General features: G+C 38.1%; 3 protein-coding genes, 1 long non-coding RNA gene, 1 other non-coding gene and 1 pseudogene across 5 annotated transcripts; 2 read left to right on the plus strand and 4 right to left on the minus strand.

Moving 5' to 3' along the window:
• The first annotated feature begins 12,840 nt into the window (after positions 1–12,840).
• Positions 12,841–40,622, plus strand: SLC30A6 (solute carrier family 30 member 6). Its single transcript, XM_028117227.2, has 12 exons — positions 12,841–12,883; positions 14,160–14,202; positions 15,283–15,348; positions 23,453–23,533; positions 24,108–24,143; positions 24,866–24,960; positions 26,904–26,952; positions 27,487–27,606; positions 30,612–30,714; positions 31,618–31,665; positions 32,654–32,722; positions 39,243–40,622. The coding sequence occupies exons 1-12, from the start codon at positions 12,856–12,858 to the stop codon at positions 39,741–39,743; spliced, it is 1,239 nt and encodes a 412-aa protein (XP_027973028.2). The 5' UTR covers positions 12,841–12,855; the 3' UTR covers positions 39,744–40,622.
• Positions 40,623–41,220: 598 nt separating this feature from the next.
• Positions 41,221–65,723, minus strand: NLRC4 (NLR family CARD domain containing 4). Its single transcript, XM_088026616.1, is given in 13 exon segments — positions 41,221–41,363; positions 41,721–41,862; positions 43,381–43,424; positions 43,427–43,461; positions 43,463–43,656; positions 62,134–62,241; positions 62,244–62,601; positions 62,603–62,699; positions 62,702–62,941; positions 62,944–63,626; positions 63,628–64,087; positions 64,984–65,244; positions 65,651–65,723. Coding segments are annotated over 13 exon segments (2,838 nt in total).
• Positions 65,724–73,251: 7,528 nt separating this feature from the next.
• On the minus strand, positions 73,252–77,509 carry LOC114219663 (uncharacterized). The gene is made up of 3 exons (XR_003611431.2): positions 77,168–77,509; positions 74,697–74,806; positions 73,252–73,508 (listed from the first exon to the last, which is right to left on the minus strand). It is a non-coding gene; the product is annotated as an uncharacterized LOC114219663 (long non-coding RNA).
• A 158-nt stretch (positions 77,510–77,667) lies between these two features.
• YIPF4 (Yip1 domain family member 4) lies at positions 77,668–104,837 on the plus strand. The gene is made up of 6 exons (XM_028117236.2): positions 77,668–77,940; positions 91,060–91,213; positions 92,724–92,895; positions 95,869–95,946; positions 100,554–100,667; positions 103,743–104,837. Exons 1-6 carry the CDS (start codon positions 77,862–77,864, stop codon positions 103,878–103,880), a joined length of 735 nt encoding a protein of 244 aa, XP_027973037.1. The 5' UTR covers positions 77,668–77,861; the 3' UTR covers positions 103,881–104,837.
• An 8,734-nt stretch (positions 104,838–113,571) lies between these two features.
• Positions 113,572–113,706, minus strand: LOC114219721 (U4 spliceosomal RNA). Its single transcript, XR_003611449.1, has one exon. It is a non-coding gene; the product is annotated as a U4 spliceosomal RNA (small nuclear RNA).
• A 15,364-nt stretch (positions 113,707–129,070) lies between these two features.
• Positions 129,071–130,436, minus strand: LOC114219639 (Y-box-binding protein 1 pseudogene; annotated as a pseudogene).
• Positions 130,437–141,380: the final 10,944 nt, after the last annotated feature.

Raw genomic sequence — 141,380 nt, forward strand, 5'->3', positions numbered from 1 at the left:
CTATAAATTTCTGCCTACAACTTTTGCTGTATCCAGTAAGTTTTAGTATATTGAGTTTTCATTTTCATTCATCTTAATGTATTTTCAAAGTTCTCTTGTGATTTCTTCTTTGACCCACTATTAAAGACTATGTTTTTTAATTTCCACAAGATGTGAAAATCCCAAATTTCCTTTAGTTATGGATTTCTAATTTCATTCCAGTATGTTTGGAGAACATACTATTATTTTAATCCTTTCAAATTTATTGAAGATTGTTTTATGGCCTAACATATGTACTATCCTGGAAAATGCTTCATATGTACCTGAGAAGAATGTGTATTCTGCTGTTGTTGGATGGTATACTCTAGAGATATTTTAGGTCTAATAGTATATAGTATTGTTCAAGTCTTCTATTTAATTGTTGATCTCTATAGTTGTTGTAGTATAGATTTTTTAAATAGCTTGAGAGATTTCTTTTTGCTATGTCTAAACCCTGTTATACTCATCAATAAGGAATTATGTAAAGGCACATGCCTATGATTGAATTGTTTAAGGTCATTAAAACAACATTCTAGGAAAATTAAGATACAGGGAAAAGTCAGAATACATCCTTACATGAAGTAGACAGAATACAATATATACTGTTTGAATCCAATTTTGTTTTAAAAAAGACTGTAAAGAAACTTCAAAAAGTCATGAATGATTTGCTCTGGGTAAATAAGGCAATAATGTCCTAACCTGTCTTCCTGCTTCTAATCTTGTCCAGGAGTAGTAAGCACACGGTAGCAGGTAAGGCTTTAGAATTAGGTTCTGTAGCACAGAATTCCAGATCTGCCATTAAGTAAGTATGTGACCTTGGCATACAATTTTCCAAGCAGGGGCTAATAATAGTACCTATACCAAATGCCAGATAGGACGATTAAATGAGCTAATACTAAACTCATAAAATGGTGCCTACCACGTTAAGTGCTTAGTAAATGTTCACTATTACTATCCACCTAGAATCCATTCTCCATACCACAATGTAAAGGTCACTCCCTTGTTAAAGCCCTCCACAGGCTTCCTGTCTCACTTAGAAAACAAAACAAAATGAAACCAGTCTCCACACCCCTACATTAGAAATTCCTGCTTGATCTGACCCATTTACCATTTAGATCTCTTCATTTCTTCCCCTCAAGCACAAAGCTCCAGACACACTGCCTTCTTTCAGACCTTGAAACACTTCTGCTTGTTTTTGACTTAGGTATTTGTATTGTTTATCCTGCCTGGAATAATCTTCACAGAAAGACTTTGTCATTCAGAAGTCAAATTTCATTTCCTTAGAGAGGCTTTCTTGGACTACTACAAATTAGCCACTCAGTCACTCTCTGTAGCATAACTCTATTTTCTACATGACACTATCAGTATATTAAACATTTTTTCCTCCCTTACTTGTTTTCTGTCTCTTCTTACTGGGACATAATTTTATGAGACCAGTACCTGATACAGACATGTGTTGCATATTCTATATTGAATTATTTTATTTCCTGTATTCTATATTACTTCCATAATAAAATTAATTTCACGAGAGTTTAGTGTTTTAGGAAACAGAACACGGTATCATGTAATTGGTCTGAGTTCAAATTCAGCTTCTGTGGAGAGCTAGCTGTATGTCTCTGGCCAAGTTTCTTACTCTTCTTGCTTCCTCAAACTTCAGCACTAAATGAAATTTTCCTAACATTACAAATAAACCCTAACCAAATACAAATCAATACCACAATGAGATACCACCTCACAACAGAATGGCTAAAATTAACAAATCAGAAAATGACAGATGTTGGCAAGGATATGGAGAAAGGGAAACCTTCCTACACTGCTGGTGGGGATGCAAACTGGTGCAGCCACTCTGGAAAACAGTATGGAGGTTCCTCAAAAAGTTGAAAATAGAGATACCCTACTATTCAGCAATTGCATTACTGAGTATTTACCACAAAGATACAAATGTAGTGATCCAAAGGGGCATCTGCACCCCAATGTTTAAAGCAGCTATGTCCACAATAGCCAAACTATGGAAAGAACCCAGATGTCCATCAGCAGATGAATGGATAAAGATGTGGTGCGTGTATATATATATATATATATATATATATATATATATGTATATATATATATATATGCCATTTGCAACAAGGTAGATGGAATAATAATAGAGGGTATTATGCTAAGCAAAATAAGTCAGAGAAAGACAGTTATCTCATATACTGACTTTAAGAAACAAAACCGGATCCTAGGCGAAGGGAGAGGGGAAAACAAGATGAAATCAGGGAGACAAACCATAAGAGACTCTTAATCATAGGAAACAAGTTGAGGGTTGTTGCGGGGGGGGGGGGGGAAGGGGGCAGGGGCGGGGGTAACTGGGTGATGGACATTAAGGAGGGCATGTGATGTAATGAGCACTGGGCGTTATGTACAACTAATGAATCACTGACTTCTACCTCTGAAACCAATAATACATTATATGTTAACTGAATTTAAATTAAAGATACATTATACATTAAAAAAAAATACAAAAAAAAAAACCCTAACCGATCCTTGACAGGGTCTCTAGCTCTCTACTCCACCTACCCCTCAAAAGCTTCGGTAGGGTCACTCTAGCCTCTGCCTTCGCCTCTATAGAACGCAGTGACAGCCGGGGAGAGGGCGGGAACAAGAGAGTTTGCACGCACTTCCGCCCCCGCGTCTCTCTCCGCCAATCGGCCTCTGATGCCCCACCCCTTCCGTTCCAGGGGAAAAACCAGCTCCCAGAGCGTCTTCCGGCGGGAGCTGTGCTGCTCCTTATCATGGTGAGTTGGCTGGGGGTACGAGGGTTTCTGTCGTAGATGATTCCTCTTATCTTCTTTCATCCCAAAGTGGCCTTCACATGCCTCAGCTGCCCAGAGGAGGGGTCCTCGGAGTCGTGCTCGGCTCCCCCCACTCCGCAGGAGAAGGGGCTGTCGTCCGAAGCATTCCCCCCAGAGCTGTGATCCCCTCACTCTCCCTCACCCCGTTGGTTAGACCTCAGGATCCCGGCCCTGCTCCAGCCCGAGCTTTCAGTTCAGCGAGCTTATGACTTCCCCTGCCGAGATTTACTTATAGAAATAAAAGTCTTTTCCGGCGTCAGCGTCTACAACCAGCGAAAGCTCTGAAAACAAGTTCACAGCAACAGCGACTGTAATTAGCATTGCTTACACCAGTGACAATACCGTTGGCGTTAATAAAGAGGGTTATCAGCAGGTTATTGAGGTGAACGCCCCACTCTGCAACTTGGCTTTATGGAGTGCCAGATAGCCTGATACAGCAGCAACTTTAAGAAGGCCAGTGACTGGAGAAAGTCCAGGTGTTGGTAGAGCATCTTTATTGTACATTTTTTCCTGCGTTTGTAGAGCCCAGTATACCTTACGGTTTGGGGGATGTGATGTTTAACCTAATTTTTTTTTAGAGAAATTAGTCTTTGTATGCTTTTAGAGATCAAATGTATAGCTCTCTGAATTTTATCAAAAGATAAGTTGATTGTAATTTCAGCGTCAAAAGAGGTACCGTTTTATCAGAGAAATTAATGGATCTCTTATTGATAGCCTGCATATGAGAAAAGGACTACGTTTCAGTGCCTAAGCCATTGTCACTCTAGTAAGTTTTTTCCTTGAGTGGATTTGGTCAAGAAAAATGTCTTATGTATACTTCCTTTTCTTTTGTAAGTCTTCTGTAATCCCTCTTTTGCACACAGAAATTGGGTAAAATCTACTTTTGGGGGGCTGACCAAATAGCCTTCCAGGTGCTTTCTTCAAAATACTCACCACTGTGTAGCCAGAATTGAATTTCTAAAATTGGACCATGCCACTCACCTGCTCCCTTGCTTAATATCCCCCACCCCCATTATCCTCAAGATAAAGTCATGTTTGGCATGGCATACAAAGCTATCTGTTGTCAAGCTGCTGCTGCAACTGCCTTTTTTTTTTTTTTTTGGTCAAGCTTTATAGCCTCTTTTTTCACATACATACATTCATATTCCAGTCACAGTGAACAGCTTGCAGATGATGCTCTAAGGATTAGGCCTTTGCACCTAATTTGTATATGCTGTTCTGTCTGCCGGAATCAATCATCTCCTACCCCTCATCCTCATCCGTATAACCCTTACGTGCCCTCTAGTCTTTCATGAGCCTTTCTGCCGTGTCTCAAGATCCTGTTAGGTGCCTCCTTTGTGCTCCTGTGACATCTTGGTGCTATTTACCAATAACATCTGTAGCCCTTACCAGACTATGTTAAAATTGTGTATTTCCTTGTCTTTCTCACTTCCTAGACTGTAAGCTCTTTGAGAGCAGGACCTCTGTATTCACTCTGGTATACCCAGAGCCTTGTAACAGTTCCTGGCTCAGAGGAGGTTTTCAATAAATACCTGTTTTATAAAACACCAAATAAATAACTATGGCACTAAATTTTTATGGTTGAAACATTGGTAATACAGAAAAATAGTAGCATTTAAGGTTTATTTTAAAAGTTTTGGGGAAGAAAGGGGAGTCACTCTTGTTTATTAAGGTGTTATATGCAAAGCACAATGCTATCTTAGAAAACGTAAAGGAAATATAGCCCTTGTCTTTAGTGAAGTTACTAAAAAACTAACCTAAAATGTGAGATGACAAGGTGAAGGCTATCCTCTGGTTATTTACAAAAAACAGACAAACAAAAAACAAAGCAAGTGGCATAAAGAACAGTATAGTTTAGGAAGGTGTCACATAGAAGGTCAGCCATGAAACAGTACTTTCTTCCTTAGTCCATTACTCTTTTTAAGATTCTATTTATTTGACAGAGAGAGAGACAGCGAGAGAGGGAACACAAGCAGGGGGAGTGGGAGAGGGAGAAGCAGACTCCCCACCGAGCAGGGAGCCCGATGCGGGGTTCCCAGGACTCTGGGACCATGACCTGAGTCAAAGGCAGGCGCCTAACCGACAGAGCCACCCAGGCACCCCATTACTCCCTTACTCTTAATCTACTAGTCATTACTGTCATTCAGATGAGGAAACAGAGGTCAAGTAATTTGTTAAGTATTACAGGGCTTTTAGAGCTTGGGTTAGACAAGTCTGGCCTTTTCACTCTAGAGTGGTATGATCATTAAACGAGGGTACACCAGTTTAGTTGGAGTTGATTCCCTATCTGGAGCAAGAGATAAAACTGGAAAGAAACAGGCTAAGTATTTGAAAGCATTGAATTTCAGGTTGTAAAATTAGGAGTTTATCACGATAGCAATGGAGGGCCAATATAATTTTGGAAAGAATGACATGAACATTAGGATTTTTGTGGGTTTTTACTTCTTTTAACCAATATCAGAATGGCATCAGAAATGGCCTTCTACCTTTTAGAAACCTTATTTTCTCAACCTGAAACTTAAAGTAAAATAATTTAAAGTGAGATGAAGTTAGAAGATATCCAGGGATAACAGTATTAAGCAGAATTTCTCTTTGGGACCAAATATCCCACACATAATTCATTAAGAATGGGGAATATTCATTAACTGACCATTCATTAGCATCTCAAATGAAAATATTGTTCCTTTTCAGCTGAATTAGCTTAGCAAAGCCTGAGAGTTACACACACACACACACTGGTCTTTATTTGGATAGCAAAATTATTAACACTTTTTTCTGATGCTTTATTTTTATATTTTAAAGTATGTTTTACTTAAAATTTTTTTATTATGGAAATTTTCAAACACAGGAGAGTAGAATATAATATAATAAGCCCCCATGTAGCCATCACTTGGCCTCAACAATAATCAACATTCTGGTTTTAAATGCCAGATTTCTAGTGCTCAGCTTTATCTTCTGTGTCTCAACCTAATGAAACTAATGACATGTCTGAGCTTTGAAAAAATGGGATATACTTTTTTTATAACGACTGAGATGTTCCTACTAATTAACTAGGAAAATCAGACCTGTGCTGGAGTTGGATCTGAAAGTTTTCCTCATTTGATATCTGTGAACACCCAGTTCCACTGCTTTCTGTGGAATTTCAGTGTTTAAGTCAAATTGGCTGGCGGTAGTGAGGTAGAAACGTTGTGTGGTTGTTCCGGTGATTGTGGCCTCACTATCTAGGGAAGCATTTTGCTAAAATTAAAATCCAAATAAATATGTAAGTGCATGGCACTTAGCAATCAAATTATTATATATGACCCACTGAAAATTGTGAAAGATTTTTTCCCCCTAGAAACAATATTTTGCTTTTGGAATAACAATTAAAATTCTTTTTTTCCCAGTTTATCTTCCCTCTCTAGGATTCTTTGTTTTTGTTTGTTGTTGAGTATTATATTCCCAAGATAGTAAAATTGATCAATTTTTCCCTTTACAGCTTCTTGGTTTTATATCCTATTATGAAAAGTCTTCTCCAACTCCAAGATTATAAAATTGTACATCCATAAATTTCTTCAAGTACTCTATAGTTTTATATTTTAATTTTAATATAATAAAAAATTAGAGTAAAATATAGTAAGGATCCAACGTTACCTTTTCCAAAAGCCATTTATTGGGTAACTCATATTTTCTGCTGATGTTGGATACTGCCTTAATCATAGGCTAATTTCCCATATGTGCTTAAACTCTCTTATGCTAAGGTTTCCTATACTTGAGTGGCAAATTCCTCTCTAGTCTCCACTTAGGTTTCTTCTCCTGTTGGTAACCGCACTGTCACCCTTTCTCTGCTGGTCCCATACAGTGTACTAGCAAGGACTATAGAGACTAGCCAGAATGTCAGGTACTTTGAGTGCCTAAGAGAGAACCTCAGAGATTTTACTATAATAGTAGTTTCCAAACTTTTCATATATAAAGCTTTTATTAAGTTAATTGTAATATTTTATTTCCAGTAGAGCTATCTGGCAAATGGTTTGCTTTTCTGGTTCAAAATTGCCTAAAATCCATTTAAAAATAGAAGTGTGTAGTTTGGAGCTAAAATGCCTGGGCTTGGGGGCACCTAGGTGGCTCAGTCGGTTGGGCGTCTGCCTTTGGCTGGGGTCATGATCCCAGGGTCCTGGGATCGAGCCCTGCATCCAGCTCCCTGCTCAGCGGGGAGCCTGCTTCTCCCACTTCCTCTGCTGCTCCCCCAGCTTGTGCTCTTTCACTGTCACTCTCTCTCAAATAAACAAATAAATAAAACCTTTAAAAAAATAAAATGCCTGGGTTTGAATTTCTGCTCAGCCATTTGTTAGCATTGTGCCCTTGGACAATTTATTAAAAATTGTTTCCATCTCATAGAGGATTGTGAGAATTAAATAGATAAATGCTTGTAAAGTGTCTAGAATAATTGCTTGCCACATATTGAGCATTCAGTAAATGTTAGTGGTTGCTATTATATCACATCACAGGATATGAAAACCATTAGCTGCTTCAATGTTGATTTGTTTATTTCTTGTTTATTTTGAAGGGGACAATTCATCTCTTTAGAAAACCGCAAAGATCTTTTTTTGGCAAGTTATTACAGGAATTTAGACTTGTAGCAGCTGACCGAAGGGTAAGTTATCTTTATTAACTCTAATTTTAATCATTGTACAGACATTATGACACTGAAAAAGATAATTTTTAAGGCATATAGAAATTACTCGTGATCCCACCATACACTTTTTGTTTTTAAGTAAACTCTCGCCCAACATGGGGCTTGAATTCACAGTCCCGAGGTTAATAGTCACATGCTCTACCAACTGAGCCAGCCAGGTGCTCCACACCACACTGAGTTCATTTTTTTATGTTGGATAAGCGTTTTTTTTTTTTTTAAGTAATCTATGCCCAACGTGGGGCTCAAACTCATTATGCCAACATCAAGTCACATGCTCTACTGACAGTGAGCCAGGCACCCACCCCTGGCTAAGCAAAATTTCAATGTAAAATTAAATTACTTTGTAATTTAATGTAAATTGTAATGTAAAAATCAATTACTTTGGTACACAGTTGTTTTGCTTGGGAGGAAGCTGGGCTTTGGTTAAGGTTTTTATTCTAATTCTAACGAGTTTTAAAGAAAAATTATTTTATGATTGCCTTTTTTTACTTTTTTTACAAATTTAATGGATGCAGTTTAAAGCCATGTTTTCTCATTTTTAGTGTGAGGAGGGAAAAATAAGTTATGCTTTGAGGTCGTGAATTCAGGCTCCACCCATGTTGGGCGCAGAGCTTATATTTAAAAAAAAAGATAATTGGTACCCTTTTTGGTCACCAATATAGGCCTAGTTATTGTTCTGTTTTCATTGTTCTCATTATTGTCTAAATTATACTCTAAGCTCCCTGAAGACAGTGACGATGTCTGTTTTGTTCACTTTTTAATAAAAGTACAAAAGTACAATAAAAGTACAAAAATAAATATGTGATGAATTTTAAATAAACCTAGCTTCAGTGGAACATAAGTGTACCTATGATATTGGCCATGTATTATGATACTGGACTAGAGGCTTCTGTTCTTTGTTTCTTATCACTGTATCTCCTGTTGCTAAAACCTTGGAATATAGTAAGAACTCAGTATTTGAAAATAGGGTCATGTCCTGGATGTTAAAGAGCCAAGAGTAGGAAATTCATTTGCTACTTGTGTAGCTAGTCCTTTTAAGATGATCTCTTGAGAACAGATAGATAGAACTTTATAATGTTGGTAGAAAGCAACTACATTACAGATGTAAACAGGAAATTCTTGAACCATATGCTTTGTTGAAGCACAGTATACCGCAGAATAGGTAGGGACAAAACCAGTATAAGAACACTTGAGTTGTGCAGATACTCTCCATCATAATTTAAATCTTAAAAGATGTGCTTAGCTTCACCTCTCTTTACTACTACTCCTGTTTTGGTTCTTGGTAATTTCGTAAATCATGAGGAAGATCCCTACTTCTCAGTTCCTTACTTCCTTACCCCAAATAATCTTGTCCTGCATCCCTTCCAGCTATCCACTCCAATGATCATACCACAGACATTATCATTTATAATAACTATATCTTCCCATTGTCTCAGTTTCAAGCATTTCACTCATAGTCACCATCTCTTGTTATTCCAGTTCATTCCTTGTATTATCCCAATTCCAATAATTCTTCAATCTTACTAGGATCTCCAATCCATTGACTATGCCATATTTTCACTATTTTTCACCTCTCTTATCCTCATTTGCTTACTTATCCAATTTAGATTCTTTGGTCCATCATTACTGACTTCTTGCATATGTCTTCAACTCCTCTGTGCCCTCCCTTCATCTGTCACTCTTCCTCAGATACTTCCCTGGCAAATCCTTAACATTGTTCAGTATACATTCCTGCTATTCTGTACCTGCACCCAAGCAACTGAATGTAGCCTGAGAGAAACACAAAACCATGGTGACTGGTCTCACTTTAAATTCAAGATCAAGTGTGCCATTAGTGCTGCCCATACTACATCTTTAGTTCATTCAGTTTTCCATTTTTCTAGATGGCTGTTTCATGCCATAGTCTCTCACTTCTGTCCTCAAACTTCCAAAACCTTACTCATCCTCACTCTGACCTGTTGATCTTGCTTCCTGTTTCACTGAAGGAAAAGAAGTAATCAGAAAACACTTCCACATCCTGTCATCTCCCAACATTCTGCCTTTCCTCCTGTTTTTATGAATGAACTCTCTGTACTTCCACTTGTTGCCTACTCAAAGACAAACTTCCTACAGTTGTTCCTTCCTGCATCATGAGCACATGCCACATCTTCCACTTTCAGCTACTGCCTCATTTCTGTGCTTCCTCATATAGCAAAACTACTTAAACTAATTGTCTTTACTCTCTGTTCACTTTCTTTTCTCCCTGTCTCCATTAAACACATACCAGTCTGGCTGTAGCCCCCACCAATCCACTGGAGCAGCTTTAATAAAGTAACTGGTAAACTCTGTGTTGCCAAAATCAATGGTCATCCTCATTTCCCATCTTACTTAACCTTCAAAAGCATTTGACAATGCTTAAAGCACTTTTTTCATTTGGACTCTGAAATATCACTCTTGGTTTTCCTCCTACTTACCTGGCCATTGTTCATCACTTTCCTTTTATCTTTCTGATCTCTAAGTTTTAGAGTGTCCCAGCGCTTAGAGCTCCAGCCTCTGTTGTTTATCTTCATTACATCTAGGTGATACTTTGACTACCTTATGCTGATGACCCAATATTTATAACTCAATCCATAACTTCTCCCCTACTTCTAGATTCCTATATATCATGGCCCTCTCAACATTTCCACTTGGATATCTAATAGGCATCTCAAATTTCATATGGCCAAACCTGAACTTTGATTTTCTGTCCCTTCCTCACTAAATGGCCACTCTGTTCTTCCAGTGCACAGGCCAGAAACCTTGTAGTCATTCTTCTCCCTCTCTCTCTCTCATTCCTCATCCATTTTGTAAGTAAATCTTGCTGCTCTATCTTCAGTGTAACACTCAGAATTTGACTCTTCTAACACTTTCTTACCAACTTCAAAGTCATCATTTCTCACTTGGATTACTGCAGTCACATTCTAAATGGTCTTCCTACTTCTGTCCTTGCCCCTATGCAGTATATTCTACATAGAGAAGCCAGAATGATCTTTTAATCCTTTTTTTTTTTTTAAGATTTTATTTATTTGACAGAGAGAGAGAGACAGTGAGAGAGGGAACACAAGCAGGGGGAGTGGGAGAGGGAGAAGTAAGCTTCCCGCTGAGCAGGGAGCCAGATGCGGGACTTGAACCCAGGGTTCTGGGATCATGACCCAAGCCGAAGGGAGATGCTTAACGACTGAGCCACCCAGGCGCCCTGCCAGAATGATCTTTAAAAATGAAAGCTAAGCTGCTTTCCATCTCATTTGGAATAAATCCCAATTCTTTGCTGGCATACAAGACACTACTTGATGGAGCCCGAGACTTCCTCTTCCCTCTCATCTGTCCGTCCTTGGCCAAGTCCTCTTCTATCTCAGGGCATTTGCACTGTGGTTCCCATTTTCTTTCCCAGATATCTGCATGCTTAGTACCTTTGCCTCTGTAAGATTTCTGGTCACATGTTACCTTACCAAGGGGGTCTTTTTGACCACCTTGTCTGGCAGAATACCCTTTCCACATTTCCCATTACCGTACTTTATTTTTCCTTTGTAGCACTTACCACCACCTGACCTTGTATATTTGCTAATTGTCTGTCACCCCCACTGGAGTATAAGGTCCATATTTTGTTCACTGCTGTATCTCTAGTGCCTAGAAAGTGTCTGTTACAAAATAGGTACTCAAGTATTTGTTGATGAGTAGCTTGATTCATCAGTAGAGCTGCAGAAAATGTCATTTTCAGATTACGTGCCTTATCCTCCTTTTCTGACTGTTCCTGAATCCCTGTTCTGACTAGAGCCCATGTCCAGTCATTTCATTAATGTCCTCCCTGTAAGAGTCCCTTGTCCCATTAACCTATCACATCAGCTCTCTCTCTGACATCCCTACCTCACCTGCTTCTCTGGTTTTGCTCCTGGGGGTAGAGGAAGTGGTAGAATGCCGCCTACCCTAAATTCATGATGGTCATTCTTGTTCTCCTCTGATGATTCAGAAGTATACTCACTAGAACTGCTGTTGTACAAATTCTCCTCTGGATGTAAGTTTCCATTCCTATTCTACTACATCCCTTTATTTTAGAAAATGGCCTGTTTCTTCTTTTTTTTTTTTTTAATTTTTCTCAACAGATTTTTTTTTTTAAAGATTTTATTTATTTATTTGAGAGAGTGAGAATGGACAGAGAGCACATGAGAGGAGGAAGGGTCAGAGGGAGAAGCAGACTCCCTGCCGAGCAGGGAGCCCGATGCGGGACTCGATCCCGGGACTCCTGGATCATGACCTGAGCCGAAGGCAGTCGCTTAACCAACTGAGCCACCCAGGCGCCCCGCCTTGTTTCTTCTTTTCTAGAGATGTAGAGGTGGTTAGCGCTGTGCTGCTTCACTGTCACTTCTCTCTAGTTCACAGTTTTTCTGTCCCTTCAGTCATCTCTTGCCCTTCTCACCTTTTTCAGAGAAGGTGTACTTCATCCTAAACCTACACTTTGCATCTGTGTCCTAAAGCCATCCTATGCCACACTTGACCTTTGCAATTATATTTGTTTAATTTTAACACCTCCAGATAACTCCCTTTTCACTAATTTCTTTCACTTCTACTTTCACACAATTATAGGTCTCCCTTCTTTGTAGGGAGTGGAGTGGGACAAAAATTAAAAAACATTTCACTTGATCTCTTTTTTTATTCTTAGAAAGCACTTTCTGCTTCTGATGAAATCCTAGCTACTTTCAAGGCATGTCTCAGATCTATGAACTTCTAACCTATGGTAATCTTTCCCTCTCTTGCAGTCCTATTTCATATGACTTATTTGGTAAATAAGTAAGTGTAGCCCTTTTGGCGGGGAGGGGAAAAATAACTTTATTTTGATATAATTTCAAACTTATGGAAAAGTCACAAGATTAGTGTAAGGAACTCCCCTAAGCCCTTTACTCAGATTCACCAGTTGCTTTATATTTTGCCCCATATGCTATCGTTGTCTCTATGTACTTATTTATAGAGACAAAATGATATTAAAGTATATGCCTGTTTTTCTCAACTGTTTGAGAGTTTATGTGGCAGAATTTTTTTTTCTCTTGAAGAATTCCTCCTCTAGAACTATTTTTTAGATTAGTAAAATAATAATTTGGTTGATGGTAATTTTTGTAGATGTAGGAAATGTGACACTGACTTTTTGAAGGAAGTTGTGCTTATTCTTTTGTAGAGTGGGAATTGCAGCAACTTGAACACACCCAGGGAAGTTTATCAGCACTATCCAAATAAGAATGATTTTCTTTTTCACAGTCCTGGAAGATACTGCTCTTTGGTGCAATAAACTTAACATGTACTGGCTTCCTGCTTATGTGGTGCAGTTCCACTAACAGTATAGGTATGTCACCATTCCTATTTTTGTGGAGTTAATCATTAGTTTCACATTTATTGTTCTGGTTTTAAATAAAGATATATCTTTCTTTATGTGGAATATATTATTCTGAAATATAACTCAAGATTTAAATAAGAGAAGCTATGTGAAAAGTGCCTTGTTGGGGCGCCTGGGCGGCTCAGTAGGTTGAGTGTCTGCCTTCGGCTCAGGTCATGATCCCAGGGTCCTGGAATCGAGCCCCACATCGGGCTCTCTGCTCAGCGGGAAACCTGCTTCTCCCTCTCCCACTCCCCCTGCTTGTGTTCCCTCTCTCTAGTGGTGTCTCTCTCTGACAAATAAATAAATAAAATCTTTAAAAAAAAGAAAAGTGCCTTGTAAACTGTAAAGTTTGGTTCAGTTGTTAAGCATTATCATTTTAAATGAGCTTTTTTTTTAAAATAGCTTTAAATCTATTTGAAAGACTGATTCCTTTTTATGTGATAGATTAGCCCTTCAATTTATGCAGTGTCTAAGTAAGATTTTGAGATTTATGTTTCTTGGATTTTCCTTGAAAAGGGAAATCTATAATATTTTTCTTGTTTCTTGACCTCTTTTAAATTTTTTAATTTTTTATGTTTATTTATTTTTATTTTTTTGGAAAGAGAGAGAGTGCAAGTAGAGGTAGGGGCAGAAGGAGAGGGAGAGAGAGAATCCCAGGTAGGCTCCATACTCAGTGCAGACCCTGATGTGGGGCTCCATCCTGACCCTGAGATCATGACCTGAGTGGAAATCAAGAGCCGGACACCCAACCGAGTCATCCAGGTGCCCCATTTCTTGACCTCTTACGTTTTTATGTATCATTCTTTTCATCCTGCTATTTAGAGACTATATTTAAAATAGTACTCAGATGACAGAAGAAAGTAAAAAAACCCCAAAATGATGATAGCAGTTTTGGGTGTATGCTGCTTCCTTTGTCCTGATGGCGAAATCAGACTCTAGAGTAAGCTTTTGTACTTACCAATTTTTTTTTTTTTTAATTACGTAGGCTCCAATGCTGGGCTTGAACTTACAACCCTGAGATCAAGAGTCCTATGCTCTACCAACTGAGCCAGTCAGACACCTCTGTATTTATCACATTTGGCTACATATATTAATCTAGATAATTGCCAACATATAAGGTTAGTTAGTGACTCAGGGTGTTTTTGGTAATGGATATACCTGGTATGAACAATCTTGATTATTAGCTACATTTCCAAACAGTGGATTCAGCAACATTTTAATCAGTTGTTTTGTTGTTTTGCAGCTTTAACTGCCTATACTTACTTGACCATTTTTGACCTTTTTAGGTAAGTTTTTTGTTTTTTTGTTTTCTTTAATTTTATTATGTTATGTTAATCACCATACATCATTAGTTTTTTAGGTAAGTTTGAAAAAGTCTCTTTAGTGTTTTGAAACTAATAAGGAATTTCTTGCACTGAATTTGTTTTCTCTGCTTAAAGGAAAGTAATCTGTGAAATAAGTAAAATTATCAACATAGAACATATATACAAACAATAACTATTAGGAGATATACTGGAAGAAAATATCCCATTTATAGAGGAACAGAAAAAATAATACCCAGGCATTAGATCATATGCCTTGGGTACCTACCTGTAGTTGAGTCAGCTGTGGCCAGGGAGCAGTGTCCCATAAGAACGTACCAGTTCCTTCCGTAACCGTGTAGATGGGCATTAATAACTAAGAAGTGAGCAATTATGAGCTAGGGAGACACCCTTTTGGCTCCCTGCTTCGTGGGACCTTTCATATCGCCGTGTAAGGATTGCAAAAAACTTGATGTCTTCAAGATCCATGCCATAGGAGTATAAGTATGTCTTTTCATTAGTCATGTACCTAAATCTACTTGACTCATCTAAAATATAGAGTTACCACTGGATTTCACGCGGTAGTAAGTTGTTTTAGAGTGAATCTCCACTGTACTTGGAAAATGAATGTAATTTTATCCTATCCAGAGTGTTGTTGCTATTAATATTTCGTTTAACTTTTAACAAAGATTTAAGTTTATCAGAGTTAAAATTTATTCTCTGTGGCTAAAATAAAATATATTACTTTATTATTACTGTGCTATTTTTGCATGCTCAGTTATGGAAACTGTTTAGGGTGGATAACTTACTTAGAGAAAGTATGGGTTTAGGTTCTATTTACTGACTTGATGTATTGTGACTTTTTTCAGTTTCTCCACATGATAAAACTCACATATTAGGATGCTGCTGGTGATTAGATTATAGCTTATTAGAATAGTTTATTAATTTAGTCTGCAAGCACTGATAACTTTCAGCAAACTTAGGAATTCTAAAAACATAATTTCTTTTTGTGTGTTCTCCTCCTGCTCTAGTTCTAAAGCTAAATTTATTTTCCTTTTTACTTAGTTTAATGACATGTTTGATAAGTTACTGGGTAATGATGAGGAAACCTAGCCCTGTCTATTCATTTGGGTAAGTTCAAGTCATTTTATTTTCTGCTAACTTACTGCTATTAAAATGGTAGTTGTTATCAGGCAGTAAAGAGCTAGCTAGAGTGTTTGTAGAGAATATATGCTATCTCTGTAGTAGGATGGGGATCAAATATTGAAAGTAGATTTAAAAAGACATCTTCCAACAGGATTCTAGATAAGGAACATGAATATGTGAATTTAAATCATATTAAAATAAAATGTTCACATTAAGTTCTTCGATATTTTAGTAATCCCTTAAATTTTAGAGAAAGTACAAAGGATTTTCCTATAGGTGTGTCCTATAAATGTTAAGAGTAAATGTGATATATTTTAACATTAATGTAGTGGTAGAGATGTATTTTTATCATAAGACTGGATTTGTGATAGCAATGGACTAACAAAGAATTTGAGATTCTGTTTCTATAGTTTTAGAAATTATTAAAAGTTGAAAGTTGAAAGATAATCTTTTGTATTAGAGGTTTTTCTTAATTTATTAGAAAAAATGAGTTCCTTTCGGATTCCAGGAAACAACTTGAAAGAAGAATTTCTTTTTAAGTTTGTGGGGGTTTTTATTATGATAAATTGTATGTAACATAAAAGTTAACATTTTAACCATTTTCAAGTGTACAATTCAGTGGCATTAAGTACCTTTTTATCTATTGCCACTATTTCCAGAAATATTTCCTCTTTCCAAAAAGAAACTCTGTACCCATTAAACAATAACTCCCTATTCCCCTATCTCTCAGCCCTTGGCAAGCGCCATTCTGCTTTCTGTGTCTATGAATTTGCCTGTTCTGGGTACTCATATAAATGGAATCACACAATATTTGTCGTTTTGAGTATGGCTTATTTCACTTAATGTTTGCAGATTTCATCTATGTTTATAACATATGTCAGAATTTCATTACTTTCTAAAGTTGAATAATTTTCTATTGCATATATATATGACATTTTGTTTATTCTGTTGATGCGCATTTGGTTTGTATCCACCTTTGGGCTATTGTGAGTAATGCTTTTATAAACATTGGTGTACAGGTATCTGTTTGAATCCCTGCTTTCAGCTCTTTTGGGTGTATACTGATCCCTGGATCATATTGTGTGATTCCATGTTTAACTTTTTGAGGAACCACCATACACAGTGGTAGCGCCATTTTCCATTCCCACCAGCATGCTCACCAACACTTGTCATTTTTCTTTTTTTAATTTTTAAAAATCCCAGTATAGTTAACGTAGAGTGTTATATTAGTTTGAGGTGTGCAATGTAGTGATTCATAATTCTATACATTACTAAGTGCTCATCACAATAAGTATACTCTTAATCCCCTTCACCTATTTCACCCATACCCCTACCCCACCTCCCCTCTGGTAACTACCAGTTTTTTCTCTGTAGTTAAGAGTCTGTTTTTTGGTTTGTCTCTTTTTTTTTTTTTTCCTAGGCAAAGAACTTTATTAACCTTGTTTCAAACTTTATTCCCAGGCTTCTTCAGCTTAAATAGCTGCAAAGAATGAATTGTGTATAAGCAAAAACTGAAAAGAGCTGCAGTGTCCAAGGGGCTTGGGTTTAAAAATATTAGAGATCTAGATTTTATCAGATCCATGAACAAAATTTTAAAAAGCAGTCATAATATAAAATAGCAGCTCCCAGTAACTTCTTCAAGTTTTATGTTCTTCAGAAGTTGACTCAATTCAGTTTGCTTCATTCTTGGAAGCTTCATCAAAATTCTCCACAAGATCTGGAACTTCATCATCATCCTCCTCTCCGGTAGCAAGTGGTGCTTTTCCATCCACAGATTGTTTGGGCAGAGCTTCAGCCAGTCTCTTCTTAAACTAGTCAGACTGTCTGCACCAAGTTGGTTTAAGATCCTGGGTAGCATTTCTGTCAGCTGCTTTGTCTCAGCATGGCCTGTAATGGTGAAAGTGTTCGCTGCCAGTGATGCCTGAACTTTGGGGTTATTAAAATGGATCACTGTTCCTTGGTTTGTGAACATATTCACTTCTTCAATACCAGAAATATTGTTTACCCCTAACTTCTTTGAGGAGAACTGAAGTTTTTTATCATCTGCTGTAGCCGTTCTATGAACCACCTTCTTCTTTCGGCAAGCAGTTCCTTTCCCATTAATGCGCACTTGTGCTTGCAGTTTGGCGAGTTTCTTCTGGTTCATGATAGTTTCTTTCATCTTTTGGAGCGGAAATGGGACCGAGCAGGGGAGTAGGGTTGGCGCTCAGGGGGTCTCGGGCGGACCAGCTGAGATTAGGTGCACACACGCAGGGACGCAAGATGGCAGCTCTGGTTTGTCTTTTTTTTTTTCTTTGTTTTGTTTCTTAAATTCCACATATAAGTGAGATCACATGGTACTTGTCTTTCTCTGACTGACTTACTTCATTTAGCATTACAACCTCCAGATCCATCTATGTTGTTGCAAATGGCAAGATTTCATTCTTTTTTATGGCTGAGTAATATTACACACACACACACACACACACACACACACACACACACACACACACACACACATTGTCTTTATCCATTCATTTGTTGATGGGCATTTGGGCTGCTTCCATATTTTGACTATTATAAATAATGCTGCAGTAGTCATAAGGGGTGCATGTATCTTTTCAAATTAGTGTTTTTGTATTCTTTGAGTAAATACCCAATAGTGGGATTACTAGATCATATGGTAATTCTGTTTTTAATTTTTTGAGGAACCTCCATACTGTTTTCCAAAGTGGCTGCACCAGTTTGCATTCCCACCAACAGTGAGAGGGTTCCTTTTTCTCCCCATCCTCACCAATACTGGTTGTTTCTTGTATTTTTTATTTTAGCCATTCTGACAGGTGTTAGGTGATATCTTGTGGTTTTGATTTGCATTGCCCTGATGATAAATGATGTTGAGCATCTTTTCATGTGTCTGTTGCCATCTTTATGTCTTCTTTGGAGAAATGTCTGTTCATGTCTTTTGCCCATTTTTAACTGGATTTTTTTTTTTTTGGTGTTGAGTTTAAGTTCTTTATATATTTTGAATACTAACCCCTTGTCAGGTATATCATTTGCAAATATCTTCTCCCATTGAAAGAAGAATTTAACTTTGGCAAATAAACTTTTGGACCAAACTTAATCTTTTGAACAAAATCAGGTTTTACTTACTTAAACAAGGGGGCAAAGTAAACATGAAATCTTAATGCAAAGTGAAAATATTCATAAGTGTCACTGAACTTTGATAGACTATTACTATGATAATTGGTTATAAGTTACATAGAAATACCTGTATATAGAAATCTGTGACTGAGTTAAAGCTTTTGGTTTTAAGTGACAATCCAACTCAAGCTAGTATGGGGGAAAATGGGAACTTTTATAATTAATGTAATCAAAATGTGGGAAAACTGAGGTAACTGGCATAGGGACTAGCAAACTCAGGACATTGTCTTTCTCTTATCTCTCAGGCTTGCTTTTCTCTGCATGTACGGTTTAGTTTCTCAGACCACTTTTCCCCACCATCCTGGAATAACTCCTAGCAAGACCTTAACTGGAACCTTCTTACCTTCATCTTAGAGAAGGAAAGGCTTTTCCCCAACTCTAGTTAAGAAAATCATGAGAAAGAGGGGCGCCTGGGTGGCTCAGTCAGTTTAGCGTCTGCCTTTGGCTTGGGTCATGATCCCGGGGTCCTGAGATCCAGCCCCACATCGGGCTCCCTGCTGCAGGGAGCCTGCTTCTCCCTCTGCTGCTACCCCTGCTCGTGTGCTCATACTCTCTCCCAAATAAATAAATAAAATCTTAAAAAAAAAATTATGAGAGAAAACTACTGACTGGTCTAGCTTGGAACAGGTATTAGTCTTTAGATCAAATACTGTGGCCAGGAGACAAGGTTAAACAAGGACTTGATAACTTCCATTTTGGCCAACTTAGAGTGAACAAGAAAGGAGGGAGCAATTAAACAATAAAATTAACATCTGAATATAATTTCAGTCAGTCACATAGCTTGAAATATCTATATTTAGTAATTCCAGTCTCCAGTTCTTTAGCCCTGAGATCTATCTTGTTTCAGACTGCCTTCTTTACAGCGTCACATAGATATCTAATTGGTGTCTTAAATATTGGCTAGAATTCTTGTTTTCTTCCCCCAAAACCTATTCCTCTGCAGTTTTTCCCATCTCATTACCCACATTTATCCATCAGCAGGTTACATCAGGGTAACCTACAAATACATCCAGAATCTGCCCCTACCCCCATTTCTATCTTGACTACTAACATCCTAATCAAACTACCTTCATTTCTTGCCTTAATCCAGCCTCCTAACTTGTCCCCATGCCTCTGCTCCTACCCCCTTATAGACCATTCTCCGGATAGCAGCCAGAGTTTTTTCCCTTTTAAATCCAAGTCATACTATCAGTCTCCTCCTTGAAACCACTCAGTTGTTTGCTATCATACTTAGAATAAAATTCCGAGTCCTTTCTCTAATTTGCAAAATTCTTATATAAGCTCTTCTGTGCCTACTTCTCTTCAAGTTACCATTTTCATGCCCTCTATACCACACTTTCTTTCTGTAATTTGTATACAATTAATGTATTCCTGCCTTACGTCCTTTGTACAAGCTGTTGTCTCTGATTGAAATGTTCTTCATGTCATCTTTACAAGATACAGAGCTCCATCTTGTTATTCCAATCCTAATATCACTAAATGCTGATGTCATTCAGTGACTGGGCCCAATCTAAAATAGATTCTAAAATGAATCCTAGTTAGCCTCTTGTCACATCAGACTACCATAATTCTCTATATAGAACTTACCAGAACTTGGGCACCTGGGTGGCTCAGATGGTTAAGCGTCTGCCTTCGGCTCAGGTCATGATCCCAGGATCCTGGGATCAAGTCCCACATCGGGCTCCCTGCTCAGCGGGGAGCCTGCTTCTCCCTCTGCTTCTCTTTCTGTGTCTCTCTCTGTCTCTCATGAATAAATAAATAAAATCTTTAAAAAAAAAACTTATCAGAACTTATAAATTGTTATTCTGTCTCCCCCTTTAAAATATAAATTCCATGGCAGCAGGGACTATAATCTTGTTCTATCTTATATCCTTGTACAGTTTGGTGAATTTTAATAAATGAATATACCTGTATAACTACTATCTGGATCATGATATAAAACACTACAAGTCCCCCCCAAAAAACCTCCCTTTGTTTTGAGTCAGACTCAAAACCCAACAAAAGTAATCAGTGTTCTGACGACTATTCCTTGCAGATTATTGTTGCCTGTTTTTGAAGGCACATAAATGGGATTACAGTATATACTCTCCTATAGCAGTAGTTCACTCATATTGCATTTTATGAATATACCATAATTTCTTTTTTTTTTAATATTTATTTATTTGACAGAGAGAGACACAGTGAGAGAGAAAGCACAAGCAGAGGGAGTGGGAAAGGGAGAAGCAGGCTTCCTGCCAAGCAGGCAGCCCGATGCGGGGCTCAGTGTGGGGCTCGCTCCCAGGACCCTGGGATCATGACCTAGCTGAAGGCAGACACTTAACCACTGAGCCACCCAGGCGCCCCACCATAATTTCTTTTTATGTTCAACTATTGAGGGGCATTTAGATGATTTTCAGCTTTTAGCTATTATAAATAAAACTACTTACAAATATTCTTGTACATGTCTTTTGGTGTACATGTGTATCCCTTTATGTTGGATACATATCTTTGAGTGAAGTTACTCAGTCATAGGATTTGCATATGTTCATTGTTAGAAGATAAGATAATACCAGTTTTCTAGAGTGGTTTTACCAGTTTACGCTCCCACTGTCAATGTATGAGAGTTCTGGTTGTTTCATGCTTGTACCAACAGTTGATAATTGCTTTTTTTTTTTTAAGCCCTTCTGGGGTATGTAGTTGTGTCTTGTGGTTTTAAATTATTTTCCTGATGACTAGTTGAACACTTTTTCATACTTTTTATTTACTTTTTCATATGTTTCTTAATTGTTCAGATTATCTCTTTGTGAAATACTTGTTAAAGTGTTTTACCCATTTTTAAATTGGGTTACCTTTTTTCTTTTGTTAGTGGTCTGTAAGAGTTCTTTATATATAAATATCTTTTCCCACAAATGAAAGTTTTTAATTTCAATGATAAATTCAATTTATCAGTCTTTTATGGTTAGTCCTTTTTGTGTACTTGTCAGGAAATCTTGGTCACTCCTAGGTCATAAAGATATCCTGGTATTAGCTAGAGATCTTGTTTGATTTTTCACATTTAAGACCTACATTCAAACTGGAATTCATTTTTGTGTATGGGTTGAGGTAGAGATCAAAGCACATTTGTTTCTATCTAGTTGTTCAATTGATAAAACATATTGGAAAAAAATTAATCCTTTTTCTACTGCTTTTTATGTCTCTACCTTTTTTGTAAATTAGGTGATTATGAACGTGTAATTCTATTCTGGATTTTCTTTTCTATTCAGTCTGGGACATTTGTCTATTTTTGCATTAGTACTATGCTAACTATGATAGTTTTGAAATAAATCTTGACATCTGGCGGTGTAAATCTTCCAGCTTTGTTCTTCTTAGATTATCTTTGCTTTCCTTCACTTTTTGCATTTCCATATGCACTTTACTATCAGTTTGTCAATTTTCACAAATAACTTTGCTTCATTTACATACTGTTTTATACTCTTTTATAACTCACTCTTTTCACTTACATCTTTCCATGTCAATGAATACATTTCTGTTATATATTTTTTAAAGATTTATTTATTCATTTGAAAGAGAGAGAAAGAGCATGCACGCAAGTTGGGCAAGGGGTAGAGGGAGAGAATTTACAGCTGACTCTGCACTGAGCACAGAGCCCAATGCAGAGCTCAGTCTCACAACCCATGAGATCATGACCTGAGCCAAAACCAAGAGTTGGAGGCTTACTGACTGCACCACCCAGGCACCCCAATTTCTGTTATATTTTTAATAATATGTTCTGTTGTTGATTCCAACCTTTTTTTCCCTTTATAAACAGCAATGTGATGAGCATCCTTAATTATTTTATTATCTTTTCTGAAGATATGTAATTCCTTGAGAAATTTCAAGCATTTATACATACCACAAATATTGAATGCCATTAAATTATGTGTTGTGGGAAAAACTAAGATGAATAAGGCTAGAGCCCTGGCCTTCAGCTGACAGTTTGGGATTATAAGACATACACATTATTAACTACAATTATGTGTAGCAGTGAGAGACAGTATAATAAGTGGTTAAAATCATGAACTCTGGAGCTAGAGTGCCTAAGTTTGGAAACCTGACTCCTCCACTTGCTAGCTATATGACTCTAAACAGTTACTTTTCCTTTTTGTGTGTCAAGTTCCTTATCTATTCTTTTTTTAAAAAGTGGATAAAGTAACCTTCCTAAGGTGTTGGGAAGTTTTGAATAGATAATATAGGGGCGCCTTTGTGGCTAAGTCGGTTAAGCATCTGATTTAGGCTCAGGTCATGATCTCAGGGACCTGGGATCAAGCCCCACCTCACACTCCACACTCTCTCCTACTACCCCTCCCTCTGCTCATGCTCTCTCTCTCTCTCTCTCAAGTAAATAAAATCTTTAAAAAAGATAATATGTTAAGCACCTAGACCAATGTCTAACACAAGATGGGTCAATCAAGTGTTAGCTGTTATTATGGTAACAATTATTTCTAGAAAAATAAGAGCCATAAGTGGGTCCTGGAATAGATGTTGTACAGATAGGCACTCTTTTTCTTAATCTGTGATGTTCTTTATTTTCATTCTAGAAAATCTGTAGTCTGTCTGAACAGTGTTTGGCTTATGGTAGGCACATATGAAAATTGAGTGAGTAAATGGGGCGCCTGGGTGGCTCAGTCGTTAAGCGTCTGCCTTTGGCTCAGGTCATGATCTCAGGGTCCTGGGATCAAGCCCTGCATCAGGGTCCCTGCTCTGCAGGAGGCTTGCTTCTCCCTCTCTCAGTCCCCCTGCTTGTGTTCCCTCTCTTGCTGTGTCTCTGTCAAATAAATAAATAAAATCTTTAAAAAAAAAAAAAGAAAATTGAGTGAGTAAATAAATGAATGAAAATGTGTTCTGGAGATACTGGTTTATGAATTGTGCTGATCTAATTTTCTGATTTCAGATTTGAAAGATTAGAAGTCTTAGCTGTATTTGCCTCCACAGTCTTGGCACAGTTGGGAGCTCTCTTTATATTAAAAGAAAGGTACATTTGTCTACAATGTTCATGTCATTGTAAATTCTAGCTCTTCCACCTTCGGGGACATGAAAGAATCCATTGAGACACTGAATTGGTTTGAAGATGAAATCCAGATGAATGGTGCTAGAGTTTTAATTGTATGGCTTCCTCATATTTCAGACTTTTCTCCCTTCTTTTATTACTTTATTTTGATGCTACTAAATCCTGGGCAGGTATGAAAGAAAGGGCTTCCATCAGACATGTTTTAATGCTGAGTTACAAACCCATTGAAACAGGTTTTGTAGAGAAGATTGGTATTACATATTAAGGATAATTTGTAAGTCTCCTTGCCTGATCACTGTTAATAATCAACAGTTGGATATCATATTAAAAGATTTTGTTCAGGACACCTGGCTCACTCAGAAGAGCATGCAACTCTTGATCTTGGGATCTTGAGTTTGAGCCCCATTTTGGATACAGAAATTATTTAATTAATTTAAAAAAAGATTTTGTTTACTTATTGAATTAATTCTGTATTTAATAAGGCTTTTTAATTTCATAATTTATAGAACTAATTTAGTACATTATTTCTTTCTTTTAGTGCAGAACGCTTTTTGGAGCAGCCTGAGATACACACGTGAGATTTTGCTTTTGACATAACATATAATTTACTATTATATTTGATTCCCAGTTATTAAGTGGTATATTAGGAATAATGGTTACTTTGCCCAATGTCAGAGTTCAGAGTGTGGCAATATACATTTCACTGATATTTCACAAACAAAATTCCCAAATCCCAAGACAACTTCTCACCCTTAACTATTCCCAAGCCCGTATGTTTTTATATTACACAATATTTATATCTGTACTCTGGCTTTAGGTCCCTCATTATTTCCAGGCCTTAGTCAACACACTAAACTAGCCCCATTGATCACCTATAAGTTAAAATTAGATGCCCAAAATCTTTTAGCACTTTTAGAAAAGATAGAATTGTTATTATCTACTACGTATAGCTGCCAAGTATATGGACTTTACCTATTTTGATCAGTTTAATTCAGGATATTCTGACCTGTCTAGTATCCTATAAACCAAACACTATTACATTTGTATGGATTTATAACAGCAGATACCTGTAAGAAGATACTATTAATGCTAAAAGTCAGTTTTGGTCCTATGTAAGATGGAGCAGTAGACAGGCAATGGATTATGGAGCCCGAAAGCAAGTTCAGAGTGTGGCTCTGCAAATCCCAAACCACTGAAGCAGACCACTCTGCCTTCCCATCTCTTTGTCTGCATGCTGAAACTGCATATTGGTATTACCAAGAAAAATATAATGGTGAATGTTATTATTCTTTCTAGGGGAAGATTATTAGTTGGTACTTTTGTGGCTCTTTCCTTCAACTTGTTCACGATGCTTTCTATTCAGAATAAACCTTTTGCTTATGTCTCTGAAGGTACGATTTTTATTTACCATTAATAAAAAATCCAGTTAATCTCTCATAAAAACAAGTCTTGTGTTTATTTCATTAACTCATAAATCAACGAGAAAGCTTATTCTGAAGAGAAGAGAGAACTATCCTAGAGGTTCTCAGGTCTTCTCTAAGTAGAGAATTATAAAACAAAATCTAATTATTTCAGGCTTTAAAATAACATATTACTTAAAAACAGAACTGACTTACATATTAAATTATATATGATGAAAAATTACATTTGCCAAATAACATGAATGGAATTTTAGATGTATAACCTACCTACAAAAAGTGTATTGCAAGCATTTTAGAAGCATCAGTATACTTCAAATAGTTCATGTGCTCTTTGCAAATAATTATATTCTGTTAGATAAGTTCCCAGGAACTTCTCTCTGTCAGTGGTGGATGGGCATATATTTGTAAAGTAGCATATATGTTTTGAAGTACTCATTTATTTTCAAGTCTTTAAAAATTCAGACTGATATTTCACTTCAGTGGTCAAAATTATTGTCATTTGTCAGTCATTTCCATGTTCTGGAATCCCACTAACTCACAAAGTGTTAATCACTAATTTTTGGAGAAGTGAGATAAAAACAAAAGTAGACTGTGTGCACAGACCCACACTTTGAAGCAAAGATAGGAGAGGGTCTTTTTAGGTCTCACTGACTTGAACACTAGGACAGTCAAGAGAAGAAAGCTCTCTGAATTGCCCATTCAAATTTAAACAACTTCATGAATATTATGAAGCATGAGTTGTATTTATATGAATTAGAGTTTAAGAATTCCTGCATGAACTAGAAAATTAAATAGTGGTATTTGCAATGTCCAGAATTATTTTGAAAAAAATTATAAATTGTTAAAATAGTATAATGTTCACTCTAGAAATTTTAAGAAGGTATGTTTTAGAAATGATCAGAAAGATACAAGTTTCCTTTTCCCTTCCTTCTACAATCTGCTTTTTTATATCAAGTATTTTTGTATGCATCTGAGTCTTTTTTAGGATAAATTCCCAGAGAAGAATTGTAAATGGGTTGGAAATATAATATTTTTTAAGTCATTGATGTATATTGTGCCAGACTTATTTCCAGAAAGGTTATCTAGTTTGTATTTTCATTAGCTGGATATTAAAGTTCCCAGAAGCATTAATATTTGTGACATTAGTTGAAATTTGAGTGGAAAATAATTCTGAGCACTTTCTGTCTGCCAGGCACTGTGCTAAATTCTTTATGTAGATTAACCCATTTAATTCTCCCTAAACCATATGAGGTAAATAATTTTATTATTCCTATTTTATGCTGAGGCACTGAGATATAAAATCACTTGCCCCAGGCGACACATCTAGCTAAGGTAGAGCTGGGTTTTAAAGCAGGTATTCTGGCATCAGAGTCTGCTCTTAACTGCTCTACTATATGGCTTTTGTATAAAGCTTGCCAATCTTTTTTACATCATGTTACACATTAAAAAGTGAATATTTCTGTAACCTTGAGATCAGTGTAAGAGGATGCTTGAGCCTGGAGACTACTGGTTCAGAGACAGTAACTGGCAGAGTCTGCATGTAGCCAGATCCCCACTTGTCCTTTCTGAGAGCTGAAGGGATTAATTGGTTTGCCCATAACCCATTCTCAGCACACTGGTTAGGAAGTTCTGCTTTACATTTAAAGAGCCTTTAAAACTTAAAATTAATAGTAACATTGGCATATGTAAGCTCACTAATTCCTTCAGGTCAGCAATATAAATAGTTGAAACTGCTTTTCCTTTATTATCTTGAAGGCATAAAAGAGGGAAAATGTCTAGATTTGAATAGCATGTCATTTTGTAAAATGTGATACAGTCATTGCCAAACTTATTTTTTTTAATTAAGGAAATCAAGTATTTCTGGTAGTGCTTTATTTTTCTATATAAGTAATTTAAGTGTTTTCTTCTTAAAGCTGCTAGTACGAGTTGGCTTCAAGAGCATGTTGCAGATCTTAGTCGAAGGTAAGATCTTATGTATGGGGTTTTATGATACACATAATTTCAGAGGGATGCACAAGAAATCCATCTGTCATGGGAACTTACAGTATTCATTGCTGAAGTTACTACATGAGTCTTACAGATCAGACTTCTCCTTTTACTTTTTCTTACTTTTAACTGATGATATAAGAGACCTTTATGAGTGAGAGAGCTTTGTTTCCAAATCCTCTTTGCTTTCTATAGAAGACATATGATGCTAAAATAACAAGTTATCAGGGTACCTGGGTGGCTCACTTGGTTAAGCGACTGCCTTTGGCTCAGGTCATGTTCCCAGGGTCCTGGGATCGAGCCCCACATCTGGCTCCTTGCTCAGCTGGGAGCCTGCTTCTCCCTCTCTACCTGCTACTCCGCCTGCTTGTACTCTCTCTCTCTGTCAAATAAATAAATAAAAATTATTTTAAAAATTAAAAAATTAAAAAAAATAAAAGTTATCTTTTACAAGATTTTCATCAATATTACATTGAGTTCTGCTAATGAATACTCTTTGTTTCTTCATAGCTTGTGTGGAATTATTCCAGGACTTAGCAGTATCTTCCTTCCCCGAATGAATCCATTTGTTTTGATTGATCTTGCTGGAGCATTTGCTCTTTGTATTACATATATGCTAATTGAAATTAAGTAAGTATTTTTTATTGCTGTCAAGTGGTTTCCATTTTGGGGGGCCTGACTTTTAAATCCATCCCATCTGTGGGATGGATAAGGATTAAGCTTAGAGCATGTTTGCTTATGGCCTGTGTAACTTTGGTCAAGTCTTATCCTTAAGTGTCTTCATCTGAAAAATTAAGGGGGTTGGATTCAATACGTATTTTTTGTCATAGTCTATAATTCAGACTGGAAAACTGTAAATTCCCTACTGCTGACTTGGGGAGTGAAACAGAGATGTCAGTAAAAGAGAGAAGCCATGGCTACTGTTGCTGAGAGAAGGAAGAGGAAGTAGGTGTGAAACAAGTTTTTAAAAGACAAACCTTTTAGGAAATATACTTTATAGCTGCTTTAAGCTTAGCGTTTTATGACATATGATTCTTTCACTATCTACCCTTTAAACATTAGTGTTTACTAAGATCTGTCCTTAATTATTCTTTTTCCTCTTTTGCATACTCTCCTGGAAGGTTACATTCAATTACTTGTTTTTATTTACCACCTCTGGGTTTCCCACACCTTTATTTCTAGTCAGATGTCTGTTGAATTCCAAAAGGCGTATCTTACTGACTTCTGTTTACTACAACAGCTGAACCTATTTTCCCCATCCCCAAAGCTGTTTGTTCTTGTATTTCCCATCTCAGGGAATACTACTACCATCTATTCTGTTGCACTGTTTTTTGGAATTGTGTTAAAACATACATAACATAAAACTAAAATTTTAACCAATTTTGAGCACATGTTCAGTGACATTAACTTCACATCATTGTGTAACTATCACCATCGTCCACCTCCAGAACTTTTTTTATCTTCCCTGCCTGAAACTCAGTACCCATTAAATAGCGTCTCCCCCTCTGCCTTGCCCCAGCCCCTGGCAACCACTCATACTTTCTGTCTCTATGAATTTGATGAAGAACTTCCTATAAACGAAATCAGACAATATTTGTCCTTTTGTGCCTGGTTTATTTCACTAAGCATAATATTTTCAAGATTCATCCATGTTGTAATACATGTCAGAATTTTCTTTTTAAGGTTGAATAATATTCCATTGTACATATACAACACATTTTGCTGACTTATCCATTGATGGGTATTTGGATTGTTTCCATCTTTTGGCCATTGTGAATAGTGCTGCTGTGAACATGGGTGTACAAGTATCTGTGTGAGTCCCTGCTTTCAATTCTTGTGAGCATATACCCAGAAGTAGAATTGCTGGATTATAGGATAATTCAGTGTTTAATTTTTTTTAGGAGCTCCAGTGCATTCTTAAATAACCTACTTTTCCCTCTTCCCCTCTTGCCCCTCCCAAAGCCAGTTCTAATTGGTCACCTAGTATTGTGTTTGTTTTTTAAGTTTTTATAGTCACCATGCTGTGCACTGCATCCTCAGAACTTATGTATCTCATAACTGCAAGTTTATATCTTTTGACCAACTTCACCCATTTCTTCCCCCTCCTCACCCCCTGCATCTGACAGCCACCAAACTGTTCTGTTTCTTATGAGTTTTGATTTTTAGATGGCACATATAAGGGAGCTCATAAGAGTATTCATCTTTCTCTATCATGTTATTGTAAATGGCATGCTTTCCTTCCTGTTTTGGCTGAATAATATTCCAGTGTGTGTATGTCTGTGGGTGTGTGTATCTCACACTTTTTATCACTTCATCTGTCAGTGGATACTTTGGTTGTTTCCATGTCTTGACTATTGTAAATAACAGTCTTGTCAGCTAGTCTCATTGCATCTTTCTTTTTAATTTGTGTCTCCTCCTTCCCATTCCCCTTGCTGCTGCCGATATTGAGGCCTTATCATTTCCTTGGTCTAATTAGAATAGTCTTCTGGTCTTCAATCATTCTCACACATCTCTAGTTACCTTCCATTTTGCTACTAGCGTCATCATTCAAAATTGCAAGTCTGACCATAATATTTTCCTGTTTCAAAATCTTCCTCTTTGCCTATTTAACAAAATAAAAGTTGTTAGCATGATAAAGCCCCTGCCACCCTTACTGGCCATCCAGCCTTGTGTCCTTACCTGCTCATGGTTTCAGTGCTGTATCAGGACTTTCATGCCCTTGCGCATGCTGCTTTCCCTGACTGTGATATCTTCCTCCCATTGGCTCACTCATCTTGGAAGAGTCAGCTCAGATGTCACCTTTTTATATTGAGCCCTTCTGGATTATCCCTTCCTCAGGAGGCTTGTCGCTCACTCCTCTATGCATCCATGATACCCTGTAGGAATTCTCCTTTGTTCCCAAATTGCTTTATTTTCTTTATATGGGTATCTCCTGCTATTTCAAAGGTAGGGACCATGTCTTACCTCATGTTTCTGTTCTCAGCATGTGGGGAAAAAGTATAAAAAAAGAGGCATAAACAGCTTGTAAACATGAGCATTTTGGTCTGTCTTCTTAATAGAACAGCCTGAACTGCTGATGAGTGTTGCACTTTAGTGACCAATGTTCCTCTAATGAACTCCTGTGGAATCTCACATTGTGTAATTCCTAGGGAATTTCAAAAATTCTTAGCAGTAATAATTGGAAAGGTGTTTACAGGAAAATTTCCAGAATCACTGATGAAGTACATTGGTCTTCTCTGTATCGGAAATTACTAGTTGAAGGTTTTTATTTGTTGCAACAAGTGAATATATGTGAAATCTTTCTACCTGGCAAGTAGATTGAGAATACATAGTGGGAAAATACTCACATTTTTTTCTTTACCATCTTAACATAATTATTTCACATACTGCTTAAAAAAATTATCATTTTCCACTAAACTTTGGCAAGAAAGGATTCTGAAAATGTTTTGTTGTTTTTTTTTGGTTGGTTGTTTTTTTTTTTTTTTTTTTTTTTTTGGAGACACTCCCGTTACCAGTAGTGGCCAGTATTGATAGAACAGTCCTGTTGCTTTAGATAATTAATTTTTTGGAAGATTGAATTGCAAGTAGCCCAGTGAGGCATACATTTAAGATTTAGAATTGTTTTTTCCTTTTAGTAATTTTTTTGCTGTAGACACTGCTTCTGCCATAGCCATTGCTCTGATGACGTTTGGCACTATGTATCCCATGAGCGTGTACAGTGGCAAAGTATTACTACAGGTAAGGGTCTTCTTCCAATGCACATGCTTCATATTAGCCATGGTTTTCTACCAGATTATAAAATTATATGTACTCTTCTACCAGATTGTGAAATTTTTAGCTACTGGAAGTTCCCATCAGAAATGAAGTCAAACAGTAATCTCTGAAGTCTGTATATAGTAAGAAGCAGATGAAATTCTGTTGTTCCATAAAATAGGCACAGATCTTCCCATATTTATAATATAAGACAAAATCATAAGCTAAAAATATCTTGCTTTTAATGTTTCAAGTGAAAAGTGTTAATTAGAAATTTTTTTGCATATTGATTTTCCCCCAATAAATGTGCTTTGTCTATTTTGTAATCTGGTTGTGAATTGTTTTCTTATTTCCTGTCCTTGAATTAGTGAGACTTTTAAATTTCAAACTTAAAATTAAAAATGACAAATTACTATGTATTTCAACAGTAGGATAACACCTGTAGACAAGCACCTGAATACAAAGGTAGCTTCCCAGGGATGAATGTGTTTGTGAACACTGCTTTTCCTTCTGTCTTACCCTCATGCCTTTTCTAAAACTTAGGGGTACTAGCTCCAGCTCCAGAAGCAGTAATACCAGTGAGATAATAATTGTATAGTGCTATGCCATATACAGAAGATTTTTAGTTGGTTGTTTGATTCTTCAAGGGTTCTTTGGGTCTAGAGATAATGCTGCTTTGTGAGATGAAAAGTAAGTATGGGCTGATTCTTGGTATTGCCCCACTAGTGGAGCCAACTGAAACCTCTCTTCCCTAAATCATGATAGGGCACATGTTCTGCAAAGCCAAGTCTGGTATAAGCCAATCTGTTAGTGTTAGGACCACTATGCAAAAAAAAAATTTTTTTTATCTTCTTGGGTTATTCATATTTTATTTTATTTTTTCTCCAGACAACACCACCCCATGTTATTGGTCAGTTGGACAAACTTATCAGAGAGGTAAGGTGGAATAGTAAATAAAATAATTTTAATTTATAATTAGAGGTTGGAAAGAGTGGGTACAAGTAATATTTTATTCAGCCCTACCTAGATTTTATTTTAGGAGAGTTTGTGGTGTTTATAATACAGTAGGAGATACAACACAGTGACAGAAGTACAAAAATTTGAGGAATTGCTCAGTCTGGAAGCTTGAAGTAAATGTGGAAGGCAAGGTCATGGTCTAGAAACCATACTACTAGCTATGGAAATGCTATGGTTTTTATGAATCTGTATTCAAACCAAGGATTTTGATTAAGTCAAAGGCCACTTACATATTGATTGATTGCTTCACCATGTAACATATTGATCTGTGAATTTAGATTTTGTATTTTATAAATATTCACCTCTTTACCAATGAAGGAATAGATAATCAAATTATTTGGATTTTGAGAGTATTTCAAACTATTGGTTGTTGGTATCACAGAGGACGCTTTTACCAATATAGCTGGCTGCTTTCTCAGCTAGGAAGCCTGTGTCATTGTACCAGTGGGCCATACATGATATATCTGGTCTCGGAATTTCCTTTTGGCCCACACTCAAATAACAGCCTGTGTTGTGCAGAAACTTGGTAAAAGGGAATACAGAGAAAGCAATGATAGAGGAGACCCCCCAAAAGGGAGAAAAATCTTAATACCACAAGTGCTGGATATAAATATATGACATATTGACAAAATAAGAAGAACTATACACTGCTGAACAAGGTGGTGCTGGGGGTAGGTGGTAAAGACCTGATTCTGAAGGGATTGGGCCAGACAAGAAACAGAATACAAGGTCTTGGCTCACTACCAAACAATTAGAAATGATGTCTTGAGTGGTCTGGGACTTCTCTTGGCTAATGAGTGTCCTAATGGCAGGGTTTGGCCATGTCATTTCTACGCTTAGATCAAGTCCCTAATGTGACTGTGTTGGATATGTCAAATACAAACCCTATTTCTTTGTTTTTGATTAGGTATCTACCCTGGATGGAGTTTTAGAAGTTCGAAATGAGCATTTTTGGACCCTAGGTTTTGGCTCATTGGTATGTTTTCCATATTAATTTAGATAATTTACAACATAGTTTATAATTTTTAAAACTAAAAAAAGCATTTCTTTAAATTTTTTATAGAGTCTTTGATTACCATTTCTGTTCAGTAGAGTCTAAAATTTAGATGGATTCAGTAACTTAATTGAGATTAATTGAAGGATATTTTTCTTTCTTTTTTTTTTTTCTTTCAAACTGCTGTTAATGATCTTAATACTGGGTTGTCCAGATAAGACAAATATATAGTCACACATTTCTGAATATGAAAATATCCAAAAAGTATGGGGCACCTGGGTGGCTCAGTCGTTAAATATCTGCCTTCGGCTCAGGTTATGATCCCAGGGTCCTGGGATCGAGCCCTGCATCGGGCTCCCTGCTCCATGGGATGCCTGCTTCTCCCTCTCCCACCTCCCCTGCTTGTGTTCCCTCTCTCACTGTATCTCTGTCAATAAATAAATAAAATCTTTAAAAAAAAAAAAGAAAGAAAATATCCAAAAAGTAAATAGTACAATTTTTTTTTTAATTGCAGTTCTGCTTTTGGAGATTTCGCTGAGTATGTTAAAGAGTTACAATAACACAACTTGCTTCAGCATAAAATTCCATATTTTTTATATTAGCTTGAAAAATAAAACCAGTCATTTTACTAGCAAAAATGGGTTTATTTGGGAATAGCAGAGAATTGCAATTTGGGACAAGCAAGCTACAGCAAAACCATAGGCAAGTCTGGAGAACAAAAGAGGGGAATGCTCTTTTATAAAGGAAAGGAGGAAGTGGAAAGGACTGTTATAACTGAAAAATCCAGTGGAAGAAACTGGGAGTTCAAGTGTAGTGGCTCTCATTGCTGAGCTGTGACAGTCTCTCTTGGCTGGGCTGTTGTGGGGGAAGAAGGAAAGTCTCCTTTCTCCTGCTGATGTAATAAAGTAGTAGCTAAAGTAGTATGGACTCGACCTCTCTTCCTATTGAGTGTGCAGTTGACTAGGGGCAGTAGGGCCTCAAAGGCCCTCCCTTTTGGCCTCCCAACTCACGTTTTAGTGATGTTTCCTTTTATTAATTTTCACAAATCCACTTTGGACCTATTACCAGAGAGACTGTTATGGCATGGTTTCATTCCTGTGTCAGGAATGATGAGGAAAACACAGAAAAGTACTCAGAAAAAACTTTTTTTAATCACCGTAATCCTTTCATGTAGAGAAACCTGCCATGACATTTTCTTATTTATACTCATATATTTACTCTCCTTAGAAAATGAGATCATGCTGTTTATAATTTGCTCTTTTCACATAATATATCATGAACAGTTTTTCTATGTCACTAAATATTACTGTTCTGGTCAGTTTTTTGTTTTTTTTTTCTCTTAAATGTGACTTGATTTTGCCTAAATGCCCAAAGATTTTTTTGTTTTTTTTTTTAAGTCTGTAATTTCACTAGACTATGTCTTGGTGTTGGTCTTTCTGGGTCAGTTACTCCAGGTATGCAATATATCCTTTCAATAATTTTATTTCAAAAAAAAAATTTTTAACTTTCAGGGAAGTTTTCTTTAATTATTAATATTTATTTTGTTCTCTTTCTTTTACTGTCTTCTCTGGGAACTCCTATTATAAGCATGTTGGATCTTTGCCTTTCTTTCATATTTGTTACTTTTCTTTGAGTTTCTTACTCTTCATTTCCTTTGATTTTTAAAACTTTCCTTCTCCTTCACCTTTTATTTCTCTTATAGGAGACCTGTATGTTTATTTGCTTTTGTATTCCTTCTAGTTTGGTCTTCATTTCTGAAGTGATTGTTTTTTCTTGTATTTCTCACTGTCATCTCATTTCTGAGGTTTTCTTTATTTTTTTTTTAAGTAGACACCACGCTCAGAGTGGAGCCCAATGCAGGGCTTGAACTCACGACCCTGAGATCAAGACCTGAACTGAAATCAAGAGTTCTATGCTTAACTGACTGAGCCACCCAGGCACCCTCATTTCTGAGGTCTTCTAATGCTGATTTATGTTGTTCTCATTTCATGTCTTTCAGCTTGTTCTGAAAAACTAGGTTATAGTTCTTACTCGTTTTGTAGGTAAATCTTTTTGGCAATCTTTTATAATCTGTTCTCTTTTTTTCTTATAATAACTGTGTGCGATTTGGATTCAGTTCTTTTCTCTTGGCTCCTTTTTACGCAAAATTTTATTCCTGAACTTTATTTTTTTATTTAAATTCAATTAGCCAATATATGCTACATCATTAGTTTCAGATGTAGTGTTCAGTGATTCCTCAGTTGCATATAACACCCAGTGCTCATCACCATACATGCCCTCCTCAATGTCCATCACCCAGTTACCCCATCCCCCCACCCACCTCCCTTCTGTAACCCTCAGTTTGGTTCCCAGAGTCAAGAGTCTCTCATGGTTTGTCTCCCTCTCTGATTTCTTCCTGTTCAGTTTTCCCTCCCTTCCCCTGTGATCCTCTGAGCTACTTCTTATGTTCCACGTATGAGTGAAACCATATGATGATTGTCTTTCTCCGACTGACTTATTTCACTTAGCATAGTACCCTCCAGTTCCATCCACGTCGATGTAAATGGTAGGTATTCATCCTTTCTGATGGCTGAACTTTAAAATAAGGAGTGGTTTAGGGTAGTGTGTTTGAATTTATGGTTCTAAAGCTCCCTCTTCTGATGAGTCTGTGAAATGAAAATATTTTCTTTCTCCTGGTTCTTTTCCTCCCATTTGTATTTGCACTTCTTTATCTTTTGTTTCTACTGTGTTGCTTAGTTTGGATTCTTTATCTTTTGTTTCTGCTGTGTTGCTCAATTTGGGTTCATAGACTGAGACACAATTGTTCTTAACATGGTGATTTATAATGGAAGGAAGCTTTGCTTGGTTACTTTGGGGGGCTCACAGGGCTTAGGCTGCTCCAGCTCTTCTTATTGCAGACTCAGTGTACTCATCCACTATTGAAATGTGTAGAACCCCTCCCAGTTTCCCAGCTGCCTTTCTCAAATTTGCTGTCCTAGATTTCCGTTAAGTACAGGTTAGTTGCTTTGAGGTTTTTAGGTCAGTTGGATATCCTGTCACTTCCTCCTCCACAGATGCTGATACCTTGCAGGTCTTACACCTTGTGATTAGGGTTCCTTAGGGAACCATGTTATCTAGTTTTTTTATAGATGTTGTCCATAGGTTTTTGGACTTAATATCTTAGTTTCTCTGTTTTTCTGGAGATATTTGGGGCATTTCAAAAAAGTGCCGCTACCACTGCTATCTTTCAGGAATCCCAACATAATTTTTAGTGGCTGCAATTTTACGTTATATGAATATGCCATCATTTATTTAATCAGTCCCCAATGGACAAAGTGGTATTCCATTTTTCCCATGCAAAAATTGCTGGGATGGGGTGCCTGGGTGGCTCAGTCATTAAGCGTCTGCCTTCGGCTCAGGTCATGATCCCAGGATCAAGCCCCGCCTTGGGCTCCCTGCTCAGCGGGAAGTCTGCTTCTCCCTGTCCCACTCCCCCTGCTTGTGTTCTCTCTCTTGCTGTGTCTCTCTCTTTCAAATAAATAAATAAAATCTTTAAAAAAATTTTTAAATTAAAAAAAAGCTGGGATGAACATTTTTGTGGAATAATCTTTGCACAAACTTGTGATTATTCCTTAAGATTAATTTTTAGAAGTTGTTTTTGTGAGTCAAAGATTATTCATATTGGGGTGCCTGGCTGGCTCAGTCGGTATAGCATGAGACTCTTGATCTCGGGGTTGTGGGTGCAAGCCCCAGTTTGGGTGTAGAGATTACTTAAAAAGAAAATCTTTTCTAAAAAAGGGAAATACACATTTTTTATAGCTTTTGATATAGCCAGTCACTTTCCAGAAATGGCTATACCAGTTTACATTCCTTCACGAATGTAGTTCATTTTTTTAAAGATTTATTTATTTATTTGAGAGAGAGGTAGTAGCCCCAACACGGGACTCACTCTCACAATTCTGAGATCACAACCTGATCCAAAACCAAGAATCAGACGCTCAACTAACTGCACCACCCACGCACCCCCGAATGTCGTTCATTTTCAATTATTCTTTTAATTTTACTAATCTTAATAAAATAGTAGATAAGTGTTTCTTTAGTTGGGTGTCTTATAAACACAAAGAATGCGGTCACCCAGCTGTTCAGAACATGGCCATCTAACCCTGCACCCATGTAGTGCCTAATTAAGACCAAGGACAAAATAAAACAAGCTTTTGAGCTGCCGAGAATAGTTGTCACAAAAGCCATAAATTAATGCGAACACCAAAGTCACAGCGGACTTTGTTCAAGCTCCTGCACAGAAATGGTTTTTACTTATTTTAATTGCTTTAATTTCCATAGCTGACTGAAAGAGGTTACAGTGTCTTTTATAGTTTTGTCTAGTGATGATTGTGAGATGGTAGTGGCCAAGAAAAGGGAGAAATCAAAGATGACTTCATTTCTAGACATGGCTTCTTACATAAAAATAATAGACTAGAAGTCAACTTCAGGCATTATATTTTCTCCATCTTATGATTGACAGTAACTCACTACTGCTAAAGTCATAGATTCAGACAATTGCAACTAAACCAACTACTTGGCAAATTTATGTGCAGTTTATTCTTTGTTATAATTTTTTCTCGTTTGAAAATCTGAGTTTATCTAGAAATCAACATTACATATCTGCTGGATTTTTTTTTTTTTTAAGAGAAAGTGGGGAGGGGAGGGACAGAGGGAGAAGGAGAGAATCCTAAGCAGTTTCCACGCTCGGCATAGAGCCTGATTCGGGGTTTGATTTCATGGCCCTGAGATCATGACCTGAGCCAAAACCAAGAGTTGGACACTTAACTGACTGAGCCACCCAGTTGCCTGTCTGCTGGGCATTTTATTTAACTTTATTTACTATATGTTTTTACTTCTTAAGTTTTATTATTATGCAAATAGTACCTGATTCTTAGAAAAATTAAAACTTACAACTAAGTCAAAGAGAAGAGAATAAAAACCTTCAATAATTCTACCCTCTAGAGATAAGTGCTATTACTCTTGGCTATTTTTCTGTCTCTGTGTGTTTTAAACAAAATAGGATCATTGTTGTACCTACCGTTTTATTATCTACTTTAAAAACATAATGAGGGCACCTGAGTGGCTCAGTTGGTTAAACATCTGCCTTCGGCTCGGGTCATGATCCCAGGGTCCTGTGATCAAGCCTCACATCAGGCTCCCTGCTCAGCGGGAAGTCTGCTTCTCCCTCTACCCTTCCCTCCTGCTCATGCTTTCTCTCTCTCTCTCAAATAAATAAATAAAATCTTAAAAATATATGTAAAAATAAAAACATAATGTATGATAAATGTCTTTTCACTAAAGAGACTTCTAGCCATCATTGTAATGCCTGGGGTTCTCTATCTTCATAGTAACCCAGGCTAGAAACCTTGAGATCATCTTGGATTAGTCGGTCCATTTCCCTCATCCACTACATCCAGTTGGGTATCAAGTCCCCGCACATCTAACCCATGGGATATTATCAATCCATCTGTCCCTCTCTGATCCCACTATATTTGTCCTGTCTCAGCCATCTTCATTTCTAACCCAGACTTGCAATCATTTCCTACCTAATTACCAGTCATTCATACCTATAATTTTTCTGAACTTCGATTATTTTACTTCTGCTTGATTCTTGCTATTCAAACTCATGATGATTTTTAGAGTCCTCTGCTAACCTTTCGTTTAACCTTACTGCCTGCTTATCTTTCTTTCCTTCTATATTCTTTCTTTCCTCTTTCCTTCTTTCTTGTTTTTCTCTTTCATTCTTTTTCTGCCCCCTGACATATTTGTACTTTTTTATTCTAGTAATATTGCTTATTCTTATCCATATATGCCATGCATTTTAATTGCTCTTCCCTCAGCTTAGAATGCCTGTCTCCACCTTTTGAAATTACATTTAACCATCAACCCTAGATCAAATGCCATCTTCTTTTGAAGTCTTCCTCAATTTGAATTAGTAGCTACCTTTTCTATCCTTCCACTGCATTTTCTATATACTTTTTATTCTGCCTTAGGTTATAACATGCCTGTCTTCCTCCTTTATGTATTTCTCTTTTTTATATATTTTAAAAAGTTACATTTTATTTAAAGAGTCATAAAGAACTTCATTAGCTCTTCACATTGATAATCACTACTGAATAATCTTTAAGAAATATCGAGACATACTTTCTCTTGTTTCAAAGAAAATATCAAGGGGTGCCTGGGTGGCTCAGTCGGTTAGGTGTCTGCCTTTAGCTTGGGTCATGATCCCACGTCCCTGGATCGATCCCTGCATCGGGCTCCTTCCTTGGCAGGGAGTCTGCTTCTCCCTCTGCCCCTCACCCCATTCGTGCTCGCTTGCTCGCTCTCTCTCTCAAATAAATAAATAAAATCTTTTTTAAAAAATTAAAAATAAAGAAAAATACCAAGTACAGTTACAGCCAAATCATAAATGTTTATTTCTAATGGAATTTTCAGTGGTATAATTTTAAGGATCTCTTTCCTATGATTTTGCCCATTTTAGGCTGGATCAGTTCATGTAAGAATTCGACGAGATGCAAACGAACAAATGGTTCTTGCTCATGTGACCAACAGGCTGTACACTCTAGTGTCTACCTTGACTGTTCAGATTTTCAAGGATGATTGGATTAGACCTGCCTTACTGTCTGGGCCTGTTGCAGCCAATGTCCTAAACTTTTCAGATCATCACATAATTCCAATGCCTCCTTTAAAGGGTACTGATGATTCAAACCCTGTCACATCGACTCCAGCTAAACCTAGTAGTCCACCTCCAGAATTTTCATTTAACACCCCTGGGAAAAATGTGAACCCAGTTATTCTGCTAAACACCCAAACAAGACCTTATGGTTTGGGTCTTAATCATGGACACACACCTTATAGTAGCATGCTTAATCAAGGACTTGGAGTTCCAGGAATTGGAGCAACCCAAGGATTCAGGACTGGTTTTACAAATATGCCAAGTAGATATGGAACTAACAATAGAATTGGACAACCAAGACCATGATGTACTGTAAATTAATTTATTTTTATGAGGAATACTGACTTACTGACTTCCAATTTATTTAGTAATCCAACTGTGCATTGACTGTTCAATCATTTACTCTAAATGTTAGAGAATAGTGGGTTTGTTCACATTACATGAAACTGATGAAGCTATATTTTTGTAAAATGTATTTGGGGCTGTTGAGAACCTTCTAAATGTCATAAGGTTTAAATAGGCTTCCTATAGAAAACGTGTTTCTCTAAATTTGAATTTTGCTATTTTTGATTTTATAGTTGACTGCAGTGTGATAGACATCATCTTTACAATAAGAGAACCACTCGATGGAGCAGATCTGTCACATTATTAAAAGTATAGTATTTTCTTCAGTGAAATGTATAAACATATGCTTCTTGAATAATGGTATACATTTTAGGAAAGGAAAAAAATGTCCATTTCAAAAGTAAAAGTCTCTTTTATAGCTTTTCCAAACTTAATTGCTACATTTTTCTTTGAGGTCCTCTTGATTTATGTCTTGCAAAAGGAAAGCAGAATTTTTTGTCAGACATTTTAGAACATATTCTATCTAGCATAATTTGAAATTTTTAATTATTCATTTTTTATAGTTTTTCTCATTAAAAAATTTCAGTACATTTATAAAGAGTCCGTGGTCCTCAAAGTGTTTTATTTTACTTAAATGAATACCAAATCCTTTGGTAACATGAAATGAAGGAATCCCAGTTTTCTTTCTTACATTTAATCAAATACTGACATAATAAAACAAACAAAAAACACCAAGAACCCAAATACTGACATAATGATGGAACTTATCTTTTTCGTCACCTTTTCATTAGTTGACTTTTTAATCTCTCATTTTATTAACAAAATATATCAAATATATTACAAAATATAAAATATATGGAATTCCATGTGCAATATGGGATTTGATATCTTTTCAAAGTTGTGTAAACAATTTGAGTTTATATTATATAATTTTACCAAAACATGATAGACCCTAGATTATAAAATACAGTATTGTTAGATGTGTAACAGGCAATTTCTAACTTATTTTGTTTTGCTTTGTCGAAATCATAAATTGTTAACTGTGATGAAGTGTGAGAATCATGGATTATTTTATTTTTTGATTATTTTCCAAATGCAAATGTTAAGGACTTGCCAACATAGCCAGTATTACATATAAAAAGTATCACAAGCAGCAAATGACAAAAATTACCTGAGGTGTTTTTTGTTTTTTGTTTTTATCAAGACTTTTATAATTAGAATTTTAAAAAGGTATTTTGAAAGTGGATTCAACCTTTCTGGAATCTAGTACTCTTGGAGATTTAGGAGTTTTCCAGCCATCAGCCAGCTATGTAGAAAAGATTTTTGTTTTTGAAGAATTTGCAAGTTTCTTCAGTCAACTCATCCTTTTTAAAATATGAGCAACACTTCCAAATCAGATGTCACAATGGAATCACAAACATCCAAGAAGCCATCTCTGTCAAGCAGAACTATCATCATCCTGTAATAAGTGACCATGTCCCAGCTTTTGCATGGTGAGGAGTTGGTCATTGTCTTTAACATCTGCAACCCTGTTCAGGCATTTGACCTGCTGAAGAAATAGAGCGCACACTACCTTGACTGCTGGGGAAAATGAAACTTCATAAAATGTACTAAGGCAACCAATTCCTTGTCCTTTGTCTTACGTCCTCCAACTATTAGTATACCTATTATTGGTCTACTATTACAGGGTGATTTTTCCTCTGTTGACCTCATCCAAGTGGGTCGACTGCCCATGAAATCTGAAGAACTGCCATGTACTGAGTGATGATTAAGAGGTCTGCGCTGCCACCCTTTGCATGTCTTTTCCATTCTCATGAGATTTTTAAAGTGTGCAGGTACTGAACACAATTCTGCATGATGTTAAATACCTATTTTGTCAACACCTCTTCAGAGGCAACACTTGTGTAGTTGTCCCAACAAAGGTGCTTTGATACCCACCTACACTATTTAAGAAATTTCCTGTGGGTTCTAAAGGAATTGGCTCTACTTGCTGAAATTCACCGATGCCAACTGCTGCAGGTGACATTGGTCCATGCATTATCATATAACGATGTCTTATTTGCCAAGCTCTGGCCAGCATCTGGATATAAAAACAAGAAACTTGGCCAGCAAGGCCTAGAGGCAGTATTCTTACTAGTAAATCTTGCCAGTGTCACGTCAAGCTAAACAAAGAAAGAAGTTTGAATTGACTTCTTGGCCCATGGCTTGTGGTTAAGAGCAAGTTCCATGGAGTGTAATTAACCCTGTCTGAGAAAATACCATACTGTAACATACTGTAACAGAAAAAACACTGGGCTAGAAGTCGAGAGATTTGGATTATGAGCCTGATGCTGCCACTATGTAAGTAGTTTGGTTACCATGGGCAAGTCATTTAACTTCTCTAAGCTTTATCATCTCTAAAGTTAGGGTGGGGAATGAATTAGTTGATCTGTAAACTATCAGCTCTAAAATTTTATGACAAAATCTACAGATTATACCCACTTGCTAAACAATATTGTGCCCAGAATGTCCTTCCAGTGACTACCTCAGCATACAGGCCAAGTGTTACCTATACCAACACCCAAGCCATTAATTTGAGGTGCCATGAGAATAGAAGGTGAACTGCAGGCTAACACCATTTAGGTTCTTGTTTATTTCAGACTTGCCTTGACTTAAATCTGTTAAGATCAAACAGATTTTTCTTAGACTTCTTTCTTTGTGGGGAAGGATTATTTTGGGGGGTGCTGGAGAAAAGTTTAGGACAGGGTACCCTTAGATTCGTAGGGTACAAAAGAATGGGCTACATTTTTCTTTTTTCCTTAATCTCTGAAGATACAGTTAGAATTACATACATGTATCAGCAAATGGAGAGGTCCTGAATTTCAAGCCTCTGATTTAGCTGCTCGTAAACTGCCAATTTTTTGCTTGACAAAAGTATGCTGATCTTTTGGGAGTCTATCTGCTTCTTATATAAGGAAATGCTTTTTACATTCCAAATTGTTTGAACCACACTGTTTGAATAAAGAACATACATGGAGTTTTCTCTCTGATCTTAAATAATTTTGGCTTGTTTCCTTATTCAATAGCTATTTATTGGTCATTTCATTTAATTCAGCACATACTTGTTGAGCATCCAGTACATGCCAGGCACTGTACTAAGTAAATGTGCACACAGTGTATCAATTTTTGTGAGCTGTTCTTGAGACCAAAGGGAACAGAAGGATAAACAAAGGATCCCTTCAGGTACCAGGTAGTCATCCTTAGGACAAGACAGAACTACTGCACATGTTATCAGATGAAACTCCCTCTCACTTCCTCCTCTTCTTTGGTCTCATTTTTTTTCTGAATGATGAAACTAAGGAAGTAAATTTCCATGGAAGAGACCAGCTAGAGGTCATGGTGTCACACATCATCCAGATATCAGGAAAGGAAGAGAAAGTTTGGAAAGGGCAAGTTAGGCAGACACTGTTGAGAAAGGATCATTTTTAGGTTATATAATGGATTGCCACATACTTTCAGACTCTTGCACTGGATGAGCAAAGATTATTAAGTAGCCACGCTGAAAGTAATGGGGTCCCCAGAGCATTCATGGGCTCAGGGTGGCCTTTATTTAAATTACTAGTTTAAAATCACCTTTAATAACACTAATATCATCATCATCAACTGCCACCCAACAAGCCTAGCTTCTTGCGCAAAAGTTTAATAACACGTGGCTAATTTTCCTGACAAATGCTGCATCAGGCAAAAATCTCGTAGCACTGAAGTAAAAAAAACCTAATCACTTAAGATTCTGAAATACATTCATGAAGGCAAGCCAACAGTCACTGCTCATACAATTTCCCACCAAATCCAACTGCTGAAAGTTTTTTAGAGGGTTCTTTTAAAAAAAATACACCTGGGTGAAAAAATAGAAGTAAGTATATTGGTTGGAAGTGAAACAGTTTTTTTTAAGAGAAATGGCTATGTTTGGACCAGTGCTTTGCCTCAGAAAGAAATTAGAATTCTCTATAGGTAGGGCAATGATTGTGAATCTGCTCCCTTATTTTTACAAGTTATATTTTTCCTAAAGGGTAAGGCAATCTGACAGATAGTAATTAGTAGCAGTATAGCAAACCCAATACAAATGAATAATGTATTTTTTCACTTTTCCTGATTCTTCCAGGAAATGGAAGATTGCTTTAAAATTGAGGTGTAAGAGATGCTATTAAATATTTGTCACAGTTTTTCAAAACTAGAGTCAGATTTCATCAAGCTTAGGTCATTTCCTCTTCTTTTTTTTTTTAAGATTTTATTTATTTGTTTGACAGAGAGAGACACAGCGAGAGAGGGAACACAAGCAGGGGGAGTGGGAGAGGGAGAAGCAGACTCCCCGCTGAGCAGGGAACCCAATGCGGGGCTCAATCCCAGGACCCTGGGATTATGACCTGGGCCGAAGGCAGACACCCAATGACTGAGCCACCCAGGCGCCCCGGTCATTTCCTCTTCTTGAGAAGCAAACACTAACTATTGTTTCTTAGGTATGGAATGTTCCTAACTGTAAACTTGAGTAAGTGAGACTCTTTCAGTATCTAAGACTTGGGTTTGGGGGGTTGTCTTTTTTTAATGCTCCCTAATGGAACTTCTCCATTCCTTACAGAATAGGGCACTCCTGCAAAGGGAAGGTGGATATCCTAGCCATGAAGTCCAAGACAATAGCCTAAGGAATGGAGGGGTCCAAAAAGTAGGTTTCTGGGTGTGAAAGCTTACACAGAACAACACCCACCTGCTTGGACTACTCATTTGTGGACTGCTACAGAAGAGGGTAATAAAGTTCTGTTTTCTGTATGGTATGGGGAGGGGGGTCTCTTGTTATACCAGCTTAAGCCTGTGCCCAGCCTAACTCATACCTAGGGCCTCACTTTCTCCTCTCTTCCTCCTTCCCATAAGGAGCCCATCTTTATTCCTTGTAAGCAGCTTTCTCCCTGCTCTCTCAGACCTCATATTCACATCCTTTCAGCCTCTGCCTCTTTTCCATGTGCTTCCTAGCATTGCATGCACTCAGTCACTTCTCCTGTCTCTATGTAAGACTCCTTCCTGGGGTGCCTGGGTGGCTCAGTCGGTTGGGCATCTGCCTTCGGCTTGAGTCATGATCTCAGGGTCCTGGGATCAAGTCCCGCATCGGGCTCCCTGCTCAGTGGGGAGCCTGCTTCTCCCTCTCCTCCCTGCTTGTGCTCTCTCTCTCGCTATCTCTTTCTCCCAAATAAACAAATAAAAAATCTTAAAAAAAAAAAGACTCCTTCCCTAAACAGCAGCTTTTCTCTTTCTCTATTAGCAGCAGGTTTTACCACCTCAAAGGAATTTAACAAAGAATTTAAAGCTGCAATGTTTTTTTAAGCACTGCATTATTTTATACTCCAACCACCAGGATATGAGGGTTCTAATTTGTCCAAGCCCTTGTTAACACTTATTATTATCTGTCCTTTTTATTATAAACATCCCTAGTGGTTGGGAAGAGGGGTTTCATCATGGCTTTGATTTGCATTTCCCTGATAGCTAATGATTTTGAGCATCCTTTCTGGCTTATTGACAGTTTATATATATTTATATAAGTATATAAATATATATATATATTTGCAGGTGATTTTATTTTTATTTTTTAGTTTAAACTCAATTAATTAACATATAATATATTATAAGTTTCAGAGGTAGAGTTCAGTGATTCATCAGTCTTATATAACACCCAGTGCTCATTACATCACGTGCCCTCCTTAATGCCCATCAATCCCACCACCCCTCTCCCCTCCAGCAACCCTCCGTTTGTTTCCTATGATTAAGAGTCTTATGGTTTATATATATTCTTTGGAGAAATATATATTCAGATCCTTTGCCTGTTTAAAAAATTGAATTATTTATCTTTATATCAGTGAGTTGTAAGAGTTCTTTATTCTAGACAGTAGTCTTTTATGAGATACATGACTTGCCATCATGTAAAGTTGTTCTGCCATTCTCTGGGTTCTTTTTTCACTTTCTTGATGATGCCCTTTAAAGCACAACAGTTTGTAATCTTGATGAAGTCCAACTTATTTCTTATTTGTGTTTGCTTGTCATATCTAAGATTTTGCCTAACCTGAAGTCATGAAGATTTACTCCTAGATTTTCTTCAAAAATTTTTATAGTTTCAGCTCTTAATGTTTATATCTTTGATACATTTATTTAAAAAAAATTTTTTTAGAGAGATCATGAACAGGGGGAGGGACAGAGAGAAAGGGAGAGAAGCAGACTCCCCACTGAGCAGGGAGCTCAAAGCAGGGCTCCATCCCAGGACCCTGAGATCATGACCTGAGCCGAAGGCAGATGCCTAATTGACTGAGCCATCCAGGTGCCCCAGTTTTCTCCTAATTCTTGAATCAGTTTGGGAAATGATATTTTTCTAAAAACCTGTCTTCTTTGTCTGTTTCAAATTTGTTGGTATCACAGTTGAAGGATTTCCATATCTTTTAAATTTCTGATTATAATATGACTCCTTTTTTGCCTTTGATTTTTGTAAAAAGATTTATTTGTTTACTTCAGAGAAAGAGAGCAGGTGGGAGAGGGCAGGGAGGAGAGAGTCTCAAGCAGACTCCATGCTGAGCTCAGAGCCTGATGCAGCTCCATCCCTAAGATCCCTAACTTTAAGATCATGACCTGAGCCAAAACCAAAAGTCAGATGATTAACCCAATTGCACGACCCAGGCACCCTTGCCTTTGATGTTTTAAACAAACTTTATTTTTTTAGAACAGTTTTAGATTTATAGGAAAAATTGCAAACATAGTACAAAGAGTTGCCATACACTCCATACTTAGCTTCTCCTATTATTAACATCTTACATTAGCATGGCATATTCATTGCAATTAATAAACCAGTATTAATACCTTATTAAGTCTGTGGTATATTGCGATTTCTTTAGTTTTTACCAGTATCCCTTTTCTGTTCCAGGATCCCATCCAAGATATCACATTACATTTAATCATCATGTCTCCTTACATTCCTCAAAGAACCTCTTGTCTTGTGACAATTTCTCAGATTCTCCTTGTTTTTGATTCCCTTGACAGTGTTGAGGAGTACTGGTCAGGTATTTTGTAGGACTTGTCTGATGTTTTTCTCATGATTAGATTAGGGTTTTGCAGTAGCAAGAGGAAGATCACAGAAGTGTAAAGTATCATTTTCCTTATATGTCCAGGGTACATACTATCAACACGATCTATTGCTGCCAATGTTGACCTTGATCACCTGGCTAAGGTGGTGTTCCATTTATCCTCTGTGAAGCTATTCTTCTCCCCTTTCTGTACTACCACTGAGGAAGTCACTATGTGCAGTCTACACTTAGGTTGTCGGAGTTAGGCTCTACTTTTTTGTGGGCAAAGTTATCTACATAATCCATGCAGCTTTGCATGGGAGATTTATCTCCCCCACCATTTATTCATTTATTCAATAATTTATTTATATCAGTATGGATTCATGGATATTTGTTTTATGCTTTGGGATATAATCCAATGCTACTTTATTTTATTGTTCCAGTTGCTCAGCTTTACTGTGAGCTCTTTTAGTTGGTTTCTGTGTCACTTTGACTTCCTCCTATTACTGTGGGAGTCTTTTATTTATTTCTTTGTTTTGAGCTCTTCCTTACTTTTCTGGCACTATACGATGCTCTAGGCTTATACATTTCCTGCCCTAGTCCTAGAATTAGCCATTTTATCAAAGAGCCCTGGTTCCCTTTATTAGAGAATGGTATTAGAATCCAAGATCTGGGTGTCATGAGTGCGTATTTCTTCCAAGGTGTCATTGCTTCTAGGCCCTCTCAGCTGACAGAGCAAAGAATATGTGTATGTACACGTGTAAGAAAAACTCCATTCATTCTAGCTCCCATTCCTCTCCCGTGTGTCTCCTTTACTGTGCATACAGAACACTTCAGACACTTCTGGTCATCAAGTGTGTGGAGGCTATTGCCCACACCGCGCAATTCTGTGCAACACCAGGTGTGTGTCCTACAAGTTAACTCAATTCTAACACTGCCTACCTGGAAATCTTGTCTGATCCCACAGGCTAAGGGCTCAGGTCTGCAAGACTGCTTCCATCCCACTTCAGGTGCCAATCACAAGTGGTAGGTCCCCGGGTTATGCACAACTTCTGTCTGATTAAGCTACAAATTGGAGGTTCCCATGTGTCCCTCCTCAGGTTTGATTAATTTGCTAGAGCAGCTACAGAACTCCAGGAAACACATTTGAAGAATACAGATGAACAGCCAGATGAAGAGTTACCTAGGGCGAGGTCTGGGAGGATCCCAAGCACAGGAGCTTCTGTCCCCATGGAGTTTGGAGTGGGCCACCCTCCTGGCATGGATTTGTCTGCCAACCTGGAATCTCCCTTAACCCTGTGCTGTTGGGGTTTTGTGGAGGCTTCCTCACATAGGCATGATCAATTGTTAACTCAGTTTCTAGACCCTCTCTATTCTTTGGAGGATGAGGGGTGGGAATGAAATTTTTTTTGTAATCGCTACACCCAATGTGGGCCTCAAACTCATGACCCTGAGATCAAGAGTTGCATGCTCTTCTGACTGAGCCAGGCTGGTGCCCCCTAAATGATTGTTTACTTTACATGCACTAAAGTTCACTCTTTGCACTATAAAGTTCTGTGGGGTTCAACAAATGAATAGTGCCATGTCTGTACAGTTACAGTATCATGCAGAATATTTGAACTTTCCTAAAAAAATACCCTATGCTGTACCTGTCAACACTTCCTCCCCTCTTCCTGAGCTCCTGAACTTTTTTCTAAATTGAAGTATAGCTGACATATTACATTGGTTTCAGGTGTACAACATAGTGACTTGACAACTATATACATTATGCAGTGCTCATCGTGATGAGAGTAGTTACTGTTTGTCACCTATAACTGACTATATTCCCTATGCTGTACTTTTCATCCCCACGACTTGTTTATTTTATAACTGGAAGTTTGTTCCTCTAAATCCCCCTCACCCATTTCACCCACCGTCCCACCCTCCTCCCCTCTCGTAATAACCACCAGTTCTCTACATTTATGACCGGTTTCTATTTTTGTTGTTGTTTGTTCATTTGTTTTATTTTTCAGGTTTTAGATCATACAGTATTTGTCTTTCTCAGACTTATTTCAGTTAGTATATTGCAAGTGGCAAGATGTCATTCTTTTTTATAGGGGAGTAATATTCTACTGTGTATATATACCACATCTTTATTCATTCATCTATCAGTAGACACTTAGGTTGCTTCCATATCTTGGCTATTGTAAATAATGCTGGAATAGACATAGAGATGCATATATCGTCCAAATTAGTGTTTTTGTTTTCTTTGGGTACAGTCACTGAACTTTTTACTGTCTCAACAGTTTTACCTTTTCCAAAATGTCATATAATTGGATTCATACATTATATAACCTTTTCAGACTTGCTTCTTTCATTTAGCAATATGTATTTAAGGTTCTTCTATGGCTTTTCATGGCTTCATAGCTCATTTCTTTTTACCACTGAATAATATACTATTTATGGCTGTACCACATTTTGTTTATCCATTCACCTATTGAAGGACACCTCCATTGCTTCCAAGTTTTGGTGATAATGAATAAAGCTACTACAAACATTCATGTGCCTGTCTCCATTTTGACTAATGAAATTATTTATGTCACTCTATCTTTTCTTGAGCAGTCTTGCTTGACTTTTTTTCTTTCTTTTTTTTTTTTTTTTTTTAAGAAAGCTCTACATGTGACTTCAGCTCACTACCCCAAGGTCAAGAATCACATGCTCTACAGACTGAGCCAGCCAAGTATCCCAGTCTTCCTTGACTTTTATTTATCTTGTTACTCTTTTTAAAGAACCAGCTTCAAGCTTTATTACTCTTTTTTAGTGTATTTTAATTTTCTGTGTCATTGATTTATCTTCTTATGTTTACTATCCTGGGGTTTACTCTGATGTTTTTCTGGCTTCTTAAATTAGAAACTTATTAATCTTCAGGCTTCTCTAATATAAATACTTCAGGCTATGAGAATTTTATTCAAGCCCTGCTTTTGCTGCATGCCACAAGTTTTGGTACATAGCATTTTCTTACCATTCATTTCTAAATATTTTTGTTGAAATTTGTCACTATGAATTTGTAGCATACCTACCTGCCAAATTGTGTGATGTCCCCCAGTATCCTGAGTATGGGCACAGAAAAAGTGGAAATTTAAGGACAACCCAGGTTTAGACTTTTGCCTGGAAAGTACATCCCAACTACTGTATCTAATTTCACACCTCACATCCACATCTCATTTTCTCCCTGCATCTCATCAGGTAGTCTTTCTTTAATCAGAGAATCTGTCTCTCATTACCCTTTCTTCATTTCCCTGTGGTGTCTATCATACATGTCCATCATTAAATGTCATTGCCCTGCATTGGCTTGTGGTACTTGGGACCGTGAGAGTGTCATAGAGGACTGTAAGAGATGGAGATGGAGATGGAGAAGGCAAGGCGACTGACGGGCAGCTGCAGCCTAAACTGGCAGAAACAGTTCAGCTTCTCTTTGAGAGCATGGAAGTGCCAATATTACCTTTTACTAATCTGCTGCTCACAACTATCACAATTATCCTTCACTATTCCCACAAGCACTCGGTATACTTGCTATATCCACAATTATACGGGGCCTTCTTGTAAAAATTGACAAGTGACTGTTCTCCCCATCCAAATCACTTGGAAGAGAGGGAAAGGAACCACTGCAGAAGGCAAGGAGACCCAAATCCAGAACATGGGAGCAGAGGGTCAGACCCAGAAGTGACCATGGAAACAAGCCCTGGATCTAGGCTGACATCCACATTCTAATGTGGATTAAGGTAGTGTTTTTTCTAAGCTGCAGGGTATCCCCTCCTTTAGAGGAACATGAAACAAATTTAATGGGTTGCAATCAGCATCTGTTTTAAGTGAAATAGGACAGAAAGAATAGAAAATAACAGATTGTGTCACACATAGCATAAGATAATTACTTTCTGTGAAATTTTTTAATGTGTATGTATGTGTTAATGTTAAATCATGAGATGTATTTTTAACTGAGGGTCATAGTCAAAAAAAGTTTAAAACACTCTAGACGAGAAGCTTAAAGCAGACATCTAAGTTAACATATGGGGGTACAGAGGAGAGAGCATATAGAGAATATGTGATCTGGAGGAGATATTTAAGTTAAGTCTTAAAGGGACTGTAAGAGAAGGTAAAGGACATTCTAGAGGAAGCGCACGTACAAAGGCATTTTTGGGAAACAGCGAGAAGTCCATGAGGTAGAACCTCATGTAGGGAGGGAGGCATGGCAGAAGATGAAGGTGGAAAGGAAGGTAAGTTGAGACTCCGTTGTGAAGGGTCTTATACATGAAGTGAGCTGGTTTTATTTTTATAAATTTTACTTATTTTGCAAGCTGAGGAAGCTTTTTTTCAAAAGGAAGATAAACCTATTATATCTGGTTCCCTTGGAAACCCGCAGAGGAAAATAACAGTACCATTCATTGAGCACATACATTAGATCAATGTTGAACTTCTTACTTTATATGCATTAGTTTAATTACTGATTAGCACAGTAACTGCTCATGTGGTTGGTATTATAGTGACTCTCATTTGACAGATGAGCAGACTGAGGCTCAGAGACTTTAAGTTGCTCTGGTCATCCATCTATCAAGTGGAAAGCGTGGGCAGGTCTGACTCCAAAACCAGTGCACTGGACCACTTATAAAGATGGAGACTCTAGACAGCAGTCTCATCACCTGACAGAGAATAAGGCAGAGAATGTTTGGCTCTCACTCATCAGCTCTCACTCATCACTCAAGCACAAGTAGACTGCTTTTTATACCTCTTCCAGGTGGAGGAACAGCTGGAGGGGGCAGTGCCAACATCTACACTCTCTCCCCACATCATCAACTCCTCCTCTTCCATCTCCAACCCTTTCACTGCTTTAGTACGACAACCTTATATAACTGCTGCTTTATAAAATAGGGGTAATGTCATCTTTTATTAGGGATGTAATGATTATTCCATAAATTCTTCTTAAAAACACTTTGAGAATAAAGTAGTTACTCCTATTGAGTTGTTCATTTTGTAATATCTTTTTTACTTGCATTGGAAGGTACATTGTTACAGCTAAATTTCCAAGAGTCAGCTGCCTTCTGTTACGCTTATTTTTCTCATTTGCATGTAGAGGCTATAAGGCACTAGGCAACTCAAGGGGCGCCTGGGTGGTTCAGTCTGTTTAAGTGTCTGCCTTTGGCTTGGGTCATGATCCTGGGGTCCTGGGATTGAGCCCTGAGTCAGGCTCCCTGCTCAGCGGGGAGCCTGCTTCTCCCTCTACCCTTCTCCCCTGCTTATGATCTCTCTCTAATAAATAAATAAAATCTTTTTAAAAAAAGGCACTAGGCAACTCAAGTCAAATGGCAAATTACTGCCTAGCTCAGTTCTTACTTCATTAAATATCCCATCTCCTTCTCATCTCTCATTGGCCGGCCTGAGAAGTGGGCAAATCAGCTACCTACTTAAAGATTTGAAAGATGCTAAAAGGCCTCTACCTAAAAAAAATGTCTCCCCAACATCTGATTCTAATTCTACACACTCTCCAGAGGCCTCCTTGAAAAGACACACCCTTTCCAACTTGTTTAAGGTAGGAAGTTACCTGACAGGGATTATTTATTAGCTAACTAATTAGCCTGTCACAGAAGCCACCTGCTTCCAATATCACCCAGAATAGAGGAGGGACCTGTAAGAATGACACCCAGAATTATATGATTTGATGGGTTAAGGGAGTAGGTAAAGGAGATGGAGGTAGTGTTAGGAATTAAAGAAAGAAAAGATACAGAACTTGAAGCACTATTAGGGAAGGCAAAAACCCTTCAGCAGCCTAAGCACTTAGAGACATATACATGTCTAAGAGAAAACGTTTTAAAAAGAGAAGAGAAGTAGGTGGGGAGCTAGTTTTTAATGGGTAGAGTTTCAGTCAAGGAAGATGAAAAAGTTCTGGAGGTGGATGGTGATGGTTGTTCAAGAACGTGAATGTACTTAATACCACAGAACTGTACAGTTAAAATTAGTTAAAATTGTAAGTCTCATGATATGTATACTACAAATATATTCTAGACAGGGGCCCCCGGCTGGCTCAGTCCTTCAGCGTCCGCCTTCAGCTCAGGTCATGATCCCAGGATCCTGGGACCGAGCCCCACATCGGGCTCCCTACTCCGCAGGAAACCTGCTTCTCCCTCTCCCACTGCCCCTGCTTGTGTTCCCTCTCTCGCTGTGTCTCTCTCTGTCAAATAAATAAATAAAAATCTTTAAAAATATATATATTCTAGACAATCTGTGAGGGAAATGAAATCAAAGCTGTTTTCACCAATCCTTTGCCTTAGATAATGTTAGTCACCCTTCAAGATGGTGCCAATGAGCCTCACCTCCTAGTATATATTCCCGTGTATTGTATCCCCCACCACCTCACAGTGGATAGGGCTGACCTGGGTAACCAATAGGAGGAAGCAGAAATGACCCTCCAAGGCTAGGTTCTAAAAGACGTTGCAGGGGCGCCTAGGTGGCTCAGATGGTTAAGTGTCTGCCTTCAGCTCAGGTCATGATCCCGGGGTCCTGGGATCGAGTCCCACATCACATCAGGCTCCCTGCTCAGTGAGGAGCCTGCTTCTCCCTCTCCCTCTGCCATTCCCTCCACTTGTGCTCTCTGGCTCTATCTCTCTGCCTCAATCTATCTCTCTGCCTCAAATGAATTCATTTGAGGCAGAGAGATAGAGCCAGAGAGCATGAGCAGGGCAGAGGCAGATGGAGAAGGAGAAGCAGGCTCCCAGCCGAGCCAAGAGCCAGACATGGGGTTTGATCCCAGGACCCTGGGATCATGACCTGTGCGGAAGACAGACGCTTAACCATCTGAGCCACCCAGGAGCCCCTAAATAAATAAAAATCTTTCCAAAAAATCAATTAATTAACATATAATGTATTACTGGTTTCAGGGGTAGAGGTCTGTGATTCATCAGTCTTATATAATACCCAGTGCTCATTACAACACATACCCTCCCCAATGTCCATCACCCAGTTACCCCATCCCTCCACCCCCTCCCATCCAGCAACCCTCAGTTTGTTTCCTATGATCGGATCTCTTTCTTTTTTTAAAAGATTTTATTTATTTATTTGACAGAGAGAGACACAGCGAGAGAGGAAACACAAGCAGGGGGAGAAGGAGAGGGAGAAGCAGGCTTCCTGCAGAGCAGGGAGCCTGATGTGGGGCTCAATCCCAGGACGCTGAGATCATGACCTGAGCCAAAGGCAGACACTTAACTGACTGAGCCACCCAGGCACCCATATCAGTGAGATCATATGGTAATTGTCTTTTTCTGATTGACTTACTTCACTTAGCATAATACCCTCCAGTTCTATCCACGTCATTGCAAACGGCAAGATTTCATCTTTTTGATGGCTGCATAATATTCCTGTGCGCGCGTGTGTGTGTGTGTGTGTGTGTGTGTGTGTGTGTGTGTGTGTGTGTGTGTGTGTATACCACATCTTTTTATCCATTCATCTGTCGATGGACATCTAGGCTCTTCCCAATTTGGCTATTGTGGACATTGCTGCTATAAACATTGGGGTGCAGGTGCACCTTTGGATCACTACATTGGTATCTTTGGGGTAAATACCCAGTAGTACAATTGCTGGGTCTTACAGTAGCTCCTATTTTCAACTTTTTGAGGAATCTCTATACTGTTTTCCAGGGTGGCTGCACGAGCTTGCATTCCCACCAACAGTGTAGGAGGGTTTCGCTTTCTCCACATCCTCACCAACATCTGTTGTGTCCTGACTTGTGAATTTTAGCCATTCTGACTGGTGTGAGGTGGTATCTCATTGTAGTTTTGATTTGTATTTCCCTGATGCTGAATGATGTTGAGTACTTTTTTCATGTGTCTGTTGGCCATTTGGATGTCTTCTTTGGAAAAATGTCTGTTCATGTCTTCTGCCCATTTCTTTTTTTTAAAATTTTTTATTGTTATATTAATCACCATACATTACATCATCAGTTTTTGATGTAGTGTTCCATGATTCATTGTTTGTGCATAACACCCAGTGCTCCATGCAGCATGTGCCCTCTTTAATACCCATCACCAGACTAACCCATCCTCCCACCCCCCTCCCCTCTAGAACCCTCAGTTTGTTTTTCAGAGTCCATTGTCTCTCATGTTTTGTCTCTCCCTCTGATTTCCCCCCCTTCATTCTTCCCCTCCTGCTATCTCCTTTTTTTTTCTTAACATATATTGCATTATTTGTTTCAGAGGTACAGATCTGTGATTCAACTGTCTTGCACAATTCACAGCGCTCACCATAGCACATACACTCCCCACTGTCTATCACCCAGCCACCCCATCCCTCCCACCCACCCCCACTCCAGCAATCCTCAGTTTGTTTCCTGAGATTAAGAATTCCTCATATCAGTGAGGTCATATGATACATGTCTTTCTCTGATGAGTTATTTCGCTCAGCATAACACCCTCCTGTTCCATCCACATTGTTGCAAATGGTAAGATCTCATTCCTTTTGATGGCTGCATAATATTCCATTGTATATATATATACCACATCTTCTTTATCCACTCATCTGTCAATGGACATCTTGGCTCTTTCCACAATTTGGCTATTGTGGACATTGCTCTACAAACATCAGGGTGCACGTACCCCTTCGGATCCCTACATTTGTATCTTTGGGGTAAATACCCAGTAGTGCAATTGCTGGATCTATTTTCAACTTTTTGAGGAACCTCCATACTGTTTTCCATAGTGGCTGCACCAACTTGCATTCCCACCAACAGTGTAGGAGGGCTCCCCTTTCTCTGCATCCTCACCAACATCTGTCGTTTCCTGACTTGTTAATTTTAGCCATTCTGACTGGTGTGAGGTGGTATCTCATTGAAGTTTTGATTTGGATTTCCCTGATGCCGAGCGATGTTGAGCAATTTTTCATGTGTCTGTTGGCCATTTGGATGTCTTCTTTGGAAAAATGTCTGTTCATGTCTTCTGCCCATTTCTTGATTGGATCAGTCTTTGGGTATTGAGTTTTATAAGTTCTTTATAGATTTTGGATACAAGCCCTTTATCTGATATGTCATTTGCAAATATTTTCTCCCATCCTGTCGGTTGTCTTTTGGTTTTGTCGACTGTTTCCTTTGCTGTGCAAAAGCTTTTTATCTTGATGAAGTCCCAATAGTTAATTTTTGCCTTTGTTTCCCTTGCCTTTGGAGATGTGTCTAGAAGAAGTTGGGCGGCTGAGGTCAAAGAGGTTGCTCCCTGTGTTCTAAATCTGTCTCTCCCTAGGGTCAGGTAAAGAAGGAGTGTACTTATCCTTGTGTTCCTAGTGGAGGTTAGACACCTTCTTCTAATCATGGGTTTCTCTAGCTTTTGGGTTATATTAGCATACAAATGATTTCCTTAGTAATCTTTACAGAATTCCAGATGTTTAAGATCCTGTTTTTTAGAGGGCAAGACCATCATCTTTTCCTCAAAATCTAAATTTGAAAAACATGAATTGAACATACCCAGTTTATCTAGATATATGCAGAGGTTTCTCAGTACTTGGTATAAACACCCTCTGGGAATTCAAAAGACTCAGCTCTTACGTTAATACACACTAACTCCATCTTAACAGGGCAATGGGTAAGAACTGGATGGCCTGAGAAATTCTTCTTTCTCTGCTTCTCCATCATTTATTTATCCAGTCATCCAAATATATATTAGGCAGTTATTATATAACAGAACATGTGCCAAGTTTCAAGCATCTATTTCTTGTTTTCTTTCTCTTCACTGTCTCTTAAAATTATAATATCTTCACCCATTCTGAAATTTTCTCCTAATCCTCCATTTTATAATAAATTTTCATTTCAGTCATGGAGAAGATCATTAAAAACAGGCTAGATACTACCTGGAAGTCTTTATTATCTTTTCCAGTTTCCCTAAAAATTAAATTTCCATTTGAGAGACTTAGCATGCATTAGCATGAAAGTATAATATGTTCTCTTACACTGTTCTCATTCAGTTAATGCAGGCAACAGTTATCTAGGGTTTTCATGGCGTTTGCTGACAGGCAGCAGGAGACTAATTCTTCAAGGTCACAGGGTTCAGCTGACAGAGACTTTACTATGTAATTCAATCCCTTCCCAATGTCAGACAAGTGGGTCATAGACAAGTTATAAAAAGCCAAAGAGAGTTGTTCTTCTTTCAACTCCCTCTCCCATCTCCTGGACCATACAAAGGTCACCTATGTGAAGGTCATTCTCTCAGCAGCATGAGAAAAACTATAATAAATGTGTAGTATTTTAATGGGTGTCAATGTATACCTTTGCCATAACTTCTTTTCACAGGATGAAGTCTTCTAAATGAGCATTCTCCCTTTAATTTCAAAAATCTTAGGAGGAACGCAGGCTGAATTCACAGGGGCAGCATGGGGACACGAGAATGTTTTGTTTTTGTTTTTTTGGTCAGAGATGGCTGTCTTCTTTAGCTAAAAGCATGTTCTCTAAATATAGTGGAATTGGACTAGAAAATAATAACAAAGATAACAAGGAAATCTCCGAACACTTGGAAATTTAACAATAGACTTCTAAATAAGCATGAATTCAGGAAAACTAGACAGTATTTTGAAAAATATAGAAATAAAAATAAAATATATCAAAATCTGCAGCTAACACAGTGCTTAAAGGAAATTGAATTTATGGCTTAAAATTTTCCAAAAAAGAAATCTTCAGGCACAGATAATTTAACTTGCAAATCCTACCAAACATTCAAAGAAGAAATAACGCCAGTTCTACAAAATCACCTCCAGAAAATAGAAGTGAAGAGAACATTTCCCAGCTTTTTCATGATGTTATCATTAAATGCTACAAAACCCAGACCAAGAGAATAAAACAAAACTTCAGACCAATATACCACTCACGAACATAGAAGCAAAAATCCTCAACAAAATATTACTAAGGATTCCAGCCATATATAAAAAGAATGTTATACTACCACCAAGTGGACTTCCTACAGGGAATGCAGAGCTGCTTCAATATTTGACAATCAATCCATATAATTCACTATATTAACAGACTAAGAAAAACTGCATGATCAGATATATTGAGGCAGAAAAAACACTGACATTATCTGACATTCATCCATAATAAGAATTCTCAGCAACCTAGGAATAGAAAGGAACTCCCTCAACCTGATAAAAGTCATCTACAAAAAAAAACTATGGTTGACATCATACTTAGTGGTGGAAGTCTAAATGCTTTGTTCCTAATATCAGGAACAAGGGAGGATGTTCACTCTCACCCCTCCTATGCAATACTCTACTGCAAGTCATAATCAGCGCACTAAGGCAAGAAAATAAAATAAATACAAATTGGAAAGGAAGAAATAAACCCTGTTCTTTTTGGAGATGGCATGAAGTGAGTATAGCAAAGGTGTAGAGTATAAGATCAACAGACAAAAATCAATTGCATTTCTATATAATAGCAATAAGTGATTGGCAACCAATTTTTTAAAATTCTATTTACAATAGCTCCAAAAGAATGACAAAGTTAGATATAAATCTGATAAAACATATACAGGATCAACATGATGAAAACTACAAAATGATGATAAAAGGAAATCTAAATTAAAACAAACCATGCTCATGGATTGAAAGATTCAACAAAATAAAGATGTCAATTCTCCCTAAATTGGTCTATAGATTTAATGTAACTCCAACCAAGATCCCAGGTAGAGTTTTTGATAATATAAACAATGTGAAAGACAAAGGAACTAGAATATAAAAAAATTTTTTGAAAAAGAATAAAGTTGGAGAAACAACACTACTCAATTTTATGACTTACTATAAAACTACAGTTACTAAGACAGTATGACATTACCAAAGGATAGATAAGGGTGTGGGCAGATAATCAATCAATAAGAGACTAGAGTCCAGTAATACACCCACATAATTACAGCCAAATGATTTTGGACAAAAGTACAAAGGCAATTCAAACATGAAAGAATAGTCATTTTTTTTAGAAGATTTTATTTATTTGACAGCGAGAGAGGGAACACAAGCAGGGGGAGTGGGAGAGGGAGAAGCAGGCTTCCTGCCGAGCAGGGAGCATGATTCGGGGCTCGATCCCAGGACCCTGGGATCATGACCTGAGCCAAAGGCAGATGCTTAACGACTGAGCCACCCAGGTGCCCCAAGAATAGTCATTTCAATAAATAGAACAACTGGATATTCGTATGCAAGAAAAATGAACCTTGATCTAAACATCATATTTTATATAAATGTTAACTCAAATGGATCATAAATCTAAATGTAAAATGTAAAACTGGGGCGCCTGGGTGGCTCAGTGGTTAAGTGTCTGCTTTCGGCTCAGGTCATGGTCCCAAGGTTCTGGGATCAAGCCCTGTGTCAGGCTCCCTGCTCAGCGGGAAGCCTGCTTCTCCCTCTCCCACTCCCCCCGCTTGTGTTCTCTCTCTTGCTGTGTCTCTCTCTGTCAAATAAACAAATAAAATCTTTAAAAATAAATAAATAAAATGTAAAACTTTAAGAAGAAAAGATAGGAGGAAATCTTCATCACCTGGGGTTAAGCAAAAAATTCTTAGAAATCACACCAAAATTTTGATTCATACAAGCAAAAACAGACTGCAACTAAACCTAAAATTTTTGTTCTACAAAAGATACCATTAGGAGAATGAAAAGACTAGCTACAGATTAGGAGAAAATATTTTTCTTTTTTCTTTTTTAAGATTTTATTTATTGATTTGAGAGTGCGACAGAGTGAGAACATGAGAGGGGTGAGGGACAGCAGGAGAAGCAGACTCCCTACTGAGCAGGGAGCCCCACACAGGGCTCGATCCTGGGACTCTAGGATCAATGACCTGAGCGGAAGGCAGACGCTTAACTGACTGAGCCACCAAGGCGCCCCAGGAGAAAATATTTTCAAATCACTCCTCTGACAAAGGAACTGTATCCAAAATATATAAAGACCAGTCAAAACTCAACACTAAGAAGATAAATTACCCAATTAAAAAATGGGTGAAAACTTAAACAGACACTTTGCCACAGAGGTACATAGTTGGCGAACAAACCCATGAAAAGTTTTCAACTTATTATCAGCTAAGTATGATGAAATAACACTACATCCAGAGTTCCAGTTTTTCCATATCCTCATCAGCACTTGGTGTTGTCTGTTTTTTTTTTTTCTTATTGTAGGGCAATTGTAGAATAAAAAAAAAAAGCACAAAGGATATTAAGTGCTAGTGAGAATGCAGAGCAGCTAAACCTCTCATATATAGCTATTGGAAATGTAAAATTGTACAAACTGGAAAATAGCTTGGAAGTTTCTTAAGAAGTTAAACAAACACTTGTCCTATGGCCTAGCAATCCCACCCCTAGATATTTACCTAAGTGAATTTAAAACTTATTTTCAGGGGTGCCTGGGCTCAGTCAGTTAAGTGTTCAACTCCTGATTTCAGCTCAGGTTATGATCTCAGGGTCATGAGATGGAGCCCCGCGTGGGGCTCCTTGCTGAGTATGAAGCCTGCCTAAGATTCTCTGTTTCCCTCTCCCTCCCTCTTTGCCCCTCCTTCCCACCCCCAGGGGGCAGGTGCATTCTCTCTCTCTAAGAAAAAAGGAAAACTTATTTTCACACAAAAACTTGCATACGAACATTTATAGAAGTTCTGTTTATAATCACCCAAGCTGGAAATAACCTACATGTCTTTCAGAGGTGATGAGATAAACTGTGGCACAACCATATAATGCAACACTATTCAGCAAAGAAAGGGAAGAACTAGGAAGATTCTGAAGATATGTGGAGGGCAGAAATAGAAACCAGCCTTGGATATAAATGACAGGGCACCGGAGTTTAGCTATAAGAAGGAATGAGCACTGATTACAAACTCAAATGTCAACAAGGGCCAGGGAGATAATGTTATTACAAGAAGTAGAACAGGTGGGTGCTGTGCCCACACAGAGATTATGTATCTTGTCCACAGAACATAGGAACATCTCAAGAAGCTCTAGCTGATTGTTACCAAGTGAAGATGTGGGCATGCAGTTGCCAGACCTACAATTATCAAGAGAAATGAGTAACCTGTAGTTTCACACTGCAATCTCCCAATTGCAAAATGTTGCCAACTCTAGGGAAAAAATCGTGACTAGGGGATGGGAAAGGGGAGACTTCATTGTAGATTGTTTCATAATTTGGATCATGTGAATATATTACTCAAAAAATAAATTTTAAGAATTAAGAACAAAATATTGGCAAACATTGAAAAGATAATTCTATACAATATGTAGGCCAAACTCAGCACATAGGTGACCAGTTTGCAAGATCAAAGGAATAGCCGTCAAGAGGAAACGGCGAGCTTCCTGACACAGAAGGTAGTCTAATGAAGTCGTGGTGACTGTGCAAAATCTTATGGAAGGGATTCCTGCATTAAGAAGGTTGCAAAAATTATCTGTACAAAGATTCTAGATTTTTTTTAATGATATGAAATTTTCTCTACAGGGTGAAAAGTGAGGCAGAGCCTGATGGGAAATCTATTGTGAATGAAAAGTATTCTTGGATCACAGTCAAAAAGAGCAAGGTTCCTGCCAGCGCATAGCTTCACACCACAAGCAGTGCCTGTCCCACGCAGTGGGGCTGACCTACCTAGGTAAAGCTGGTTGACACATGTAAGGCAGACAGACATTCACCTTTAATACTATTTTGAACTTAGGGAAAACTCCCCCTTTACCCAGGAAGATTGGCCCCACATGTATGTGTCTGAGATCTGAAATTATTTCTTGTTAGACAAAATCTGTTCCCAAAATCTTTCAAAATGAACGATACGTGGGGTGGGGTGAGGCTGGGTATGTTCTGCAGTTTCCTGGACAAGAATCCAGTAACACAATTAGCGACCAGCTCCCTCAGGTGATTAGTTTACAGGCTGGATTTCCTCTCAGACTTGAAGCGGGCAGGGCTGTCCTTTGGCAGGGAAGCAGTGGGTGCTGGGTGGAGATGGAGATGCTGAGAAGGGGGAGAGGTCAGTGAAGACAAGCTTACCTTACCACACACACAAAACCATACAAACTATAGTGCCATTCCGTCAGACTGTATAGCTTCAGCTCTGGGAATCCTCCCTAGTGCCTCCCAATATGGCAGCCTTCCCCCCTTATGGACCTCTTTCTCAGTCCTGCTGCCTCCCTTCCAAGTCCTGACACCTGGTTGAAACTATTAGAACATTTAAAGCAAAACTATATGATATCTAATATTTCCATGGTAACCCAAACAGGCTTGATTATAAGCTTAAAGTGCTGACGTTTACAATACCCGGCAGCCGTGAAGTCTGGAGGTCTTGAATACTCAAGTTTTTCAGGTTTGTCATGGGTGTGATGTGCTGCTCATCTTCTATGGTGAGGGCACTGGCTTCCATGGTGAGGGAATGAATGTTCTCTCATGGGTGCTGAGGATGGAACTAAAGCTTCCGGCCACGCCAGCACACCTCTTCATGCACAATCTGAGGCTTGTAGCAGAGCTGAGTATCTTTCCCAGATATCTGTTATCTTGCTTATTCAACTTGCTGAAGTCCCGGAGTATGACCTCCAGAGTCTTGAATTCCTGCTTCCAGTTGAAGAACAAAGACAGGGCCCTGCTGGGAATGTAGGTTTCTGAGGACTCTTCTCAACGCCTGTTCGTGTCTTCTATGGTCTTGTCCCCTGAGGCTGTAGCTTCTCCGTAGAAGTCGAGTTTAATGAAGTCCAGAGCACTGGCACAATTAGGCAAGTGTTCAAAGAAGTCAAATAGGTAATCAGGCTGTTCTTTTACCACAAAAGAAAGCTTCAAATTCTTCAGTCAGGTCTGCCTCAGATATACTCTCATGGAGTAAATGAACGCCACACTCTGTAAAGGAATGATGTTTATGGCTTTCAGAGTTTCTTGCACAGTGGTGTTTTTCACATTTTGCATAGATTCTTGCCTCCAGAGACGCTTCTTGGTGTTGGAGAGCCCGAGGAGGCTGCCATGTTGATACACTCCTGCAAGGTGTTTCCAAACAGTCCTGGTGGCTTCCATAGCTGATCCACCCACGTGCAGGAGCAGGTTGCTATACTTGGATGTAATGTCTGAAACGAAAATCATTTTCTTCAAGTGACCCTTCCCTTAGTCACCTCCTCTGGCTCTTGAGACTTCAGTAAATTACTGAGCTTGCATCCTGCTATGTACTCCTGGGATGAGTTCTGAAAGAATTTATACTTTGGCTGGAACTGTTGAGCTGTGTATTTACAGAGGAGTCCAGCTGTCAGTAGGGTATCCTCATTCACACAGGACATGTCTTCCATTTGGATATCAAACCTGTGGGAGGACACGCCCCCCAGAGCTAGGTCTCCACAGTGGTCCAGGCTCTGAGTGAAGTCACCTGCAGCCACCCCTCTAAGTTTGTGCTTGTTTTTCTGTATCAGCAGATCACAGAAGGTACAGAACCGTGTTGTTTGTGTGTTAGAGTAGAACTCACTTTCCCCCATCTGGATGACACAAGTGATGACCACAAAGAGAGGGATCTTCATCAGATTCCTCAATCACCTGGATTTCTGAATTTGGAGCAACAAGCCTTCAGCATGCTCCTTCATCAGCACTTTCCAGATGAGAGTCTTGGCACTATCCTCTGTCATATCCCCCACCTCCGCAGTCAGGGCACCAAACGGCCTGATGTGCCTCAGGTACTCAGTGGTGGTGGTGACAACCTCCATATTCTTGAGACAGTAGTTTTCCTTTGTGAGGGCCTCGATCTCTGGGCAGTTCTGGGCCCTGAATTCATTGTAGCCATCAAGAAGAAAAAGAACTATGCCATAGCTTCAGCAGCACGGCCATGAAAGTCTGCTTCCTGGTCATGTCAGGTATATGCACGAGTTGATCACACACAGTGGCAAAGAGCCCACCCTGGGCCTTGCTCAGACGGAGAAAGAATACTAATTTGAACTTGGTCAGAGCCCCACACTCTCCCGAGGCCCAGAGCATGGCAATTTGCTGTAGCAGAGCGGACTTCCCTTTGCCTGGTTCCCCTTTGATGATGCAGGGGCTCTCAAGAGTGTCTAGCGGACCATTCAGGGTCAGCTGCTCCAATCGATGATGGTGATGGTCCTTCCTTCATAGAACATGTTCTGTGAAGGTGCTTTTCAAATTAAAAATAATATCAATATCTTCACTCAGGGGAGAGAAGTTTAGAAAAGATGGGATATGGTATAAATCCTTTAGATCCTGAGACAAATCATCTAGGTCTTCTTTCGATATCTGCTGAAAAAGACCTGTAAGAGAAGAGGTGAGGTTAGAGGATCCAATTCTGCATCTCCCCAGAATGTAGAGTTCAGGAGGATTTTAAGAGGGAGTTATGCTGAGGATCTTCCATTGGCGACTTGTCTTTCCTTCCCCAGGATGAGCTGGCAGAAAGGATTCCAAATATTTACTCTTCCCCATTTGCCTTCTGTTTCCTCCTTTCCACCACAGGATCTTTGTTGCAGCCAAAGGGAAACGGGAGGAGCCTGTGTTTGGGCTAGAAAAGTGTGTGAGAATAGTAGGGACATGGCTGAGAGGGATGGTTAGGGGTAACTTTCCCCAGATCAAGCCTCAACCTTGATTAAAATCTATCATGAAACAAAATAAGTTATTATTTAGTGATAATATGATTTTTTAAAGATTTTATTTATTTATTTGGCAGAGAGAGACAGCAAGAGAGGGAACAGAAGCAGGGGGAGTGGGAGAGGGAGAAGCAGGCTCCCCGGACGTGGGGCTCGATCCCAGGACCCTGGGATCATAACCTGAGCCGAAAGCAGATGCTTAACAACTGAGCCACCCAGGCGCCCCTAGTGATAATATTATTAAAAATAGTAATTCCTCATTGGACTAAAGAATGTTAAGAACCACAACTGCATTAACTTCTTGAGTGCCTTCATTATCCAGTTTGATTTTGAAGTGAGACTATACTAAATCATTAATCCCTGACCCTGGAGTGACTTATTTAGCTTCAACAACAAGTAATCTAATGGGAGTTTTTGCTGAGAGTGTCTGAGCTTTTCCTCTGCAGAACCAAAACCCAACTACCCAATGATACAAAGAGAGAGGAGAGCAGAGGCTCTCTCATGGGGAGTATGGATTTTCTTCATGGTTTATTCTATTTGTAAAACACAAGAAAATTGATACTTGCTTTGTCCATTCAAATCCTGAAACAGAGGATAGTTCCACTTTTCAAGGGATTTGAGAAAGAGATTATAGGATTCGGAACCCTTCTTCAAAGTCAGGGGAATGATCCCTCTCTCAGCCTCCTGCTTGACCTTCTCATAGTAAATGATGTTTACTTCTTTGTGATTCAGAACATTCCACACAAAGAGCTCATCCACAATTTGCTTTACAACAGTCATTCCCATCCTTTGAATGAGGACTTGACTATTCTCCTTTATGAAATACACTGAGGAGATGGGGGGAAATAGATACATTTATTTATTTATATAGAACGTGCATCTGGGCATCCTGTTGCCAGAGCAGTAGGGTCATGCACTCCCCACCCCCCACCCTGACCCATCTTGAGTTATGGAAATGCCAAATCCTTGAATTCCAGGCCCTCAAGAAAAGCTCTGCAAAGCCCTGCATCCTTAATCCGAGAGTCTTTGTTGAGCAACATGGCTTTTCTTTGGAAATGAAGTCAGGGGAGCAGTCTTGTGCCCCAATATAAAAGGGTCTCTTGTAAGACTGTGGGCTTTAGAGTAATGAAACTGGCCTGAGATCTGCCGGTTGCTACCATCTGTGCAACCTTGGCAAGTTGCTAAACCTCTCTGAGCCTATTTCAGTGCTGTGTTGCTAAATATTGAACACACTTGTTCTCTGGGGGTAAAGGCGGCCCTGATTTGTAGAATTTACCAATCTCCACATTAGAAATATTTTCACCATGGTTGATCTCAAGCTAACAACATATGTCAACTGACTAACAAAAATCATGAGAATTCAACAGTCAGGTCTGACTAAACAGTAAGAACCAGCGCCATTACACCACTGGTTGCTCATCTGTACCACGGGGTTGAGAACAGTATTTAACTTATGAAGTTATGAGAATTCCTGTATAATATTTCATACAAAGAAAGAGCTCAATACATGTTAGTAACTATTTGTAGCCATTATTCTGCTGTCACCAATCAAAGGAGTAGTGCATTTCACCTCCCATAGAATTTGTTCTTTTCTAGAGTATCACTGCAAGATAGCTGTCTGTACCAGGGGTAAGCTCTGACACCTCTCCAAGTCCCTGGAGAAGCCGTGTCACTTCTGTTTCTGGCTCTCCATGATCTAACTCTCAAACGCAGACCACACTTCACCCCAGCAGCCCTTCATAGCTTGGAGAAATGTCTCCCTGGTTTTTTCACTTGTAGACACTCAACTGTACTAGTTTTCGTCCTGGGCTAGGCTGCTCCTGGTTTTCAAATCTTAAGCTTGACTCATACAAATGGATGTGCTCCTCCTGAAGGCCCCAAGACCTCTCTGGTCTGAAAGGCACCATCTGGTACTCAACTGTTTCATCTTTTTCAAATTTATTATTATTTACTTATTTATTTTAGTAATCTCTACACCCAGTGTGGGGCTCTAACTTGCAACCCTGAGTTCAAGGGTCATAGGCTCTTCTAACTGAGCCCGACAGATACCCCTTAAACTGCTTCATTTAAAAAATCAACCTCATTAAGGTATAATTACATACAATACATGCATAAATATGGTGTATTTGTGTTTATGTATTATATTATGTGTTTGTGTGTATGTGTTATATGTTTATTATTATGTATTATATATTAGTAATTATATATAATACATTTTGTATGTATGTATTATATTATATTGTATTATTACATTATTAAGGTATAATTACATACAATACATAAACTGCATACAATAAAATGCAAGGAGATTTGACCAATGTACACACCCACGTCAGTAACACCCAAGTCAAGATTTAGAATATTTCCATCATTGCAGAAAGTTTCCTTGTATAATCCATCCCTCCTACTCCCCACCAAAGCAACCACTGATCAGATTTCTTTAACTATAAAATTAGTTTTGCCTGTTCCAGAGAGTCATATGAATGGAAAACCTAATATGTACTCTTGTATCTGACTCCTTTCACTTACCATCATATTTTTGAGATTTGCCTTGTTTGCATGTACTGGTAGTTAAGTCCTTTTATGATTGAACAGTATTCCATTGTCTGAGCAAATCAGTTGACTTATCAATTCTATTGATTGACATTCAGTTTGTTTCCAGTTTGTGGCTATAATGAATGAAGCTACTATGAACATTCATGTACAAGTATCTTTATGGACATATGTTTTCATTTCTCTTGGGTAAATACTTAGAAGTAGTATTTCTGGCTCATATATATGGTAAGTGTATATTAATTTTATAGAAGATGCCAAACTTTTTTAAAGTGGTCGTACCATTTTACATGCCTATCAACATGTAAAACCAACAGTTCCAACGGTTCCAAATTCTCACCAACACTTGGTATTACTCGTCTTTTTAATTTTAGCTATACCTATGAACGGGTAGTGGTATCTCATTATGTAGGGTTTTTGTTTTGTTTTTTAAAGGATTTTACTTTTTTATTAGAGAGAGAGAGAGCACAGGGGAGGGACAGAGGGACAGAGATTCTGAAGCAGACTCCACGCTCAGCAAGGAGCCCAATGCTGTGCTCAGTACCATGACCTCAAGATCACAACCTGAGCCAAAACCAAGAATTAGATGCTTAACTGACTGAGTCACCCAGGCACCCCTCTCATTATGTAGTTTTAATTTTCATTTAATGATGTTGAGGATCTTTTCATGTACTTTATTGTTCATCCATAAATCATCTGTGAAGTATCTGTACAGATCTTTTGCCCATTTTACAAATTGGGTTGTCCTCTTATTACTGACTTTCAAGAGTTCTTCATAGGGGCGCCTGGATGGCTCAGTCAGTTAAGCGTCTGCCTTCGGCTTGGGTTATGATCCCAGTGTCCTGGGATTGAGCCCCGCTTCAGGTTCCCTGCTCACTGGGGAGCCTGCTTCTCCCTCTTCCTCTGCCTGCCACTCCCCTTGCTAGTGTTCTCTCTCTCTAATGAATAAATAAAATCTTAAAAAAAAAAAGAGTTCTTCATAGATTCTGGATGTAAGTTGCTTGCCAGATATATGTACTATGAGTGTTTTCTCCTAACCTGTAGTTGTTTTGATTGTATCCAGGAGTTAATTTATAAAGATAACTGAGTGACAACATGGAGAGGTCAATGCCAATAAAAGAAATTTTATTGCTTAATATTCCCAGTAGAAGGAGTTTATGCCATATCATACAGGGCTTGATCAGGAGGCAGAGAAGTAAAGGAGAAAAGGAGAAAGCTTAGCCCAGAGCCTGCATTATAGTTTTCACAGGAAGAAATAAGTGAGGCAGGGTAGGCAACTTTGAGCAAGTTTAGGATTGGATAGTTTGAATAATTTTGGCAGACTCTAGGCTATAAGGGTGACTCTGGAGTGATTTAAGGCAAGGGAAATATTGTCTTGGTGCATGAGTTAGTAAAGTTGGTGGTTGGGGATATTGTCTTTGGGTTGGTTGTTTTGCATAAGAAAGGCACGCTCACAGACAAGTTTTTTGCTTTTCCTAGGAATTAGCTAGCCTTGATAGGGGCAGCCTCTCCCAGCTAGCAAAACCCCTGAAAGAGCAAAGCACCATAAAATATAAAAAATGGAAAACATGATTAATACAATGGTTTGCCTTTTATTCTCTGACATCTTTTGAAAAACAAAACATTTTCCTTTTTATGAATTCCAACTTATTATTTTTTCTTCTTTGATTCATGCTATTTGTGTCCTATCTACAAAGTCATTGTTATCCCAAGCCACAAAGATTTTCACCTAAGTTTTCTTCTAGAGGTTTTATAATTTTAGCTTTTACATTTAGGTCATTGATCCTTTCGAGGATAGTTTTTGTTCATGAAGTGGGATGAGGAGTTGTAGTTCATTTTTTTCCCTATAGAGATATCTAATTTTTCCAGCATGACTGGTTGAAAAGAATATCCATTACCCATTGAATTTATGATTCTGCTTCTGGATTCTGTTCTGTACCATTGATTTATATGTCTGTTCTTATGCCAATATCACACTGTCTTGAATATTGTATTCTTATAATAAGTCTTGAAATCAGGTAGTATAAATCCTTCCATTTTGTTTTTTTTAAATAATTATTTGCATTTCCATATAAATTTAAAAATTAGTTTTTGATTAATATTTTTAAAAGAAGCCTTTTTGACTTCTACTTTCTGGTCTGGCATGTAAAGAAATTGTTACTCCATCCTAAAATCAAGTAAAAAGTAAACTGAATAAACTGAACATCAACAACTCTTTTTAGATCTGTCAGAGAATTGGAGCAAACAGGTGCCCCCAAACTGGAGACAGTCAGGCAGATAGAGAGAATCACTCTTACTGGAGCAGAAACCCACAAGGAGTAGCAACCTCTAAGGAACCAGCATCAGAAAAGAACGGGGCCCCAGTGCATTTGTATGAGGAGCCAGAGGATCTGAGGCTTTCAGAGATGAGAGAAGCAAGAAAAGCTGTCAAAACTAGAAAGAGTATCTTCTAGGGCAGTTTTTCAAATTGGCCAACTCACTAGCAGGTCATGATAGCAACTTAAGTGGGTTATAATTAGTATATATGTATATATATATATTTAAAGTTTATTTATTTTTTTATTTTAAGTAATCTCTACAGCCAATGTGGGGCTCAAACTCATGGATCACGAGTTGCGTGTTCCTCTGGCTGAGTCACCCATGTGTCCCACTATATATATTTTTAGTGAAATAGGATTAAAACTATCAGAATGAACTATATTTTTTCATGAAAGTTTTATTTCAATTATTTATGTATCCTGGCACTGGATAGTGATGTAAGATGTATTTCTTTTTTTTTTTTTTTAAGATTTTATTTATTTGTCAGGGAGAGAGAGAGAGAGAGAGCTCGCGCGCACACAAGCACAAGCAGGGGGAGGGGCAGGCAGAGGGAGAAGGAGGCTTCCATGCTGAACAGGGAGCCCGATGCAGGGCTTGATCCCAGGACCCTGGGATCATGACCTGAGCCAAAATCAAGAGTCCGACAATTAACCAACTGAGCCACCCAGGTGCCCCTTAAGATTTTATTTTTAATGGTTGTTATTAATAAAGCTACTAAGCACATTTCTGTACAGGCCTTTGTGTAGACATAGATTTTCATTAGATAAATACTTAGGATTGGAATTGATGGGTCACATGGTAAATATATGTTTAACTTTCTAAAAAACTGCCAAATAGTTGTCTTCATGTGTTAGAGTTCCAGTTGGTCCACATTCTCTCCAATGCTCAGTCCTCTTAAATGTAGTTATTCTAATGAGTCTGCAGCAGTATCTTGTGGTTATAAATTTACATTTCCATTATGACTAATGATGTTGGGCACCCTTAATGTGCTTATTGGCCAAATGAATATCTTCTTTCAGGAAATATATCTTTGAATCCTTTGCCCATGTTTTAATGACAATGAATTATAAAAATTCTCTACGTACTCTAGAGACAAATCATTTGTCAGATATATGGATTGTGAATATTTTCTCCCAGTCTGTGGTTTGTCTTTTCATTGACTTATACTCTAGAGACAAATCATTTGTCAGATATATGGATTGTGAATATTTTCTCCCCGTCTGCGATTTGTCTTTTCATGGACTTAATTTCTTCAGCCATTTTGAAATGTTGTGAAGCTCAATTTACCACTTATTTCTTCTATGATTTGTGCTTTTTGTATCATATTTAAGACCTCTGTTAACCCAAGATAGAATCCATCTTCAATTTTAATCCTCCTTTGCCGTGTAACATAATATAGTCAGAGGTTCTGAGTATTAGGAGTGGACATCTTTGGGGGGCCATTATTCTGCCTACCACATATGTCCATTATCAGAATGAGGAACTGCTCTTCTGTTCCTACTTTGTTGACAGTTTTTCTTATAGACATTTTTATTTATTTTATTAAAAAAATTTTTTTCTTATTTGATTACAGTTCACACACGATGTTACATTAGTTTCAGGTATACAACATAGTGATTCAAGATCTCTATATGTTATGCCATGCTCACAAGTGTAGTTACCATCTGTTGCCATATAACACTTTTACAATATCATTGACTATATTCTCTATGCTGCACCTTTTATTCCAGTGATTTATTTATTCTATAACCGGGAGACTATATCCCCCCACCTTCACCCATTTGCTGAGTGTATTTTATCAAGACACATACTATTTGCTATTTTCTAACCACTCTGTGAAGTGTTTTACACTTATTATGTCATTTAATCCTTACCTATGACATGATTATCATCCTCAATTTACAGAGGAGTAACTGAGGCTTAGAAAAATAAAATTACCTCCCCAGAGTAATATAACTAATACTTAGGATTAGAATTGATGGCCATATGGTAAGTATATGTTTAACTTTAGGCAGAAGTAAAATTTGAACAGAAATATGTTAAAACTAAAACCCAGTATTTTAGTAACCACTAAAATAAACTTGAGTTTGAATGTTCTTCATTTTCTGCATAAGATCATCCACTTATCTTTTTATTTTTATTTTAAGATTGTATTTATTTATTTATTTGACACAGAGAGAGAGAGCACAAGCAGGAGGAGTGGGAGAGGGAGAAGCAGGCTCCCTGCTGAGCTGGGAGCCCGAAGCAGGGCTCAATTCCAGGACTCAGGATCATGACCTGAGCTGAAGGCAGACGCTTAACTGACTGAGCCACCCAGGCGCCCCATCCACTTATCCTTTTAAACAGCTTTATTGAGACATAAATCACATATCTTACAAGTCACTAATTTAAAGTGTATAATTCAATAGCTTTTAGGATCTTCTCGGAGTTGTGTATCCATCATTACAATTTTAGAACATTTTCATTACCCCCAAAAGAGAATCTGTAGTCCTTAGCTGTTACCCCTACCCTCAATGCCCCCCACCCCTAGGCAACCACTAATCTGTCTCCACAGACTTGCCTATTCTGAATATTTCATATAAATGGAATTATAATATGTGGTTGTTTGTAACTGGCTTCTTTCACTTATATTAATATTTTCAAGATTTATCCATTTTGTAGCATATATCTGCCCTTCATTAGTTTTCATTGCCGAATAAAATTCCATTATATGGATGTACCAAATTTTACTTGTTACTATGGATTAGAATTTCTTCATTTTTTGGCTGTTATGAATAATTCAGCTATGAACATTAGTTAGAAGCTTTTGTGTGGACATATACTTCATTTCCCTTAGGTATATTGTGGGAGTAAAACTGATAGATCCATTCCTTTAAGTGTGCAAAACATCTGCTTCCTTGGCTATAAATTTAATGACAGTTGCCTGGGGTCTGGGATTTACTAACCTTTACATGACAATTTTTACATTATATTCTTCTCTCACTAGTATTAGTTAAAAATTGAAAACATTTCCTTTCATTCCCATTCAGATTTCTCTTCCACCCACTATTTAGATCCTGTCCACTTTTCAAGTACTTTGAAGTATCATAAGTTAATTGAAATCAATGAAACGAAAATTGAAACAACAAAATATGCATCACTCATCAAATTAGCATGTTTAAAAAAATGATTATAGCCAGTGTTGATAATGGAGACAGAGTAGGGGAATAAAGTACTCTTACACTAGGCCGATGGAGGTACAACTTTGTTGCTACCTCTAACTGGACAAGTTAGCAGTATGTATTTAAATACTTTAAACATTTGCGCCCTCTTTGACCTCAGTTATTTCTCTTTCAAAATCTTACACTAAGGAAACATTCATGAATATGTACAAAGGTACAGCTAAAAGGTGGTTTATCATGGTACTGTTTATAATTATGAAAATTTGGAAAGAAATCCAAAGTCCAAAGATAGGGAATTGGCTTTAATAATTATAACATCTTCATTAAATGAAATAAAAGGCAGCATTAAAATGTAGAAAAATATATGGTGATATTTAAAATGTTAATGTTATAAAACAATGTGTGTGAAATAATATATTTTATACCCAAAATTCTTAGAAAAAGGATTGTGAAGGTTTACATGAAGATGTTAATGGTGTTTACCACTATAGATAATATAATAAGGTGGTTTTTCCTTTCTGTTTTCTCTAATAAGTATGCATTAATTTTAAGATAAGAAAAAAGTTATAAATATAAAAACAACCAAAAAACAAGCCATGGGTTTCCCACTTGAGTTTGAAGTAGTCTCAATGAATATCATAGTTAAAGTTTCTTTGTGTGACTAAACTAGCCCTCCTAAACAATATTTAAAACATGAAAGTCAAATTAGCAAATTAAACATAGCATTTGTACCACTCCTAGAAGGTCAACAAAGCCATTATTTATTTTTTTTAAAGATTTTATTTATTTATTTGACAGAGAGAAATAGTGAGAGCAGGAACACAAGCAGGGGGAGTCGGAGAGGGAGAAGCAGGCTTCCCACCAGGCAGGGAGCCCGATGCGAGGCTCGATCCCAGGACCCTGGGATCATGACCTGAGCCATCCAGGCGTCCTCCAAGGTTCAGATTTCTAATTCCTCGGTCCTCCTCCGAGAGGAAGTCGGGGCCGTCGTCCAGGCCTTCCATCATGGCTGCTCCAACAAAGCCATTATTTAAAGAACCAAAACAGGACATGAATTCCTGAAATAAGATTCCAGAAATAAGAATCACAGTCTGGAAATATCCTGTCCTTAGCTGCCCAAAGTCTGGATTGGAGGAATGGATGTCTACAATTTACTAAGATTATATGACAACCCAGTGACTGAGTGCAGCAGCCCTTGAGCAGCAACATCAAAACTACTCTTTTAAATTCTGTTGTTGCTACTGCAAGTTGAATGCAAGGTGTCACACTTAGTAAACAACCAGAGCTGTGTGAAGTGACCCATTAACTTGAAGAGAGCCAAAAACAAAACAAAACAAAACACCACCACCAAAAAACTTAACCATCAAAGGGGGAATGATGAACTCTGAAAAGTAGCAAAACACAATGAGGTTTCAGGGCATTGTGGTCAGAACTCTGGAATCAGATTACCAGGGTCCACATCCTGATTTTGCCAATTAGTATTTCTGTGATCTTTGGTAAGTGATTAACTATTTATTTATTTATTAAGATTTTATTTATTTGACAGAGAGAGAAACAGTGAGAAAGGGAACACAAGCAGGGAGAGGGGCAGAGGGAGAAGCAGGCTCCTCACTGAGTAAGGAGCCCGATGCGGGACTCAATCCCAGCACCCTGGGATCACGACCTGAGTCAAAGGCAGACGCTTAACGACTGAGCCACCCAGGAGCCCATGATTAACTTTCATATGACTCATATTCCTTATTTGTGAAATGGGGAAAGTAAGAATACCTACTTCATGAGGTTGTAATGAGGATTAAATGAATTAATGTAAAACATTTACAGTAGTGGAGCGGGGGTGGCACAGTCAGTTGGGCATCTGACTCTTGGTTTTGGCTCAAGTCATGGTCTTGGGGTCGTGGGACTGAGCCCCACATTGGGCTCCGTGCTCAGTGCAGAGTCTGCATGAGATTCTCTCTCCCTCTGCTCATCCCCCAACTGCTCTCTCTTTTTCTGGAATAAATAAATTAAGTCTTTAAAAAAAAAAAAACTTAGAGTAGTACTTGGCACATAGTAAATGCCATGAAACCGTTAGCTAAAAGTATCCTGGAGGTGTTACCATTACTGTTATATATCTAATTGGAGTTTCAGAAGGAGAGGCGAGAGATAAGAGTAGTGACACTATTGGAAGAGATAATAACTAAAATTTTCAGGAACTGAAGAAAGACAACAACAAAGAGTATACCCAAAAAGAAATCCGTACCACTTACTCATTTCCATTTCCATTCTCTGCATACAGAAAGGCAAACACATATTAAAAGCAACCAAAGAAAACAGAAAAATCATCTTCAGTGAAATGAAGCTCATTTCTCAACAGCAACTAGAAAACAAAAGACAATGGAATATCTTCAATGTGCTGAAAATATTTTTTAAGATTTATTTATTTATTTGAGAATCTTCCTTCCAAAGAAGGGAAAAAAAGAATGAAGAAAGGTGATCAGAGCATAAGGGGCTTGTGGGACACCATCAAGTGGACCAAATACATATTAAGGAAATCCCAGAACGAGGAGAAAGAGAGAAAGGGATAGAGAAATTATCTGAAGATATAATGGCTGGGAATATGCAGGTTTAGAAGAGGGAGGTGAAGAACCAGAGAAGAAGTCACCAACTGATTTGAGAAGCTAAGCACATCCAACTCTTGAGGTGAGCCTGACAAAATCAGCAGATCTGGGTAGCTACACCTCTGTGGGGGTCACAGCTAATTGTCTAGTGGCCTCTGTTGGTTGACAGGGTTTGCAAATAGCAAGAACAGTTGAATGCAAACCATAGGACCATCAGGAGAAGCTGGAACCCACGGCACTTGTCCATCACCACATCTAAGAAGAGGCTCAGTGCAATGGCTACTGCTTCACTTCTACCTTACAAATATTATGCAAACTCTTCTTTTGAGAAACTCTAACCTGGAGGCATATAGGAATATGAATTCTACAAATCATAGTTCCAACTTAATTGAGTGGATCCAGTACAAATGCTCACATCCTGCAAATCTTCACTCAACTGTCACTTTCCCAATTTTGCCTATTCTGACCATCCTATTTTAAATTGCAACTGATTTCACCTCCTTTGCAGGCCAACCATTCCTACATGGCCTTTAAATGGTGGTGTTCCGGAGAGTATTATTCTTGGCACTCTACCCTCACTCACCACACTCTTCCTGGGAAATCTCTTCTGTACTCATAGATGCAATTACCAGCCATACACTGAGGATTACAACGCTTTATCTCCAGTTCAGAACTCTGTGAACTTATTACCAAAGAATAACTAGACAGCTCAACCTGCATATTCGTAAACTCATGGTGTTCAAAACTTTCCCCTCTCCCCACACGAGGTCCTCTTCTTCATTTTCTGTTTCCACACTTGACGAATAACACTTCCAACCACTTAAGCAAGGAACATGAAGTCACACTAGGCTCTTTCGTCTTCTTTACTCCAATCTCTTCCCATTGATCGCTAAGTTCTGTGGATTCTTAAACTTAATATATCTCAAGTATGTTTCCTCTTTTCCATCTCCAATGCTGCAACCCCAGTCCAGAACTTACTTATATTTCTGCAAAAGTCTCATACAAGTCTCTGCTCTTCAAGTCAAAATACCCACTACTGTGGATATTTTAAGTAATAATTCTAACAGGGATATCTGATATGTCATTCCTTTGCTCTAATTCCTTTAATGGTTCCTCCAACACTTTCAGAAAAAAAAAAAAGCTAATCCTTTGAATAGCATGCAAGATTATTAATGCTCTCTCTTTTTTTTAAGATTTTATTTATTTGACAGAGAGAGAGAGACAGCGAAAGAGGGAACACAAGCAAGGGGAGTGGGAGAGGGAGAAGCAGGTTTCCTGCGGAGCAGGGAGCCCAATGCGGGGCTCAATCCCAGGACTCTGGGATCATGACCTGAGCCGAAGGCAGATGCTTAACGACTGAGCCACCCAGGCGCCCCAATCTCTTTTTTTAAAAAGATTTTATTTGCCAGAGAGAGAGCAAGAGCAAGCGCACAAGCAGGGGGAGCAGCAGGCAGGGGAAGAAGCAGGTTCCCCGCTGAGCTGGTAGCCTGATGCAGGACTGGATCCCAGGACCCTGGGATCCTGACCTGAGCCGAAGGCAGATCCTTAACCCACTGACCCACCCAGGCGTCCCTAATGATCTCTTCTTTACCTATTCATGCAATCTCATCTGTAGCCATTTTCTCCCATGAGACTTAAGCTCCAAGAAAACTAATGACTTCCAGTTTCCCAAGTCCATTATATGATCTCTAGAATGTTACTACCCAAGCTGACAGCCCCCCACACCTCTTTGCCCAGAATTTTTTACCCATCCTTTAGGTACCAAATTAATTGTTACCTCCTATGCAAAAAATTTCAATATTCCCTTTTACTCATTGATGGCCACGCCAGGCCTTCCCATTGCTCTACTGCTGATGCATCTCTCCAAGTCTGTCTCATGTTTTACCCTCAAACCCTCTCCCTCTAGATTGGAAGCCAGTCATGTAGCTTGGATATTAAATTTAAGTATATTTATTTAAACATTTAAAAACGTAGATAGGTCTGTAAACTTAGTTAAGTTTACCAACAGACAGGGCCTTGTAGTGAAAAGAACATTGGACCAGTAGTCACAGTACCATCCATCTAGGCCTTTTGGCTAAGATCAAGTGCAGAGTACCATCCTAATTCTGTTCCTTCCTTACCTTTTCTGATCTCAGTTGTCTCCCTCATAATGTGGCTAGACTACAGCCCCAGTTTCTGGGTGGCAATTTACAACTTATCTACTTTTTTATTATCCAATCCAACCCCATTCCTTTCACATGTGACTCTCGGAGCCGCTATATAATTTACTCAAAATCCCATTACAATTAGTCAATGACTAAAAGCAAAGCAATCTTGGTATCCTATACCAGAGCTGACCCCTAGGAACGTTCCTAGTTCTAAAATTCTGTAATCCATCCAGTTAACAAAAACGTTGGAAACAAGTAAAGAAAAGCCACAAGCGAAGAGGCGTAAACAACAGCAGCCAAGAAGTCAGGAGAAGCCTGGAGCTTCCAAGAATTAAGAAGTGAACTTCCCGTCTTTGGGTCAACTTCCGGAATCAACAACCGGGAGACCCAATCAGAACCTTTCTCCCGGGAGCCAATGGGAGAGCACATTACAAAGAGCCAATCCAAGAGCCGCTGTCACTGTTATGGTCCTGTCAGGGCGCCGGCGTCGTGGTGCTTGGGCGGTCGCCACCTAAAGGACTTCGGTGGGGCAGTCTCGGGGGTAGCTCGTCTCCGGCCTCGCTCCCAGCCTGCTCCTCCCGGCTCGCGGGCCTCACCGTAGGGCGCGCGTGCGGGCCGGTGCCGCGGCCGCCTTGGGGCCTGGGCCCAGCCGCAGAGGGGCCGCGAGATGCAGCCGCCGGGCCCGTCCCCGGCGTATTCCCCCACGAACGGGGACTTCACCTTTGTCTCTTCGGCAGACGCGGAAGGTGAGGCTGAGCCCCGGGAGGGCCCGTCCCCCCGGTGGACGCCGGGGTCCGACGCGGCGGGCTCTTTCTCGTGCTGAGGCGGTTGCGGCCGGGTGGGGACCGGCGGGACGCTGACTGGGGACCGGAGCCCTCTGCGCCTGCCCGGCCTTGCGAGAGGGCCTGAGTGGCCGGCGGAGGGCTGTGGGGAGCGTCCCAAATTACTCGTTTGGCTTCTGGCTCGCCCCGCACCTCAAGTGGGCCCACGCAACAGTAAGATTTTACTTATGCAGTGACTTGTTATTCAAAAAAGGGGTGGTTAGATTGGCCAGGGTAGGTGTCAGAGAATGAAAACAAGGTAAGGGAGCTGTGTACCTCTTTTATTTATCGATAGAGAACTTTATGCTGGAATTAGATTCGGTACTGCGAATACACACTTTACTCCGGGAGTTCGTGGGTTTTGTTTTGTTTTGTTTTGTTTTTGTGGACTCTGATTCTTGCCGACGTCCCAGTTTTCCTCCTGTTTTACAGTGTTTGACCTCAATATTCAGAGAAGTGGGCCCAAGTATGTTTGAAACTTCTTGTAATACAGATGGATTGTACCCAAAGGCTTGTACTTATTTCCTTGTCCTGTTGTGAGGAAGCAGTTCTGCCGGAGAGAGTTTTCTTTTTCTCTATCACAGGAAAGTTTGTTTTCCTCCCTTTCTCTGTTCCTCACCAGACACTTTGTAACCCGAATCTTTCTCTGCTAGTCAGTTTCAAATTTTACTTTCATTAGACTATGTACACCGGATTTACTGCCCGAAAATAAAAAATAATAAATTATGCCAGGGACTCTTGGGTGGCTCAGTCGTTAAGCGTCTGCCTTCGGCTCAGGTCATGATCCCAAGGTCCTGGGATCGAGCCCCGCATCGGGCTTCCTGCTCAGCGGGAGGCCTGCTTCTCCGTCTCCCACTCCCCCTGCTTGTGTTCCCTCTCTCGCTGTGTCTCTCTGTCAAAAAAATAAATAAAATCTTTAAAAAAAAATAAATTATGCCTAAAGCTGTAGAAATTTCAGTCTAGAGAAGAACAACCTAGCGTTTGCCCAGAAATCTGGTTTCAGAGTGCATCAGTTAGTATAGCTTGTTTTCCTTTTCTTTGTTTTGTTTTCCTTGTTTTGATTTGAGTGGCATTGTTTAAAAAAACCAATATTGCACTGTATGTTAACTACCTAAAATTTAAATTTAAAATAAAAAATAGTATTATAGTTTTGGTTATAATTTAAAATGGAAAATAAAATATAGAGAACATAGCAGATACTTTTATTTTACTTCTTTTTTCTAAATTTTTAAAGAAGATTTCATTTATTTGAGAGAGAGCACAAGCAGGGGGAGAGGGAGAAGCTGACTTCCCGCTGAGCAGGAAGCCCAGTGAGGGGCTGGATCCCAGGACCCTGGGATCATAACCTGGGCCAAAGGCAGGCCCTTATAGCCCCCTGAGCCATTCAGACGCCACTGATATGTTTATTTTAAACTTAATATGAATATTTGGTGAAATATAGCAACCCAAAGTATTTCAGTTTGTTTAATCTAAATTTGGTAGCATAGTGCTTTGGGAGGAATATAAACTTTAATTTACCAGACTTTAAAAACAATTGTGTTATCATTGTTCAAACTCATCTATCTATATGTGTATGTTTCTTAGCCAACCCCTCAATCCCCTCCCAAATAACCTTTCTTAAACACACCCAAGAAACCTAACAGAATGGTACAAGCTAACCCATTGATTCTATATACTAAACCAAGAAACCTGGAATAAGTAAACCTAACCTAACAGATAGAAGGTTTATTCAAACTTCTCCATTTAGCTTCTAAGGATACAGACTCCCTGTATATCCGAAGATGTATAGACAAAGATAGATATGTATAAGACTACTCTCAAGTGTATGACATTGTACTTTTTAAATTTACAGAGTATTTTAAGTAAACGTCTTGTTTGGCCTTTATAAGAATTCTGCTGAGCGGGACCCTGGGTGGCTCAGTCGTCAAGCATCTGTCTTCAGCTCAGGTCATGATCCCAGGGTCCTGGGATGGAGCCCCACGTTGGGCTCCCTGCTCGGCAGGAAGCCTGCTTCTCCCTCTCCCACTCCCCTGCTTGTGTTCCCTCTCTCGCTGTCTCTCTCAGTCGAATGAATCTTTTTAAAATAATTTAAAAAAAAAGAATTCTGAGCATAATTTTTCTTGTATTTTATAATGAAAATGAGGCTTAGAGAAGTTCATTAACCTCCATGTGAAGGATCTGAATTAAGAGCTAATCAGAATTCTTTCCATGAAATTGTGATGATTCTTATATTTTTGCAAATTGAATAGTGTATCTGAAGTACAGTGTTAAAGAGTCCTGGGTTTGCATCCTGGTTTTGCCAGTTGCCATCTATGTGATACTGCCCAAATTACTTAGCCTCTCAGCTTCAGTTTTCTCATATACAAAATGGGAATGAATACACAAGTGCTTAAGTATTTTGCAAATGCAGAGTACTTAGTACTACATCTGGCAGAGTTAAGAGCTTGGTACAGATTAGCATGCTGCTGCTCTCAGTTTTCACTCTTAGCTGGCTCCACACTTAGGTTTTATGGTTCGCTACCATGAAAATTTGACTCTGCAACTCTTAAGTCTTTTCTCTGGTTCCTAAGCATGTCATGTAAATTCTTTCCCTTTTGCTGCTTTTACTCTAACCGTGAGTGTTTTCAGTGTATATTTTCCTTCTAGATTCTGTCCAGGTCTCTCTTAAAGATACCTGTCTGTACTGTTTGTACATACATATCCTTTGTTCTAAAATGTGCCTTGGTGTCTTGTCTCCACACCTATGTGTATCCTGGTCCTCATGCTTAGAATGCCTTTCTCCTCCTCACCTGGAGTTGAGACTGAACTGGAATGCTCCTTCCTTGGTGAAACCTTGCTTAACTGTCCCTTAGGAACAGAGAATTTCCTGATCTTTTCTATACCCCAGCACTTACACAGAACCCAGTATATAAACATCACAAAATAATTGTTGAAGGAATAAATGATTTCTGCTTTTATTTCTTATGACATTGATACTTGGGACTATAAAACAGCACATTTTGGATGGTATAACTAAAAAATTACTGGATTTAGAGCCAGCAGACTTCACTTAAAGTCCTGAGTCTTATAGTAGCTATGTGATACCAGGCAGGTTACACAGCTTCTATATGCTTCTATTTTGTCACCTATAAAATGGAAAGCAGGGGCGCCTAACTGCTTTAGTTCATAGAGCATGCAACTCTTGATCTTGGGGTTGTGAGTTTGAGTTCCATGTTGGGTGTAGAGATTACTTATTTAAAAAAGAATGTTAAAAATGGGGTGCCTGGGTGGCTCAGTTGGTTGTGTCTGACTTTTGATTTTGGCCCAGATCGTGATCTCAGGGTCTTGGGATTGTTAGACTGTGTGTTTGTGCATGCTGTCACGCTTGCTGTCTCTCTAAAATAAATAAATAAATCTTAAAAAAAATTTAAAAATGAAAAAATTTTTTTAGAGATTTTCTTTATTTATTTGACAGAGCATAAGCAAGGGAAGCTGCAGAGGGAGAGGGAGAAGCAGGCTCCCTGCTGAGCAGGGAGCCCAATGTGGGGCTTAATCCCAGTACCCTGAGATCATGAGCTGAGGCGAAGGCAGATGCTCAACCAGCTGAGCCACCCAGGTGCCCCAAAAATGAAAAAAAAATTTTTTAAAATGAAAAGCACACATAATATTGTGAGGTATTTAAGATAATGTATATAGGGTCACCTGGGTGGCTGGCTCAGTCTGTTAAGCGTCTGCCTTCAGCTCAGGTCATGTGGAAGGAGCCCCACATTGGGCTCCCCTGCTCCGCGGGAAGCCTGCTTCTCCCTCTCTCACTACCCGTTTGTGTTCCCTCTCTCGCTGTCTCTCTGTCAAATGAATAAATGAGATCTTAAAAAAAAATGATAATCTATATAAAAGCAAGTGCCATAAGTACAAGTTAAAAGAACATGAGCTATGTGTGACTAAGCCAGTAAATGAATAAATAAATAGTGAAATCCAGGCTGAATATTCAAGTCGATAGTGTAAAACTATATCCTAAAGCATTAATGAAACGCATGTATATACATGCAAGAATGTAATGACCTATATATGTAAAGTGTAGTATAGAAGTCTTCAAGGATCCTTTGACTTTATTTTGTATCAGATAAGTAATTCTTTGCCTGGTTTATGTCCTGGGCACTTAGTCATAGAGAATCTGCCTTAATCATAATTTGCATTTTAACAAGATCCCGCTGTGATTCATATGCATATTAAAGCTTGAGAAGCACTGATTTAGAATGTTATAAACAATTAGAAGAGGAGGAAATATTTTCTAGCAGTAAGATCAGGGACGGTTTAATGGAGATATTTTGCCAAACTTTGAAGGATAGATAATGTTTTATATATAGGATGGACTGAGTACCTCCATGTACAAGGGTCTGCATATGAAGAAGCCCGTGACCCCAAGAAGTGGTCTAATAAGAGAGATACATTTCATTGTACATAATAAATAGTAGAAAAAGTAAGGTTCAAAGGAGGAAGTGGTTAATTGCAGGAAGGATGAAGGAAGTCTTTAGGGACAGACGAGATATATTTTGAAGGATAAGTAGGAGTTTTCCAGTTGAAAAGGGGGAAGAACATTCACTTAAGAACTTTGCAAGTATAATACTGGTGGAGGCTGTCCCTTGGTTGTACAATCACCACCACTGTCTAACCCTAGAAGATTTTTTTTTATTTTAAAGATTTTTATTTATTTATTGAGAGAGAGAGAGAGAGAGAATGGTAGAGAGCATGAGAGGGAAGAAGGTCAGAGGGAGAAGCAGACTCCCTGCTGAGCAGGGAGCCCGATGCGGGACTCGATCCTGGGACTCCAGGATCATGACCTGAGCCGAAGGCAGCCGCCCAACCAACTGAGCCACCCAGGCGCCCTAACCCTCGAACATTTCATCACTCCAAAAAAAGCAACCCTCTATCTATTTTTAGTCATTCTTCATTGCCTCCCAGCCACTGGCAACCACTAATTTACTTTCTGTCTCTATAGGTTTGCCTGTTCTGGACATTTTATATACATGGGGTAATATGTGACTTTTTGTGTCAAGTGTCTTTCTCAGCATGTTTTCAAGTTTCATCCGTGATGCAGCTTGGATTATTAACTATTCCTTTTTCTGGATGAATAATGTTCTATTGTTTGGATATATATTACTATCAATTATATTTTAAACTCCTTAAAGTATCTCATTTCTTTATATCACTCTCAGGGCATCAAAGAAATAACTAAATATTAACTGATAGATTAATTGATCAATATTGAAAAAAGGAGGGTACTAAAGTAAAAATGACTTAATGTTTGTGATATAGTTCCTCTTGCCTAGGGCCAGAAACTTGTCTATAGTCTCTCTCTCACTTTCTAATATTTAGTTGGTCATCAAATTATTTCATACCACCTCCAGAATATATATATATATTTAAATTAAATATATAAATAAAATAAATCTATTCTTCCTTCTCTGCTGACACTGCCTTGAGTCTATACCATTTCTCATCTATACTGTAGCCTCCTGACCATACTCCCTGTTCACATCTCTCCCCTCTTAAATCAGTCTTCCATCGTGCAGCTAAGATTGTTTCCAAAATACAAATCTAATTTTGTATATTTGCTTTATTAAAAGCCTTTAATGTTACTTACTGATTTAAGCTATATGGAGCTATTTGCCCTTCCATTCATTCATTAATTCAACCAGTACACATTTGTTGGTTTTGCCTACTATGGGCCAGGCACTGTTTTGTTTTTTTTGTTTTTTTTGTTTTTGCCAGGCACTGTTATAAGCAGTGGGGAGAGGGCGCCTGGGTGGCTCAGTTGGTTAAGCGACTGCCTTCGGCTCAGGTCATGATCCTGGAGTCCCGGGATCGAGTCCCGCATCAGGCTCCCTGCTAGGCAGGGAGTCTGCTTCTCCCTCTGACCCTCTTCCCTCTCATGCTCTCTCTCATTCTCTCTCTCTCAAATAAATAAATAAAATCTTTAAAAAAAAATAAGTAGTGGGGATATATGTTCAAAACAAAACTACAACAAAAACACTTAGTTCTTGCCATCATAGAACTTATAGACATTAACCAAATAATCACACAAATATGTTATTATAAGCAGTGATAAATGCTCTGAAGGAAAAGTCCAGGGGACTATGAAGGGAATCTAATCTAGTCTGGGAGATCAAGGAAAATTTCTTTAAGCAAGTACATATGAGAACTGAAGAATGGATGGCATTTAATTATCTGAAGTTGGAGAAAACAGCCCGGTATTCATAACAGGTAAAAGAGATCCTAGGTTTCATTTGAAGAACTTGAGAGGCTTAGTGTGGCTAGAGCACAGATGGGAGGGTGGTGCAGAAAATTGTTCTGGAGAAGTAGGTAGGGTGCATAGAGATTGTTGGACCGGAGCTGAAAAAGCCATGGAAGGCCACTGAAGGATTTCAAACAGGAGAGTGAAGGAATTGCATTTTAGAAAGATTCTTCTAGCTACAATTCAGAGAATGGATTGGAAGGAGACAAGAGTGATTAGGGAGAAAGCAGATTATTATAGTCATGCAGGCATGAGATACAGTTTGCTCTAGCTTGTGCTGGGGGTAGAAAATGGAGAAAAGTGGACAGGTTCAAAAATATTTAGAGGTGTAAAGTGACAGAATTTAGTGGTGGATTGGATGGAGCAGGGAGCATGTGAATGAAGGAAATTGTCAAGGATAATCAAGCTTCCAGTTTATAATGCTGAATGAATAATGGTACCATTCACTGAAACAAGAAACTGGAGGAAGACCTTAGTTATCAAGAATTCAGTTTTGGAATATTGAATTTTAGGTGTTTTTTTTTTTTTTTAAGATTTTTATTTGACAGAGAGAGAGCAGGAGAGCACAAGCAGTGGGAGTGGCAGAGGGAGAGGGAGAAGCAGGCCGCCCCACCTAGCAGGGAGCCCGATGCGATGCACGGCTCCATCCCAGGACCCTGGGATCATGATCCGAGTCGAAGGCAGTCGCTTAACTGACTGAGCCACCCAGGCGCCCGAATTTTAGGTGCTTTTGACATAGTTAAAAGGAAATGTTAAGCTGACAATTGATTGTATAAGTCTATAGAAGTGGACTGGGCTCAACATACTGCTTTTTGAGCTCAGCCTTCTTCAGTCTTCTTCCCTGTTATGGTCTGAATGTTTGGATCCCCTCCGAAATTCATTGTATTGAAATCCTAATGCCCAGTGTGATGGTGTTAGGAGGTGGGGAGCTTTGGGGAGGTACTTAGGTTCTAAGGGTGGAGCCCTCATAAATGGGAATAATGTTCTTGTAAAAAAGACTCTTCAGAGCTTCCTATCCGCTACTCCTGTGTTAGGGTACAAGGAAAAATCTGTAAGCCAGAAGAGGGCTCTTCCTGACCCTGCTGGCACCCTGATCTTAGACTTCTAGCCTCTAGAACTGTGAGAAATAAATTTCTGTTGTTATAAGGCACCCTGTCCATGGTCTTTTGTTATAGCAGCCTGAACAGACTAAGACACTCCTATATAGAAATGATAGTATCTACAACTCATAGTACATTATTGTAATCAGTAAGTTGTAGACATAATAATCCAATAATTATTATCAGTGCTTTCTTGTTAAGGTGGTCAAACATTTAACCTACTCTTGGTGTGACTTTCTCCCTCCCCAGAAAGGATCTTATCTCTAATACAAGTTAGTAGTGTAGACAAAGAAATTGTTAGGTTGTTTTTTTATAAAAATTTCCTACTTGATTTTTTTAAGATTTTTTATTTATTTATTTTTGAGAGAGAGAATAAGGGAGAGAAAAAGCACATGAAGGGGGGAGGGTCAGAGGGAGAAGCAGACTCCCTGCCGAGCAGGGAGCCCGATGCGGGACTCGATCCAGGGAGTCCAGGATCATGACCCGAGCCGAAGGCAGTCGCTTAACCAACTGAGCCACCCAGGCGCCCCTCCTACTTGATTTTAAAAAAAATTATATCCATGTAGGGGCGCCTGGGTGGCTCAGTCAGTTAAGTGTCCAACTCTTTATCTCAGCTCAGGTCTTGATCTCAGGGTTGTGAGTTCAAGCCCTGTGCTGGACTCTGCACTGGGCATAGAGCCTATTTTAAAAAAATATGTATATCCTTGTAGATATTATCACAAAAATCTTCTATACAGTAGGCTAATGAAGTATGATATGTGGTGTATAATCGGTGCAAGAGTAGCTTTTCTTCCCTGTTTGAAAGTTGAAAATGACTTTTTAGGCAGCCTCTTGGGGAGAGGAAAGGTAGTTTACCATTTTAAAAAAATTAAACTATTTTAATAAATTTTAAATCCATAAGGCATTATATAAATCTATAAAAGTGATAAAATTGCACAGAAGTATATACACATACACACACAAGTATGTGCATTTAAAACTGGTAAAATCTCAATAAGGTCTGCAAACTCTATCAGTGTTAGTGTCCTGGTTTTGGTGGTTATATAACATGGTACCATTGGAGGAAGCTGGGTGAAGGGTACATGTAACCTTTCTGTACTATTTTTGCAACTTCCTGTGAATCTATAATTATTTCAAAATAAAAAGTTCAGTTAAAAGATTCATAAGACAAACAAAAATTTCTGTTAAATAACATTTATGCCAAGATGTGATTTAATTTTTCCAAAGATAGGCTCAAGAGGTTTAATTGACTTTTTTTAAGTTTTTTTTTTTTTTCGAGTCTTTTCTACATCCAGCGTGGGGCTAGAACTCATGACCCTGAGATCAGGAGTCACATGCTCTCCAACTGAGCCAGCTAGCTGGGCACCCTGATTTAATTGATATATACAATGTAAAAATTTACTGACAATATTGAATAGTAAAGGTACTAAAATCATAAATCAAAATAGTATGAATAAAAATATAACCTAAGACACAATTTTATATGAGGCTTTAAAATTTTTTCTTATGGGGTGAGTAATAAAAATTATTACTGGGTGGCTCAGTTGGTTAAGCGTCTGCCTTCGGCTTGGGTCATGATCCCAGGGTTTTGGGTCTGCTTCTCCTTCTCCCTCTGCCCCTCCCTCTCCCCCTCCCCCTGCTCATGTTCTCACTCTCTGTCAAATAAATAAAATCTTAAAAAAAATTTTTTTTTCTTATGGAATAACATCAAACTCCAATGTAAGCCTAGCAATTACAAGATCATTATTTACTTCCATTGGCTTCTTGATCTCTTTTCATTATCCTATGCAAACATTAAAATGTTCTTATCTCTAAAATGGAACAATAGAATTTATCCTTTCAGTGTGAGACATGTGCTTGTTTTGTTTTGCTGCACAAATACTCAATTCTGTTTTAGATAAAGCACACATGGATTTCATTTTCACATGAAATGAGAATTTTGATCCTTGCCCTTGTTGCTCATTAAATAAGAAAAAGCTTCTTCACATATATAAGAAGTGAACAAGTATCTACAAAATGTTAATTGTTTATTGCAGGACACTCTTCTTTCTCAGAAAACTAGAACTAGGAGCAGATCTAGGAGATCAGTAAATCTCATCCTGAGTATAGTATCCTATAGCACTGACCGAGTTCTTCCTCATCTTTCCAAGTGAAGTTCTCAGGCTGAGAGGATTCACAGAAAAGATCCCTCATCTAGTAATACATTTGAGTTTAAAGGAAGAGAAAATTATTAAATCTTTCCAGGTGGCTTTCAGTAAAACCTGAAACTTACGGATATTCTTCCTCGCTCTGAGGCAAACAAGTGGAAACATTTTTAAGATTTCCTTTTGCAGTAGATTTTTTCAAAGATTATTTTCTTTTAAATCCACTTATAAGGACGCCTGGGTAGTTCAGTTGGTTAAGCGTTGCCTTCAGCTCAGGTCCTGATCCCGGCGTCCTGGGACCAAGCCCTGCATCGGGTCCCTGCTCAGCAGCAAGTCTGCTTCTCCCTCTCCCCTGCCTGCCACTCCCCCTGCTTGTGCTCTCTCCCTCTTTCTCTCTCTGTAAAATAAATAAAAATCTAAAAAAAAAAAAAAAATCCACTTATATTGTGGCATCTGGGTGGCTCAGTTGGTTAAGTGTCTGCCTTTAGCTCAGGTCATGATCTCAGGGTCTTGGGATCAAGCCTCACATTGGGCTCTCTGCTCAACAGCAAGGCTGCTTCTCCCTCTGCCTCTGTGGTATCTCTCGCTTTCATTCTTTCAAATAAATAAAATCTTTTTAAAAACCCAAATATATATTAAAAAATAAATCCACTTATATTTATTATCTTTACATTGTTTTTACTTAGCAAATGACAAGAATATAAATAGGGGCGCCTGGGTGGCTAAGTCGTTAAGCATCTGCCTTTGGCTCAGGTCATGATCCCAGGGTCCTGGGATGGAGCCTCACATCAGGCTCCCTGCTCAGCAGGAAGCGTGCTTCTCTCTCTCCTACTCCCCCTGCTGGTGTTCCGTCTCTCACCATGTATCTGTAAAATAAATAAATAAAATCTTTAAAAAAGAATATTATAAATAGTATAGCAAGAAAGAATTAATTTAAAATTAATGTTTTATAATACCTATCCTAGAGTTGACAACCAAGCTAGCTGGTTCTTAACTCTGGTTTAACATAAGACACCTGTGCCCCTGGAGTAGTTTGGGATCTTGTTGTTTTCTGACATTCTTGTGAACATGTTAAGCTAACTACCAGTTTTTTGGATTTTTCTGTTGCTTTTTCATACCCACACCTAATTATATCTTGGGGACACTAAGGGATATGTCAAACTGCTACTATTGGCGTTCCTGCATATGTCCATGATATTTTCCTACTTTATAGTAAATGGAATGAAAAAAACTACAAAATCAAACTAAAGGTGCCTTTTTGAGGTTCTGGCATCCATGCTATGACAAACTGCGAAACATATAATTCTTTATCACAGCATTCTTAGCACTATAATTTATATATCCTTTTTTGGTTTAGATTAAGGACTGTTAAGTGCAGTCCTTTCTAGAGGCCAGGAAACAGTTGTTAAGGTCCTTTCCTGCCTCATAATTCTAAAGCCTTTAATGTTATTGCCATACTAATGACTTCCTGATCTAAATCTTCCTTTTGTCAAATCAAGAAAAGCACTCTTTGTACCTGTTGGAAATGGAATTTTAGTTACATTTCACCTCTTTTATTTATTTTTCAACTTAGATTAAAACAAGCAGAAAGTCATTTCAGAGAATAGTCCCAAGATTCTATGATAGCATTTACAGGGACTATTTTTAAACTAAATAGGGAAGGACAGTGAATTCAAAAGTACTTGCATTTTATTTCTAGCTGAGTTAACTCCCTTATAAAAACTTTTTAGAGGGTGCCTGGGTGGCTCAGTCGTTAAGCGTCTGCCTTCGGCTCAGGTCATGATCCCAGGGTCCTGGGATCAAGTCCCACATCGGGCTCCCTGCTCAGCCGGAAGCCTGCTTCTCCCTCTCCCACTCCCCCTGCTTGTGTTCCTGCTCTCGCTGTGTCTCTCTTTCAAATAAATAAAATCTTTAAAAAAAAACCAAAAAACTTTTTAGAACCATATACTGTTAAACCTGAAAAGAATTTTGAATAGGAAACTGAAGACAGAAGACATTAATGATTTGCAGTATTAGTAACTAAACTAGGACTTATCCTCAGAATGCAAACTTTTTTTTTTAAAGACTTTATTTGACAGAGGCACACAGCAAGAGAAGGAACATGAGCAGGGGGAGTGGGAGAGGGAGAAGCAGGCTTCCCGCAGAGCAGGGAGCCCGATGTGGGGCTTCATCCCAGAACCCTGGGATCACGACCCAAGCTGAGGGCAGACGCTTAACCAACTGAGCCACCCAAGCATCCCAAACTTTATTACAATTAATTGCGAGAGTTGTCACAACCAGAATAAGATGTGACTCATAATTTAGCCACTCATTAATTGAAGTTTAAGCCAAAATTTTAATAGCAATTCTCAAAAACTAACCTAGAATTTAGAGTAATGTGCAAATTAAGTTCTTCTTTATATTGTGTATGATCTCCAGGGAAGGAGAGTCTGTGTTAAGGGTGTTCTGGTTTGTCCTTGCCAAGATTATTTTCTAAATTACCACTCCAGTCAGGTGGCTTCTAGTTAACTGTGGTGATGGTTGTTTAATAGTGCATATTGTCTGGTCCTACAGATTTTTTTTTTTCTTAATTCCTGTATGACCTCAGTTCTTTACTATTCCCATTTTTTTTCAACCAGAAAATGTGATATTTGTACTATTTTTTTATTATGTTATACTAATCACCATACACTACATCATTATTTTTTGATGTAGTGTTCCACGATTCATTGTTTGCATATAACACCCAGTGCTCCATGAAGAACGTGCCCTCTTTAATACCCATCTGTAACCTCTGAGGCACTGTTGAGACTATGAATGGAATTTATTTTGTAATGTGGATAACTGAATCTCTTTACTTCTTTTTAGAGCTGCCCTAAAAACAAAACAAAACAAAAACCGCAGAACACCTTTATTTTTGTCCAAACTAAAGATGAATGATGTAATTATATAAAGAAAAGAGCTGAAATAGCAGGGAACTCTTACTAGTCAAATTTATCCAGAACCAAGCATTAGTATACAAAGCACTTACCACAGATATTTGGTGATTTAAATGAAAGAATGTGTAAATAAATACATGAAAATGTAGGGAAAAATCATCTGCAGTTTTTCTTTAGCAAATTCTATCTAATGGCTTATATATATATACACGTATAATGCCTTCAGAAAGAATTTGTACGGTCACTTTGTTCTGAAGCACGTAGTGTACATAATAGTGAAGGGAATCCAAAGTGATATCATGTAATATGTTTTATATATATCTTCCATATAAAGTTGCTGTTGTAAGTCTAGATTGTTTTACCAGTCTAGCTAATTACCTGAAATCTTTTCAATGTCTTCACTTCCCTCATCTTTCATTCTCGTTGTAAAATAAAAGATGTCTTTTAGATATTTATCAGCTATAAAATATGAGGATTGTATGCAATAGCAGATACTCATAGTTAGAGATCTTCAAATGATAATTATTTTACTTGAATATTATGCTTATTTTGGTTAAGATTCACACATTTTTATCTTGATTTATAGTTTTGTCCTCTCTTCTCCTAAGATCTCAGTGGCTCAATAGCATCCCCAGATGTCAAATTAAACCTTGGTGGAGATTTTATTAAAGAATCTACAGCTACTACATTTCTGAGACAAAGAGGATATGGCTGGCTTTTGGAAGTTGAAGATGATGATCCTGAAGATAACAAGCCACTCTTGTATGTAAAAATAGTAATATGTATTTTTAGTTTTTTAGAACTAGTCTATGAGATGATCATATTCTTTCATGTTATTTAAAGACAAGTATGGCAGATCTTAACCTTTTTGGTTAAACTTCTAGGTATTTTTCAATTTTAGTAGTAATTAGAAAAATTAAAATAATGAGAGAATATTTTTAGCCTCTTAAGTGGCAAAAATTGAGAGAATCATAATTCTGTTTATCTTGCGCGCGCACACACACACACACACACACACACACACACACACACACACACGTTCCAGACTGTTAGGGCTTACTTGGGCCTATAACTATCTCAAGTAAACATTCATAGTAAAAAAGCAGGGTGCTTGTTGTAGAAATTAAGTTTAAGGCAAATTAAAACTTCCAAAAAGATTAGGACTCCAAAATCTCTCCCATATAGAAATTCTAGAGCTACCACTGGCAGGACTATAGGGAGTCTTTCATTTTCTTCATAGTACTTGAAAATTTTTAAGTGATTATCATTTGGGAAAAAAAAAGAATTTAACAACGTGGGAAAGAACCTATAGCTCTGTAAAATCAAGACATTATTAGGTTAATCTCTGTGGTAATTATTGGTAGATTAAGGGCTAAAATATTCTCTTTCTTAATATTAACATACCATATGTCATCAAATTTAAAACAGTGAATTATAAGATGCAGTTATTTTATGTTTATCAATAAGAAGGAAACAGTATGTAAGGCAGCATAAAGCTAAGACATCAAAGGGCTGTCTCCTTAGTGTAAGGATAAATGAGAAATAACCCACCATACAAAAAGAGACAGCAAGGATGTTTGCTTGTCTCAATTTGCCAGTGGGTGGGGTGTTGGAAGAAAAATTTCCCCTGGGAATGGAAACCCCATACCAGTTCTCCTATAGGATTGCAGTCTGAATTATCAGTATGGTCAAGAAGGGCTCAAGCAGAAGACTTTATCTATCTATCTATCTATCTATCTATCTATCTATCTATCTATCTATCTATCTAAAGATTTTATTTATTTATTTGACAGAGAGAGACAGCGAGAGAGGGAACACAAGCAGGGGGAGTGGGAGAGAGAGAAGCAGGCTTCCCGTGGAGCAGGGAGCCCGAAGTGGGGCTCGATCCCAGAACCCTGGGATCATGACCTGAGCCGAAGGCAGACGCTTAACGACTGAGCCACCCAGGCGCCCCAGAAGACTTTATTTAAAGTTGTCCCAAAGTAGTAGTGCCTCCAGGAGACTGGAAAATGGAAAGGCAGGTATTGGAAGCAGTTGGCTTCACTTCAGGCTGACAAGATAAGACACCAGCAGTTGTGACAAACATCCTGATTTTAGAGAGGTTAAAATGTTGAAAATACCATGGAATCAGTGAAATACTGTACTTCAAATGCAATGCTTTGTTGACTGCTGGAGATGGCACTGTCATATTTAAACTTCTCTTAAATTTTATTGCAGCTATTTCAGTATTCAGAAATGTATGCTTTTTAAGAATTTTTATTTTATTTTATAGGGAGGAATTGGATATCGATCTAAAGGATATTTACTACAAAATCCGGTGTGTTTTGATGCCAATGCCATCACTTGGTTTTAATAGACAAGTGGTGAGGGACAATCCTGACTTTTGGGGTCCTCTGGCTGTTGTTCTTTTCTTTTCCATGATATCATTATATGGACAATTTAGGGTAAGTATATGTTACTTTATACAAATTTGAAATATTTTAAGAGTTTTAAAATTAAAAATAGCCAAACGTTAACTGTAATGCTACATTATGTTTAAGAAATGCTTTACTTTTACCCATTATTTCTAACTTGTTCATCTCTAGAACTTTTTTTTTTTTTGAAGATTTTATTTATTTATTTGACAGAGAAAGACACACAGAGAGAGGGAACACAAGCAGTGGGAGTGGGAGAGGGAGAAGCAGGCTTCCCGCCGAGCAGGGAGCCCGAATCGGGGCTCAATCCCAGGATCCTGGGATCATGACCTGAGCCAAAGACAGTCACTTAATGACTGAGCCACTCAGGTGCCCCTAGAACTCTTTTTAATTAAATAAGTGGGGAGTACTTTAATGCTTTCCAAACTTTTACATCATCATTCACATAGAAAGTATTTATAATGGTATTGCAACTGGAGTAAACAGATGGGACTACTCTCAGCTGAGTGGAAGTGACCAGTGACTAGAAGTGACCAAAAGGGCTGCGCTTGCCCTTTATGATTTCCCCTAAGGGATGAAGAGTTTGAAACACAATACTCATAACATGTTCTTACCTTTTATTCATTTTTAAAATAAATATTTTAGGGGCTCCTCACTGGCTCAATCAGTGGAGCACGTGACTCTTGGTCACGGCATTCTGAGTTCGAGCCCCACGTTGGGCCTAGAGCTTACTTTAAAAAATAATAGTAAATAGGGCGCCTGGGTGGCTCAGTTGGTTAAGCGACTGCCTTCGGCTCAGGTCATGATCCTGGAGTCCCGGGATCGAGTCCCGCATCGGGCTCTCTGCTCAGCAGGGAGTCTGCTTCTCCCTCTGACCCTCTTCCCTCTCGTGCTCTCTCTCTCTCATTCTCTCTCTCTCAAATAAACAAATAAAGTCTTTAAAAAAATAATAGTAAATAAATATTTTAATAAATAATGACAAGAATTCCATCAGAATTTGTTTTCATATAATACTTCGTTCTTCTCTCAGGGGCTTTATCTTTATTATGAAAACACAACATACACACATTACTCCTTAATCCCTAGTTTGGGGAAGTAAAAAATAACTATCACTGAATGATTTGGAAATGAATTCATTTCTTGTTGCTTCTGTAACAAATTTCCACAAGTTTTGTGACTTAAAACAGTGAAAATTTATTCTTTTACATTTATTCTTTATGAAAGTCAGAAACTCAAAATGAGCTTGAAGGGGCTAAGATGAAAATGTCAGCAGGGCCGGTTTCTCTGTAGGCTCCATCACAGATTCCTTTTGATCGCCTCTACCCAGTTCTAGAGGCTGTCAGCATTCCTTGGTTTCTGGCGGCATTACTACAACCTCTGTACCATGGTCACATTTCCTTCTTCTCTACTGTAGTCAAAACTCCCTCTGCCTCCTTTTTTTAAGGACAGTTGTGATTACATTTAGTGCTCATTTGGATAATCCAGAATAAACTCCCAATAGCAAGATCCTTAAGGTAATATAACACTAGTCTTATTAATATTTACCTTAGATCAGTAGTTTATATCAGGTATTCTCTTGTAAATATGAGATGAATTGAAGTTAAATGGGGATTCTGGTCTACTACTCACCACTAATCCTTAATCTAGAGCATCTCTAATTTTATCTATTTTGTATAATCTTTCATTTGAACAAAGGGTTTTAAGGCTAAAAACAGATTACCTCCACAGAACGTCACTCAGTTTGGTTTTACTTGATGTTTTCTATGACTAGATTGGGGTCATGAATTTTTGGCAAGGATACTATTTTGTGTCCACCTCAGTATACTATCAGGGAGTATGTGATATTGATATATCTTTTACTGGTGCTGTTAACATTGGTTGCTTAATTAGGTGATGAGGTGGTATCTCCCCAATTCTTCCACCGTAAAGTTGCTATTTTTCCCTTTTTAATTAATAAATAAATATCTTAGGGAGATACTTTATGCAGACATTGGTTTCTTATCAAACTTTAGCTCACTATTGGTGGATCTCAAGTTCAGTAGTTATTACTGTAATGTTTACTGAATGGTAGTTTTCTGTTTTCCTCATTCCTTCCACATGTATTGATTGGTATTCTCTATGGAACAGCTATCCATTCTTTGCCATTGCTTAATTATTGTTTTATTTATTTATGTCGGTATGGAATCATGAATATTTATTTTATTTTCTGGATCATAACCCAGTGCTGTCATCATTTATTTTCTTGCTGAGATTATTCCAGGTTTAGCCACTGGGAACTCCCATCAGGTTAGCTTCTGTGTCCTTTCAACATTTTCCCATTAGTTTTTTGAGCATTTCCTTTCCTTCTAACTCCACAGTGTTCTGGGCTCACCTTTACCTTCCCTGCCCCAACCCTGGAGTCAATTATTTATCAAAAGAATCCTAGTTCCTTTTATCAGTGAATGATATTTAGAAACTAGGATCTGGGCAATAAGTATGCTTATTTTGCTCTTGGGGCTTTATTATTTCTAGACCCTCCAAGCAGACAAAACTTGGAAACAGAGGCATATATCATTATCACACTAAGTCTTAGGAGTTAAAATTGTCTGAAACATCTCCCATATTCTATCACTTAGATACATATGTAATTAATGTAAATTTTAAAGACCTTGGAAGAAGACCTATAACTTCTTTCAGGGATGAATTTTCCTTGCATGATGTTGTAAACCAGAGGTTTGGAAGTAAATACTTTGTTCTTTTTTTATAGTAATATTTGATCATAGATCTTGAAATACTGAGATTTCCTTAGGCAATTGATCATTGCTAAATTTTCAGTTTGGATGTAAAATTGTATTAACACATTGCATTCTTACTAGGTTTTGGAAAGATACCTGGGAACTCAAACTATAACCTGAAATTGGATATACCAAACTACCTTATATTAGCAGAGAATTGACTTCCAGGGAAATTATCAGCTTATTTGGTACAAAGATATTAACTGCATGAATTTTTTTTTCTCTTAAGGTGGTCTCATGGATTATAACCATTTGGATATTTGGTTCCCTAACAATTTTCTTACTGGCCAGAGTTCTTGGTGGAGAAGTAAGTAGTTAATTGTGAAAATAGTCTTTGTTTCTTTTCATAAACTTTATTTTTGGTATTGTAGATATTATCAGTAGCTATATTCATCATAACTGTTTCTTGTCCCAGAATTGCTTTTAAGTTATACTACTTCCCCTAAGATGATCAACATACTAGTATTGTGCATACTCAATAAACATTACAAGGAAGGAAGAAGAAAGGAAAGATCCCATACCACTCATAAGTAATTTAAAGCTTCTTAGGGAAGCATATAATTTATTTTCTAGTATAGCAGTTCTCAAACTTTTGATCTCAGGTCCCCAAGGAGATTTCTTTTTGTGGGTTTTATTTATCAATACTTAATCATATTTGAAATTAAAATAAAATTTTTAAATATATATTTATTTATTTAAAAATAAAACCAAATACATTTTAACATAATACTTTTAAGATTTATTTACTTATTTATTTGAGAGAGAGAGAGTGTGATGGGGTGGGGCAGAGGGAGAGGGAAATCTAGAATCTTAATCAGGCTCTGCACTCAGTGCAAAGATCAAGCCAATATGGGCTTGATCTCACAACCTGAGCCAAAACCAAGAGTCGAATGCTTAACTGACTGTGCCACCCAGGTGCCCTGTAAATAATACATTTTAAAGAAAACAACTTTTTCAAAACAAAAAAGTGGTAAGAGTGGCATTGTTTTACATTTTTGCAAGTAGCTTTAATGTCTGGCTTAGTGGAAGCTGGTTTCTAGTATCTGCTTTTTGCATTCAGTCTGTTAGGATACATTGTTTTGGTTAAAGTATATGAGAAAAAGGTGGCCTTAAGCAAATATAATTGGAAAAGGAAGAGTATTTTTTTTTAAGATTTTATTTATTTGAGAGAGAGAGCACACACACGAAGCAGACTCCCCGCTGAGCCCATTTGGCCTCGATTCCAGCACCCTGTGATCATGACCTGAGCCAAAAGTAGACGCTTAACTGACTGAGCCACCCAGGTGCCCGGGAGGAAGAGTATTTTAATAGCTTTTTCAGATGATTGTGGATATTCTTCTCTGAAACTACACCTACATTCAACAAGTAATAGTTTCTTAAGTTTGTTGCAGTAAGGAATCTCAAACAATATTAATGAACTTTTCATACTCTGTTTCATTAAAATTTACTTTGGGTGGATCTTTTTACCCATGCATGGTCATTTGGAAAACACTAGTTCATTGAGTTTTGTGTAAATCTTTCAAATGTTGACACATCTTACTGTACGGTATCAGAAAATCACATTCATTAATATCACCACCCATCTTTAAGTAGATCAGACTAAAGTCTATTTATTTACTTTTTTTAAAGATTTTATTTTAAAATCTTAAAAAAAAAAAGAACATGCTTACAGATACCCAACTCTTAATAACCATAGTTTGTCTTTCATTTGTTCTTTCAAGTGAAAATGGTGTTCCGTGGTAAACACATCTAATTCAACTCTTCACTCAAACTTTCTATGCTTTCTATAGGGATGCCTGGGTGGCTCAGTCAGTTGAGCATCTGCCTTTGGCTCAGGTCATGATCCCGGGGTCCTGGAATCGAGGCCTGTGTCAGGCTCCTTGCTGAGGAGCTTCTCCCTCTGCCTACTGCTCCCCCGGCTTGTACTCTCTCTCTCTCTCTCTCTCTCTCTCTCTGACAAATAAATAAAAATCATAAAAAAAAAAAGAAAAGAAATGTTTTCTGTGCACTTCACATTTGTTGTACAGAATATTAAAAGATATACTCAAAGTTGAGATTTAATAAAGTTAATCATTTTAACTGTTTCATTAAGGTCATTCTTAAGTGAAACTAGCTTTTTTTCTTCTTTTTCTGTGATTGTGTAGTAGTGAAGAGTACAGAAACTACTAGTATAGTTTGTGCTACCTTGAAAAGTAAAGTAGCACATTTTACCCACTGTTGTTTGTCCCTGTTAGTACCAATATGAACCCAATGAGAAAAGGCAAATAATGTTTTATTATTTTTATAGAAAATAGTTTTGACCTTCCAGTCTTCTGGAAGAGTCTTTGGGACGCTTGGTGGCCATGAACCACACCTTCAGAACTGCTGCCCCATTAAAAAAGACTTTGTGAATTACTGTAAATTGTGAATTACTCTAAACCTAGGAATTCTAGTGGTTTATTCTTTTTTTCCCCCTAGCAGTTTATTCTGTGAAGAGAGTAGAGCAGAGGGTTGCCAGGCAGAGTTACCTTATGAGTGCTGACTCTGTGAACATTGATTGCTAAATGCAGAGACTTTGAGCCCTTTTCTTGTATTTGGTAGAAAGATCTGCCAAGTCTGTTACTTAGCTCTTGTTCATCTGCTTTCCAGCTTCCAAAATTATGTTGTTGTCCCATCTTCTGTTCTTCTGTTTAAGCCTCTTTTTTAAAAGAAAATTATGTCATTTATTAATATAATAAAACACATCATTTTATTTTGTGATATAGAATATATAATTATACACCGGGCAAAATGCAAAGAATGATATGAAAATACCATCATTCATAAAGTGTTGCAACTGAAAATTACTATAAAAGATGAGGAAATAGCTTTCATCAAACTATTTTCTCCAAAGCAATGAAGTTACCTTATACAGAATAATACTTTGATTCTTATAAATGGCTTTTCTTTCATTATACTCATTCTCTTTATTTCATGTGTCTGATCTAAACTTAGAGTTTAGGATCAGACTTTTGTTCCTGGTCCTTTTGATGGTGTTATTTTTTTTCCATTTTATTCATGATTTCATACATTAGGGCTTACATTATCATGAATAGTCTAAGGTATATGAGCAATGAGAACAAACACGATCTGCATTATCTATATTCTGAGAGTGCTCAGGGGTTCATCCATAGCCCAGTGAACCTTTAGTTAATCACTTCTTGTGGTGAGTGCTGAGGTGTGCCTTCAGGTTTATACATTTTTTTAAAGATTTTATTTATTTATTTGAGAGAGAGAATGAGACAGAGAGCACATGAGAGGGGGGAGGGTCAGAGGGAGAAGCAGACTCCCTGCTGAGCAGGGAGCCCGACGCGGGACTCAATCCTGGAACTCTAGGATCATGATCTGAGCTGAAGGCAGCCACCCAACCAACTGAGCCACCCAGGCGCCCCAGGTTTATATACATTTTTAATGTATCAGGAACCAGTTCTCCTTTATACAGTGACCAACCTATATGGCCTTTATGAATTTTTCTGTTACTTTGTTTCTCCCAGGTGTATACAATGTTTTCAAATACCATGATTATTTTATGGTTTTGTTTCCATTGTTTATGCCGCTTTAAAAAAAAAAAGTTTTTGGGGGTGCCTGACTGGCACAATTTCTTGAGCATCCAACTCTTAATTTCACTCCAGTTGAGACCAAGCCCCACATCAGGCTCCCTGCTCAGCATGAACCCCCCCACCCCTGCAAACAAACAAACAAACAAATAAATAAAGAGGGTTTTTTCCCGTCTTCCCTTTTAGTATAGTTTCAGGAGGGAATGATATTAGATAATGTGTTCAGTCCATCATCTTTACCTAAAAACTGTTGAATAAATTTAGAATAACATTTACCTATGAAACTTTTTCACTCTGCATATATCTGCATATAAAACTTTGAAATAATTCTAATGGAGACTTAAAATTACATTTGTTCACATATTGTTTGTTATATCTTTGACACAACCCTGTGTAATATTTATAGGAAAATAGGTATCGCTAAATGTCTTGGTAATTTAAGACTGTTGTTGTAAGATTAAATTAAGAGACTTAGATCTTACGGGCTCCTGGGTGGCTCAGTCAGTTAAGCGTCTGGCTTTGGCTCAGGTCATGATCCCAGGATCCTGGCAGGCTCCACACTCAGCAGGGAGTCTGCTTCTCCTTCTCCTTCTCCCTCTCCCTCTGTCCTTCTCCCCCCAACACCCTCCACCTGCCTCCCCCTAGTCCTGCATGTGCACGTGCTCTCTCTCTCTTTTTCAAATAAATAAAATCTTTAAAAAAAAAGAGAGAGAGATCTAGATCTTAATTTAAACTCTTTCTCCTACCAGTTTTGCTTTCCTGAACAAAATCTCTCTAAAATTCAGTTTCTTCATAATGGAAGGCAGTAATACCTACTTCATAGGATTGTTGCTGCATTTGATCTGTCTTGATCTGTCACAGAGCTTGGCACACGGTAGTCACTAAATATTTTTTCCTTCAGTCTCTCCTGCCTGCCCTCCCTTCCCTTTTCATCTGCGTTTGTCACACGTAGCTTCTTTAGACCTTGAATTTTTTGTTTAAATAAGATGATTGTGGTCCCTTTAAATAATCCTTCTACAGCTTTAAGGGAAGTAGTAAGAGAATATACTGCAGGTATAGTGAAGGTAACTGGATATATAGGTCTCAAAGGGAGAGAGGGCTGGAAATGTAGATTTGGGTATCATCAGAAAGTTGATGATAATTGAAACTATGGTGGGTTGATGAGACTGTCCAGGAACAAAGCACATAACATGATAATTTGAAATATAAAGCATAGGATACCTGATGATTTCTTCTTGTCATGTTTATGTAAGTACAACCAAGAATATGTGATGTTCAGTAGTGATTAAAATAATTACCTTGATTTCTATGATACTTATTTAAAACTTAAAATTCACAGGTTGCATATGGCCAAGTTCTTGGAGTTATAGGATATTCACTACTTCCTCTCATTGTAATAGCCCCTATACTTTTGGTGGTTGGATCATTTGAAGTGGTATCTACACTTATAAAAGTAAGTAGTGTATATTATAAAAAGTAACTGTTTACTAGTATACAAAAGTATACTAGTTATCTGCCTAAGAAGATTGTAATCTGTAACAATCAAACATTTTAAGTGTTTTGGAAGAGTGATCTCACTCACTGATTTTACCAATTGTATATCTTTTATTTTCCCATTTTAATCTCCAAAAATTATAATGTATGTTTAGGGGGGAATAAAGAACAAAGAGCAAATAAGGCTACAGGATACTGCACTCAGATAATTTTTTTAATGTTGAATTTTTCTCCTCTGTGTTTATAATACAACTTCATGTAACTTAGATTTTGTGGAATATATTTAAAATTTTACTGGACATTTATTTAATAACTATTACTCCTATTTGAATAATAACTGCCTTATCAAATATAATAGACATGGTTGTAATAAATTGGCTTTTCTGTATTGTAGAGATCAGGATTTCTTCATGCTGTGTTAAATTTAATACATATAGACCCATATGAAATATTTAATGATAATATTAAGTATTAATAAGTAGTAAAATAACTTAAATTTTGGTATTTATTTTGAACAACTTTCAGAAACAAATGACTGCTTTAGCATATGTATGTATATTACACAATGAATTTAATGTTTTTCTTTATGAAAAACTATAGAATTTCTTAAGACTACCACTTTCAGAACTGCCATTATGTAGCCTTCACATTAAAGTATTTGTTTTTAAGTAGAGCCACTTAATTTTTATGACATTTGCTTTTAAAGTTGATTACTAATTCAAATATAAAAGAAATGATTCTTTTTAGAATTAACTACAGGCTAATACTGACATATAAGCATTGGGTATTAAAAAGTGTGGATTTTGGAACCATTCAGTTCTAAATTCAAATTCTGGTTCTTCCACTTACCTGCTGCCTCCCTTGGGGGGATATCTTCTCTTATCCTCCTCTGCAAATTGGGAATCTTGACAACTAATTTTTAGGGTCTGTTATCTAGATGGTAAAGGATAGATGCTTGATATAGAGTAGGCACTCAAGCGGTAGCTGTTGTCATTACAAATGTTACGAAAGAATATTTTGAGAACATCTTTGTATGTTAGAACTGCATGAACATTTTAGAGACCAAGTAGAATATCATTCTTTTCTCTCCATTCTAATCTTAGGTTTTTTTTTTTATAATTGGCATTATATTAGTACTTAGCTTACAAGTCTTGCAGTGCAGAAGCTAGCCCCGTTGCTGGCATTTAATTATCTAGCTTTAGTGAACATACCACTTTACTGAATCATTCAGGATCCTTCCTGTGTGTGTTGTTTTAACTTGGATTAAAGTCTGTTTGAATATTTCTGAGACGACTCCCAAAATTGATAAAACTGTGTGTCCTCTGGTCACTTAGTAATTGAGTTCAGCTAAAAGTTGATCTTTAATATTCTTTATGCAACTTATGAATGTATTATTACAAAATGGCAAAGTCTTTTATATCATTAAAAATTTAGGATATGATTGTTTTAAACTTCAGATTTTTCTTTGCCAAAATTTTTTCCTAGTTGTTTAATCTTTTGGTAGTGAGCTATTGTATGTTCGTTTCAGTCCAAGATTTTTTGAGAAATATGTTGCAAAACTTGTCATTTAAGTCTAGCATTAGAATACAGATTAATCTACCAGCACTATTTTTTAACATTAAATCTCTATAACTCTTACAATCTTTAATCATTTACTTATAACAAAAAAATGTTTGACATACCAAGGCAATTTGATCATAACCTTGTATATTTCCCTGTACTTTTGAAAGTTTTTAAAATATTTTGTAGTTTTTTGTTTTAATTTAATTTAAAAAACATAATAGAAAATTGGACCATCTCAAATACATTTCAGGCTGCCAATATTTATTTTTGACCTCTCTACCAGTGGTTCTCAAGGGCAGTTTTGCCTCCAAAGGACATTTGCCCATGTCTGGATATATTTTTGGGTGTCACAAATGAGTTGAGTGGAATCTTACTAGTAGTATGTAGTGGGTAGAGGCCAGGGATACTGCCACAAGTCCAAGATTTTTTGAGAAATATGTTGCAAAACTTGTCATTTAAGTCTAGCATTAGAATACAGATTAATCTACCAGCACTATTTTTTAACATTAAATCTGTGCATTGTAGAATGCACAGGACAGCTTCCAACAACAATTATCCAGCCCCAAAATGTCGGTAGGGCGAGGTTGAAAAATCTTGCCCTGTGCCATGTCTTTTTCTATCCTAGTTTCCCTGATTTCTACCCTTGAAGTTCTTCCTTTCATTTTAGTCTATAAAGTGACTACTTCAATAAGTACTATATAAATTTCTGGTGGAAATAATTTAATATTAGATATGTGTATAATCAGAAAACCATGGCACATTTTATTTAAACTCTTGACCAAAATGTTATTTTTTTTCCTCCTTTTTATTTAACCCTATACTTTTACCTATTCCTGGGAAAAAGCTGTTATACTTAATAAACATTGTGTAAAATTTTCACTTAGTCTGTTTTCCTACTTCTTAGAAGAAGAAACAGGAAAAGGTTAACTTTGTAATGATCAGTTCATTTTTCTTTCAGCAACCAAATTTTTTGAAGCAGTTGGCCAAAAGTTGCCTTATCTTAAATCACCAGGGACACTGTTAAAAAGACCTTAGTGATTTTGATTCAGCAGAGCTAGAGTGAATCCCAGGATTCTCTCTCTTTTTTTTTAAGATTTTATTTTTAAGTGATCTCCACACCCAATGTGGGGCTCAAACTCACAACCCCGAGATCAAGAGTCTCATGCCCCACCAAGTGAGCCAGCCAGGCATTCCCCTTATGATGCTCCTTTTAATAGATACCCCAAGTGATTCCTATGATGAAACAGGTTTGATAACAAAAGATTTCATTTGCATAAGACAAGGAGCACAGCAAGGACAAAGATTCTTAATAATTTTAAACATTTTCAGTAAGTTTTACTGTTTATCACAATTGGTTGTCAGGGTTGTTTTAAGAAAATACCATAAATGTTACTTTACTCTCTGATATCCAAAATGTTAATTGAATTGCTAATATACTGCCTTTTGTCTTTTTTGTTTTTTTTTTTTAAAGCTGTTTGGTGTGTTTTGGGCTGCCTACAGTGCTGCTTCATTGTTAGTGGGTGAAGAATTCAAGACCAAAAAGCCTCTCCTGATTTATCCAATCTTTTTACTATACATTTATTTTTTGTCCTTATATACTGGGGTGTGATCTAAGTCATAGATGAGTAGAAAAAGACAATGTTACATTTGTGTGTAGTCTGGGAATTCTTGCTGAGGTAATTGAAGGAAACCTGTTGCTGATAAAATTTTACATGTTCTACATGTAAAGGCAGGTTTGAGGTCTTTTTAAAACCATATTTTTTGTATTTAATTAAGCATTTGCAGTTATCTGGATTTTTTTTTTTTTGGTCAGAATTCCAAATTCTGTTTGATTCTTCATATTCCAGTGAATAAAGTATAAAAGCATTGTGTTTTTAAGATTGTGTCAATATTCACCTAAAAACTTGTGCCAAAAGCATCTGGAACGGTAATTATATTTCATTCAAAGGGTAAATATGGCACCATCCTGATAATCTAAAAGTGCAATTTTTTTTCTTTAAAGGGTTTTCTCCTGCATCACAGATCCTGTAGATATATATTTATATTTATACATATATATTTATGAAATAATTCTTATTATTCACAAAATATATTTCTGAATAGCCTAAAAGTTAAGATATTTTAAATCTCATGCTTAACCATTCTTTAATTTGGCCATTAATCTTTTTATTTATAAATTCAAATTTGTTTTTTAAATTGTATATAATTTAAAAAGTCTCATATGTATGTCCTTATTAAGAAGTCTAACTAAAACTAATTTTAACAGTTGCTGATGTAGGTTTGCTTGGGTGTGCTCTTAAAAACCTTTTTTGAATGCCTAAATAGCTGATTTCAGTTTCTGTTTATCTTTCTGACCAAAGGAACAGAGGTATAATGGATATGGCATTATTATCATTGTTAATATGTAGAAAAAATAGTAATATTTATAGCATCAGTAAATATTTTTAAGTGGTACTCCTAAGTCATAAAAGTTGCTGAAAAGAGACCTTTAAAATCTTGTCCTGAACAATGTTAAATGAAGTAGAAAAAAATAAAATGCTTCCCAGCTGTGTGTTTTGTTTTATAACACCTTGTCCTGTATTACTAACAAGTATCAGGTACTCTTTAACAAATGTACATTATTTGCTAAGCCCTAAGAAATTTTAACTAGTAAAATTTTTGTTGCAAATTATTTCATAGACTCTAGGTGTACTTTAGTTAATATTACTTTGTAAAGTAGATAAAATACTTTATTATGTCCATAAAATAGCAAATGCCTGATAACTATTAGCAAATTATTATATTATCCTTTCTGGTCTCAGCTGGAAGAGTTAACTGCTGTCCTCAGTGTGCTAACATGGCCATGGCCATCTCTTAGTATGTATTCCTTTAGGAACCAAATGTGTCAGGAAATATCCAGCAGTTCTGAAGCAAGTCTTCAAATTAGCAAAGTACCAAGCCCATCTCCTCCTTTCACGCCTCTCTCCCGCTAAAAAAAAGAAAAAGAAAAAACTTATTTTAAGCCACAGGAAAAGTGTGAAGCTATCTTTGAGGCAGAATAATGTGAAAATTACATATACCAATTTTTTTAAACAAGCTTAGCGCTACAGAAGCACCGGAGGGATAGAATTTCGAGAACGTAAAATAATATGAAATTGTGAGGAAGGATCAGTAACTACAGAAGCAGCAACTGTAAAATAAACATTTGTCACACATAAGAAATTTCTGAGGTCAGTACTTTCTTATAGTGGATTATTATAGTTGATGTTCATAGTGTTGACCCTGGAATCTTCCCTAAGAAGCTGGGGATTTGGTATCAGGGGGTAGTATTTTACTAAGCAATAAGTCAAAGAATTTGGGACCCATTCTATCAAAAAATGGTTTAATTTTTTTAAGCTATCATTTCTATAAGATGTGAATGAAAAGTTTATGTATGTGGGTCATGTTTATTACCTAATAATGTAAAATAAGGTATTTGTGTTCTAAAAAGATATTTAAAAATATTAGCATTTAGTCGTGAGGACTACCCTATTTAGGGTCTATATAGATACAGTTTATAGTGTTTCATGTTCAGACAACATCTTCAAGTACTAATGAGCAAAATAGTTAAAACAGTTTGTCAGTTTGGAAACAATTTGTAAATTTGTACAAGACACAGTACTGCTAACGATAAACTGATCATGACAATGTCCTTTCCTTGAATTTTTATATAATAATATTTTCTAAGTCATACTGATTTTAAATCATGATTCCAACCTAATATTAGTTCAGTAGTACTTTTAAGACAGAACTAGCCAGATAGTGTGTGTGTGTGTGTGTGTGTGTGTTTTAAGTGTTATCAGTTGTAGCAATCATGAATGTTAATCCTCAAAAGGAGTATTTACTTCTGTTTCAAATTGATTGTAAAATAATTGAAATTTTGATTAAAAATCAAAATCTCTATATAATTTTCATTGTATTAATAAACAAGTTAGGAATATTTATAAAGTTTTATGAACCATTATTAAACTTGCTTATTTCTAAGGTCTATTATAAGACAGTTTAGATATAATAATGTATGTTTCCAAAAACTCCCCAAATATTAAAATGCTAATATAGAGTTTTAAATTAGTGAAAATTTGCATTGACTTAAAATAATGAGGTGGATATTTTTGTTTCAAATTTAGTCAAATTTACTTTTTAAAATTCCAATGTAATTAAACATTGAATAAAATAGTGCTTCTACAAACTTAATAAAAACAGAATATTTTTCATATTCAGCAAAAGTAGTTGAATATTTTAAGATGATTGTTATTTACTTACCTTTTACATTTTTATGCATATTTTAGCCAGTTTTAGGCTCTAGGGAATGGTAACACATTTTTAAGTTTTGTTATAATATCTTCCATACAACTCTTTTTTTTTTTGAGGTTTTATTTTTAATAATCTCTACACCCAACTTGGGGTTCGAACTCACAACCCCAAGATCCGGAGTCGCATGCTCTACCTACTGAGCCAACCAGGTGCCCCTCATACAAGTCTTTTTTTATTTTTCTTTGTTTGTAGTTGAACAAGTTGGGTTTGTTGTGTTGTTCTTTGCAACAAATGAGAACAACACACATCAGAGGCTTGTGTTAATACAGTTCTTTCTGGTTGCATGGTATGGCAATCTGAAATAAGCCTTAATAGAGCTAAAAATCACTCTCCACAATTCTCTGTTCTGATAACATAAAAAAATAGTGTTTTACCATCCTCTTTCACAAATGGTTTCTTTAATGGAACCCTTGTGTTACATCTTCCTTATACTACTTTTTAATTTTCCTTTATTTTTTTTTAAAGATTTTATTTATTTGAGAGGCAGAGTGAGCAAGAGAGAGAGTACAGGAGCAGGGGCAGAGGGAGAAAGAGAGAAGCAGACTCTCCTGCTGGGCAGGGAGCCCGACACGGGGCTTGATCCCAGGACTCTGGGATCATGACCTGAGCTGAAGGCAGATGCTTAACCAGGTGAGCCACCCAGGCACCCTTTAATTTCCCTTTAGAAGCTGAATTACAGTTTATTTCTCATTTGTATGATTTCCTGGAAGTAGTTTGTATGTTTGAGAATCTGTTGCCACTTTTTAAATAAATCCCAAAATAAGATTTTGACATCAGTAAAAGCTAAACATTCTTCGTCTTTAAACTTCAAATCATGATATTTTCTGAAGAAAGTTCCACTTGTGAATATATTTTCTTTGTAACAAACTGGTATAAAGTTTAGACACTACCATGTCTCTATGGAGTGTAGTGATCTGAAAGAATTCCCTGTACAAGGTATATTATTAAACATGAAGCTTAAGGTTAGGCTTCTCGTTTGAAATTCTTTTGATATGCTGAGGTTGCAGCATGGTTAGATGTTAATTAAAGGAAAGAGTGTCAGGATGATTAAGATGGCATTAGAAAGGGGCGCCTGGGTGGCTCAGTGGGTTAAGCATCCAACTCTTAATTTTGGCTCAGGTGATGATCTCAAGCCCGCATCAGGCTCTGAGCTCAGCTGTGAATCTGAGATTCTCTCTCACCCTCTGCCCCTTTTCCCCACGCACATGCGCACTCTCTTTCCCAAATAAAATCCTTTTTTTAAAAAATGGTATTAGTAAAATAATTCCCAATTTTACATTGTGTGTTGGTAGTAATCCTGGTTTTTTCTCTTAGTTTCAGTTTCAATTATTTTCAACTTATTTTCAGTTTCAATATCCACAAGTTTTTACTTTGAAGATATTTATAGTATGCAAGTGCTTGAAAAATAATTCTTAAACATCCCTTCTGGATAGTTCAGTGGTATACTAATGCTGTCACTGAGATTTTTTTTTAGTTAGATATTAATAGGAAAAGTATGTTTTATAAAATTTTTGCTTTTAACTTGTAATTAGAGCACGTGAAGATTATTAATATAGTGGGGAAGTAAACTTTGCTACCTGTAATAATTTTATAAATTAACACTTGGAATATAAGTTAGGTGTATTGAGAACAGAAACGTTGGTTTTTCTGCAATAGTTGCCACTGAGCAATTCTTATTAAAAACCGAACAAGTAAAAAAAGCTTACCAAAGTATTTATACAGGATCAATTACACAGAATGACTGGTTATGAGAGAAATTTGTCATTTGGTGATAAAAAAAGATAATGTAAAAGTGGATTGCTGCTCTTCACATTAATAAGCACTCATTGTTGAAGGTAAATGGTTGAAATTCCATATTTTTGCTTGATTTTATAATGACCTACTCACTTTTGTGGAATTAATCAGTTGCTATATGAAGTATCACTTAAATAGTATGTACCATTTGATGATGAAACACTCCATATTTTGTAATCCTTACGCAGAATTATTCTTTATGATGATGGGCCTAGGTGCTAAGTCCCTCATATTCAATCTTCTTTGCCCCATGGGACTTAGGACAATCTTTGCATAATAAAAATTTATTTTCAAAGGATGGTATTGGTGTTGGCCCCAAGAACAAAACATTCAGAAGAAACAGCATTTGAATTGGGTATCCTGTATGTGAAGAGATGATAGATATTCATCAAGTATTGACCCCTTTGTATGTGCTGGATACTGTGCTAGGTGCAAGGATACAGTGATATGCAAAAACCATACATGCATACCCCAACTTTAATGGGCCAGTATTGTTGGAGAGATAGGCAATTCATTTCACAAATTGTAAAACAATTGCAACAAATGGAGAAATAAGTATAGGTCTGAGGTAGCAAGGGAATGTATAATTGAAGAATTAGATGAGAAAAGCCTTCCCTTTGGCAAAGATGCTTAAGCTAAAATCTTAGGGAAAAGTAAAAGTTAACTAGGCAGAGATGGGAGGGAAGACTATCTAGACAGAGGGAATAGTGAGTATGTAGAAGGAAATGAAAACCCATCTGGCTGAAGTTTAGTAGTTCATGAAATTGAACAGGTTAAATTGGCAGCATTCCATACCTGACATTCTGAGACATGTTTTCTTTGTCAGGGCTTTTGTTTAGAAGTATAGTTAGTATCAGAAACGTGCTTTTAATATTAAAAGCTAAGATATACAATTCTATTCTTGATATATACCCAGAAATGCATGTACGTATGCCACAAGAGACATGTGCATAGTAACATGATTCATAATAGGCAAAAGTTGGAAACAGCATGTCCATCAACATAGAGTGGATAAATAGGTTTAATAAGACAGTGGAATGTTATGCAATGAAAATGAATGACTAAAACCACATGTAAGAACATGGAGAATTTCACGAGCGTTATGAGTGAACAAAGCAGAAGCCAAAGAATTTATACTGTATGACTCCATTTATATGAAGTCCAAACACAGGCAAAATTTAGTGATCGTGTTTAGAGATATATATTGAGGTGCAAAGTCTTTTTTAAACAGTTTTAATGAGGTATATTGCACACCACAAAGTTCATCCATCATAAGTATACAGCCTGATGATTTTTAGTAAGTTTGTATAGTTGTACAACTGCTACCACAATCCCATTGGCAAAGTCATTTTTATGAAAAAATAAAGTGACCACCATAAAAGGTTAGTGGTTACCCTTAATGGGGAAGGAGAAGGTTTTTATTTGGAAAGTCATGAGAAGGGCTTCTTTCATGGGTGTTTGGTTTTTAATATCATAAGCTGTATGTTTTATGTCTTTTCTGCACATGTGTTATAATGCAGTCTTAAACTTTTGTAATTGTTTTAGACAGGTTACACATTTAACATAGGTAAATTATCACTTCCCATCTTTTTTTTTTTTAAGATTTTATTTATTTGACACAGAGAACAAGTAGGCAGAGAGGCAGGCAGAGGGAGAGGGAGAAGCAGGCTCCCTGCCGAGCAGGGAGCCCGATACGGGACTCGATCCCAGGACCCTGGGACCATGACCTGAGCTGAAGGCAGCCGCTTAACCGGCTGAGCCACCCAGGCACCCATCACTTCCCATCTTTTTTGTTATTATTACTCTCCGCTATAATGCAAGCTCCCCTGGGATAGTGACGTTTTCTGACATGTTCATCAGTTTATCCCCAGTACTTTTTGACTGAATACATAAACCTGATCATTGAATCCTGAATTCAAATCCACATCCAGTGAATTTCAAAACTTTAATCATTAGTCTTGAAGAGTGTTAAAATTAGGCAAAGCCTTAGAGATCATCTAATGAGTATAATCATTTCTCATTATACAGATGAGGAAATTAGGCCTAAGGGAGGATTGTCTAAAACAAAACTGTTGACCTACCAGTTGTTTGTCTCCAAACCCCAAATCCTAGTGTTCTTTTCATTACAACATGGAATAGCAGTGTTGCCACTTAGCAACATAAGTATAGTTGCCTTTTACCATAGCCCATCATATAAATAACAGAAACATCTTTGCTTTCCTTTTTAATCCTTTCTATTCCACTTTTTAAAGTCCACTGTTAATTTTAGGCTTTCAAGTACTACACATTAATATTAAGTAATTAAGGCTCAAGGGGTTGTTCTTTGAATTGTCCTAGTATTCAGTAAACATTAGCTAATATGTTAGCGGGTTAATATTACTGAAGTCATTTAGATCAATGAAACAGGAGAGTTTCCAGAAATATATCCAATTATGGGAAATTAGTATATGATAATAGCATATCAAACTGATATAAAAAGATGAATTATCAGGGTGCCTGGCTGGCCCAGTCAGAAGAGCATGCAACTCTTGATCGTGGGGTTGTGATTTTGTTTTTGTTTTTTGTTTGTTTTAAGATTTTTATTTACTTGAGAGAGAGACAGAAAGTGAGAGAATGCGAGCGGGGGAAGGGGGAGGAGCAGAGGGAGAGGGACAAGACGACTCCATGCTGAGCACACAGCCTGACTCGGGGCCCGATCCCAGGACCCCGAGATCATGACCTGAGCCGAAACCAAGAGTTGGATGCTTAGCCAACTGAGCCACCCAGGCACCCTTGGGGTTGTAAGTTTGAGCCCCACGTTGGGTGTAGAGATTACTAAAAAGAGAGATGAATTATTAAATAAGTGGCGATACTGCATCAGATGAGAACATACATGGTTAAAAGAGGCAACCCTATGATCAATGGCTTCACTAAATAGGAGTTTATATTTCTCACATAATAAGAAATCCAAGGATATATAATCCAGGACTAATATGGGAACTTAATGTCATTAAGGATTCAGGCTCGTTTTATCTTTTTAGTCCACCATCTTGGGTGGGTGGCTTTCATTTTCATTGTATTAAGGTAGCTGCTTCACCTCTAGGTATTACATCTAGATTCCTAGCAGAAAGGTAAAAGAGGCCAAAATGATCATGTCAGTCAAAGTTGCCCTTATTTAGAAATGGCACTCTGTGACTTTCCCCTATATTTTGGGACAGAACTGTATCACTTGGCCACCCTTGCTGCAAGAGTCTGGGAAAGTATTTTAAGCTGGGCATATTACTGCCCTAAACAAAGTCACAGTTCTGTTAGTAAGGGAGATTGGATGCCAGGTAGGTAACTAGTAGTGTCTTAGACATGGCAGGCCAGTTGGAAAAATATAAAGCTGGATCTGCACCTCACTTTTTATGCCAAAGTAAATTACAGATATATCAAATATTTTAAAAACAAAAGCCAGAAAAAAACAGGAATTAATTTTTCATATATTCTTTGAGAAATTAGGGCTTTCAGAGCATGGCAGAAAACAAAAACCGAAAAGGAAGAGATTTAAAAAGTTGACTACATGTCATTTGAAATGATTCTATAAGAAAGGATAGGGGTGCCTGGGTGGCTCAGTTGGTTAAGTGTCTGCCTTCGGTTCCGGTCATGATCCCACCTCAGGTCATGATCCTGGGGTCCTGGGATCAAGCTGCTTCCCAGCTTCCTGCTCAGTGGGGAGCCTGCATCTCCCACTCCCTCTGCCGCTCTCCCCTGCTTGTATGCATGCTCTTTCTCTAAGTAAATAAATAAAATCTTTTAAAAAAAGGATAAACTACAAGTTGAGAAATATTTGTAAGACTTACATAGACAACTAATTTCCTTAATAAAAATATTAGTAATTTAAAATGGCCAAAGGACATACATGGGCAATCATGTATTATGTAATATATAATAGTAAAAGAATATAATTTAAATGGGCAAGGGATATAAATGAGCAATCCAAGAGGGGAGAAATGATTTTCAAAAACAATGAGGGGCGCCTGGGTGGCTCAGTCTTTAAGCACCTGCCTTTGGCTCACGTCATGATCTCAGGGTCCTGGGATTGAGCCCCACGTGGGGCTCCCTGCTCCGTGGGAAGCCTGCTTCTCCCTCTCTCACTCCCCCTGCTTGTGTTCCCTCTCTTGCTGTGTCTCTGTCAAATAAATAAATAAAATCTTAAAAAAAAAGACCAATGAGTATGTACAGATGCACAAATTCATTTGTGATTAAATGCAGTTTAAACAGAGACAACATTGGCCCCTCAGATTGCCAAACCTTAAAAAGATTGGTAATATCTAGTGTTAGTTCAGATTATGAGCAGATCTGATTTAACCGATAAACGTGAGCATGGCTGTCTCAATTGTTAAAATATTGAAATGCATCCTACCATTGGTAAATAGTATTACTGTTACTGCATTAGCACTGAAGTTAATTATGTAAATTCTGATAGAGATTTGTTCTGTTGTGACATTGATAATGGATCTTTTGTTGTAATGGCATAGGAGAAACATGTGCAACATCTGTTAGCTTGTCCTGTGTCATGGTAAATAATGTTGCTACATTGTGCTTTACCTGTGAAGCATTTCATGCCCTAATAGTTGCTACTTCTATTTGGTTTTACTTTTTTTTTTTAAGATTTTATTTATTTTTTGACAGAGAGAGATACAGCGAGAGAGGGAACACAAGCAGGGGGAGTGGCAGAGGGAGAAGCAGGCTCCCCGCTGAGCAGGGAGCCCGATGCGGGGCTCGGTCCCAGGACCCTGGGATCTTGACCTGAGCTGAAGGCAGTCACTTAACCGACTGACCCACCCAGGCGTCCCTGGTTTTACTTGTAGTGCATTGTAATTCTTAGGTGAAAAGTAAATACATTGTTTTAGTATTTTAAAATAGAATTTATAACAAAATATTAGTAATGGATACCCCAAAACTGTTTGATACTCTCTGCTATTAATGCAGAGCATGTGCATACCCTGTGACCCAGCAGTTCCATACGCACACCAACACAAATTCAGCACTGTGCAATGGAACTTTATGCAATGATGGAAGTAGTCTGTATTCTGTATTGTCTGTACAGTAGCTATGTGGCTTTTGAGTACTTGGAATGTGATTAATGCAACTGAGAAAGTGATTTTTTTTTTTTAAGTACTGTGCCCACCATGGAACTTGAACTCATGACCCCTAGATCAAGAGTCCCATGCTCTATTGACTGAACCAGCCAGAAGCGCCTGATTTTCAATTTAATTTTATTTAATTAGCAATAATCACGCCTTAGATAAACCTCATTGGCTACGATACTGCCACTGCGCAAAGCTCCAATTTAATTTTATTTAAACTTGAGTCACCTGTGGTTATTAGGTACTGTATTGGTCAGAGTGAATATTCATAACAGCACCATTAATAATATACAAAACTGGAAACAACCCAAATAGACAAGTTATGGCACTCTCATACAATAGAATATAATTAGACTGAAAGATCTATACATGTAAAATGGTGGATGATCTCAAAAACCGAATGCTTAGCAAAGAAGCCAGACACAAAATAATATATACTTTATGGTTCTATTTATGTAAAGTACAAAAACGGGATGTTGGTTACTCTTTAGTGGGAAGGAAGTAATTGAAAGAGGGTTCGGGATTGGGGCATCTAGGATGCTGTTATATTCTATTTCTTAATCTGGGTGCTAATTATATGGGTGTGTTCAGTTTGTGAAAATTTATCAAGCTGTACATTTGTAACATGCATACTTTCTATAAGGATATTGTGTTTGAATTAAACCTTGTAAATTGTAGAGGGAAGGAAAAAAAAAAAACACCCAGAAAGAAGGGTCAGCAAAATGTTGGTAAGCTTCTTTACATTCCTTTTAAATGTCATAAATGTTCATGTTCTAAAACTGTGGAAAAATATGATACTGAACTCTAGCTTAGAACATTTCTTGAAACATCCTGAAATGTCTTTTGATACTGTGCAAGAATTAATATAAAATAAAACAAGTGATTTTCATTTCTGAAATGAAAACATGACTTATTGCAGGTGATATGAATGATGAATGCAAACAGTGATCAAAAATGTAGTGCTGGGGGTGCCTGGGTGGCTCAGTCGTTAAGCGTCTGCCTTCGGCTCAGGTCATGATCCCAGGGTCCTGGGATCAAGCCCCACATCGGGCTCCCTGCTCGGCTGGAGGCCTGCTTCTCCCTCTCCTCCTCCCCCTGCTTGTGTTCCCTCTCTCGCTGTGTCTCTCTCTGTCAAATAAATAGTCTTTAAAAAAAAAAAAAAAGGCAGCAGATTCTACAATTCTAAAATTCATCTTTAGAAAAAAAAATGTAGTGCTGAAGATTGGAAGTGCTAAACTCATATTTCATCCAAAAAGCAATCACGTTCACTTAAAGGTCATAGTTCAAAGATTTGCAGTCATCAATGAGAAGATTAAAAAGATCATATATCATTTTCAACTATAAAGAATTTGAAAGTGTCTTCTATAAATTTCACCTGAGAGTTTCAATTGATCAAAGAAAAAATATTTTAAAAGTACCATTCACATTGTTAACACAAACTGCTGTCGTGTTAATGTTAAGTACAAAGAAAGACTTTTAGGCATGAAATGTTTAATAAAACTCATTAATACAGACTTTGCAATTAAATTTATGGTCTCACTTATAAAACATATCTGACAAAAACAACGTAAATTTCAATCATTACTGCAAAGCTTCAATTGTTACACATAAAAGTGTTCTAATAATTTACTTAAAAGGTAAAATATCACAATTTTTAAAATAGTTTAATGGCTTTCATTGTTGCTGTGGAGCTGAAGGTAACATCTGGGGGAAAATATCAAACTTCATTGTAGGCGTTCCAAGGAAGATGATTCCAATAAGAACTACATGGAAACTTTATTACATCTTGAACAGACAGTACTATGAAATGCTAGGGAAGAATCTGGAATTATAGCCAAAATTTAGAAAGATTTCCAGATGTTTTAATTTGGCACAAAGTCACTACACTTGAGTATCTCTAAATGATGCAAACAAGATATAAATAAATGAATCACTTTATTTTTTTTAAAAGATTTTATTTATTTATTTGACAGCGAGAGAGGGAACACAAGCAGGGGGAGTGGGAAAGGGAGAAGCAGTCTTCCTGCGGAGCAGGGAGCCTGATGCGGGACTTGATCCCAGGACCCTGAGATCATGACCTGAGCCGAAGGCAGTCACTTAACCAACTAAGCCACCCAGGCGCCCCTAAATGAATCACTTTAAAGTATTTTCCCAATAAACCGTATATTTGCTGTTATAAATTTATGATTGCAAACAAAGGTAAAATTTTCTGAGAAAGTTAATATCTGAAGAGCTCAGAAATTCTGATAATAATGGTAATTGAAATTGTATTTTGGCTTCAATGGCAGGCTGTAGTTTTAGAACTACAAAGGTAATTTGGTGAAAATCATATCAAGCCTTGCTTGGTTTCTTCATTAGAAATTTGGAAATCAGAGCAAACATTTAGAATATGAAAATATTTTTAGCAATTTGGCCTTACTAAGATATTTGATCAAACATTATTTGGAGTTTTTCTATGAGTGTTTTGGATGAGATTAATATTTAAATAAGTAGACTGAGTAAAACAGATTGTCCTCCATAAGGTGGGTGGATGTCAACCTGAAGGCCTGAATAGAGCAAAAAGGCTGACCCTCCTTCCTTCCCACCCTGCCCTCCCAACCCCCACCCCCCAAGAGAGAATTCCTCCTGGCTGACATCCTTCAAGCTGGGACATTTTTTTTCTTGCCTCCGGACTGAATTCTTCCTAGGTTTCAAGCCTGCCTGCCTTTGGACTGGAACTAAACCATTGGTTCTCCTGGGTCTCCAGCTTGCCTACTTACCCTGCATATCTTTGGACTTGTCAGCCTCCGTAATCGTGTGAACTAATTCCTTATAATAAAACTCTTTGCATATATATTTATACATTTATATATTTACTATTGGTTCTGTTTCTCTGGAGAACCCTAATACACTTTTTTTTCCTATGCATAGTCTTAAAACATGGACATTTTATTTAACTTTTGTACAGTTTTATTCTAAGTATACTTTAGTGTTCATTGATTTTCAGAAACCTATATAAGATAAAATAGTTATATAACATTTACCTTTTTTTTAAAGCATAGGGAATGCAAATCTTTTTTGTAAGTGTGTCATAATACTTGTGAACAGCTCATCACAGAATATGGTTACCTGAAAGCTCCACTCACTCCTGAGTACTTTTTGGCTAGTCACTGTTCCTCAAACCTGGATGTGGTCTAAGTGGCACCCAGTGGGATTTCTGTCTCTGGTCATCTGCCCCTATAAGTCTGGCAGTGCAGTCAGCTATAGGGTTTATTTTCTTGGAAGCTGAATCATAGCGATGCCCAGCTGATAGTTTCATCTAACACTTCGGTTATACAAGGTCTCTTATTATGAACCTAATTTTCCTGTTTTACTATTGGTCTGGTCTGATGTTTTGGAGGTTATTTTCCTCCCTTGAGAAGATAGGAAAAAGAGACTCCGGATGCCAAGGATCAGGTGTGGTTCATTGAATTTTCCATTGTTCCCATTGCTTCTTTTAGAGAATGCTATTGCTGGGGGGTGGTCCTTCATCAGGCCCTGTTGCTCTGGAAAGGTCATCAAAATGTCCTGGCTGCCATCTCCCCACTGACCACAGGCTGGCACAGCACAGAGACTTCTGCTTTGCTCTCAGGGCCCCCGCACTTAGGCCAGCCTTGACCACTCCGGACACAGAAACTTTAAAGAGACATGTCCAAACCTCTTTTTCTTCTTCTTCCTTTTTTGGAGGTGGAAAGGGGCAGAGGGAGAAGGAGAGAGAATCATAAGCAGGTTCCACACCAGGGTGGTGCTCGATGCAGGGCTTGATCTCACAACCCTGAGATCATGACCTGAGCCAAAATCAAGAGTCAGATACTTAACCAATGGAGCCACCCAGATGCCCCAACACATCCAAACCTCTTAAGAAAACTCCCCACAATGATTACAGTAGACAATATTGTAACTCAGTAGACTCGTTGAATATGCAAACTTACTGTCAAGTGACCTAAAAAAAAAAAAAAGACAATATACTAGTAGTTCTTATCCTCTTTTGTAGGAAACCAATAATATGCCATTGTGGCAGTCATTCATCAGTTAATTTCAGAGCTTCATGGTATGCAAAAAAAAAAAAATCCTGCTGTTATACATGGGACAGTGACCTTGTGCTGAAATTTCAGCTATTCCAGATAAACATTGTATATTATCTTGTAAATTAATGTTTAAAGGTAGTTTTGTTCTTATAGAAAGTGTTGATTGCCAGGTTGCTTATAGCACTTTAAATTATTCTAAAAAGGAAATTATAAGCCAAATATGTTGGCTTTAGTAGTTTTAGTTGTATAGGACTTGAATATACTTAGATCTTTTGAAAGTTTAGATAATTATCTAAAGAAAGCATAATGCTAATGGAAAACAAAATCTGATCTATTTAATATGCTATCGCTGAATATGAATAGAAATGTGGGCATCATTTCCTTGTCTATGTAAAGCTCTCTCATTATAAGTTAGTAACAGTATATAGATTAAATGTTTACAATATAGAGAATTGTAAATAAATATATCATTTTTTCCCCTTTGGTCTTCCACAGCAGTATTGTCTTTGTGGAGTTGACTAATGATTTAAAAAAAAAAATCCTGTATTGGATTTCAATTACAATAAAGTCAGAGTGGTGTATACCAAATAAAATTAAATACTTAAATACAAAAAAAAAAAGAAAACTCCCCCAAACCCAATCCCCTTCCCAGTCCCTGGGACTCCTTTTTCTCTAACCAGGCTACTCCTTTTTCCATCCTAAGCACCAGTATCTTCCACATTCCTGTTCCATCCTCAGCACCAGGTTAATTCCTTTTCAACAAAGTACTGGAAGAATTTTTTTCCATGACAGCCCCTGAAATACAAAGGAGCTGCAGCACACCCCACCCCACCTGCACACAACCAGTGGAGAAGAACTCAAATTCTAGAACATAAAGTCTTGATTGGAAAATGGGTGATACTTCTCTATCATAATGAGGAAATACATTTCTATCATGATGAATCTACAGTCAGGAAAATAAGACAAAGGTGATATTTTAAATATACTAGGAGACATTTCAGACTTACAAAAAAGATGTGCACATTAATGTAATCAGCACCTGTGTTAAAAAATAGGGGCATCTGGGTGTTTCAGATGGTTAAGCATCTGCCTTCGCCTCAGGTCATAATCTTGAGGTCCTGGGATTGAGCCTGCATCCAGCTCCCTGCTCAGTTGGGAGCCTGCTTCTTCCTCTCCCACTGCTGCTCCCCCTGCTTGTGCTCTCTCTCGCTCTCCCGCTCTGTCAAATAAAAAATCTTTAAAAAAATAAAAAATAGGGTTGCCTGGGTGGCTCAGTCGTTACGCGTCTGCCTTTGGCTCAGGTCATGATCCCGGGGTCCTGGGATCGAGCCCCGCGTTGGACTCCCTGCTCAGCGGGAAGCCTGCTTCTCCCTCTCCCACTCCCCCTGCTTGTGTTCCCTCTCTCGATGTGTCTCTCTCTGTCAAATAAATAAATAAATAATAAAATCTTTAAAAAAATTTAAAAGTTTAAGAAATAAAGCGTTACTAATAGTTTGTATTCCATAATCATATTTTCCTCATTCTCCTCCCAACAAAAATGAAGACTCTCCTAAATTTTGTGGTTCTCATTTCCATGCATTTTTTTAGAATTTTACATTGGGTGTGGTTCATTGAGTTTTCCATTGTTCCCATTGCTTCTTTTAGAGAATGCTATTGCTGGGGGGTGGTCCTTCATCAGGCCCTGTTGCTCTGGAAAGGTCATCAAAATGCCCTGGCTGTATATATATATATGTATATATCCTTAAGCAATATATGTATGGTTATTTTGTATATTTTAAGTTTGTATGTCAATAGTATCTTCCTGTGTGTATTCCTCTGCATCCAGCTTCATCTGTGGGGAGACAGCTGCAGAGATAATTTCACTGCTGTAGAGAATTTCCTTGAACCAATATACCACATCCTACTTACCCTTTCTCCAGTAGATGGGGTAGGTTGTTACCAAGTATGTATTACAAGTATTACATACAATGTAGCTATGAACATTCTTTTTCATAGTGCCTTGTTGACTCAAGTTAACATTTCTCTAAAGGAAACTTTACCTAGGAGTAGAATTGCTGGGTCCTAGGGCATGAACCTCTTCTACTTCAATATCAACTGCAAATTGGTCTCCAAAGTTGAGACACCAGTATACCCTCTTACCTTTTGCTTCACATCTTTACCAATGCTTAATATGCTCAGAATTCTTAATTTTTGCCAGTGTAATTTGGTATTTCATTGTGGTTTTAACGTCCCTGATTACCAATGAAGTGGAGCATTTTTCATATGTTTGTTAGCTATTCAGGTTCCCTTTTCTGTAAAGGGCTCTTGTGATTGTTCATACCCTCTGTCATCATCGTTATTATTTTACAATATTGGGTTGTCTTTTTTGTACTGATTTATGGAGTTCTTTATGTGCTCAAGAAATTAATTCCTTGTCATTGATTTGCATTTGCAAATATATTCTTCCAGTCTGCAGCTTGTCTTTTTATTTTGTTTATGGTATTTTTGGATGTACAGAATTTTATTTATTTTATTTTATTTTTTAAAGATTTTATCCATTTATTCATGACAGAGAGAGAGAAGCAGAGGGAGAAGCAGGCTCCCAAGCAGCAGGGAGCCTGATGCGGGACTCAATCCCAGGACCTGAGCCGAAGGCAGATGCCTAACCATCTGAGCCACCCAGGTGCCCGGATGTACAGAATTTTAAAGCTTTAATAAGTCAAATGGCAGTTTTCTCTCATGTGTGCTTTAATTTTGTTTTAAAAAACAACTGTCTTCGAGGCGCCCGGGGGGCTCGGTTGGGCATCTGCCTTCAGCTTGGGTCATGATCTCAGGGTCCTGGGATTGAGCCCCACATCGGGCTTCCTGCTCAGCGGAGAGTCTGCTTCTCCCTCTCTCTCTGACCCTCCTCCCTGCTTGTGCGCGCTCTCTCTCTCTGTCTCTGTCTGTCTTTCTCTCTCTCTCTGTCAAATAAAATCTTCAAAAAAATAAAATTTTTATGATATCACTCCCAAAGTTAACAGTATTATGTTTAATGTATGTTCAACATTCTTCTTTTTGCTATTACAATATCTTCCAAGGATAAATTCACACTGGTGTCATGATATAAGTGTATCTTTCTGGTCAGAATTCAACTTGGCTTACAAGTCATTCTTAATATATTTCTCCCTTTAGAGCAACATAATCATGAGCAAGGCAAATGTTCTCTGGATAAGTATTAAAAACTTCCCCATATCCCACCATGAGGTATTTCCTGATTAATTTTAAAGTAATAAATTTCTTTTGGCCTTATCTAAAAATCCATGATCCTCTTCATCCTCCACTTTAAAAAATACATTAATTTTCTTGCTTTTCCTGAGTACGTTGAAGTGTGAATAAGCAGCAGGAGATGGAGCCTCAGCTTAGCCTGGGTTGAAGTCTGAGCACATCTACAGGATTGCTGGGCAGGCTCACCAGAAGCCTATTTCCATGAGACCTGAAAATCCTTGAAGGACTGAACTCATACTTGGGGAAGAGAGAACCAGGCATAGTGCAGTTGCAAGTCTTCACTTTTCTGAGGGAAGAGGAAATTATTTATCAAGTCTGAAACTTAGATTTGATTCACAGGTCAATAGTACATTCCCTACTCCCTTCTTCCCCTGATGGAAAACAGAGATGACATTAAAGTCAACTCAATAAGAATTTTAGATTATATATTATAAACTTTCTTCTGAACTCTAAGAATACCTTTATGTTCAAATATTTATGCTAAATTATTTGACCACCAGACCACCCAGGTTCCAATCTCAGCCTTATCACTTATCTGGGGGACGTTCAGCAAGTTATTTAACTTCCATGCCTCGGTTTCTTGAACTGTAAAATGAAAATAATAAAAGTAGTAGCTACTTCATAGGATTATAGTTGATGCTTAAATGTTAATGTATGTATATGTATGCATGTGTGTATATAAATATGTCTTTCCAGTTTGCCCGCTTATACAGCCCAGTAGCATTGAGCACACAAAATATCTGGATTTTGGCATCTAAATTCCATTCTCCACTAAAAAGAACCAAGACTACTTGAAGAAATGGTTGATTCCAGGTCTGAGGCAGGGAAAATACAAGATGAACCTGGAACATCTTTTTGTGCTATGTCAGAGTCACAGGAACCTGTTTGAAGGCGCTCTCATCGACCAAATCTGTAACAATTTGAACATAAAAAAAAAAAGCAAAGGGATATAACCTATTGAGTAAAGAACAGGGCCATGGGGTGCCTGGGCTCAGTCGGTTAAGCATCCTACTCTTGATTTCAGCTCAGGTCATGATCTCAGGGTTGTGAGATCAAGCAAGCCCCATGTCGTGTTGGCTCCACACTCAGCGGAAGTCTGTTTCTCCCCTTTTCCCTCTGCCCCTCCCCCCACTTGTGCATTCTCTCTCTCTCTCTCTCAAATAAATAAATCTTAAAAAAAAATTCTCTCCCTCCTTCCCTCCCCTCCTCGTTCTCTCTCTCTCTCTTAAAAAAAAAAAAACAGGACCACAGTAGTATATCTATAGATAGATAAAGGTCATTTTTAAAGTAGAAAGTCATGTGGAAGAACTGAGGGAATTAGAAAAACATCATTTGACAACCATAATAGTAATAATTATGGATGGTAAAACTAGTGGATGAAAGTTTGAGGAATAACAGAATATTTACATAGTCTCAGAATATCTTTCCACAAGATACCTATTAAGTACAAAGAATAAACTAATAACTTGACAGTGGAGAAATCTGGTTGATACCACCTTAACCAATATTAAAGATAATATCACTAATAGTGGGACAAACCAATATTATATGCCTTCTGAAGCACTGACGAGAACTCAGCATCGGAAAAAAAAAAAACAACAGCAAAAAAACCAACTCAGCATCACTTCTGTGGTATTCTTGCCAAATCACTTAGTCTGAATCTAATCATGAGGAGCTATCAGACAAATCCAAACTGAGGGACTGTCTACAACACAACTGACCTGTGCTCTTCTAAAATATCAAGGGCATTTAACTACGAAGAAAGACTGCCTGATTAAAGGATGCTAAGGAAGCATGATAATTGAATGCACACATAGTCTTGGATTTTCTTCTAATTTAGAAGACATTTTTAGGACAAATGGTGAAAACAATGTAGATTAGATAATAGTATTACATTAATTACAGTTCCAATGATTTTAATAAAAACTCACTATTGAGGTATTTAGAGATGACATAATGTAACTTTTAAATGGTTCATGAAAAAAATTACATATAGACACAAACTTACGAAGGGGATATAGAGAAGCAAATGTAAACTGTTAACATTTGGTGAATCTGGGTGAAAGATATTAAGGAGCTCTTTGTCTTATTTTTGCAACTTTTCTGTCTGAAATTCTGATTTGTTTATTACCTTGATTATGGTAATGGTTTCAAGGGTGTATGCATATGTGTAAACTCATCAAACTGTATACATTATGTGCAGTTTTTTATGTATCAATTATACATCAATAAAGTGGAAAAATTTTAAATGTATGTAAAAGAGCTTAGCATGGTGTCTGGCACATAAGTATATGTGTGTTTGCTATCATTATAAGGATAGATTAGAAACCTATGGTATGTGAAGATAAAAGAATGTGATAGTAAAGATCATGAATGTAGGTGACATTTCCCTTAGAGTGTCACAAGTCCCAGGAATCCCAGGACTTGTAATAGTTTATTTTAGTGTCTAACATAGCCTATTTTTTTTCACTTGGAAAGAATTGAAAAGCATATGATCTTAAAGTGGAAAGTAAAAAATATCTTTTTTTTGAAAAGAATGGAAAGATTTTGTAGGCAGATCATAAGCACACCATCTGGTTAACTCAAGAGAAATCCTAGAGTTTAGATTCCACATTTTTTATCAGCCATATATGGTTTAAGAAAGACCTCTGTAAGCTAAAAATACCTAATTGTACTTGTCCTGTTATTCATAAGTTAATTGAAAATGCCATCAATTGCAGTGCTAACGATTTCATTTATCCTACCTAAGAATCAAAGTCCATCATGGTTTGTATTTCTCAGGTTCAGGTGTTCAACTCTGTGCAAGACAAATTCATCATGTAAGAAGTAAGCAAGGTTGGCACAGTAGTGTCTAAAATTAAATAAACTTTAGTTTTTAAATACAATCACACTCAATGATCCCCAAGCAGGTGTAATTTTGCCTTCAGCAGATATTTTGCAAAGTCTGGAGACATTTTTGGTTGTCACTACTGGGTGGAAGGAGAGTGAGGAGGGGAGGGAATGTTACTGGCACCCAGTGTTAGAAATCAGGGATGCTGCTGGGGCACCTGGGTGGCTCAGTCATCAAGCGTCTGCCTTTGGCTCAGGTCATGATCCCAGGGTCCTAGGATCGAGCCCTGCATGGGGCTCCCTGCTCCATGGGAAGCCTGCTTCTCCCTCTCCCACTCCCCCTGCTTGTGTGTCTCTCTCTGTCAAATAAATAAATAAAATCTTTTAAAAAAAATCAGGGATGCTACTAAATAACCTACAATGCACAGGACAGGCTCCTACAACAAAGACTTATCTGGTCCAAAATGTCAATAGTGCCAAAGATGAGAAATCCTACAGAAAATGAATGCATTTTCTAAAATGCCAAGCAGTTAAAGTGCTACCAGGGATATTCTACAGGACTAGATAGGACTATCTACGTAAATAAGGGGAAAACCATAAAAAATACTCATAGAATAAGAGTAGCACAAATCTTTGATGATTAAACAAATAAATATTGAATATTATATACTAGATCTAATGCTTCTAGTCCTATCGATACAGAATTTTATCAGCTAGTTTGTGCTTAGTATATAATAAATATTCAATATTTATTTGTTTAATCATCAAAAATTTGTGCTGCTCTTATTCTATGAGTATTTTTTTATGGTTTTCCCCTTATTTATGTATGCACTAAAACTGGGCCAGAACTTCATTACTAGCTACCTTGTAAGTAGCCCACCCTTGCCTCAAAATAAAGCAAGGGAGAGGTTTTTATACAGGATTATAGATAAACTAGGTTACAGGAAAGTGGAGAACAGCCAATATACATTGGAGATAGAGTATGAAAGAAAATTGTGTGGCTTCTAGTATAATGAAAGGATTTTCAATGACATTTTAGACATTTCTTAGGAAATCTCATAAAAAACAAAAAGTTAAATGGTACTCAATACGGGGATAAGAATCCAGCCCTGGAAGAGTTCACATACTGTGCAAGTTTTTAAAGCTGTTCAAGCCACAACTACTTGTCCCAACAAATGGGAGAGGATAAATCTCTCCCCGTCCTCTTTTGCGTATTTTGTGCTTGAGCAAAATGATGTAGTAGGAAGGTACTTATCAGTGCTCTACTCCTCAGGAGCATAAGCTTGAAGGTGCCCCCATTAAAATGGAGAAGTTACAAAGTGCTGAGAGTTCCTTTACACCATCATTCCATTTTATTTCTCACTAGGAAAGGAAATGTCCACAAAACCTTCATCAATCTGTAGCAAAACCTCAGGTCATCTGATATTTTTGAAAAAATTGTGTTTAATATCTTGTATTCAATGACTACCTCACATGTGTAGAAATCTTTGAAGTAAAAAAAGTGATAATTACTTAAGGAATACAAGTATTAATATTCTTTTTTAAAAATAGCATTTATTTGAGAGAGAGAGAGATAGCGAGAACACGAGCAGGGAGGAGAGAGCAGGGAGCCCAACGCATGCGGGGCTCGACCCAGGACCCCAGGATCATGACCTGAGCTGAAGGCAGATGCTTAACCAACTGAGCCACCCAGGTGACCCCACGTATTAATATCCTTTAGAAACTATTATCAAATTTCTTATTTAACTGCATTTATTTATGATATTTATTATTTTCTAAAATATTCTAGATCTATTACCAGTTCTCCCCACATTTGATATGCTGAGAACAAAAATTATTATGCCCATTTGCAATTCAATGCATTTTTATTTTTATTAACTGTGTTAAGAATTAATATTTAGTAAAAAAAAGAAATTAACCAGTCCAGAGGACTTACAGTGAAATACCACAGCCCCTTGGGGCGCCTGGATGTCTCAGTCGTTAAGTGTCTGCTTTGGCTTGGGTCCTGATCCGGTCCTGGGATCAAGCCCCACATCGGGCTCCCTGCTAAAGTGGGGAGCCTGCTTCTCTCTCTCCCACTCCTGCTTGTGTCTCTCTCTCTCTGTCAAATAAATAAATAAAATCTTTAAAAAAAAATTACAGCCCCTACTGCTTCTTCTCTACTCATTCCAGTACTGCTTCTCTGTGGCAACTCATTTGTTTTTGTTTTTCATGTAGTCATCTTTATAACTAAATAATATTCCTATGTTAATATTTCTTGATGTATTGGGCGCCTGGGTGGCTCAGTTGGTTAAGCGACTGCCTTCGGCTCAGGTCATGATCCTAGAGTCCCGGGATCGAGTCCCGCATCGGGCTCCCTGCTCAGCAGGGAGTCTGCTTCTCCCTCTGACCCTCTACCCTCTCATGCTCTCTCTCTATCTCATTCTTTCTCTCAAATAAATAAATAAAATCTTTTAAAAAATATTTCTTGATGTATCAATTGTAGACATTTACTCCTAATTTTGAAAGGTAAAGTTTTTTTTAAGATTTTATTTATTTATTTGACAGAGAGAGTCACAGTGAGAGAGGGAACACAAGCAGGGGGAGTGGGAGAGGGAGAAGCAGGCTTCCCGCTGAGCAGGGAGCCTGCTGAGCAGGGAGCCCGATGCGGGGCTCGATCCCAGGACCCTGGGATCACGACCTGAGCTAAAGACAGACGCTTAACAGCTAAGCCACACAGGTGCCCCTAAAAGGTAAAGATTTAACTACTTAAGCTATTCTCTCTCCGCTTCGGTTATCTTTACTTATTATATTGAAAGTCTTTATAACGTAAGCTGCTGTTTCTTGTTCAACAGCTTTTTTTTTTTTACAGTAGTTCTTGTCTCCCCAAGCCATTACCACACCCTCCTTTCCTTCTCTCCTTCCAACCAACTTCTGTCAGCGTCACTTTTGCTTTCTGTCTTTTAATTTTATGACATCAAGGTTAATGACAACTACATTCTGTTCTGTAGCCATAGACAATTATTCAATGTTTTGTCCATAATCGATTCTAAACTTTGAATGGCAGTCAACAACATTTCCTCTGTGATCACAATGTAAACATTACTCAGTGCAGAAACAGGTGCTACCCCAGGACAGCATTTCCTCTTTCATGAGTCCACTTTTTGACCCCTCCTTCTGCCACTTAAGGGAAAATGCCCCTTTCCTTGAATTCCATCATGTTCAAAATCAAGCCACATTTTACTTTGCTTCATATCTGGACCATGGCTTTCTTGAGATTTTGTTTTGTTTTTCCTACAAGTCCCAATTGCCCTTCTTTTTCCCTACTGAAGAGAAGACATATGTGCCTCTTTTATCCATCCATAGCATGAAATACTTCCGTTCTTTGAATACATGGAGCCCACTGACTTATATCCTGGGGAGATAGATGCCTTCCACATCTGCCACATGTTGGCATTGTTCTTTACTGGACTCTTGGTTAGTTACTGTGTTCTTGTATCCCATGTCTTCTTTTTCGATTTTTGCCCTTGTTTGCTGACACAGATTAATATATTTTCACAGGGATTTCTTGTCTTCTAATGTAGGATATGTCCTTGATTTTCCTTTTTGAAAAATAGGTAATATGGATCCATTTGAATTTCTTCTACTTTAAATGTTCTCCCCTTGTGAACTTATCTTGCAACCCCCTTCTTAGATGCCTTACAAGAAAAGCACCAATATTCTTTAAAAGGTAGGTGTAGGGGCGCCTGGGTGGCTCAGTAGTTAAGTGTCTGCCTTCGGCTCAGGTCATGATCTCATCGGGCTCTCTGCTCAGCGGAAAGCCTGCTTCTCCTTCTCCCACTCCCCCTGCTTATGTTCCCTCTCTCGCTGTCTCTCTCTCTGTCAAATAAATAAAATCTTAAAAAAAAATAAATAAAAGATAGGTGTATTATGAATTCTATAACTTCGAGCAACTATTGGTTCTCTATATGGTGGAATAATGATCCAAATAATATGGAAAAACCTAGTATGTGTTTTGCAGCATAAAAGATACCAGCTTTTATAGAGGTTGAATGAATTTGACCAATTTTGTCAAATTGTCTTGATTTTAACAGTGTTTCCCAGTAACATAGATTAACTCAATATAAGGGTGTACAATTTAATTATTGTAGCTATTTAAAGAGAAGACCTAAATTATAACAAGAAATTTTATTTTTTAATAACAGACATGAGATAAACTTTTCTTTAGCCTAAAGAATTTAGGCATATTTTAATGTTTAAAATGTTTTTAAAATATTAATTATTTCTTATAAATATAGCTTAGAATAGGATTGATTCAGAAGCCTGGGACTAAAGGCAGGTAAAAATTGAGGTTTTAAAAGGTGTCCAGGGAGGAGTAGGAGACCTGGATTTCGTCTGGTCTCTGGAATTCAGCTGGATAGGGATCAAACTATCTGAACACCTACGAACTCAACAGGAGATCGAAGAAAAGAATAGCAAAAACTCTCTGAACCGAAAAGCGACCACTTTCTGGAAGGTAGGACATGCGGAGAAGTGAATCCGAGGCGATATTCGGGAGGATAGACGGCGGGGGAGGGGGCCTCCGTCGGCCTCTTCTGGCAAGTGATAGAGCCGCGGAGCACAAAATCGGAACTTTTAGAAGTCGGCTCCACTGAGGGAGGTCGCTCCAGTGGCTAAGCAGGGGGTGGAACCCTCACAGGACAGTGTGGTCTCAGGACCCTCAGGGTCACAGAAAGACCGGGGGTGCCTGAGTGCGGCAGAGCTCCCAGGTATTGGGGCGGGGAAGCCGGCTGCAGAGACGGAGCCAAGGAGCAGGCTCTCAGCTCCGGGTGGCCATAAACTGTGATCCGCGGCCCAGTTGGGCTACTGCTCCTCCAGCAGGGACCCAACAAGTGGCAGATCCGGGGAGACGCCCCTTCCTCCCCCGGGAGGAGCGGCATGGGAGCGCACCACAGGGATCTGCTGGGTTTGGAGACTCCACATGGGGTCGGGTGCCAGAGTTAGAAACGCTCGGTCACAGGCCGGGTGAGCACGGAGTGCTGCCGGAGACCAGGGAGACGGGAGTGACTGCTTTTCTCTGGGGCGCACTGAGGAGCGGGGCCCTGAGTTCTCAGCTCCTCTGGGCAGACTGGGAGGCCACCATTTTCACTCTCATCCTCCAAAGCTGAACCGAGAGCTTGCAGGGAACAAAAGCTCCTGAGAGCAAATCCTAGCAGATTACTAAGCCCCGACGACAAGGGCGGGGCAATTCCGCCTCTGGCAAAGACATTTGGGAACCACGGCAACAGGCCCCTCCCCCAGAAGATCACCACAAATAGCCAGCCAAGACCAAGTTTACCGATCAAGGAGAACGGGAGAACTTCAGAGCTAGGGGAACACCGCACATAGAATTCATGGCTTTTTTACCATGATTCATTAGTTTTTCAAAGTTAATTTTTTTTGACAATTATTTAAGACCTTTATTAACGGGTGCTTGCCGTTTGTTGATTTTTTTGAAAAAATCAAGTTGTAAACTTTTTATTACAAATTAAAAATGAGGTTCTTAAAAATCTCAACTTGACCAGATATGAAACAATTTAAAAACCTTTAAAGGTTTATTGAGAAAAACCAGGTTTTTGTTTTTTTTTAAAAAACACGTTTGTCATTACCAAAAAGAGGCGTCTTTAGGTAAAAATAATAAAAACCCCATGCTGCATAGATAATGCAGATAGTTCTATTTATCTGGTCAGTGGCCAAAAAGCAAGCACTTAAGGTCTTCAGCTCCAATCTTTTGTTCATTTCTTATTGCTGGAATTTCATCTTCATTTCTTCCTGTTGGATGACTAAACCGGATGATGGTAGAGATGGTAAGCCGGCATTTACTCAGCCCCGCCCTGCTCAGCCTCGGTAGCGGACGAATTCTCAGCTGGTGGATCGGCTGCTTTTGTCTCTTTGCCATCTTGTGGTTTAGGGTTTTCTGGGCATCTGCGTCGGTCATTGAAGTTGCGGCGCTACCGACATTGAGGTGGCTGCTGACCTTGGGTCTCATCTCCTTCATTTTCCTTATCTTCCTCATTGCCATCCAGAGGCTGTCTTTGGCGAGGAGGACCCCTGCGGAATCGTGGTCTATAACCCCGATACATATTCTGTCTCACCGGTCTACCTTGTTCTCCTGCACCCTGGTTGTCAGCACCTTCCATCACTTCTCCTGCACAGGAGGGTTGGAATACTGCGGTCCACGCCCAGAGGGTCTCCGCATGTAGTAAGGTGGGAACTGTCGCCTGCGGTAGGGCCGGCGCTGTTGGGCCTGGCCTTCGGGAGCACTTTCCGATCCCTCGTTCTTTTCCCCACTCTCGCTATTCTGGTAATTCTGCTGGTAATTGCGTGGAGGACCCCTGCGACGTGGATGGCATCTGTAATGGTTACGGTCGGCTGCATATTTACTGCCTTGCCCTGGAACTCCACCAAGGCCTGCCACATTTGCTGCCTCCGCACCCTTTTCTCCTTCAACAACATCAAACTCCACAGTCTCTCCATCTCCTACACTGCGAAGGTACTTCCTGGGGTTATTCTTCTTTATGGCAGTCTGGTGTCCAAATACATCTTCCTTGGTGTCATTCCTGTTGATGAAACCATATCCGTTTCTTACATTGAACCATTTTACTGTTCCCAAAACCTTCCTTGCGATGACCTTCTTGTCCCCGCCGGCAGGCGCCGCCGATGTGAGGCCGCCCGGGCCGCCGCTCCCTGCGCCGCTGCCCGTGGTGCCGGGCTTGGTGTTGGCAGCGCTGAGGGCGGGGGCGGCGGGGGGGCGGCGGGCAGCTGCTGGGTCTCGGCCTCGCTGCTCATGGTTGTGGTGATGGTGACTGGGGCCGGCTGCGGCAGCTGCGGCTCCTCCAGGGGTGTGATGGTAACTAGGCCGGCGGCGGCAGTGGGGCTGCTCAGGGCTCTCTGGGGTCCGCTCTCCGCTCCCGCTACCGATCAACTCAAAGTTAATTTTTTTAACTGTTTTTTTTTTTGAATTTTTCTTTTTCCCTTTTTCAACCACCATCTTATCAATTCCTTTTTGAAAAAAATTTTTTTTTTCATTTTTAGAGTCATATTCTATCTCTTAATAGTAGATATCCTTATTTTTGGCATATATATATAAGTCGTTCACTCTTTAAAATTTTGAGATAACAGTTTCTTCTAACAGATCAAAATATACCCTAAATCACTAGTGTATGGCTTTGTTCTAGTCTCCTGCCTGATCACATTCTCTCTCTTTTTTTTCTCTTTTCTCTCTTTTTTTTAAATCTTCTTCTTTCTTTTTTCAAACAACTTCTTATCAATTCCTTTTATGAAATCTTTTATAATTTTCATCTTTACAGTCATCTTCCATCCCTTAATTGTATCAACCCTTATTTTGTACATATATGTCTTTCTTTCTTTAAAATTTTAGGAGGCATTTTCTTCTAACAGACCAAAATACACCCAAAATCTAGTTTTGTGGTGGAACTAGTGTGTGGCACTGATCTATGCACTAGCCTGATCATATTTGATCATATTCTGTTTTTTTGTTTTGTTTTGTTCTGTTTTTGTTTGTTCTTATCTTTTTCTTTTTTTTTCTCTTTCTTTTTTCTTTCTTTCCCTTACTTTTCCCCTGGTTTCAGGTCTTTTCTGATTTGTTTAGAGTATATTTGCTGGGGACGTTGTTAACCTGTTAGCATTTTGTTCTCTCATTCATCTCTTCTCCTCTGGACAAAATGACAAGATGAAAAAAATCACCTCAGCAAAAAGAACAAGAGGTAGAACCGTCTGCCAAGGACCTACTCAATACGGACATTAGTACGATATCAGACCTAGAGTTCAGAATCATGATTTTAAAGATATTAGCTGGGCTTGAAAAAAGCATGGAAGTTATTAGAGACACCCTTCCTGGAGAAATAAAAGAACTAAAATCTAACCAGATTGAAATAAAAAAGGCTATTAATGTGGTGCAATCAAAAATGGGGGCACTAACTGCTAGGATAAATGAGGCAGAAGAGAGAATGAGCGATATAGAAGACCAAATGATGGAAAATAAAGAAGCTGAGAAAAAGAGAGATAAACAACTACTGGATCACGAGGGCAGAATTCGAGAGATAAACGATATGATAAGATGAAACAACATTAGAATAATTGGGATCCCAGAAGAAGAAGAAAGAGAGAGAGGGGCAGAAGGTATATTGGAGAAAATTATAGCAGAGAACTTTCCGAAGGTGGGGAAGGAAACAGGCATCAAAATCCGGAGGCACAGAGAACCCCTCTCAAAATCCATAAAAATAGGTCAATACCCCAACATCTAATAGTAAAACTTATGAGTCTCAGAGACAAAGAGAAAATCTTGAAAGCACCTTGGGACAAGAGATATGTAACCTATAATGGTAGAAACATTAGATTGGCAACAGACCTATCCACAGAGACCTGGCAGGCCAGAAAGGACTGGCATGATATCTTCAGAGAACTAAACAAGAAAAATATGCAGCCAAGAATACTATATCCAGCTAGGCTGTTGTTGAAAATGGAAGGAGAGATAAAAAGCTTCTAGGACAAACAAAATCTAAAGGAATTTTTGCAAACATGAAACCAGCCCTACAAGAAAATATTGAAAGGGGTCCTCTAAGCAAAGAGAGAGCCCAAAAGCAGCATAGACCAGAAAGGAACAGAGACAATGGCACAAAATTCATATCTTTCAATAGTTACCCTGAAAGTAAATGGACTAAATGCCCCAATCAAAAGACACAGGCTATCAGATTGGATTAAAAAACAAGACCCATCAATATGCTGTCTGCCAGGGACTCGTTTTAGACCCAAAGACACCCCCACATTGAAAGTGAGGGGGTGGAAAACCATTTACCCTGCTAATGGACACCAAAAGAAAGCTGGGGTGGCAATCCTTATATCAGACAAATTAGATTTTAAAACAAAGACTGTAATAAGAGATGAGGAAGGACACTATATCCTACTTAAACGGTCTATCCAACAAGAAGATCTAACAATTGTGAATATCTATGCCCCTAACATGGGAGCAGCCAATTATATAAGCCAATTAAGAACAAAAGCAAAAAAAACACATCAACAACAATACAATAATAGTGGGGGACTTTAACACCCCCCTCACTGAAATGGACAGATCATCTAAGCAAAAGATCAACAAGGAAATAAAGACTTTAAATAACACACTGGACCAAATGGACTTCACAGACATATTCAGAACATTCCATCCCAAAGCAACAGAATACACATTCTTCTCTAGTGCCCATGGAACATTCTTCAGAATAGATCACATCCTAGGTCACAGATCAGGTCTCAACTGGTACCAAAAGATAGGGATTATTCCCTGCCTATTTTCAGACCACAGTGCTTTGAAACTAGAACTCAATCACAAGAGGAAAGTCGGATGGAACTCAAATACATGGAGGCTAAAGAGCATCCTACTAAAGAATGAATGGGTCAACCAGGAAATTAAAGAAGAATTTTAAAAATTCATGGAAACCAATGAAAATGAAAACACAACTGTTCAAAATCTTTGGGATACAGCAAAGGCAGTCCTAAGAGGAATGTATATAGCAATACAAGCCTTTCTCAAGAAACAAGAAAGGTCTCAAATACACAACCTAACCCTACACCTAAAGGAGCTAGAGAAAAAACAGCAAATAAAGCCTAAACCCAGCAGGAGAAGAGAAATAATAAAGGTCAGAGCAGAAATCAATGAAATAGAAACCAAAAGAACAGTAGAACAGATCAATGAAACTAGGAGCTGGTTCTTTGAAAGAATTAACAAGATTGATAAACTCCTGGCCAGACTTATCAAAAAGAAAAGAGAAATGACCCAAATCAACAAAATCATGAATGAAAGAGGAGAGATCAAAACCAACACCAAAGAAATACAAACAATTATAAGCACATATTCTGAGCAACTCTATGCCAGCAAATTAGATAACCTGGAAGAAATGGATGCATTCCTAGAGACGTATCAACCACCAAAACTGAACCAGGAAGAAATAGAAAACCTGAACAGACCTATAACCACTAAGGAAATTGAAGCAGTCATCAAAAATTTCCCAACAAACAAAAGCCCAGGGCCAGATGACTTCCCAGGGGAATTCTACCAAACATTTAAAGGAGAATTAATACCTATTCTCCTAAAACTGTTCCAAAAATAGAAATGGAAGGAAAACTTCCAAACTCATTTTATGAGGCCACCATTACCTCGATCCCAAAACCAGACAAAGACCCCATCAAAAAGGAGAATTACAGACCAATATCCTTGATGAACATGGATGCAAAAATTCTCACCAAAATACTAGCCAATAGGATCCAACAGTACATTAAAAGGATTATTCACCACGACCAAATGGGATTTATCCCTGGGCTGCAAGGTTGGTTCAACATCCGCAAATCAGTCAACATGATATAATACATTAACAAAAGAAAGAACAAGGATCATATGATCCTCTCAATAGATGCAGAAAAAGCATTTGACAAAGTACAGCATCCTTTCTTGATCAAAACTCTTCAGAGTATAGGGATAGAGGGTACATCCCTCAATATCATAAAAGCCATCTATGAAAAACCTACAGCGAATATCATTCTCAATGGGGAAAAGCTGAGAACTTTTCCCCTAAGGTCAGGAACGCGGCAGGGATGTCCACTCTCACCACTGCTATTCAACATAGTATTAGAAGTCCTAGCCACAGCAATCAGACAACAAAAAGAAATAAAAGGCATCCGAATCAGCAAAGAAGAAGTCAAACTCTCACTCTTTGCAGATGATATGATACTTTATGTGGAAAACCTAAAAGACTCCACCCCAAAACTGCTAGAACTCATACAGGAATTCAGTCAAGTGGCAGGATATAAAATCAATGCACAGAAATCAGTGGCATTCCTATACACCAACAACAAGACAGAAGAGAGACAAATCAAGGAGTCGATCCCATTTACAATTGCACCCAAAACCATAAGATACCTAGAAATAAATCTAACCAAAGAGGCAAAGGATCTGTACTCAGAAAATTATAAAATACTCATGAAAGAAATTGAGGAAGACACAAAGAAATGGAAAAACTTTCCATGCTCATGGATTGGAAGAACCAACATTGTGAAGACGTCAATACTACCTAGAGCAATCTACACATTCAATGCAATCCCCATCAAAATACCATCCACTTTTTTCAAAGAAATGGAACAAATAATCCTAAAATTTGTATGGAACCAGAAGAGACCCCGAATAGCCAGAGGAATGTTGAAAAAGAAAAGCAAAGCTGGCGGCATCACAATTCCGGACTTCCAGCTCTATTACAAAGCTGTCATCATCAAGACAGTATGGTACTGGCACAAAAACAGACACAAAGATCAATGGAACAGAATAGAGAGCCCAGAAATGGACCCTCAACTCTATGGTCAACTAATCTTTGACAAAGCAGGAAAGAATGTCCAATGGAAAAAAGACAGTCTCTTCAACAAATGGTGTTGGGAAAATTGGAGAGCCACATGCAGAAGAATGAAACTGGACCATTTCCTTACACCACACACAAAAATAGACTCAAAATTGTTGAAAGACCTAAACGTGAGACAGGAGTCCATCAAAATCCTAAAGGAGAACACAGGCAGCAACCTCTTTGACCTCAGCCGCAGCAACTTCTTCCTAGAAACAACGCCAAAGGCAAGGGAAGCAAGCACAAAAATGAACTATTGGGATTTCATCGAGATAAAACGCTTTTGCACAGCAAAAGAAACAGTCAACAAAACCAAAAGACAACCGACAGAATGGGAGAAAATATTAGCAAATGACATATCAAATAAAGGGCTTGTAACCAAAATCTATAAAGAACTTATAAAACTCAACACCTAAAGAACAAATAATCCAATCAAGAAATGGGCAGAAGGCATGAACAGACATTTTTCCAAAGAAGACATCCAAATGGCCAACAGACACATGAAAAAGTGCTCAACATCACTCGGCATCAGGGAAATCCAAATCAAAACCTCAATGAGATACCACCTCACACCAGTCAGAATGGCTAAAATTAACAAGTCAGGAAACGACAGATGTTGGTGGGGATGCGGAGAAAGGGGAACCCTCCTACACTGTTGGTGGGAATGCAAGCTGGTGCAACCACTCTGGAAAACAGTATGGAGGTTCCTCAAAAAGTCTAAAATAGAGCTACCATACGATCCAGCAATTGCACCACTGGGTATTTACCCCAAAGATACAAATGTAGGGATCTGAAGGGGTACGTGCACCCCGAAGTTTATAGCAGCAATGTCCACAATAGCCAAACCGTGGAAAGAGCCAAGATGTCCAACGACAGATGAATGGATAAAGAAGAAGTGGTATATATACACAATGGAATATTATGCAGCCATCAAAAGGAATGAGATCTTGCCATTTGCAATGACGTGGATGGAACTGGAGGGGGTTATGCTGAGTGAAATAAGTCAATCAGAAAAACTTATATCATATGACCTCACTGATATGAGGAATTCTTAATCTCAGGAAACAAACTGAGGGTTGCTGGAGTGGTGGGGGGTGGGAGGGATGGGGTGGCTGGGTGATAGACATTGGGGAGGGTATGTGCTATGGTGAGCGCTGTGAATTGTGCAAGACTGTTGAATCACAGATCTGTACCTCTGAAACAAATAATGCAATATATGTTAAGGAAAAAAAAGAAGAAGAAGAAGATAGCAGGAGAGGAAGAATGAAGGGGAGTAAATCGGAGGCGGAGACAAATCATGAGAGATGATGGACTCTGAAAAACAAACTGAGGGTTCTAGAGGGGAGGGGGGTGGGGTGATGGGTTAGCCTGGTGATGGGTATTAAAGAGGGCATGTTCTGCATGGAGCACTGGGTGTTATGCACAAACAATGAATCATGGAACACTACATCACAAACTAATGATGTAATGTATGGTGATTAACATAACAAAAAAATTTTTAAAAAAGTGTCCATAATCTCAGAGTCTTTTCTGCAATTTTGAGTTAGGGAGGTTGATCAAACTTAAGAGAGCTGTCAGAAAGATATGATAGATAATATAAAAATCCTGGACATCAGTAGAAACTGGAATCTAAAAACCAAGAGTTGGATAATAATAGTCCCCAGAACTGAACAGTCAGGATTCATGGAATATATGGAAGGCAAGTATCCCAGCTGCAAAGAAATAATAGAGGTAAAAAGGATTACCCAATCAGCAAAGAGAAATACACAGGTTTGTATAGAGAGATGCTCTTCAAAATATTTGACAACCAATTGGGAACAGTGAAAGACTAATCAGAATTGAGGCTGACCATGGCAATGGAACAATGCCTAGAGGACTCTGCTGCACAGAGCATGAACTCTTGAGTGGATGCATTGGAGGGAGGGCCCGGGTCGCCTCCAGGTGGGAGGGGAAGTGTGAGGAAACACTGGCGTGTCCAGCATAGTAGCTGTTTCAGTATTTAAACCACCTGTATAGCCATGCTGGTAGTCCTGGCTCCCTGAGGTGGTTTCCAGGCTGGAGAACTTGCAGTTCTGGAGATCCAGATAATTTTCTAATCATCTATGCAGGAACTCAGCTTCTAAGATATTAAATGAAAATCCAGTTCTCAGAAACTGAGTGACAACTGTAGAAACTCAGCTCCAGAAGGGAGCTTATGCCTGAGGCTGGAAAACTTGGAACAAAAGTAGGTTAGCACAAGCAGCAAAGCCAGAGGGCTACTGAATTTGGGTTCTGCATGTCTTATTAGCCTGGGGTCAGGTTGGAATCACAGTGAAGGGCAGGCCAGGACCATGGGAGGAGGGGGAGGTAGTAATGAGAATAACCTGGATTAGAACTTGAGGGTCCAGGCACAACATTTCAATGTAGTCTAAAATCTTACTGATTGTATGACCTAGGGTTTAGTGCAGGAAACAGAAACCACTGGACGTATCTTAAGCACAAAGGGATATATTATATAGATTTATGTGCTTAGAAGATCTTGGAAAGGACTGAAGAGCAGTTTCTAGGCTGGGATGTGAGGAATGACTTCTAGAGCAATATAGAAGTGACTCACCAGGGGGCTGCCTTCTGAGGCCACTACTTGGGATGCTGAGCTCAAGACCACAATACCATGGAAGCAGGATCCGTGGATGCAGGGTTCAGGAGTCCAACATGGCTTCTGTTGCCACAGTAAGTGCACTCCAACCCCCAGAAAGCTGTAGAAGGAACACTGAAGGTGCTGCTGTAAAACGATAAAATCTCACATGTCTGTGACCTCACCTGCAGCAGAAAAGTAAGCAGGAAGAACAAGAAAAGAGCTCTCACCTGATTTCTGCCCTTCCAAATCTCACTTGAACGTGTCTAATTGACAGAAGCCAACTCACATCCAGAGTTGGACCTGCGAAGGAGCCAGGATTGCAGGTTTTGGTGTTCTAGCCTCTCCTGTTACAGGAAGGCACCCTAGAGAAGGGTAGAATGCAAGTTGAGTGAGCCAATCTACATTATCCACTAAAATGACACACCCATTTTAAAGTACAAAGAAATACACTGAGTGGGAACAGAAGGGACCCCTCAAGGTATCAGCTAAAGGCAAGATGCTGTGCAGGAGCTCCAAAGTCAAGATTAAACATTTTTCTGTGGTGTTTATAATCACTATGGCCTTGATTTGCTTTCAACAGTTAGTACCTAATGGGTCAATCTTTCAGGAGACTTACTTGACAATTTTATTTTGCAAATGGGTAATGCATCCATATGGTTCAAAATTTGGAAGTTTCACAAAGTTTTGTAGTAACTGCCCTTCAGCTACTCAGTTATTCTCCTTAGAAGTAAACACTCATATCTTTTTGTTTTTAATTATTCTAGTAAAATCTGCTCTGGATTTTTAAATTTTATTTTTTACATTTTTCATTTTAACTTTTTTAAGTAGGCTCCATGCCCAATATGGGACTTAAACTCACGAACCTGGGATCAAGAGTCACATGCTCTACTGACTGAGCCAGCCAGGCAACCCCCAACAACCATATCTTTTTTGCGTGTATTTTATTTTATTCATATATATGTATATATGTGTGTCATAGTCTCCTTTCCCCTTTTGCACAATGATGACCTTTATGTGCATTGCTGTGCCCTGAATTTTTTTTAAGATTTTTTTTTTTAATTTGACAGAGACACAGCGAGAGAGGGAAACAAGCAGAGGGAGTGGGAGAGGGAGAAGCAGGCTTCCCGCTGAGCAGGGAGCCGGATGCAGGGGCTCGATCCCAGGACCCTGGGATCATGACCTGAGCCGAAGGCAGACGCTTAATGACTGAGCCACCAGGCGCCCCTGTGTCCTAAATTTTTTTAAATCATTTCCCAGTAGATCTTGGACATTATGCCATATCACCACAAAAAGAACCTCTCCATTCTTATTTATAGATGCTTAGTCTTCTACTATATGATTAAATACCATAATTTATTTAACCAGTTCCCTATTGGTAGATGTTTAGGTTGCTTCTTTTGCCTTGAACAATAATCTTGTACACATGCCATTTCATAAGCCTGCTGGCATAGTCATGGGATATTCCTAGATGTAGAATTGCTGGAATTTTCAGTATTTAAAAAAAGAATATGGACTAGAAATGATGAGGAACATCTGGAGGCATTAAGCTAGTTCTGCAGAGGAAGGTCATTCTAATGTGCTTAGATTGGGGTCACCCTATGGTGAATCCTCTAGGATTTTTTTTTAAGATTTTATTTATTTATTTGAGAGAGAGAGTGAAAGAGTGAGAGAGAGCACAAGTCGGGGAGATGGAGAAGCAGGTTCCCTTCAGGGTAGGGAGCCCAATGCGGGGCTCAATCCCAGGATCCTGGATCATGACCTGAGCCAAAGGCAGATGCTTAACCAACTGAGCCACCCAGGCATTCCCTCTAGGATGTTAGGACCTTGTGGTTTCACTTGACTGCTTTCCCCTTAATCCTCCAATTTACTATGATCAACTTGTCCTTAAAATTAAGTAAACTTGGGGGCGCCTGGGTGGCTCAATCGTTAAACGTCTGCCTTTGGCTCAGGTCATGATTCCCAGGGTCCTGAGATCAAGCTCCTCATCGGGCTCCCTGCTCAGCAGGAAGCCTGCTTCTCCCTCCCCCACTTCCCCAGCTTGTGTTCCCTCTCTTGCTCTGTCTCTCTTTGTCAAATAAATAAATGGAATCTTAAAAAAATTAATTAAATTAAATTAAATTAAGTAAACTTGGGGTGCCTGGGTGGCTCAGTCGGTTAAGTGTCTGCCTTTGGCTCACGTCATGATCCCAGGGTCCTGGGATCGAGCCCCACGTTGGGCTCCCTGCTCAGTGGGGAGACTGCTTCTCCCTCTCCCTCTGCCTGCCACTCCCCCTGCTTGTGCTCTCTCTTTCAAATAAATAAATATTTTAAAAAATTAAGTAAACTTAACTATTGGGTTTTCATTGGGATAAAAAGCTTCTGCACAGTGAAGGAAACAACAAAACTAAAAGGCAGACTACAAAATGGGAGAAGATATTTGCAAATTATATAACTGACAATGGTTAGTATCCAAAATCTATAAAGAACTTACCAAACTCAATACCCCAAAAATAAATAATCCAGTTAAGAAATGGGCAGAAGACATGAATAGACACTTTTCCAAAGAAGACATCCAGATGGCTTATTATCACATGAAAAGATGCTCAACGTCACTTACCAGGAGGGAAGTACAAATCAAAACCATGATGAGATACCACCTTACACCTGTCAGAATGGCTAAAATTAACAACACAAAAAACAACAGGTGTTGGTGAGGATGTGCAGAAAGGGGATCCCTCTTGTACTGTTGGTGGGAATGCAAACTGGTGCAACCACTCTGGAGAACAGTTTGGAGGTTCCTCAAAAAATTAAAAGTAGAACTACCCTATGACCCAGCAATTGCACTACTAGGTATTTACCCAAAGGATACAAATATACAGATTTGAGGGGTGCCTGGGTGGCTGGCTAAGTTGGTTAAGTATCTGACTTTGGCTTGTGTCATGATCTCAGGGTCCTGGGATCAAGCCTCCCATCGGGCTCTGTGCTCAGTGGGGATTCTGCTTGTCCCTCTGCCCCTTCCCCCACTCATGCTCTCTCTCTCTCAAATAAATAAATAAATAATCCTTAAAAAATGAAATTCAAAGGGGATACATGCACCTTGATGTTTATAGCAGTGTTATCAATAATACCCAAACTATGGAGAAAGCCCAAATCCCATCAACTGAGGAATGGATAAAGATGTGATATATATACCATGGAATATTACTCAGCCATCAAAAAGAATGAAATCTTGCCGTTTGCAGTGACATGGTTGGAGCTAGAGTGTATTATGCTAAGTGAAATAAGTTAGTCAGAAAAAGACAAATACCATATGATCTTACTCATATGTGGAATTTAAGGAAGAAAACAGATGAACGTATGGGAAGGGGGAAAAGAAAAGGAGAGGTGAAACAAGCCATGAGAGACTCTTTATGATAGAGAACAAACTGAGGGTTGATGGAGGGAGGTGGGTGGGGGATGGGCTAGATGGGGGATGGGTATTAAAGAGGGCACTTTTTGTGATGAGCTCTGGGTGTTGTATGTATGTGATGAATCACTGAATTCTACTCCTGAATCCATTATTGCACCGTATGTTCACTAACTAAAATTTAAATAAAAATAAAATAAAGTAAATTTAATTAAATAAAATTCCTCTTTGCAGGACAATTTACCAATATCTATAAAAATAAATAATACCTGGGCGTGTCTGGGTGACTCAGTTGGTTGGGCATCCAACTCTTGGTTTCAGCTCAGGTA

This window comes from Eumetopias jubatus, unplaced genomic scaffold (assembly GCF_037043125.1).
Source record: "Eumetopias jubatus isolate StellerSeaLion01/CBP00866 unplaced genomic scaffold, mEumJub1_p1.0 scaffold_9, whole genome shotgun sequence".
Classification (NCBI taxonomy): Eukaryota; Metazoa; Chordata; class Mammalia; order Carnivora; family Otariidae; genus Eumetopias; species Eumetopias jubatus.

What these genes read in the sequence shown, in the direction of transcription:
- SLC30A6 (XM_028117227.2), top strand. Translation starts at nt 12,856, where the DNA reads ATGTGGTGCAGTTCCACTAACAGTATAG. An exon ending in AGCCCTGTCTATTCATTTGG is followed by an intron (nt 15,349 to 23,452) that starts GTAAGTTCAAGT and finishes TTCTGATTTCAG; the next exon opens with ATTTGAAAGATTAGAAGTCT. An exon ending in TGGACAAACTTATCAGAGAG is followed by an intron (nt 31,666 to 32,653) that starts GTAAGGTGGAAT and finishes GTTTTTGATTAG; the next exon opens with GTATCTACCCTGGATGGAGT.
- YIPF4 (XM_028117236.2), top strand. Translation starts at nt 77,862, where the DNA reads ATGCAGCCGCCGGGCCCGTCCCCGGCGTATTCCCCCACGAACGGGGAC. An exon ending in CTCTTCGGCAGACGCGGAAG is followed by an intron (nt 77,941 to 91,059) that starts GTGAGGCTGAGC and finishes TCTTCTCCTAAG; the next exon opens with ATCTCAGTGGCTCAATAGCA. An exon ending in CATTATATGGACAATTTAGG is followed by an intron (nt 92,896 to 95,868) that starts GTAAGTATATGT and finishes TTTTCTCTTAAG; the next exon opens with GTGGTCTCATGGATTATAAC.